This window comes from Saccopteryx leptura, chromosome 3, assembly GCF_036850995.1.
Source record: "Saccopteryx leptura isolate mSacLep1 chromosome 3, mSacLep1_pri_phased_curated, whole genome shotgun sequence".
NCBI lineage: Eukaryota > Metazoa > Chordata > Mammalia > Chiroptera > Emballonuridae > Saccopteryx > Saccopteryx leptura.
Genome location: NC_089505.1, coordinates 279,871,331 through 280,015,509, shown reverse-complemented (window position 1 = coordinate 280,015,509; position 144,179 = coordinate 279,871,331). Strand labels below are relative to the sequence as shown.

At 39.4% G+C, this 144,179-nt stretch overlaps 1 protein-coding gene and 2 non-coding genes across 4 annotated transcripts; 1 reads left to right on the top strand and 2 right to left on the bottom strand.

Moving 5' to 3' along the window:
• Positions 1-27,888: 27,888 nt before the first annotated feature.
• Positions 27,889-138,698, bottom strand: STRN (striatin). Of its 2 annotated transcripts, XM_066378514.1 has the most exons (19): positions 138,335-138,698; positions 107,944-108,047; positions 97,241-97,314; positions 84,721-84,799; positions 81,622-81,789; positions 78,519-78,654; positions 66,551-66,686; positions 61,631-61,741; positions 59,450-59,536; positions 58,846-58,989; positions 55,651-55,787; positions 49,680-49,855; positions 48,005-48,052; positions 47,136-47,257; positions 43,418-43,585; positions 40,303-40,443; positions 35,385-35,492; positions 33,728-33,814; positions 27,889-33,638 (listed from the first exon to the last, which is right to left on the bottom strand). In XM_066378514.1, exons 1-19 carry the CDS (start codon positions 138,560-138,562, stop codon positions 33,469-33,471), a joined length of 2,424 nt encoding a protein of 807 aa, XP_066234611.1. In that variant the 5' UTR covers positions 138,563-138,698; the 3' UTR covers positions 27,889-33,468. The 2 variants fall into 2 exon arrangements, with proteins under 2 accessions (XP_066234611.1, XP_066234612.1); XM_066378515.1 differs by lacking the exon at positions 59,450-59,536.
• Positions 51,588-51,663, top strand: TRNAT-GGU (transfer RNA threonine (anticodon GGU)). The gene has a single exon. It is a non-coding gene; the product is annotated as a tRNA-Thr (tRNA).
• On the bottom strand, positions 130,725-130,859 carry LOC136401598 (small nucleolar RNA SNORA1). The gene has a single exon (XR_010750621.1). It is a non-coding gene; the product is annotated as a small nucleolar RNA SNORA1 (small nucleolar RNA).
• Positions 138,699-144,179: the final 5,481 nt, after the last annotated feature.

Below are 144,179 nucleotides of genomic sequence, written 5' to 3'. Positions count from 1 at the left end.
GAGCGGGGTGTATTCAGGTTAATGGCAAATCGGAATCTGGGTTCTCAACAAAGAGCCTTTACATGACTGCCCAGGGCACAAAACCCAGAAGGGTCTGGACACCATGGAAACTGCGTAATCACCAAAACAAGACCCCAAATCACTTTAATTGTTGTTGCTCTGACATCCCCAAGGCATTGGTAAATCTGCACCTTGATATTATAATATTGATTTTTCTTCAATTATCTTAATACTCTACACGTTCTCACCGCGCTTGGCGTGAAAGGGAGTCTCTTTCCAATCTCAGTAGGAGGGGGTTGTGTGACATTTTAAAACCAAAGAGGGAACAGGGACAAGTCGAAGGTTACAAACCACTGTGGTAATGACTAAGATACACACCAAGCAAAATAAATGAGCAGATGAAGTTTTCTGAAGGGCAAATAGTGGCGTAATTTGGTTTTCTCCTAAGAGAATACTCTCTTTGAATTGGGGCACGACTGCAGTGCGGAAACTGAGGGGATCTTTCCAGCTCCTCTGACCTAAATGAAAGGCCTGGAACACCCACACGCCTGTTCCTCCCTGCAGAGAGAGGGCATTCTCCTGAAGTGGAAAAACCGTCCCTTTTAGGATGGAGTCGTTCTAACCCCGGACATTTAGCACAGACCTCTGGAAACAAAACACTGGCGGAGCCATGGCAGCCTCAGGGGGGAGTGCACACGGGCAGCCAAGACCGTCCTGGCAGGACCTCAGGTTTGTTCACGGACATACCCGGGGCTTCCCTCAGAGACCCCACCCCCCAAAGTAGTTGGTCCTGCGCTCTGCCAGTGAGGACCAGCCAATACTACCAACTCTTATTCAGAGGACCTCATCTGCACGTCCAGGCTGGGGAGGGAAATTCTGGTGACAAGAGTAGACTCGATCATGGACGTCAGTTATGAAGTCCCACTGTGCCATGAACTGTGCCGCAGCTGTACACTCACAGAATTTCTGTTGTTGAATGTGTACTTCAAAGCCATTCTTCCATACTTCATTTGAGAGAGCTTGGTCTTCGATGACAATCATAACTGGGAGTCAGCTATGGGAGGAACACATTTTCATAGTACATTATGTCTTCAATCAGTATTCCGCTTTCAAAATGAGGACAGCGAGACCCAGAGGGTACAGAATTGGCCAAGGTCACACTGCAGGTGGGAAGGAGGGCCGGGCTGTGAACCTGGGTCTACCAACTCAGGCTTTAGTGCTCTTGATGGCAGATCCCATCTTCTCAGCGCCACACATTTTGTATCTCGATTTTTTTCTCTCTCTGTTTTCTACTCTGCAGCATGGAATCCCAGATCTTGAGAAGTTTCTTGGGACTGCTCAGTTGCCTTTCAGACCTCTCTGGGCAGCCGAGGGATAAAAAGGGAGGAGTCTCCATGCGGAACTTCCCTCAACCTTTCTACAATACTTAACAGACAAGGGATTTGGTTACTGAACTGTTTGGGCTTTCAAGGGCCTCTGTACATTTACAACACCTAAGCATTTAGAAACAAGCTGCTCTGGGAAACTGTCTTTGACCAAACTCTAATTATAACGCAGGAAAATTACCATGAGTGAAAGCCAGTTCAGGTGTGTCAGGTACACTCTCTCATTCCAGACTCCACGGGAAAACCTTGCCCATTATCTGCTTCCTTCCACAGATCATAACGTTGTGGTCGGGGTGGGAAAATGGCTCAACAATTGCTCCCAGTCTGAAGTGCTGAAAAACGAGACTTTATTCTAGGCTAGTTTGCAAACAGGTCAACACAGCCTCTGTCGAAAACTGAAAAGTGCGCCCCACTGAGATAACAGAGAAGCAGCTTTTTATAAAATCCAGCCCCCTTCTCGTTCTCAATTGGTCCATTATTATGTAAATGAGGGCTCCAAAGCACACGGTTCTGATTGGGCCAAATTGCACCTGATTGATCATAATCGTGCATCCTGATAGGTCCTTATGGAGCTGCTCTGATTGGCCAGATGCAAACGAGACGATAGCAAAGCCAGTTTGCTTAGACTGGCAGGTCTCAGCCTATTGGTTGAAAACCAGCAAGATACCAAAAACTTCCTCACCAGGGTGGACTCGGGAGACACGGACAAAGTGATGAGACTATAGCTCAGTCTTCAGCTTTTCCCTGAAATGCAGAGTGAGAAGCTTCTGTCAGCAATGGATTCCGATTATGAATTTGTGCTCACGTGTCCAAGAGGCAGACACTGTACTTCCCCATGTATAAGACACATACTTTTTCGAAAAGTTTGAGTGTCTAAAAACTGGGTGCATCTTATACAGTGGTTGTAGATTTTTTTTTTTTTTTTTTTGTATTTTTCTGAAGTTGGAAACAGGGAGGCAGTCAGACAGACTCCCGCATGCGCCCAACCGGGATCTACCTGGCATGCCCACCAGGGGGCGATGCTCTGCCCATCTTGGGGCATCACTCTGCCGCAATCAGAGCCATTCTAGCACCTGAGGCAGAGGCCACAGAGCCATCCTCAGCACCCGGGCAAACTTTGCTCCAGTGCAGCCTTGGCTGCGGAAGGGGAAGAGAGAGACAGAGAGGAAGGAGAGGGGGAGGGGTGGAGAAGCAGATGGGCGTTTCCCCTGGCCGGAAATCGAACCTGGGACTCCTGCACACCAGGCTGACACTCTACCACTGAGCCAACCGGCCAGGGCTGGTTGTAGATTTTTTTTTACTTGCATTTGACAGTGATGAGGAGTTGTATCAATTTTACGATGAATAAAACTTGAGTTCAGGCCTGACCTGTGGTGGCGCAGTGGATAAAGCGTCAACCTGGAAACGCTGAGGTTGCCGGTTCAAAACCCTGGGCTTGCCCGGTCAAGGCACATATGGGAGTTGATGCTTCCTACTCCTCCCACCTTCTCTCTCTCTCTCTCTCTCTCTCTCTCTCTCTCTCTCTCTCCCCTCTCTATAATGAATAAATTAAATCTTAAAAAACAAACAAACTTGAGTTCAGTCTGACCTGTGGTAGCGCAGTGGAATAAAGTGTCGACCTGGAACACTGAAGTCGTCGATTCGAAACCCTGGGCTTGCCTGGTCAAGTCACATATGGGAGTTGATGCTTCCTGCTCCTCCCTTTCTTACTCTCTCTCTCTCTCTCTCTCTCTCTTTCTTTCTCTCTCTCTCTCTCTCTCTCTCTCTCTCTCTCTCCCCTCTCTGAAAAAAAAATTGCATAAATAAAGTCTTTAAAAAAGACAAACAAAAAAAACTTGAGTTCAATAACTATGTAATACATTATTTTTTTAATTTCAGGCTCAAAAAGTTAAGGCGCATCTTATACATGGGAAATACGATATGTTCCTTCCCTGGGTTCACAGGCTCTGCAGTGGCACTCTGGAAACCTTATTACCTCCACATAGGCCACGTCAGCAAGGCCCAGCTGCAGTGTGACCAGTCTTGTTGGAATGCCCCAGGATCATCCAAAAACAAAACAAGGTAGGCAGTTCCAGAGGAGCTGTCACAGGGCCACTTTTATTAGCTTCTTCAGCTCCTACTTGGCATCCACTAAACTTTCTTTTCAGCCTCTACGGTTTCAGTGATGCCTAGGGATTTCCATCCGGCCCTTCCTTAGGGTTCAGCAGCAGCCTATACAGTGAATCTGTAGTAAGGTACCAAAAAGCTGAAAAATTAATATTGATATTCTAGGGGGAAAGGTCAGGCTTTCCGTCTGTCTTTGCTTTGTGGAGGGGAGGGAGAAGAATGTAGAAGTTTCTGGCTTGCAAGGACAATGGGTCATTTAAATCTAACTATAGGCCCTGGCCAGTTGGCTCAGTGGTAGAGCGTCGGCCTGGCGTGCAGGAGTCCCAGGTGTGATTCCTGACCAGCGCACACAGGAGAAGCGCCCATCTGCTTCTCCATCCCTCCCCCTCTCCTTCCTCTCTGTCTCTCTCTTCCCCTCTCGCAGCCAAGGCTCCATTGGAGCAAAGTTGGCCCAGGTGCTCAGGATGGCTCCATGGCCTCTGCCTCAGGCGCTAGAATGGCCCTGGTTGCAACAGAGCAACGCCCCAGATGGGCAGAGCATCGCCCCCTGGTGGGCATGCTGGGTGGATCCCGGTCGGGTGCATGCAGGAGTCTGACTGCCTCCCCGTTTCCAACTTCAGAAAAATACAAAATAAATAAATAAATAAATAAATCTAACTATAGAATAAAGGTTAACTGAGAAACTTCTTTTACCTTTCAATAAGAGACAGAATTTAAATACCTCCCTTTCTAGAATCTTTTTTTTTTTTTTAGAGACAGAGAGAGAGCCAAAGAGAGGGATAGATAGGGATAGACAGACAGAAATGGAGAGATGAGAAGCATCAATCATTAGTTTTTTGTTGCAACACCTTAGTTGTTCATTGATTGCTTTCTCATATGTGCCTTGACTGCGGGCCTTCAGCAGACCGAGTAACCCCTTGCTGGAGCCAGCGATCTTGGATCCAAGCTGGTGAGCTTTTGCTCAAGCTGGCGACCTCGGGTCTTGAACCTGGGTCCTCTGCATCCCAGTCTGACGCTCTATCCACTGCGCCACCGCCTGGTCAGGCCCTTTCTGGAATCTTGAAAGTAACATATCTCTAGGCAAAGGAGGGAAGATAAACCCTAAAAGATTGTAAATATCGCCAGACCAGGCGGTGGTGCAGTGGATAGAGTGTCGGACTGGGATGCAGAGGACCCAGGTTCGAGACCCCGAGGTTGCCAGCTTGAGCGTGGGCTCATCTGGTTTGAGCAAAAGCTCACCAGCTTGGACCCAAGGTCGCTGGCTCGAGCAAGGGGTTACTCGGTCTGCTGAAGGCCCGCAGTCAAGGCACATATGAGAAAGCAATCAATGAACAACTAAGGTGTGGCAACACGCAATGAAAAACTAATGATTGATGCTTCTCATCTCTCTGTTCCTGTCTATCCCTCTCTCTGACTCTCTCTCCGTCTCTGAAAAAAAAAAAGAGATTGTAAATATCTTTGATTGTGTTATCTTGAAAGTCTTAATGTTTTTGTGTATCCCCTAAACAAATGTTGTGGGCTAGTTAACAATTGTTATGATGTCATACTTTCCCCAGCCTGTGTGTGTGATCAATAGTATATAACCAGCCTCTGAGAAGTATTGGACACACACAATTTGGGTCTGCAAAGGCCCCATGTCAGCTATATGCGGCCAGCATATTTAATAAATCTCCTCCTTTAATAAAACCCTTCAAAACTCATCTAGACTTGGTGTTTCTACATAAACCCGCAGAAGTGAGGTACGGTACTTTTCAGCATCTGGGGTACCATCATAGTGTATGGCCAGTAGCTGCAGCCACCATCACAGCTGGTTGGCCCATGCAGGTTCGCATTTGATTTGGACAGATGGTAATGAAACAATGGAGTCAAGAAGTGGTGGGCCATTAGCTTTAATCCTAGCTCGCACCCCGCGGGCAAGAAATATACACAGTGGGAAAACACTTCCCTTTCCATTCAGGGCTCCCAAAGTCACTGACTTATCCAAGTTTCCTAGAATCAAAGATTTCTACCTCATTAGCCTTACTCACCTCTGTTCCCCATCTCCTTCTCTCTGCACAAGCTCTGCACAAACTGGCTTCTCCTTCAGCACTCCACCATCTTGGCTACTTCTCCTCTCCTCCACGTGGCCTTTCTCTGCTCTCCTCTCTAATGCTTATCTCAGGACCCGAGAGAGCAAACTCTTGGTCTGCCCCCTTTTATAGTATAGAAATCAAAACCTTTAATTCAATATACAAACAAGAAAGTCTCTGATACTAAGTCACTTATCTGAGGCATAATGGGATTCCTCATGAGAGTGTACCACCCCACATCATGCAATCAGTCAAGGGTATGGAGAAAAACTTAGTCTTAAAACTAAGCCTTCGGCTATAATGACTTTGCCAGCTTACAGCCTGTCTCCCACACCCAATGCAAACTATAAGCGAGCATACATATATATCATATTTACAAACTTATTTGACCAACAGTTACTTTACAACAGATCCACTGCCTTTTAGAATTGTCGCCCCACCACTCACGCAGCCTGTTGTCTGGTCCCTTCTGTTTGGTGTTGTCCTGTAGGACAAGGGAGCTGTGGCGTCCTTACCTGCCAAACCCACCCCAATGTGGCTGCATAGACTGGCCACGTGACAACAGCTGTTTGTTCCAGGTGCCCTAGGAAGCCCTCCCTACCCCAACAGTGCCCCCAAGAGGCTTCTGAATGCCCCTGATCCTGCATATCCACAGCAATGCCAAGTCCTACCCCAGTGATGGGGGTTGCTTGCTAAAGAGCAAAGTGCAAGAAGGATTCTCTCTTCAGATCTCTGCATGTTTACAATTCATTACACTGCCTTCACCACAACACTGCCCCAAAAGCCTTTGGGCTGGCAAGGTGTATAGGTTTAGCCTAGGCAGATCAGCTAGTAGTAACTGCCTAAAGAACCTTATGAAGAAAGTTTCTGAGGCCAAGGCCCTCAAAGAAAGGTGCTAAAATCAATTAGTGGTGTCTGTCAAGGTAGAGGGAGGGGGATACTGTCGGCTCTCACAGTTGGTATTTACTCACCTCGATAGTGTAAGGAGCAAGTCTGCATCTTGAAAAGCACACTTGGGGAATTAAAAGGGAGTTTCTTAGCTTTTCTTCATGAATATGACATTGCTCTACATTCACTTAAATCTTATTTTCTAGAAAAAAATTAGAACTGAAAAAATTGTTTTACTTTCATTTGACTTTTTTTTTTTTTTTTTTTTTTTTTTTTTTACAGAGACAGAGTCAGAGAGAGGGACAGACAGGGACAGACAGGAAGGGAGAGAGAAGAGAAGTATCAATTCTTTGTTGCGGCATCTTCATTATTTATTGATTGCTTTCTCATATGTGCCTTGATAAGGGGGGGCTACAGCAGAACGAGTGATTCCTTGCTCAAGCCAATGACCTTGGGCTTCAAGTCAGTGACCATGGGGTCATGTCTATAATCCCACATGCAAGCCAACAACCCCACGCTCAAGCTGGCGACCTCGGGGTCTCGAACCTGGGTCCTCCGCATCCTAGCCCAATGCTCTATCCACTGCGCCACTGCCTGGTCAGGTTCATTTGACTTCTTTTAAAGAACATTTCTAAATGAATCACCTGGAAACATTCAAGTATGCATGATTCTAAACCAAGAGATCTTTGTCATGTGTTGCTTTTGGTGTGACTGGGTCCAGTATTCTCTGCAGTTTCTCACTATGGGCTAGGCACTTTGAGCAGCTGCCCTAGGTTTGCAAGGGTGGAGATGAAAAATAGGGGTGGAGAAACTGGCCTTCCTGGGGGGCTTTTATGTGCCTGACACCATCTTTGAGGGACTTAATTGGAATAACAAATGTGAAGACATCATTTTAGAGGGAAAAACAGAGACTCTGAGAGGTTAAATAATTTGTCCCAGGGCCAAACATTTGATACCTGGCAGGTTTAAACCCAGGTCTGTCTCAGAAGAAAAAAACAACAACAACCAAATACAATATAATTTAAGTAAGTGCAACAAAATTATGTACCGATATTTTGGGGAAAACAACAGTTATTTAAGCTTTGCTCCTTGGGGAAGAAAACTGAAAGCCAATAAGCTAAAAAGCTGTGGAGCAAAATTAAGAGATGTAAAGAAGGTTCAACTTTAGCAATTTGGCATCACATGGAGTCAAGACAAAAAGAGAATGTCTAAAATGTGAAGTCAGAAATAGAGAACTATTTAAAGAAAAACTGTTTTAAAACTTTAAAATATATACAGAAATGTTGGTCAAATAAGTTTGTAAGTATAATATATATGTTTACTTGCTTATAGTTTGCCTTGAGTGTGGGGGACAGGCTGTAAGCAGGCAGGGTCATTATAGCCTAAGGCTTAGTTTTAAGACTAAGTTTTTCCCTACACCCTTGACTGTTGCATGATGTGGGGTGGTGCACTCTTATGAGGAATCCCATTTATGCCTCAGATAAGTGACTTTGTATCAGAGACTTCCCTGTTTGTATATTGAATTAAAGGTTTTGATTTCTACACTATAAAATGGGGCAGAGGACCCCATGCTGGAAGAGAGCAGAGAAAGGCCACGTGGAGGAGAGGAGAAGCAGCCAAGATAGCAGAGTGCTGAAGGAGAAGCCAGTTAGTGCCGAGTTTGTGCAGAGATAACAGAGGTGAATAAGGCTGGTGAGGTAGACACCTTTGATTCTAGGAAACTCAGATAAGTCAGTGACTTTGGGAGCCCTGAATGGAAAGGGAAGTGTTTTCCCATTGTGTGTATTACTTGCGCGCCTGGTGCAAGCTAGGATTAAAGCTAATGGCCCATCAGTTCTTGGCTCTGTTGTTTCATTACTGTCTGTTCGAATCAAATGCGAACCTGCATGGGCCAGGCGGCTGTGATGGTGGCCGTGGCTACTGGCTTTACAAGGAACTTCTCAATTGACTAAATAAAAACAACTTTCCTAGAAAAACAAAGAAATCCTGTGCTTTTTCCTCACAGAACCACCAATAGGTTTTATTTGATTTTGGAATTGGATCAGCCACTAGCATGTAGAAAAGGAGTAATTCTCGTCACCATTTCCTGTTTTGTCGGTTTTCCTGAGTGTGAGGAGGTGTCGAGCCCCTTAGCCCTCCTTCACCCCTTCAGGCAGGAGCTTGTCTAGAGAACATGCTAGAGTAGCCTTCATTTTATTCATCTTCTCAAAAAACAAAAACCAAACTGACTTGTTTTCACTGATGTTCTTTTATTCCTGTTTTACATTTTATTGATTTCTGCTCTTATATTTTTCATTCCCTTTGTTCTGCTTACTTGGGGTTTCCCTGATTCTTCTTTGTCCAGTTTTTTTTTTGTTGTTTTTTTTTTTTTTGTATTTTCCGAAGTTGGAAACGGGGAGGCAGCCAGACAGACTCCCACATGCACCCGACAGGGATCCACCCGGCGCACCCACCAGGGGGTGATGCTCTGCCCATCTGGAGCGTCGCTCTGTTGCGACCAGAGCCATTCTAGTGCCTGAGGCAGAGGCCATAGAGCCATCCCCAGCGCCCGGGCCAACTTTGCTCCAATGGAGCCTTGGTTGCGGGAGGGGAAGAGAGAGACAGAGAGGAAGGAGAGGGGGAGGGGTGGAGAAGCAGATGGGTGCTTCTCCTGTGTGCCCTGGCCAGGAATCGAACCTGGGACTCCTGCACGCCAGGCCGACCCTCTACCACTGAGCCAACCGGCCAGGGCCTTTGTCCAGTTTCTTAATGTGAAAGCTGAGGTTCCTGAATTAAGAGCTTTCTTTTTTCCCTCATGTAGAAGTTTAGTGCTGTAAACTTTCCTCTGAGCACTCCTTGGTTGCATCCCACAACTTCCCGTATGTTTGGTGTTTTCACTTTCATTCCTTTCAAAATACTTTCCCACCAATATAAACCTTATGTTTAGAGCAGGTTTACATTCACAGCAAAACTGAGTGGAAGGAATAAGAGCTTTCCCACATACCTGTGTCCCCTCTAGCCTCTCCCACTATCAACACCTCACACCAGAGTGGTACATTTATTACAATTGGTGAACACACATTGACACATTATTCTAACCAAAGCCCATAGTTTTCAACAGACTTCACCCCTGGTATTCACCCATACATCCTATGGGTTTGAACAAAGGTATAATTGTTGTAAAGTACCCGTACCTCAATTCCACGGGTTCACGTAGAGACACCAAGTCCAAATGAATTTTGAAGGGTTTTATTAAAGGAGGAGATTTATTTAATATGCTGGCCACATATGACTAACACAAGGCATTGCAGACCCAAACCGTGCACACCAAATACATTTCAGAGGCTGGTTATATACCCTTGATCACATACAGGCTGGGGGGAGCATGACATCATGGCACAAGCTTATAACATTTGTTTAGGGAATCCAAAGAGGCATTAAAACTTTCAAGGTAATACAATCAAAGATATTTACAAATCTTTTAGTATCTATCTCCCCTCTTTGCCTAGAGGTATGTTACTCTCAGGATTCCAGGAAGGGAGGAGGAACCACAATCAATATAGGGTGGTATGTAAATTCTGTCTCTTATTAAAAGAGAAGTTCCTCAGTTAACCTTTATTTTACATTTAAAACTAAATATGCCATTGTCCTTGCAAGCCAGAAATTTCTACATTCTTCTCCCTCCCCTCCCCAGCGGAAGGACGGGACAGGAAAGCCTGGCCTTCCCTCCTAGAATATCAATATTAACTTTGCAGCTTTTTGGTACCTTACTACATAATAATGTGTCCACCATTATAGTATCATACAAGTAGTGTCCCTGCTCTAAAATTTTTTGCTCTGCCTATTCATCCCTCCCTCCCTGCTTGTCCCTGGAACCACTGAACTCTTTACTGAATCCATAGTTTCCAGAATGTCATATAATTAGAATCACACAATATGTAGCCTTTTCAGATTGGCTTCTTTCATTTAAGGATACGCATTTGTTTCCACCATGTCTTTTCATGGCTCATTTCTTTTTAGTGCTTAATAATTTTACATTGACTGGATGTACCACAGTTTGTTTTTCTGTTCACTTACAGAAGGACATCTTGGTTGCTTCCAAGTATTGGCAGTTATGAATAAAGTTTCTACAAACATTTCTGTGCAGGTTTTTGTGTGATTATAAGCTTTCAACTCAGTTGTGTAAATACCAAGGAGCATGATTGCTGGATTGTACTAAGGGTAGGTTTAGTTTTCTAAGAAATTGCCGAACTGTCTCCCAAAGTAGCTGTACTATTTGCATTCCCACAAGTGATGAATGACTGTTACTGTTGCCTCTACAGGTTCGCCAGTCAAAATACTTTTTCTTTCCCTTTTTTCTTCTGAGCCTTTAGTTATTTGTTGGGCAGATAGAGTGTATTATGCTCACTTTGTTAAATATGGCGCTGCCCACGAGGAGGCCGTCGCCCAGGTGATATTAATGTGTGTCTCTGTGGGCAGGTAGAATCCTTGTAGCCTGGGGCTTGGTTTTGGGATTAGGCCTTTCCCACCTGTTTTGATGTGGGGCGGTACAATCCAATCATGCCTCAGAGAAGTGTCTTTGTATTAGAGACTTCCCTGTTTTGTATATTGGATTAAAGGGTTTGAATCTATACTATAAAATGGGGGCAGAACGAGAGTTTGCGCTCTTGGTTCCTGGGATGATTAGCATGAGAGAGCAGAGGGAGCAGAGCAGAGAGCAGAAAGAGGCCATGTGGCCAGGAGAAGCAGCCAAGATGGCGGAGTGCTAAGTGAGATGCCAGTTTGTGCAGAGTTTGTATCTGGGATAAGGAAGGAGATGGAGAATTGAGGAGAATAAGGCTGGTGAGCTAGAAACCTTTGATTCTAGGAAACTCGGATAAGTCAGTGGCTTTGTGAGCACTGAGTGTGACTGGGTTTTGGAGCCCAGTGTATGTTTTTACTTGCCCGCCGGGTGCAAGCTAGGATTAAAGAAAATGGCCTATCAGTTTTTGGCTCCATTGTTTCTTTACCGACTGTCCGAATCCAATGCGAACCTGCATGGGCCAGGCTGCTGTGATAGTGGCCCTGGCCGTGGCTCCTGGCTTTACATTATTCAAGTGTTATTTAGTTTCCAAATACTTGGGAACTGTAAAGCCAGCAGGCAGGGCCGGGGCCACTATCACAGCAGCCCGGCCCATGCAGGTTCGCATTGGATTCGGACAGTCGGTAAAGAAACAGCGGAGCCAAAAACTGATGGGCCATAGCCTTTAATCCTACCTTGCACCCGGCGGGCAAGTAAAAACATACACTGGGCTCCAAAACCCAGTCACACTCAGTGCTCACAAAGCCACTGACTTATCCGAGTTTCCTAGAATCAAAGGTTTCTAGCTCACCAGCCTTCTTCTCCTCAGTTCCCCATCTCCTTCCTTATCCCAGATACAAACTCTACACAAACTGGCATCTCACTCAGCACTCCGCCATCTTGGCTGCTTCTCCTGGCCTCCTCCACGTGGCCTCCTTTAGCTGCTGGCTCTACTCTCTCCCCTCTCTCATGCTAACCTCAGGAACCAAGAGCGCAAACTCTCGTTCCGTCCCCATTTTATAGTGTAGAAATCCAAACCCTTAATCCAATATACATAACAGGGAAGTCTCTAATACAAAGTCACTTCTCTGAGGCATGATAGGATTGTACCACCTCACACCAAAAAGGGTGGAACAGGCTTAATCCCAAAACCAAGGCTACAAGGATTCTGCTTGCCCCTAGCCCACCCCAACACACATTAATATCACCTGGGCGACTGCCTCCTCGTTTTATCTTTAACAAAGTGAGCATAATACATTTTATCCGCCCAACAATCCACCCCTATGCTCACTTTACTACCCACAATTTACATCACCAGCATTCCTGTGCAAGGAAATTAGAACATTACACAGATTACAATAGCAAAAATCATACAGTTTCAACAATTACAAAGGTACACTTCACCAGTCTCTGAGCACTTTGCCCAAAGCGCAAAATGTCCTCAGCCTATGGGAAAAGTTTCCCGGGGCAGGGGAGTGCTTCCAGCAAAGCCACCCCCTACCCCCATCAGGGTATTTCACATTGTCCAAAATCCGTAATCCGTAAGTCCATCCAACAAAAGAGCCAATGCCCACTCTGGTCGTAGTCCAGGAAATCAGTCCACGCACATGGGGCGTCAGCCACCCCCCTCATCCCTGCCGTCCTCGCAGGTCTTACACTGTCCCAAAGAGGAGCACATGGCAATGGCAGTCAGCATTTCCATCTCTGCTCCGGAGGGCGTGTCCAGCCCTGTGTCCCAAAATCGCAGACCTACCGGGGCCGCAGTAGGTGCTCCTTCCAGCTGGGCTTCCATCTTCTGGAGACTGCAGATCACAACTCCAGCCCAATTCTCCTCATCCTCCAAAGAGGAACTGAAAACACCAGCTCCCGCTGCCAGGCTCAAGCCCCGGGCTGCCGCCGCCTTCTGCTCTGCAGACCTTGCAGCTCCGGACCCGACCTCAGCCTCAGCCTCAGCCTCAGCCTCAGCCTCAGCCTCAGCCCCGGCCTCCTGCTGCTGCTGGCTCTCCGCAACATCCAGGGCAATCTGCAACTCACGAACCTCTGAATCCTCCTCCAGCATTTGCTCCATTTCCAGGCGAATCTCGAACACCTGGTTGGCCTCCTCCTCCAGCATTTCCTCCAGCTCCAGGGTCAGCATCGGTTTCTCCTGTGTTTGCTCCAGCTCCTCCCGCTGCTCGGTTTGCAGGTCCCAGGCAGCCTCTTCCACAGAGCTCTCGGTTTTCTCACGCATGGCTGTAAAAGTCAGCCAGCCTACGATCCCCAAGAGGACAGCCATGGGGAACCCTAACACTAGCCAGTCCTCTACTCCACCGCTCAAAGGCTCCTTGCCGATCTGTATCGAATCCAGCCACAGACTATGCCAAATGTAAAGCCAGCAGGCAGGGCCAGGGGCGATGGCCTCTTTAACAAAGTGAGCATAATACATTTTATCCGCCCAACAGGAACTTTCCAGACTTCTTTCTTTTATTTGGCTTCTAATTTAATTTTACAATAGTCAGTGAACATATTTTGTAAGATCTGGATTCTTTTAAATTTATTGAGACTTGCTTTATGGCCCAGAATATGATCTATCTTAGTAAATGTTCTAGGCACTTAAGAGAAAAACATATATTCTGCTGTTGTTGGGTGGAATGTTGTATAAATGTGAATTAGGTCCAGTTGGTTGATAGTGTTATCTAAGCCTTCTCTATCATAATTTTCAGTCTACTTGTTCTATTAGTTATTGCGAGAGCAGTGTTGACATCCCCAGCCCTCATTGTAGATTTGCCTATTTCTCTGTTCAAAAGTCTATCAACTTTTTGCTGCATTTTATTTGAAGCTCTGCAATCAGGTAAACTTTTAGGATTGTTATGTTCTCTTGATGAACTGACCTCCATTATAAAGTGAACTATATTCCTAGTTGTAAGGCCAGGAGCCGCCATCGTGGCCATTCACATGCAGGTTCCCATTGGATTCGGGCAGATGGTAAAGAAATGACAGAGTCAGAGGATGGTGGGCCATCCTATTTATTGGTGTCTCACCAAGACAGGCAAACCACAAAAGAAGACAAGGGAAAAGCAGAAAACCAGCTTTTCCCATGAAGGGCAAGGGATCAGGGAAGCCCCTGCAATCGTGATAGCAGGAACTGTGTGAGCCAGCTCCTGGTCTGTCCCACTTTATAGTGTAGAAAACCAAAAACCCTTAATCCAATATACAAACAAGGAAGTCTCTGATACAAAGTCACTTATCCGAGGCATAATTGGATTCCTCATGAGAGTGCACCACCCAGATCATACAATCAGTCAAGGGTGTGGGGAAAAGCCCAGTCTTAAAACTAAAACCGCCTGACCAGGTGGTGGCGCAGTGGATAGAGCGTCGGACTGGGATGCGGAAGGACCCAGGTTCGAGACCCCGAGGTCGCCAGCTTGAGCGCAGGCTCATCTGGTTTGAGCAAAGAGATCACCAGCTTGGACCCAAGGTCGCTGGCTCCAGCAGGGGGTTACTTGGTCTGCTGAAGGCCCATGGTCAAGGCACATGTGAGAAAGCAATCAATGAACAACTAAGAAGTCGCAACGAGAAACTGATGATTGATGCTTCTCATCTCTCTCCGTTCCTGTCTGTCTGTCCCTGTCTATCTCTGCCTTTTTACAACAACTAAACCCTAGGCTACAACGACCCTGCTTGCCCACAGCCCGCCCCCCACACCCAACACAAATCACAAGCGAGCAAACACATATATCATATTTACAAACTCATTTGACCAACACTAGTAGTAGTCTTTTCCCTGAAACCTATTTTGTCCAATATTAAGATAGTCACTGAAGTTTCCTTGTGGTATGGCATATCTTTTTCTATCCTTTTAATATATTTGAGACTTTAAAATGGGTTTCTTGTGTCCAGAATTTTCTGTAGGCAAGGTCTCATTATTTATACCTAATCTGTCAAGCTTGACTTTTAGTTATAGTATTTAGACCATCTACACTTAATGTGATTACTTACATGGTTGGGTTTATATATATATACTCTCTTGGTATTTGTTTGCCATGTTATTTGTCCCCTTTCCCTTTTTATTTTCTTCTGGGTTAATTGGATATTTCATTATAATTCTAGTTTGTGGTATTTGTTGGTTTATTAGTGTTGGGCAGATAAAATATATTATGCTTTGTTAAAGATGGCACTGCCCATGTGGAAGCCCGTCTCCCAGGTGATGATATTAGTTGCCCTTCCTGCTTGGGATGGGCGTAATTATGTTAATATGTGTTGGGGGAGGGCTTTCGCACCAAAAGTTTTTAATTTTTTTTTTTTTTTGTATTTTTCTGAAGCTGGAAACGGGGAGAGACAGACAGACTCCCGCATGTGCCCGACCAGGATCCACCTGGCATGCCCACCAGGGGCGATACTCTGCCCACCAGGGGGGCGATGCTCTGCCCCTCCGGGGCGTCGCTCTGCCACGACCAGAGCCACTCTAGTGCCTGGGGCAGAGGCCAAGGAGCCATCCCCAGCACCCGGGCCATCTTTGCTCCCATGAAGCCTTGGCTGCGGGAGGGGAAGAGAGAGACAGAGATGAAGGAGAGGGGGAGGGGTGGAGAGGCAGATGGGCGCCTCTCCTGTGTTCCCTGGCCGGGAATCAAACCCGGGACCTCTGCACGCCAGGCCGACGCTCTACCACTGAGAGCCAGGGCTTGCGCCAAAAGTTTTTAAAAGGAAGAGAGATCACGTTGTTCTGGAGGAAGACTGATTACTTTCTAGGAGGAGCCCATGCTGTAAGAGAGCAGAGAAAGGCCACGTGGAGGAGGCCAAGAGAGGCAGCCAAGATGGTGGAATGCTGAAAGAGAAGCCAGTTAGTGCTGAGTTTGTGCAGAAAGAAGGAGATGGGGAACAAAGGAGAATGAGGCTGGTGAGGTAGACACCTTTGATTCTAGGAAACTTGGATAAAGTCAGTAGCTTTGAACACTGAATGAGTGGGTTTTGGAGCCCAGTGTGTGTTTTTACTTGCCCGCTGGGTGCAAGCTAGGATGAAAGATTATGGCCCACCAGTTCTTGGCTCCATTGTTTCATTACCAACTGTCTGAATCAAATGTGAACCTGCATTGGCCAGGCGGCGGTGCCCACTGCCACTGGCCTTACAATTAGCAATCCTTTTTTTTTTTAAGTGGTTGCTTTAGATTCAGTAGTATCCATCTACCACATATCAGTTTCTCTTCAAGTAATACTATACTACTTCACATGTGGCTTAAGAACTTATGACAGTATACTTCTATTTACTCTCCTCCAGCCTTTGTGTTATCATGGTAGTATATTTCTCTCATAGATTTTTTTTATAACCATCTGTACTTTTTTGCTTTAAACTGTCAATTATCATTTCAGGTGTTGTTGTTTTTTTTAAATAACTGCCACATGTGCTCTTTTAAATTTTATTATTTTTTTATTTTTTACAGACAGAAAGTCAGAGAGAGGGATAGACAGGGACAGACAGACAAGAACGGAGAGAGATGAGAAGCATCAATCATTAGTTTTTCATTGTGCGTTGCAACACCTTAGTTCATTGATTGCTTTCTCATATGTGCCTTGACCGCGGGCCTTCAGCAGACCGAGTAACCCCTTGCTGGAGCCAGCGACCCTAGGTTCAAGCTGGTGGGCTTTTGCTCAAACCAGATGAGCCTGTGCTCAAGCTGGCAACCTCGGGGTCTCGAACCTGGGTCCTCTGCATCCCAGTCCGACGCTCTATCCACTGCGCCACTGCCTGGTCAGGCTCAGGTGATTTTTAAGATAATTTTTTCTGATATCAATTCCATCTGGTATCAATTCCTTATGCCTGAAGGATTTTCTTTAATGTATCTGGTAGTCATGAATACTTTTGGCTCTTGTATATCTTTGCCTTTACTTTTTTTTTTTTTTTTTGGTCAATTTTTTTATTTATTTATTCATTTTTGGAGAGGAGAGAGAGAGAGAAAGAGAGAAGGGGAAAGGAGCTGGAAGCATCAACTCCCATATGTGCCTTGACCAGGCAAGCCCAGGGTTTTGAACCGGCGACCTCAGCATTTCCAGGTCGACGCTTTATCCACTGCGCCACCACAGGTCAGGCCTGCCTTTACTTTTGAAAGATGTTTTTACTGGTTATAGAATTGCAAGTTGACAGGAATTTCTTTTCAGTAAAGATGTTGGTTCCACTGTCTTCTGGGATAGCAATATAGTTATAACTTAAATGTTATTGTTTATTAATTCCCTCATATGTGTTAATTTTGGGTCACTTTCATTAAAATTGCTTTTTTTTTAAGTTTTTTTTTAATTGGAAAACTGTCAGACTATATCAGGAACCAAGCTACTTTGCAAATTGCCCAAATGACATGAAAAATAAAGAAGTTTAGGGAAAGTAATGACATTTGAGGAAAGGGAAAAAAGAAATGATGTTCTTACTTTCCAAATGTAAGAAGATGAGTAATACACCTACTCAGTTACTGATCCAAGAATCTTCAAATGCGATTCTGAGAAAATCCTTGATCCACCTTGATTTTCTCCTCCTCATTCTTCAACATCAAAGAGGAATTGAGTGTGAAAAATAAGTATTTCTTTTGTTTGAACTGTTCACAATTTATGATCATAGAGCATAGTTAGCATAGATAAGTTTTGCCTGTTTGGTCTTTATTTAAAGAAAAGTATACAGTATTCTTTTGTATGTCTTTTTAGGCTCAACATAATGTTTCTGAGATTCATTCATATGCTGCATGCACTTAAAAACTGTTCATTCTGCCTGACCTGTGGTGGCACAGTGGATAAAGCGTCAACCTGGAAACGCTGAGGTTGCCAGTTCAAAACCCTGGGCTTGCCTGGTCAAGGCACAATTAGGAGTTGATGCTTCCTGTTCCTCCCTCCCCCTTCTCTCTCTCTTTCTCTTGCTCTCTCTCCTCTCTAAAAATTAATTTAAAAAATTAAAAATAAAAAAACAACAAAAAACCGTCCATTCCCACTGCTGTATAATAGTCCATTGTGTGAATACACAAAAATGTATTTACTCATTCAATAATCGATGAATATTTAGGTACTGTCTGGTTTAAGTCTGTTACTAATAATGTTGCTATAAATATTCCAGAACATTTCTTTTGATGAGCATATATGTATGCATTTATTGGATGTATGCTTAGAAACAGAATTCCTAGATTCCATGGTATGAATATTTCACTTTGGTAGCTTTTTCCAAATGGTTTCCCAACATGTTTGAATAAATTTACATTCTCACCAGGAGTGGGTGAGACTTCTGATTACTTCCACATTTTGCCAACCTTCATAATTTCTTATACCTAATAAAATAACCCACTAAGAAAAGCTACAGAGTAATCTCTTGTGAATACGCATGTTAAAGTTCCAAATAAAGGAGCAGCACTGAAATACTGATGTCTAAGAAAAGAATAACACATTATGACCAAGTAGGCTTTATTCCAGGGACACAAGAGTGGTTTAATGTCAGCAACTCCATGCATAGTCCTGCTAGTCAACAGATTAAAGGAAAGTAACACATGACCACACCGAAAGATGCTGAAAATCATTTGATAAAATTTAGCAGCTACTCCTAATGAAATCTCCCAGTAAAACAGGAAATAATTTAAATAAGATTCTTCACCAAATAAACACAAATATTCTATATAACTATTCAAACCATTTCAACTAAAATTAATAACAGAAATGTCTATTACCATTATGACTCAACACTATAACAGTTTTAGACAATAAAGATTCTAGAAAAGGGGCTGTCAAACATTGGAAAAGAAATTATTTTGTGAGAGTTATCATTATATTTCTAGGGAAAACTTCTGGGATTAATGAGAAAATTTAGTAAGTATATATAATAAATTTGTTGTAGCCAAGAGGGCATACAGGAAAAAATAAGCTTTTAGAAATTGAAATTGATTAAAAATACCCATTTACAATAATGACCAAAAGGCTAAAAAATAAGAAATACATTTTAAAAAAAGATGCAGGACTTAAAGGAAGAAAACTCACAAGACTTCCTGAAAATATAGACAGGATCTGAGCAAACAGAAAATGACAATGGTTTTCTTAGTTCTTAGAAGATAGTATCATATCAAATTTCCCAAAATCAATCTGTAAATCTCATGCAGTTTCACCCCTAATTAGATAAAATGTCCCCAAACTTCAAATGCCTGAGAATAGCAAAAAAAGTAGTAAAAAACCAGGAGGCAGGAGTATGTGGTGGAGCAAAGTTCTACCTGGCTATGTTATAAAGCCACTGTACACAAACCTATCATAACTCATTGTAAAGGATTCCATAAGCTATTGCCATATGTGAAGAGAACTATGAGTGATACAGAACTGCATATTGATGAGTTTCATTATATGTGAAAATATATGACAAAGTTGGTATTTCAGTTCATTGGAAAAGACAGTTTATTTACTAAAGGGTGCTAAAACAAATGGCAAACCACTTAGAAGTAAACTGAGATCCAGAGCTTGTATTCAATACAGAAACAAATTCCAAATGAGTAAAGACAAATGCATACACCACTAACAGCAAAAACCAAAAATAAAACGCAGAAGTCATTCTAGACTATACATTCCACTCAGAGGTGAGGACCTCAATCAATACAGAATACTTTGAATTTTTTTATATATTCACAAATGTCCATATTTTATAAAATAATATACTTGAATATGTACTCATATTGAATATATAGTTTTGATTAGGAAAAGGAATTATAAATATGGTTAGATAAATTATAGATTTGGAGAAAATTTGAAAATAAGAGTATATACAATATACAAAGAGCACTTACAACTTTTTTTTAAAAAGCACAAATATGGAAAAATGTTAAAATAAAAAATGAAATGAAATAAACATTTTAAATATTAAAATATAATCACCTTAAAAGTCCAAATGGCTGTTTTCTACAGAAAAAGTATTTACTTTATTCCCCAGGTATAAGACGCACCCTTTCCCAAACAATTTGGAGTCTAAATTAACCTGGGTGCATCTTATATAATGGGTATAGTTTTTTTACTTGCATTTCTCGCCTTTTCATTCTTGTTTTTGCACTCATTGTTGAAGATAGTGATTCGTCATCAGACACAGATGAGGACAAGCTAATGGATGGGAGTTTTGACAGTGATGAGGAGCTGTATGAATTTTATGATGAATAAAACGAGTTCAATAACTTTATGTATTACATTTTTTTTCAAATTTTGGGCCCCAAAATTAAGGTGCGTCTTATACATGGGGAAATATGATATTAATGTAGTCAATAAGGAACATATAAGTTAGAATAGAAAGTTTTAATATATATAATATACAAAAAGCTCCTACAAACTAGTTAAATAAAAAGCCAAGCACATTAGAAACATGGACAAAGATATGAATAAAATAAAAAATGTAAAGGCAGGAATAAAAATATAAGTATTTGTGGTAGGCAGAATTCTAAGATGAACCTCAAGATCTTTTGCCCCTGATGTTACTCCCACGATGCTGCTACATTTACAGGGCAAAGAGATTTTGCCAATGTAATTAAGATTCCTAACCAGTTAATTTTAACGTCCAAATGTTATCTGGGTGGGCCTACCCTAGCCACACGAGCCCTTTAAAAGCCGAGAGTGTTCTCTGGCTTGTAGCAAAACAGAAAAGAGAAAACAGCACAAAAAGGGTCTGATGACTCCTTAATAGCTTTGAAGATGGAGGTGACCATGTGCAAGGACTGGAGAGCAACCGCTAGGAGCTGAGAACACTTGGCAAACAGCCGGCAAAAACCCCCCGAGACCTCTATCCTACAACCATCCCGCCATCTACAATTGCAAGGAATTGAGTTCTGCCAACTATTGATACATGAACAGGCTTGGAAGTGAATTCTTCCCCAGAACATTCAGTTAAGAGTCTCGCCTGGCACACACCTTTGTTTCAGCCTTAATGAACGCAAGGAGTCCAATCAAGCCTGTTTGAGGTTCTAACCCATAGAACTATGAGATAATTAATAGGTCTTGGTTTAAGCTGCTAAATTTGTTGAAATTTGTTATGCAGCAATAGAACACTAATATAATTGGTGATTTAATTATGAGAGAAATCCAAATAACCAAAGAACATATAAAAAATTGTCCAGATTTATAGTAGTCAGGAAAATACAAATAAAATGACACTGAGAGATCACTATCCTCACTGCCAGGTTTTTTGTTACTAGTGGGAATAAGGGGTAAGACTTTTTACTGATGGATAAATAAGTTGTCCCAACCTTTATGGGAAACAATCCGTCAACGTGTATTAAAAATTTTTTTAATCTACATGTCCCTTAACCCAGCAATGCTACTCCAGGGAATCTTTTCCATAGAAGTAAAACCATCATGGTCTTGAATATGTGCACAGGCACAATTATCATAATCATAAAAATCTTGTAGCAAAGTAAATGCTTATCGATTATGGAAGAAGTTTAATAAACCATCATCATAAGAGTATTACCCAGCATTAAAAGAATGAAGTAAGAGCTGTAAGATAGATTGGCAGGGATTTTCAATCATACGTTGTTGGATGAGAAAAAATGAAGAGGATATTTATAATCCCTTTTATCTAAAGCAAACAGATCCATCAAAAATATTTTATTTATAAGATTGTATGTATATTAAGAAATTTAAAAGACAGCACTGTATGTATAGACTTGTAAAGTGCTCACAATGCACATAAAAATTTAAAAGCAAGTTACAGAGTAACGGGTAGAAGACAAAACCCCATGTGTAATACATGTATAATACAGAAACATGTATCAGGCTATTACCAGGTAGGTGGGGGTAAAATATGTAGTGGGGGGGGCGTATTAGCTTTTATTAGCTTTGCATTGTGCACTTTTATTTATTGTTCTCTTGAGTTCTATTTGTTGTTCCCTCCCACCCCTACTCCCCAACTGGAATGTAAACTACATCAGGTAAAAAATTTTGCTCACTGCTGGACGCCAGCACCTAGAACTGTCTGGCATGTAACAGGAACTCAAATATTGAGGAAAGCATGATTTTATGTATAACTTTTTCTTCAGGGCTGCTCTTGATGTTCATTTAAACCTTATTTCTCTTAAAAACCTGATATTCTAGAAATTATCCAGAATGTGACAGAATCATGATGGCTTAATGTCAGGCAGTAATAAGCATCCAACAATTATCAGGTGTTTTATGTCTATTATTTCAAATCAATCTAATTATGTAGATTTATAATCCTCATTTCATCAGTGAAAACCAACTCAGAAGAGCTAGCTTGTCTACAATCTCACAGACAATAAATGTCCTCTGTCCAGGACAAAATCCTGTTCTTTCCTCTGTGCTGTGTTCATCTTAAAGGAATCATATTTTAATAATTAAAAATTAGGCCCTAGCCGGTTGACTCAGTGGTGAAGCGTCGGCCTGGCGTGCGGAAGTCCCGGGTTCGATTCCCGGCCAGGGCACATGGGAGAAGTGCCTATCTGTTTCTCCCCTCCTCCCCCCCTCTCCTTCCTCTCTGTCTCTCTCTTCCCCTCCCGCAGCCAAGGCTCCATTGGAGCAAAGATGGCCCAGGTGCTGGGGATGGCTCCTTGGCCTCTGCCCCAGGCACTAGAGTGGCTCTGGTCGCAACAGAGCAACGCCCCGGTGGGGCAGAGCGTGGACCCCTGGTGGGCGTGCCGGGTGGATCCCGGTCGGGCACATGCGGGAGTCTGTCTGTCTCTCCCTGTTTCCAGCTTCAGAAAAAATACAAAAAAAAAAAAAAGAAAAAAAAAAGAAAAAAATAATTAAAAATGAGAGTTTTACATAGTATATAGGTTTAATATTATTTTGAGTTTAGTTGAATATTTCATACCCTTCAAATTCATTACTCTGTTGATGATTCTATTAAGAATTTAAAATTCATTTGATTGTTAAATAGAAATATCTACTCTAACTTGTTATTTTACTCCCAAAATATTTAAGCTGTTTAGCTCAAGGCTGCCAGCCACCTGGGCCCCACTGGCATGTAGCAGCAAACCGAAACAACACAGAACTATTCCTAGGAGAGTTAATAGACATTAAGATAATTACCATCAAATCTTCAAGACAACAAGCAGCCCTGAGAACATCCTGAGGGATTTTGTCCCAGATTCTTCAACTTCAAAGCCAGCTCCCAGAGGAAGGCCTTTCTTGACAAGCTTCTGCTGGAGGAGCTTCCTACCTCCTTGGAGAAAAAAAGCCGGAGGGCCGTAAGGAAAGGAAAGACTGGTGGACCTGATGTGGGCCCAACACAGTCAAGGTAGGTTTAGATTCCACGCCAGAAGAGCTCCTGTTAAGGGGTCAGAAGCCAGCAGGTTGGTGTTGGGAAGGCTGGAGAATAAACGGACACCACCACAACAGGGCTGGGAGGCACCTCCTTGCCACCCACATGCTTTGCTGTTTCAGTGTAGGCAGAAAGAGGGTGCAAACGGCAGACAGGAGCCTTGGATATTGTTGCTACTTTCCAGGTGAGGTCCAGTCCCTTCTCACTTTAAGGTACAGACAGACCTCAATCTTAAAATCAGCTCCACAGATCTGAAGACATTTGAGATGGCCCAGGGACTAGCAGGGATATATATATATATATTTGTCTTTGATGACCTGTATAGATTTAGAGTTTTGTAAATGTGATCTCTAATTACTCAAACAACAAACACGTATTTAGTACTTTCTATGTGGTAATTCACCAGCAGAGGTGCGAAGGGGAATGGAAAAAACAAACATGGTCCCTGCCTCAAGGAGTTTAGACAGAAACAAATAACCATTACCTGTTATATTAGGTGACTTAGTGAGTCCTACTCCATCTGTATAATCTGAGTTGAGAATGGGGTAGATTCAAGGCCTTCTTAATGAGTCATCACACTACTCATGCCTCAAAAAAAAAACAACTATTAAGATTTTGAAATATAGTGAAATAAACATCAGATCTTCCTTGCCAATTTTTGTGCTCCCAAAATAATTTCTAAAGATCAAACAAAACTTTAGGCCCTGGCCGGTTGGCTCAGCGGTAGAGCGTCGGCCTGGCATGCGGGGGACCCGGGTTCAATTCCCGGCCAGGGCACATAGGAGAAGCGCCCATTTGCTTCTCCACCCACCCCCCTCCTTCCTCTCTGTCTCTCTTCCCCTCCCGCAGCCAAGACTCCATTGGAGCAAAGATGGCCCGGGTGCTGGGGATGACATGACTCCTTGGCCTCTGCCCCAGGCGCTGGGGTGGCTCTGGTCACGGCAGAGCAATGCCCCGGAGGGGCAGAGCATCGCCCCCTGGTGGGCAGAGCATTGCCCCTGGTGGGCGTGCCAGGTGGATCCCGGTCGGGCGCATGCGGGAGTCTGTCTGTCTCTCCCCATTTCCAGCTTCAGAAAAATACAAAAAAAAAAAAAAAAAAAAGATCAAACAAAACCTTTGTGTGTTTATTTGCAGAGGAAAGCTCTATGTAACTTACATCCAGGCCTCAAATCTGCCTAGATTTACAATCTTCAAGTTCAAAAGTAAAATTATTTCTGCCTCCATAAAGTAATGACTGTTTCTAAAGAAAAAATATCCTGCTTGCATACTTTGTTTTTTAATGTGAATAATTAGATATGTATTACTAAGTATCCTACAGCAAAGAGAAAATAGGAGCTTATAATATCAAAAACTTGTTCAAAAGACTAGCCAAAAAGAATTCGTGAAAGTCTGAATGTTTCCGAGTTGGGAGAAAGATCGATTTCTATTGACCCCGGGAGCTAGACAAGGAAACTGAACAGGTACAACTTCACTGAAAAACGAAGCTTTAAGTGAATTGATTGTTAAATGTCATTTTGGTTGAACCCGCACACTTTTAAAATGCGTAAATGGCCTGACCAGGCGGTGGCGCAGTGGATGGAGCGTCGGACTGGGATGCCGAGGACCCAGGTTCGAGACCCCGAGGTCACCAGCTTGAGCGTGCGCTCATCTGGTTTGAGCAAAGCTCACCAGCTTGGACCCGAGGTCTCTGGCTCAAGCAAGGGGTTACTTGGTCTGCTGAAGGCCCACGGTCAAGGCACATATGAGAAAGTGATTGAGCCTGACCTGTGGTGGCGCAGTGGATAAAGCGTCAACCTGGAAACGCTGAGGTTGCTGGTTCAAAACCCTAGGCTTGCCTGGTCAAGGCACATATGGGAGTTGATGCTTTCTGCTCCTCCCCCCTTCTCCTTCTCTCTCTCTCTCTCTCTTCCTTCTCTATAATGAATAAATAAAAATCTTAAAAAAAAAGAGAAAGCGATCGATGAACTAAGGTGTTGCAACAAAAAACTGATGATTGATGCTTCTCATCTCTCTCTGTTCCTGCTGTCTGTCCCTATCTATCCCTCTCTCTCTCTGTCTCTGTAAAAAAATAAAAAATAAAATGCATAAATGGCAAATTCTTAGAATTTAAGCTTAGTATTATAAGCTCTGAGGGGGGACACTACTATTAACATTATTTACATGCTAACTATGCTTTATCCTACTGTTCCACTCATTTTAACATATATCAAATGCATAAGACTCCATGTTTATCTGCAAGCTATCTAAACTATTGCTTTTCCAGTCAGCAAAATGCTTAGAAATTTACCATATATAATATATAAAAGCAGCCCTACATAGCAGCTGAGTATTGGGTGTGTGTATGTCAGGAATGTTCTTCAACGACTATCAAACGACAGGAGTCCCTGGCTGGGTTGTTCAGTGGATAGAATATTGTCCCAGCACACCAAGGTTGCAGGTTCGATCCCAGTCAGGGCACACGTGAGAAGCAACCAGAGTGCACAACTAAAATGGAACTAAGCAGAATGAGTTGATGCTTCTTTCTCTCATATGGGGGAGGGGATGATATGAGACCGAGTTATTTTTCTAAAATATACATTGAATGAAATGATTCCATTAATAGAAATATGTAGGCTCAAAATTCTGAAAAGATGTAGATATATTTTTAAATGCTTTAAAAAGCAGCCAAAATTATTCAAAACAGAACTGATCGTATAAAAATGATTCTCTTATCTTTTCATGAGATTATCACTTGACCACATGGGGACATTTCTGATATGTGCAGAGGACACAGCATACCTGGGCCTATGTTAATACAATGAAAGCTATGTTGTCTGACACTTGACCAGGCAGCTCTAGGGTACTTCTGATGTATTTCCTAAAAACCTTTAAATAACAGGGACCAATGACACGTCAGAATTGAAACCTTTCACTTTTAGAGATCAAAAGGATCTCAGAGGTCAGCTTTCCAGGGCATTTAAAGAGGAAGAGACAGTGGGTGGAGAGCTTCTTCTTGGTGTGGTACTTCTCCACACCAAGTAACCCAGCACCCAAAGTAAACTGTTTCTGAAGGAATTTACTTTGCTCTAAGGTAATTTTTTTAATAAAAGTTTTCTGCCTTCGTGCCCCTCTCATAAAGAAATAATTGAGTATTAGTATACTTCAACATTATAGCACATTTTATATAAATCACAAGTATTTTTAAAACTCATGCTTAACAATAAATTTTGCTTTCCATGTAGCTATTAACTAAAGAAAATTTTGCAGTTTGGGAATTCTAATTTGTGGGCAATGGGTTTCCTTACCATTACCCTTAATTTGATGCTATTATATGAGGTAATTCAAAAGTATCTTTGGCATGAGGTTATAGATTGGGAACCTAGTCCATGCACTGGATCTTATGAGGGCGTGAAAAACTTTGGCACATGAATTAATAAATACTAACTCTAGTACTGCAAGTGCTATTTAACAGATGTTTTACTGTAGGCTCTCCTTTACATCACTGGATGAAATATCTCTTTAAAGAGGCACACAGGAAAAGTTAATTTGGAGTTAGCATCTGGACAAGTCTTCATGTAATGTGAATGGCAAAATGACCAAGAACAAGAGAATTTTCTATGAAATAGTCCCTTCCTCTTAGCAGAATAGGCAGATTTTGTTCACCTAAACAGTCAGATTTGTCTTTACGCCTGACTGAAACCATTACCTTTAGTCTAATAAAACTGGGAATAAGATAGGGGGTAGGGTTTTGCAGTATCTAAGTGAAATTTAAGGTGAGCCTTTTTTTTGGAGGGGTAGATTTTGGATTGTTTGGTTTTTAAGTATATAAAATACACTAAATTATTAAAATTTGTGTTACAGAGAATATCAATTCCAATTTTCAGAGTTGTATGTCAGTGCTCCTCTGTAAAATTGGAGTGTCCCAATCACTGTAAACAACAGGTACAACTGAGAAGTAACAAATGGAGGGATGTGTCATGGTTATAATGTTGGGTTCAAGGGTGCTCCCTGAATACTGATTTTCAGTATTCCTAGGAAATACCCCAAGTGCCATAATTCTGAGACCCCTCAAAACCTCAGCAGTGGCCTTGGGAAACCCAATGCAAGTCAGAACACTACTATGAACCTGGGCTGATCCCAGGGGTCCATCAGTCCATGAAAAATTTGGGAGTCCTATTGACCTTCTCAGCTAGATTACTCTAAAATAACTCCAAGCAAATGATGTTTCAATTCTTATTAAAAGGAACAAGAGGGACATTTCTGACACTACTGGAAAAATGTGTGCATACCAAAGGATATAACACTCATTACTACAGCAGCATACAAAACATCAAAGAACAGTGAATAGTTTCAAGGACACCAAAAGGATTATCTTTTAGATTTCATACAGTACTGTGACTCCAGATTGGAACAAAGATTGTGAGTTCTGCGCAGGGTAAGCTCGTTATAAATAACATTGATTTGAAGGAGCAAGGGAAAGGAGAAGGCTAATGCTGTCTCTTAAGTAGCCAAATGAAGAAAAAATAATAACATTAAATTTATATACGTGTATAATTTTTTTAAATTATGTAACTGAACACTTGATTTAACACAACAAAATCAGGTTGTATTAAAGTTTTTTAACTGGAAATCCACTAGATTCCAAATCTGACAAATATTTCAATTCATGAGACACCTATAGCACATCTATATTTGCACACTTTATTTAAAAACAAATAATACATGTAGAGCCACCAAAAGGATATCTTCATTAGCTTATTCGTACCCTGAATTTACAAAAGAAACTTCTTACACCACAAAAATTAGCATTTGGATTAATTTACATTAATTGATAGTATAACTAATTTGTAAAATACCTGAAGATCAAACAATCTGGGCCAGGGTTCACCAGCTGGGGGGTGGGGGTAGAGAAAAGGAGTTAAAAGGAGTTATTTAGGAATCTAAACTGATGATGCCCTGAGGTCAGCTCCAGCAAACTGTGGTTGAGAGACTTAAAATGACCAATAGATTTCAATTACAAAGAAATGGCTCCTCCTAAAACCAGTTATTAGAGCATATAATTGGAATGGGTGTAGGGGATAACTCTTCATCTGGAAAAAAAAATGTGTAGAGAAGGGGGATTGTATTTGTTTCTCACAAGAGGCAAACTTCAGCCAAACAATGAGAAGAAAGTAGGGAGGGAAAGACTTTCTGATCGCTGATAACACCAAATTTAGCAGCTTGTTACAAGTCAACCTGAAATACCATCCTCTGAGACGTTTTCGGAGAGGAGCTAACATACAACCAAAGAAAAATCATTCTACATAAACAAGGCACTCACTGGTTCTCAGCCTGTTAAAAACCCAGGCAAACATTACAGTTAATCTAAATTAAAATGAACTTTTTAATTTGCATCAGAGGAATGATAAGCATGTGGTCCCAGTTAAATCTAAAGCTTGATTAGCAAAGATCCAGAAAATTGTGACCCCTAAGCACTACTTCAGTAGTATTGCTAGAATAAATAAGTGGGATCTAGATCTCTGTTTGGCCTAATATTTGCTTTTTAAAGAAAGAAAAAAAAATAATAAATAAACCCCAAAACAAAATTGATGCAATTTGTTAAATACTTGGTCAACCTTCTGTTCATTACACTGACATGGAGACCCAGTTGGATAAAGAATATGGCCAATTAAAAAGCCTTTAGTGACAAAGTAAAAGTTATTTCAATCATTCACCAATGACCTGTCCACTGTTTTTAAACACAGCATTAGTCTTCTGGATCTTCCCTAAAAATGAACTTTGGGAATTGACACATTTCAGAAAAATATACATATAATTTCCTTCAGCAACTACTTTTGTACAACCCAAATCCCAGTGTCAAACACTTAAAGATCTGCAATTATATAAATAACTAAACAAGTAACATAGTAATGGTGGCAATTGCTGAGTAAATAAAATGAATGATTAAGTACTTATTAGCCTTGAAATACCTTTCAAAGAATAAAGTAATCCGAGAAAATTATACTTAGAACTCTTTTCCATATAAAATTAATAACAGTTTGGCTCTTGGTTGAAAACATTACACAGACATATATACTCACCAGAGCTAAACTATCTCAACTCACTATCAACACTGATGATAAAATTTAAGCCATTAGAAAGAAAACCAAAATGAATTCTAAGTATTTCATTCTAATTTGTGACATTTTAGTTTAATATAACTTAAGTGACAAAGCCTGAGAAAAGCACCAACATAGATTTTTAAATTGCATCCAACTATTATTTCAGATATCATAAAGATCTGCTTTAGTTAATCGGCAGCAATGACAAAGAGGTAGATATGAAAGATGCCATTTAAATACTATTCTTCGGTGGAATTTTAACTATTTAGTTCAGGTGTTCATTGTAAAAATAATTCATACTAGTTGAATCTTCATTACATTAAGAATTTCATGACATGCTATTGTGTAAAGGGGAAATATATGAAGTACTAAAAAAAAGTGAACTTTTAAAAATTACATTTAGTTAGCCAACATTGAGCTTCCATGAGTTTTGTGAACCAATTTCTCTTTTTACCTGAACCTGACTATAATGAAATATGTTATATTATTCTCTACTGAAATTTTTAGGAATTCACATTCACAATTTTTGGAAAGTATTAAGGGTGCTCAGAAGAGCACAAAAACAATGCATGAAATGTCCCCTGAAGTCCTATAAGTTGAGCAGATACATTAAAAAGACATTGATGGTCACATATCAGGACCTTCACAGATTGGCGCGTGCGCATGCACACACACATACACTCACACTCACACCCACGCACACACACTCTCTCTCTCTCTCTCTTTCTCTCCCCTCCCCTTCCCCCCAAACTCAATCCTCATCCTCACTGTAAGGCTGCATTTGTTTTTTTTTTTAAAGGCACCTCTCATTCTCTAGCTATTGCCTTCTTGATGATATCTGTTTTGTTAAAAATCCTGAATGTTCAATGGAAATAGATCAGTACTGAGAATGGAATATTTTTCAATTCACATTTAAATAGCCAAGTTTTCTTACATTCAGATTTTAATAAACTAGAATGACAGTCTTTAAAACAAGCATGCTAGCCTATAATGAATATAGTATTTACAGTAATTTAAACATTTAGAACTATATATTATACTGCAAAAGCAAACAGCACAACACTCATCATACTCATCATTATCCACTGTGTATACTACCTCCAAAAATGAAAATACAAAACAGTAAAATGCACCTATGGTTTTATATATATATATATATAGTCTATATATTATATATATTTTTATAATATATATAATATATATTTATAAAATATACATACATTTTAGACATTTTCAAATAAATCTTCATCTTCTCCAAAAGAAATCTATAGCAAGAATACTGAAGGAATGAGTCAAAAAATTTCTCACTAAGTTCATTATCAGTGATGCAGCTCAATTTCTCCTTTTTTAGTCATAACTAAAATGATTATAAAAGCTAAATACTTTGCATAACTAATTACTGTTTAATGGCAAAAAAAAAAAACTGATAAACTTGTTCAATAGAAAAATACTGAAGGTCATTCTATCACTTATGTTAAATCTTCATCTATGGTCCAAGTAGCAAATGAGCTCCATCTAACAGCCAAGTTTGGAGAAGGGTGCTGCAAGCTCTCAGAGATGTAACCACAGCATATGAAAATAAGGCAGGAACCCACATTTCCTGATGATTTTCATACTATTCCAATACATTTCATCCAAAATATTTACAAATCAAGCCCTATGAAAGCATTTCAATGTTCGAATCATGATTTTTTCATTTTGTGGATTCTGTTCACCTTTTCAACAGGCTGAGGGAAAAATTGGACACTTGTATCTGGTTGGAAGACAGCTTTGGCTCATCTCTAGGATGAGGTCACAGCGCCAGTGGCGGAGAATCAGTGTTCCTGTGCACAGTCTCCAGCGGTGCAGCACTGGCTTCCTAAGGAACTTCCCACAGCTCCATCATCTGCACTGCACTCTGCATATCTCATGGTTATTTTCCACTCGCTAGCAGAAAAATTTCAACCGTGAGGTATCAAGTGAGGTGAAGAGAAAGTCTTGGTTAAGTAAAGAAGGTGCTGAAGACCCTGGAAGGTAAATGAAGCAATAACTGGTGGAACAATAGCTTTGTAGTTGTCCATTGTAAAGACACCAAGGGCGGGGCACCTGGCTAGAATTTTCCAGTATCCTTCTACAAATTTCAGGTTAGCAACACCATTATTTTACTCTGTGAAGAATCAAAAGAGCAATTCACCAAACACAATGTGGCATTCTCTCTCTGCATGGGAATGTAAACATTCACTTGGTATATAGCTCAGCTAAGATGTGGTAGTTCGTGTCCAGGTCAATTCATTTGATTATACAAGAGTCCCTTGAGCCCACTGCTAACCAAAGCACAGATGCAATGACAAGGTAGCTGTGTCAATATACTACAGCATATTTGTATGCCAACCAAGTAAATTTCGGTCCTTAACTTTAAAGAAAATATGCCTTTTTACTACAGAGTTCTAGCAGACAAGCAGAAATTTAAAAGAAAAATAGTTAATTATCACGCACATTAATGCCAACATACTTCTTCAAGGAGTACATATTAGAAGTGCAACTGTTCTGACAATGGAGTATGTGGGGATAGGAATGTAAAAATTGTATTAAAAGGTTAAAATATTTACGAATATGGATTTTTTAAAGTCTAAGAACCTATCATACATACATTTTGCTGAAAAGTTGTACATCAGTAATTTACTTCTAATTTCTAGATTGGTCTCTGACACTGAGCAAACAAGAGTGTGAGGAGAGGCAAGAGTTGCAGGGATGAGGTCAGTACCAGGTTCAGAGAGTGGGGTCTGGGGTATTCCAAGAGCTGACCATACACATGTTGGTCAGGGGCAAGGAGCTAAGGGAAACCCGGTCCTTTAACATGTTTTTCCTCAGAAACAGTATTAATTCACTGCCCAATGAAACATGCTGTGTTTTAAATTATACAATGGAGGGGAAAAGGGAGAAGAAAGAGAGCTATTTACCCAATATTACACACAGAACCCTTCCATCCAGATTTTCAAGAGGGTCTTCTTATTGGAGATGCTAATGGAGGACTTCTGGGGTGTAAAACATTTGCTTTATTTAGTACGTCTGCAAAAGCAGTTGACTGAGATGAACCATACTCTTTGGACTGTTAAAACATAATTACAAACTATTTTTTGATAGGAGTCAGGTAATGTGGATATGAGAAACAAAGAAAAAGCAGAGATCCTCTGAAGTGTGATTACCTATGTAGGTCTTGAGAAATGAACACTTGCAAATAACTACAATTTTTTCAACTACTGAAAAGTTCAGATTTTATCGATGAAATAATTGCTCTGATACTATAAGTATCACAGGAATAAGTGAATTTTGAAATTAATAGAAATTATTATAAAGATATGCCCTGCTTGCCCTTAAAAATAAACAGAATCCTACACCTGAATTAAGTTAAATCCTTTAGTAAAAGCAGATTCTATCAACTCCTCTTCACAATGGTGACTATTTTTGACAGCCACACTTTAGAATAGTACCAAACCCATCTTCAAAACTGTAATACAATATAGAAATCTGCTTACAAACTAAGTATTTGTTTAGCATTTCTGAATAATAATATATTTAACATATTATTGCATTTCTTTTTCCCCCCTAATAAGTAAAATGCGTTGCCAGGTGCTTTATGGGTTTAGCTGAAAGGAGAGCTAAATTAAAAACTCATTTAGCACTGCCTGGTCATCACGCACACAGGGATTAGTACAGCAGATATGGTCAAGATTACTGTTTGACTACCTAATGTGTTTAACAAGATTTCTTCGGGGAGAACTAGGTCTACATTTCCGCTCTTCCTTTTCTCATTCCCAGCCATCAAGCTTCTTTATTATCCCTTATAGTGTGTCCTATTTATTCAATAGGGAACACATTAAATTTATGTTCACTCAGGCCTGCCTAGCGAATTAGAACAACTTCAGAAATAAAAGTTCCCATTTGGGGGAAAATTTGAAAGTTTCAGGCTCACAGATTCAGCTGAGCTTGCAGCAACCTGAACACATCTTAGTTTTAGAAAACAGTGCACGAATTGCAAAACTATTCTTTAACAAATGTTCTCTGTGCTCCTTCAGCAGAACAAAAGGGCAGAACGGGTTGATTCCTGCCCTGGTCTTCTGTATCTCTTTTGTGCAGTTGATTATTATAAAGAGCTAGAAGGTGAAGAGGATGCATTCTGTCATACAAAGACTTTAGCCAGGGCATCCGCCCCAGCACTGGCTATATAGCATTTGGATGGGTGGAAAGCTACATCATGAATTGATTCTTCAAACTTTTTCCGATGAGCTGTGAACTCTTGGATACATGTCTTACTTTCTAGGTTCCATAAACGTATTGAACAATCATGACCTATATCAAAAGAAAAGAAATTGAAAGGAAAATTATATTAACATGAAAATGGGAAGAATAAACAAACAATCCATAGTTGATGTACTTACTGCCAGACATCAAGTACAGGCCATTAGGATCAACAGCTAAACTTGTAACAGCTTCTAGGTGGGCTACCATTGAGTGGATCAGTTTGCCTTTGGAAAAAGAGATTGTTACTCTTTATTAACAGCTTTCCTCATCCTGAAAATGCACCACTTACCACATTACACTGGTATCACCAGCCATCCCTTTCTGTGTACTTAATGGATCAATGGCTCTTTTTTTTATCAGCTAAAACAACAATGTCTCCCTCCCCACTCTAGCCATAGTAATGATGAGAAACAAAAGCTCAGCTTCCAGATTATATTGTATTTTTGTTTTCCATATTACAATATAAAAGTCAGTAATTTATATACAAATATTCTGTTAAGCCATGTGTATTAACTAGAACTCAGACATTAATCAACTATTTTGCATCCTTTAGCTACAGGCAAATTATATGGATTATGAGAACCGGAGACTGCAAGACAGAGAAAACCTGACCCCAATTTTGATGGAAACAACATAAGAGGGTGGGGCAAAAGTAGATGTAGAGTTGTGACACAGAGTTTACTCTTGTATTCTTTATTAATTACTGTATTATTTTCCATATGAACAACTATAAACCTACCTTTGTTCTACCCTGCATAAAAGAGTTTGAGGATATTAAATTACTCATCACTTGCAGCTAAGCAAAGTCAGAAAAAGTCAACATATTTACAAAGCCAAGAGCAGACACTTAGGTAAATATGGCTGCTAACACAGTACTGTTCCCAGCACAGCTCTTCATAAGTTTTCTTTAACTAGTGGAATGTAACCCAATAAAAATTAAGAAAGTCCCAATTCAAATCAACCAGGACCAAAAGTATTATAATCCAGAAAAGATTAGTCCATAGAAAAATTAATAAAATAAGACCAAATGACTCAGGAGTTTTCTATCTGAACACCCAGGCTATTCAAAACTTAAGTATCAAACAAAACACAATGATCATATGCCTCTACTTCTACTTTCCCCCAGTATATTCACAGTAAGAGAGCATACTTATTGGTATTTGAATGAATCTTTTCTTTTTTTACAGGGACAGAGAGAGAGTCAGAGAGAGGGATAGATAAGGACAGACAGATAGGAACAGAGAGAGAGATGAGAAGCATCAATCATCAGTTTTTTGTTGTGACACCTTAGTTGTTCATTGATTGCTTTCTCATATGTGCCTTGACCGTGGGCCTTCAGCAGACCAAGTGAGTAACCCCTTGCTCGAGCCAGTGACCTTGGGTCCAAGCTGGTGAGCTTTTTTGCTCAAACCAGATGAGCCCGTGCTCAAGCTGGCGACTTCAGGGTCTCAAACCTGAGTCTTCCGCATCCCAGTCCAACACTCTATCCACTGCGCCACCGCCTGGTCAGGCTGAATGAAATATTCATTGCGTTCCTAGTGATAACTTTGATCCAGGGCCAAAATATAACATGTACTTATTATTAAATAAATCAAGATGATTCTATATGCTATCATGAGTAGTTCTTAGCAGATATAGACAAAATGAACAGAAACTGAGCTGGGGGAATGTATGTGTTTTAATGCCTATTGCCTGATGATAAAGTCAGGAATAGACACCAAAATCAACCTACTTACTGTGCTTTTTTTTTTTTTTTTTTGCTTTAACAATAATCAATTTTTAATAAATCCTTACCTGTATTGTTATCATAGAATTTGATGTGCCTGTCTTCATGAGCAGTGATGCTGATAGGAAGAGTGGGATGACTGATGACTCTATTTATTTGGCAGGAAGAGTTGGCTGCTAAAAAAAGAAAAAAGACAACATAAATTAATCAAAGCTACTATTTCTTCACATAAAAGAGAACTGAATATTCACCTAAGGGACTGGAAATGTAAGTGATGTGAACTTGTTTCTTAGTGCATTTATTCTGCAATTGTGTTCATAATTTCAATGTGAGGCAATGAGAACGCCTGAGCAACACTACAGTGACAAATCTAGAGGTGCCGAAGAATAAGAACTTCCTTTGCCAATCACTACCTGCTATTTAGCCTAGAGCCACTGACATTTCTCATTCTACAATATTCTGTGATATTTCTGCTACTTTAAAAAGTTCCATCCTTACGTATACATAATTCCCAAACTTAAATCTAAACTATTTCTAGATACATAGCTCTCTGAGAGTCACATGGTTACTATCTGAAGATACACATGACAAACAGAGCTTCCTAACACTTTAATTTTCTTTTCATCATTCTAGAAATGATCATCATTTGACAACCCACCACATTTGTAATCTTAGGAGCCAGCCAACAATACTTTTTTGTGCACTACTTAAAGAGTTTTCGAGGAGATTTCAATTATATGCACAATGAGATAGGCAGGCTTCAATCATTAAGCCTCTATCACAATAAATGAACCAAGATCCAGAAAAAGTTGTGACTTCCCCAAAATAATGTCACAAAGCCAGTATCTATTCTAATTTCTATGTCTATCCCAACCAGATGGCTCATACCAATTAGACAACTGCTAAAACTGACATCTAAAGTATCACAAGTTCCTCCTTGAAAGCCTTTTAGCAAAAGAAAACCAGTAAGAACTTAAATTTAATTAGTGATTTCAGTTAAGATACTTCTTATAAGAAAAAAAATCTACATAAAGGTAACACTAATCTAACACATGTCAGAGTTACAAAAAATCCAGGCAGAGGAAGGAATGTCCTTATAAAGTAAGTACATTACTGGGACAACTGGAAAATTTGAATATAAATAATTCAAACAACAGCAATGTGTCAGAGTTAAATTTCCCGATTTTGACAATGTGATGTGCTATATCAAGCCAATATCCTTGTTCTTAGGAATCACATGCTAAAGGATCTAGGAGTATAGGAGTATGATGTCCCTTAAGTGGTTCAGATTTTAAAATTATACCCATATATACAGAGTGATAAGCTAAATGTAACAAACTGTACATGATAGAAATTAATGAATCTGGGTAGAAGGCAGTCCAAAGTTTTGTATGATTTTTGAAATGTTTCTGTAAATTTGAAAGGATTTCAAAACAATCTTTAACCTTAGAAAAGGTATTATGAATTTTTATTTACATAACAGAAAATATACCTTAATATAGCTTAAAAATAGTGGTAATATTGGTCTATTTTACTGGGTTTTCATGTGGTTCCTAGAAATACGACACCTTTAAAACTGAAATAGTTTTTTTTCAATGCTAATAGCAGGTGGCCACCCAACTTGTTTTCTAAATACACAACAAAAAGTCACTTGACCATGTGGAGTAAGATTGGGTCAATTATATTCAATTTAAATGGTTCTGTACAAAGAGTTGTCTTTTGTGGGTTTTTTTAAATTTACTGACTTTTTAGAAAGGAATGGGGGAACAGAGAGAGACATTGATTTGTTGTTCCACTAATTTATGAATTCACTAGTTGATTTTTTTATGTGCCCTGACAAGCAATCGAACCTGCAACCTTGGTGTTATCGGGACAATACTCTAACCAAATGAGCTAGCTACCTGGCTCGGGCTGTACAAAGAGTTTAGTTTCAAAATTCAGCCTATGGATTTTTTTTTTCTGCCACCAAAGATAAGACACCATTGAGCAATATCCTCTGTAAAGTCTGGCAGGAGAATAACAAAAAAGAAATACTTTTAAGTAAATTATCCCATATAATCTGAGAGAGAAATTTCTGTGAATTGCTTCAATTACTTTGAGATCTAGGAATTAAGTAGATAGAAATCAAATGATGAAAGCAGGCAAAAGAAAGTTCTTATTTAGCAACTTTATAAGGAAGTTTTTCCATCTGAACGTAAATCAGACAAGTAAGCAAACTACAAAGAACACCAGAAATAAAATGAAGGCTCACCAGCAGCCATCATTCTAACAATAAATTAAGATAATCCTCTAAATATTCATATTTAGCTTGCAATTTAGGAATGGTTTACCCTTTCAATGGGTTCACAAGTATCCAGTTACCTGCTTCAATTACTTTTGACTTTATCACAGTCAAATCACCATTGACATCAAAGAGAAGAAAGGTAATGTAATCTGATTCTAACAAAAAATATCCTTCATCCTTTTAAACTCTATATGAAAGTCACTTTCACTCTGAAAAATGTTTGGTCTGAACTTTCCAGAATAGAATAACAAAGTCAAATATAAATAGGGGGTAGTCACAGTAGAAAGTAATAAAAGGCTAAATTAAGTATGTTTTATATAACTCTTAAGTAATCAAAATAATAATTTAGAAGATGTCAAGGCATATTATTTTTAACTCAAAATAATTATCACATTGCAATAATGCTGCCTTTATTCAAAACATTCTGGGAAGTTTTCTTCAGCAAATGCTTCCACAATCAGGCAAAGAGTCATATGACTTGGTAAGTCACATAGCTTGGGTAAAAAAATTAAATCTCATCTACTACACATCTGATTAATTTGTAGTAGTCATTAAAAATCTATTTATGGCCCTGGCCAGTGGCTTAGAGGTAGAGCGTCAGCCCGGCGAATGGAAGTCCCAGGTTCAACTCCTAGTCAGGGCACAGAGAAGCGACCATCTGCTTCTCCTTCCCCCTTCTCTCTCTCTCTCTCCCTCTCTCTCTCCCTCTCCCTCTCTCTCTCTTCTCCTTTGGCAGCCATGGTGAAAATGGTTCAAGCCAGTTGGCCCCGGGGCACTGAGGATGGCTCCATGGCCTCACCTCAGGAGCTAAAACAGCTCTGTTGCTAATCAATGGAGCAGTGGTCCCAGATGGGCAGAGCATTGCCGTGTAGGGGCTTGCTGGGTGGATCTCAGTCAGGGCACATGTGGGACTCTGTCTGTCTGCCTCCCTGCATCTCACTTAATTAAAAAAAAAAAAAGGCAACATTTATTACTCAAAGAATTAATTCTAAAAATGTTCACATCCTTAATTTCATATTGGATTTTTACTACTGTAGCTTTAGGTCATATATTTGAATGTAATTTTAAATTTAAAATTATTGAGAGTCTAGTCCTGGCTGGTTGGCTCAGCAGTAGAGCATTGGCCTGGGGTGTAGAAGTCCTGGGTTCAATTCCTGGCCAGGGCACACAGGAGAAGTACTCATCTGCTTCTCCACCCTTCCCCCTCTCCTTTTTCTCTATCTCTCTGTTCCCCTCCCGCAGTCAAGGCTCCACTGGAGCAAAGTTGGCCCGGGCACTGAAGATGGCTCCATGGTCTCCACCTCAGGCACTAAAACGGCTCCGGTTGCAACGGAGCAACACCCCAGATAGACAGAACATCACCCCATAGTGGGCATGCCAGGTGGATCCTGGTCGAGCGCATGCAGGAGTCTGTCTCTCTGCCTCTCTGCTTCTCACTTCAGAAAAATACTAAATAAATAAAATTATTGAGAGTCTAAAATCTACATTTCTTGGAAATAAAAATCACCTCTTTTTCCTCTTTTATAATCTCAATTTTGATTTTTTGGTCTCTTTGACATCAGAATAGTTCAAACCTCTATTCATGCCTTCCCAAACAATTCCCACAGGACACCAGAAGAAAACAAAACAACAGATTAGGAAGAGAAAATAAAGAAAACCAAAATGAAATGCAGGAAATTTTGGGGAGAAAAAAAGTGAAGGGACCCCCTCATAATAATTATTTTTAAACCTAGCTCTCAGATTAAAATAATAGTTTATGTGTATGTAAGTTTTCTTTACCAACTGCAACCTAAACTTGGTTGTTTGGATCAAACCTAAAGATAGAAAGCAATGGTTAAAAAAGCCCCAAGCCTGACCAGGCGGTGGTGCAGTGGATAGAGCGCCGGACTGGGATGCTGAGGACCCGGGTTCGAGACCCCGAGGTTGCCAGCTTGAGCGCGGGCTCATCTGGTTTGAGCAAAGGCCCACCAGCTTGAACCCAAGGTCGTTGGCTCCAGCAAGGGGTTACTCGGTCTGCTGAAGGCCCGCGGTCAAGGCACATATGAGAAAGCAATCAATGAACAACTAAGGTGTTGCAACGCGCAATGAAAAACTAATAATTGACACTTCTCATCTCTCTCCATTCCTGTCTGTCTGTCCCTGTCTAGCCCTCTCTCTGACTCACTCTCTCTGTAAAAAAAAAAAAAAAAAAAAAAAGCCCCAAACAAAATAATTCTATAATATCTTCTTCACAATCTGAGAAATTTCATGACTTCCTGTATCCAATAAGAAGCTTCAGATTTGGGATTTTGAGAGGCACAACTTGATCTATATTCTAATCAGTAATGAACTGTGACAAATTATATTAATATAAAATTGATTTAACAAATTAACTTATGAAAAATATTTATATTCAGAATATTTTCTTTCACAAAATTAAAAACTAATCATTTGTCATAAAATTAACTTGACTCTTCTGTAGAATAGCTCAAGTGCTATTTCAACTATTATAGTATAGTTATAAATGTATATAAATGTAACCCAAAGACTTAAAATCAACTGTAAATCATTATATCCTTCTAAGTAACTGCATTCTGGGATTTAACAGGAAGAAGACTTTAAAATGACAAGTATTTTTCATAGTTAATGCTAGAAGTTATAATTTTGATGAAGTTTAAAAAAATTGTTCCAAACACAGACTATTTAAAAACCATTATACATACTTGTATCTAGATTAGATTCTAAAGTGAGAATGCGTTGTTGTGTTTCCATATTAAAGATGCTTGTAAATCCTTTGCTGAATGATGCTACCATATGGCTCGGGTCACTACTCACTAGATCCACAGAGGCAGGAATTCCCAATTCTAAAAGAGTCAGAACATATTCAAAGAAAACAACAATTAAGAGGGTTCACTTAACAATGTGCTTAAAATACAACAAAAACAAATAGTAGCATGATTTCCTTAAGGAATAAATAAGACTTGACATTAGGATAAGAATTTGCCCACTGCTTCTCAACTGAGGTTTTTTTTTTCTTTTAGCCCTACCTAGTTTTATTACTCTTACCTATTCAACACATCTTCGACCTGTTACTTATATATATGGAAAGCAAGCCTTTATTCAAAAAATAAGTGGAAAACCTACATGGACTACAAATTTTGCTGCTTCTATTACACCCTGTGGCTTAGTATGGCATCATGGGAATTCTTTATTTTAAAAGCCCATCACTTATTAGGAATTCTAATTTATCAAAAACATGGAATTTTTTGATTCCCAGTCAGAGCACACAGAAGAAGTGCCATCTGCTTCTCCATCCCTCCCCCTCTCCTTCCTCTCTGTCTCTCTCTTCCCCTCACACAGCCAAAGCTCCACTGGAGCAAAGTTGGCCTGGGCGTTGGGGATGGCTCCATGGCCTCCACCTCAGGTGCTAGAATGGCCCAGGCCAAAATGAAACAACACCCCAGAGGGGCAGAGCACCACCCCCAGGTGGGCATGCCGGGTGGATCCCAGTGGGCGCATACAGGAGTCTGACTGCCTCCCCACTTCTAACTTTAGAAAAATGAAAGAAAGGAAAGAAAGAAAGAAAGGAAAGAAGGAAAAGAAAAGAAAAAAGAAAAGAAAGAAAGAGAGAAAGAAAGGAAGAAAAAAGTAAAATTCCAAATTGTTATTGGTAGTCATGAAAGTATCAAATGCAGGTAAGTCATCAAAACTTAAGACACATGTTATCACAGCTCAAAAATTAAGGTGATATTTTTTTATTTTATCATCTAGAATAAGTGAAACCTGGTTAAACTTGAAGTTTATTTATAAATACACAAAAATACAGAATAATACGTATACTGTATATGGATATACCGTGTTTCCCCGTGTATAAGACGCACCCCTTTTCAAAAAATTTGGGGTCAAAAACTGGATGCAGCAGTCCGCCCGGGGGATTCAACCCGGCGGCGGGTCCGGCCGTGCCGGCGGTCTCCCGGCGGATCTCCCCCGGCCCCTTCTCCTCCCGACCCCTCCACCCGTCCTCTCTCCCCCGCAGAAATAAAAAAACAAAACAAACAAACAAAAAAAACTGGATGCAGATTTTTTTATTTGCATTTCCCATTTTTTCACACTTGTTTTTGCACTCATTGTTGAAGATAGTGATTTGTCATCAGACACAGTGAGGACAAGCTAATGGATGGGAGTTTTGACAGTGATGAGGAGCTGTATGAATTTTATAATGAATAAAACTTGAGTTCAATAACTTTATGTAATACATTTTCTTTCAAATTTCAGGCCCCAAAATTAAGGTGTGTCTTATACATGGGACCGTCTTATACATGGGGAAATATGGTAATCTTATTTTTTTCATTTGGCTAAAAATCTAATTAAAACAAGTTAACAGTTCTAAAATGTTACATTATAGAAGATACATAAATGGCCGATAAGCACACAAATAAAGTATTCAAAAGAATTAGCCACCAAAGAAATGCAAATTAAATCACAATAAAATACTGCTACAAACCCATCAGAGTGGCTAAAATTAAGACTAACAACACCAAATGTTAGTAATTAAGGATGTAGAAAAGTAGAATTCTCAAAACTTTCTGTCAGTGGTGTAATGTGGCATAAGCACTCTGGAAAAAAGTCTGGCAAATTCATATAAGGTTAAACACACAATTTTACTTCTAAAGCTCAGCAATTCTAGGTCTAGGTATTTACGTGTCTATAAAAAAAACACATGAATGTTCACAGGAGCTTTGTTCAAAATAGTCAAAAACTAGAAATAATCCAAATGTCCAATAAGACGTAAATGAGTAAACACATTCTAGTTTAATGAAATATTATTAAATGATATAAATTAATGATACTTATTACAACATAGATGAATCACAGAAAACATTAGAGTTAAAAGCCAGACACAAAGAGGACACAATCACAATGTATGATTTCATTTATATGAAGTTTTATAATATACAAAACTAATCTATGATGAAAGAAATCAAACAGTGGGTATCTCTGGGTGGGAATGGAGAGAGGGGACTAACTGGGACGAACACAAAGATACTTCAGAGGTAAAGGAAATGTCCTATATCTTTTAAAATATTTATTTTGAGAGAGAGAGAGAAAGGAAGAAGAGAGAGGGAGAAAGAGAAACACCAATTTGTTGTTCCACTTATTTAGACATTCACTGGTTGGTTCTTGTACGTGCCCTGACGGGGGATCAAACCCACAAGCTTGGTGTGTTGGGACAACACTCAAATGGTCCAGTGATCAGCAAACTCATCAGTCAGCAGAGCCAAATATCAACAGTACCATGACTGAAATTTCTTTTGAGAGCCAAATTTTTTAAACTTAAACTATATAGGTAAGTACATTTCTTATCGAGATAGCGCCTGCACATGGTATTTTGTGGAAGAGCCACACTCAAGGGGCCAAAGAGCCACATGTGGCTCACAAGCCACAGTTTGCTGACCAGGGCTCTAACCAATTGAGCTACCTGGCCAGGGCCAGGGAATGTTCTATAACTTGATGTAAGAATATACATTTCTCAAACTCATTAAAATGTATCCTTATAATGTCTTTTATTGTATATAAATTAAATCTCAATAGAAAATTTTTAAAGATGTGCTCTTTTACCAGATACTATGTTGTTGTTTTTTTTCCAGATACTATGTTTTTAAAACTTAAACATAATTAAGTTGAAAATTCAAATAAAAATATTTTCATTACCTTTCAAATTAAACATAAAAAGAAAATGTTTGTGGACTCATTTATTTATTTATATGTTTGTTTTTAGAATATGACAATTTAGAATTTTATAAAAAGATTCAGTAAAATAATTTCAAAAGTATGTACCTTGATTATCATTAAATACACTCAGGGCTGGAGCAGCGTCAGTTGCATTCCATAAACGGAGAGTGCCATCTGCTGAGCAGGACAACAAGCGCTGGTGTGCTGCACTGTAAGCCAGGCCCCAGACGGCATCGGTGTGGCCTAGCAGAGGGCCTCTTAAAACAGAAGGGTCTGTAGAAAACAGCAAGAATGCAAAATCAGGAGAGGAAAAACAACTTATAAAGGCACTTAGATTCCAGAGAAAACAAAAGGACCTGATCATAGTATAAAATGTGTTTTCAACAGTCTATATTATTCTTTCTGAAATGCTATAATAATTAAAAACAGGTTTGGAAATATGCAAATGTAGAGTTTAAAATTTACAAATTAAAATCACAAAGCACATATTTTTCTCTTTAAAAAAATTAGGTGTTTCATTCTCCCTCCCCCTTTTCCTTCTATTGATCTAGATATTTTAAAGAGCATGTAACACAAATAAATCACTTGAATTTAACCTACTTTAGAGAAACCACAACTCCTATTCTCTGAGGAAGTGAAGAGTGGTCCTTCTCTCTGCCGACCTTCCTCAGCCCTTTGGACATACTCCATGAGGCCACCTGCCCTACCGAACCATGAATGGCAGTTATTCCAGGGAGCAACAGGTCTCTGACATGATGAACGCGAACTGAGACCACAGGAAACCCAGATTCTCAAACAGCACTAACTGACATGTGAATGATGTGCACATTGGTGGGGGGGAGGCAGAAGAAGGGCCACTTAGCACTGTTTCATGACAAAAGTCAAACTGGAAACTTCAATTATTAATCCTCACAATGACTCTATGCAGCGGTACTTTCAAGATGGTTTACAGCCCTGGCTGGTTGGCTCAATGGTAGAGCGTCGGCCTGGTGTGCAGGAGTCCCAGGTTCGATTCCCGGCCAGGGCACACAGGAAAAGCACCCATCTGCTTCTCCACCCCTCCCCCTCTCCTTCTTCTCTGTCTCTCTCTTCCCCTCCCGCAGCCAAGGCTCCATTGGAGTAAAGATGGCCCAGGTGCTGAGGATGGCTCCGTGGCCTCTGCCTCAGGCACTAGAGTGGCTCTGGCTGCAACAGAGCGACGCCCCAGATGGGCAGAGCATCGCCCCCTGGTGGGCGTGCCGGGTAGATCCTGGTCGGGCGCATGCAGGAGTCTAACTACCTCCCCATTTCCAACTTCGGAAAAATTAAAATAAAAAAAATTAAAAAAAAAAAAAGATGGCTTACAGATGTTAAGTTTAAAATGTTACTGCTATCTGTCCTATATCCTCTCTCAGTCATACCATAAAGTATTTCTTGAAGACACACTGTGTGTTAGGTACTATGCTAGATGCTGGGACCACTAGATAATTAAAACACAATACCTAATCCTTGTCCTCAAAAGACAATGTAATAAGTACAATAATAGTGACAGACATCAGTAACATGGAGAGAAACTGGGATGAGTGAAAGCTTCCTAGAGGCAGTGACACGTAGAATGTACAGATAGCAGGCAGCCATAAACTAGAGAAAAGTCATTTCTGGTAAAGGAGGCAGCACCTACAAAATCACAGATGGAAAAATAACGTGATACGTGAAGAAATAAGCAATTCAGTATTACCAGAGTATGAAGTTTGAAGCGAAGTGGATGAGATGAGAGTGGTTAGTTTATGGTGAGATTGCTATGACATATTAAGGTTTGTGGGAATGTTCCTGGAAGCAGCAGGGAACAAAGTGTCTCCAGGGGCAGGAGGAAGATGTATGTATTTAATATGGTAATTTGGAGTGTAGAAAAAAACAGACTAAACAAAATCAAGATGAAGACATGTGGGCTGTTTCAGTAGACTGAGAGTGATGATGAAGACCCAAGCAAGGGCAGTGGTAAAGGGGGGACAGAGCATGAATAAATTCAAAAAATATTTAGGATTGACATTCAAAAGACTAAGCAGTTAATAAGGCATAGATAGTAAAACAAAACAAGGAATCATGGTTTCTAATTTGGGTAATTCTGGTAGAGCCACCAACTAATAAATAATATATGGCAGAAGAAACTGCACGTGAGAGGGTTTATGGACAATGAGATAACAACGTCCAAGTGTTCTATAAGCAGTGTGAAGTTTAAAGAAGACCCTGTTGTCAACAGCATATAAAACTATAGAAGTAGGTTCAATCTAAAAAACAAGATGTGGACAATGCAAAGAATGAGTTAGGGCTGGACCCTGATAAATACCAATATTTAAGAGAGGAAAAATAAAAGGAGTTTATGAAGGATAGAGAACAGAAATTATCACAGAGTTACATGTCAAAAATGCCAATAGTGGACAAATTTCAAAAAAGATGGAGTGGTGCACAGTTTCAGACAGCCAGTCATACCTCTAGTACACAAGGACTGTAAAATACCCTTTGGATCAGCACTGAAAATCTTGTTATAGTAAAACGGTATGAACAGAAGAGTAAATGCAGAGAGACCATGGTACACAGAAAGGGAAAGGAAGACAGAAAAGACTTCTGCTGGCCCAGGATGGGGGATACCTGAATTTACTTACTTGCAAGAAGATGGAAAGAGAACAAAGACGGCAGGTAAGGCTTCAATGGGAGTGAAGGAGACTGGGGGTGGGGTTGCGGGTGGGGGAAGGGTACGTACTGTGCAGCCTGAAGAGCAAAAGCAGAAGGGCTGGCTTGGGACAGAATGAGGACAACTGATCCTCTGGTTGATAAGGAAGTAAGGAAAAGCATGAAACAAATGTGTAAGAGATCGAGGGAAGAGAAAGGAGGTTTGCCTCTCATAAAACATATGTTAAATGCTTATTAAATAAATGTTGGGGAAATTTTATCCTTACTGAATTTCTTAAATCCTTAGTTAGGTTTGGTGGTAAAATTAAAGTGATAATGAAAATAAGATATGATAAATAGGACACTTTGTACCATTCTGGAATTTAAGAGGAAACCAAGAGTCAATTTCTAAACCAGTTTTTACGAGGAGATTTATTGTAATAGCTAGTGGTAGGTCATAATAACGATTTGTGCATCATTGTACTGGTCTCAAGAATAAAGGGCACTTTTGAATTTTTAAGGCCTCTTAAATATTTTGGTGCCATGGACTTGAAAAGTCATTAGCCTCCACGTCTTCCAATAATTGATCAAGAAGATGATGCCAACATGCATTTTTCTTCAAAGTTGTTTTTAAGAATAGTGATGAAATGATTATAGATTAGCAGTAATGTAGCAAGTACTGTCCAGATGCCTAAAATATGGAAAACAATTGTCAATCAAGCCAGCTCTCCAATCAATAAGACTTTGGGTGGTAGGAACTGTTTTCTCAGGAAGATTACATTTTTCTCTTTTTTCTTTTAGCATTTACAGGCAGTCCCTGAGTTATGAAAGAGATAGGTTCCTTAGGTTTGTTCTTAAATTGAATTTGTATATAAGTTGGAATAGGTACATTTCCCTATTAAATGCAATTTAGACAGATGATTCTCATAAAAGTATATATTTTTACCTTTCTGTGCATATAAATACTTAAACATTTTCAAACCTATAGAATCTATTTCGTTTGTAACCCAGGGATTGCCTGTATATTTCAAATTGGCTCCTAAATATAGAAGAACTTGTTAACAAAATAAAGGTATGGTCTCTGTTCCCAATTTATTTTCAAAAATCTCTCATTTCATCCTTATGTATGCTATGTACATGACATACACGGTCTTTCATATCTTTGGAGACTCACCATAGGAGTCGTATGGATCGACGTTGGGGTTGGTGGTGTTCCAGCCCTGGATCAGCCCGTCAGTACCACCACTGTAACACTGCTCACCATTGCTGCTCATGACCACGCAGAGCACTGGACCTCTGTGAGATACAAATCCACTTCTAGTCTCAAAACAAATCTGACAATAGAACTTACTAAAATAAGACATTTAATATTCAAATGGCTATTTTTCAACTTTGTATAATGAATAAAAATACTATCAAAGCACTGCTCATTTTTCTTCCTCTGCGAAACTGAAAGCTGGTAAACTATGGCTGGTAGGCCAGATCCAACCAGTGGTTTGTTTTGAACATTCCTCAGACTAAGAATGGGTTTTACACTTTTTAAAGAGTCATAAAGCAAAACAAAACTAAACTAAAAACAATATACAACAGAAAATACACAGCCTGCAAAGCCTAAAAAGTTACTATCGAACCCTTTACATAAAAAGTATATAATCTCTGTGCTACAAAGCAAGTGACTGTATCTTCTTTAAACTTAACAGGAAAACAGGAAAAGCAAGCAATATGTGATCCTAATAAAAAACTCCTGGCTCTTTTTATGTAGGTTATCTTTAAAAAAAAAATGTCAGGGTTTCTAACATCTCAATCTAATTGCCTCAACTTTATTTTGAGAGATACATACATCATTTAAACATCATGCAAATAAAATCTAATTTCATCAAGAATCCCTATTTGGCAGTGTAAATTTATTTTTAACATCATCAGCCAGTTTCTTTTACAATTACCAAAAAGCTACTAAGCACAAATATGTAAACGAAAGAAAATAAAAATTCTAATCAGACTTATATACAGAGATGTAAATTTTTTATAAAAGCACATACTTACTTATGAGCCCTAAATGTATAGATAGGCTCCACATCAAGAGAGGTACTCCTAAATCAGAGGAAAAGAGGGCTTTTACCACTCTAGTTTCAGAAGGACACAGAATTACTGAATTACATCATATATCCTGGACTCGATTTTCAGTTCTGTTATCAACTAACTTTAGGCAAATTATTTCATCTTTTGAAATTTCAGATTCCTAAATGTTTAAAATAAAATTTAAAAAATAGGAATAACACTTAATACGCACAGGATTAAATGGGATTCTGCAAGTAAAACAGCCTAGGACAGCACCTTGCATACAGAATTCCAAAAAATGGTACTTTAATTTCCTGGCATTTCCATGAGGGTTAATGTCTGTCCTTGATACTTGCAGAAACTTTCCAAGTCATCAGTTCATTACTCAGAATACTGACTATATGAGGACTCTACAGTGCCTAAACTGGCCATGATTGTTAATTAAAACTGAAATTAAAGTCAAATACTTACCATTTTTTATAGGCATATGTTCTCTCTCCTCAAGTCACTTCCAAAGTTTTAAGTACAAAGGTAAATGGGCTATTGTTATTTATACATGAAGGTACTATTATTAAGCTATAACCAGCAAGAAACTAAAATTTAGTCAAGAATATATGAGACAATCACATTATCTAGTCTAATGTGATGACCGCTGTTGTGACCAAAGAACTAGAAAGACTAAAAGCACAATTTATAACCAGGAAGCAATTTTTCTTCCAAGAGAGAATTCACTTGAATTCTCTAAAGATCTGCTAAAGCTAACTGATAAAGACCAACAAATCAAGAATTTATCTAGTCTATATGACTCACAGCAGAAATGTCAGTGACCTCTTTTAAACTGGGCAATAGATATCTTCTACCAGAAATAAAACTTCTGTAATCTCCTCCATCTGAAATTCATTTCTACTCTTCTGATAATAGAAATACCTGTGACTACAGAATGCCCTTGCTAGCAAATGCTGGGTTCACCTGTGAACTAAAGAAGAAAGGAGAGGAGCCCCAACAAAGACCCCCCCAAGTGGGATCAGGACTAGCTTGGTGACTGATAAAAGGGTTTACACCAACTCATGTCTGTCCATGCCTAGAGAGAAACATTTCTGTCCATGGCCATGACTAGCAGTTAAATGACGATAACAACATTGTCTTTCAGTCAAGAAATATTGGTGGGTATGGAAAGTACCTAAAGGGTCAAGGCCAAAAGACAAAACCGAAGAGAGGTCCCTCACCCGTCTCAATCAGCCTTCCCTCCCTTCTAGTCCATTAGTTCAAAGCTTGTGAACAATGGGACAGGGTTGGGTGGGAGCTTGATGATTAAACATGCCCATATCTGTTTACAGCAACAAAAGAAACTTTCAGTACATTTAAAGGGCTCGCCAAGACAGACAGACATTTAAAATACTGTATATGGACTGTTATCAGGATTCACAGTTCCTGGGAAACCATCAGATAATACCATGTCTCCCTAAGTGTCATTTTCCAACCTAATATCAGACTGTGAGTCTCAGTTGGGAAAACACTCTAAATTATACGACATGGTGAAGAAGAAAGAACTAGAAGAGATATATGGGAAATTTAATAGTAAATAATAAAATAAGTCTTTTTCTCCTGAAAAATCTGTTAATTAAAATATTCAAATAAAGTTAAAGTAGACTATTCTCACTTTTTGGCTGGGGCTGTTTTCTGTAAATTCCACATTTTTAACGTGTGATCTTCTGATGCTGTTATCAAAACGGGCTCAATGGGATGGAAAGCAAGAGCTCGAATGCCATCAAAGTGACTCCGTAATGTAAACTTAGGGTTCCACGTCTTCCTCAGTGCGTCTTTATTGTTTGCTATCTATTAAAGAAACAAAAGAAAAATACCTATGCATTAGTTCAGGATAGGAAATAAAATTGTATTTCAACATTAATTCTTGCTGATTTGTCATTAAACCATCACATTTTGCAGCTTTTAAAACAATATAATTTTTAAATGTAAATAACCAAATCAATATACAAAATTAGCAATATGTCAACAGTGGTTTGAAGAAATATGAACGCTATAAGAAAACAGGTAACAATTCAGTACAGAAAAAGGATCAAATAACTTAATAAAATAAAATAAATCTTCACCAGGATAATTTTAAAAAGACAAGTAATTTCAACCTAAATTATAGTATAGAAACAATTTTGGGTAAGAGTTGAAAAACTAAGTTATCTTTAAACATGTTACCATTATAGAATATCGTCTCTACTTTCTAAGAACTGAAGTTTTTCATCAAATTAGTAACAAAGTTTATAATCTGGAAATATAAAATATTAAAATTAGAAGAGACAATCAGTTGTTACAAAAAAACAGATTACACTAGCAAAACACACAGATTGTTACTGTTGCTTTTCTCCAACAACTCTATTTCAACTGAAAAAAAAAAGCACAATTTTTTCATTCCAAGTAATAGAAAAGTTAATGAGATTGGTATGTGACGTTAGCACCACGTATGAACTCTTCACACTCCACGGCTAACAATCACACTAGGTGTAAGCAAGAGAGAGTGGGGCAAGTACTGGCAACATACTGTGGAAACAGTACCACAATTACAACGACAAAAACCAACCAGATACTAACAATAGCAGCTATTCTGAAGATTATTGATTATTTTGAATGCTATTCAGAAGACTTAACTCAATCCTCACAACAACTCTATAAAGTAGGAATTAACATTATCCCTACTTTACAGATTAGACACATAAGGGAAAATGTAATTAAGTGATTTACCCTCTAGTAAGTGGAGGAGTCAGGATTCAAACCCAAGAAGACTGGCTTCAGAGGCTACAGTCCTAATATAAACTATAATTCAGGACACAGAAGTTTAAAAATGTGGAGAAGCCTGACCAGGCGGTGGCGCAGTGGGTAGAGCGACGGACTGGGATGCCGAGGACCCAGGTTCAAGACCCCAAGGTTGCCAGCTTAGGCGCAGGCTCATCTGGTTTGAGCATAAGCTCACCAGCTTGGACCCAAGGTCTCTGGCTCCAGCAAAGGGTTACTCGGTCTGCTGAAGGCCCGCGGTCAAGGCATATATGAGAAAGCAATCAATGAACAACCAAGGTGTTGCAATGCGCAACGAAAAACTAATGATTGATGCTTCTCATCTCTCTCCGTTCCTGTCTGTCCCTATCTATCCTTCTCTCTGACTCTCTGTCTCTGTAAAAAAAGAAAAGAAAAGAAAAAATAAATAAATAAAAATGTGGAGAAAAATCTGGATGGGGGCACTCAGAAAAGAAAAAATATACTATGCAATATATTAAGTAAGAATTGGGGCTGGTTATCCTTGTTGGGTGGGAAAAGGCATGGAAAAACTGAGCTGACTCGCATCTGCTCTTGTTAAAAGAGCTGAAAGGTTTTTATGTGTAAGAGCAATTAGATTTCTTCTGAATGTCTTTATGTGGTAGGCAGCCACTACCATGGTTCCCAATCAACCCCACCTCGTATATTTATACCTTGTGTAGTCCCTTCCACATTATAGGGTTGTTCTGTGTGACCATAGCATACAGCAGAGCAGTAACAAATTATTTTCAAAATGAGATTATAGGCCCTGGCCGGTTGGCTCAGTGGTAGAGCGTCGGCCTGGTGTGCGGAAGTCCCAGGTTCGATTCCTGGCCAGGGCACATAGGAGAAGCACCCATCTGCTTCTCCACCCCTCCCCTGTCCTTCCTCTCTGTCTCTCTCTTCCCCTCCCGCAGCCAAGGCTCCATTGGAGCAAAGATGGCCCGGGCGCTGGGGATGGCTCCATGGCCTCTGCCTCAGGCGCTAGAGTGGCTCTGGTCGCAACAGAGCGACACCCCGGATGGGCAGAGCATCGTCCCCTGGTGGGTGTGCCAGATGGACCCCAGTCAGGCGCATGCGGGAGTCTGTCTGATTGCCTCCCCATTTCCAGCTTCAGAAAAATACAAAAAAAAAAACCCATGAGATTATAAAACGTTCCATCATGAGTGCTTTAGTACCTCTCTTTTCTAGGGCAGTCACACTGGAGAAAGCCAGCTGCCCTACTGAAGAGCCCATAGACAGGCCCACATGGTGAGAAACTAGTTTCCAGCAATAGCAGGCAAAAAACCCAGGCCTTCCAACAACCATGTGAGTAAGCTTAGAAGCAGATCTTATTTATTATCTTCATGTAACAGGCGAAAAAGCAGTATTTGAAGACAAATGTCTGAGAACTTTAAAAGCTGATGAAGACATATTAAGCCAAGAAGATCTAAGAATGTTAAAAGGTCCTGGCTGGTTGGCTCAGTGCTAGAGCATTGGCCCAGCATGTGGAAGTCCCAGGTTCGATTCCCAGATACATAGGAGAAGTGATCATCTGCTTCTCCACCCCTCTTCCTTCTCTTCCTCTCTCCTCCTCCCGCAGCCATGGCTCGAATGGTTTGAGCAAGTTGGCCCTGGCGCTAAGTAAGGATGGCTCCGTGGCCTCGCCTCAGCTGCTGAAATAGTTCAGTTGCTGAGCAATGGGGCAACAGCCTCCAGATGGGCACAGCATTGCCCCATAGGGGACTTGCCCAGTGGATCTCTGTCGGGATGCATGCAGGAGTCTGTCTCTCTGCCTCTCAATAAAATAAATAAATAAATAAATTTAATAAAAGGAAGGTTAATATATTAACCTACAAGAAGGTTAGAAACAAAACCTAAACCTTGGCTGACAATGAAGACATAGAGAAATATTTGTCAGAGAAAAAGAAAAATCAGACCACCAGTGAATGACCAATAGACATGACAGTTGACTTTAATAGAAAACAACAAAAAAGGACAATGAAATGATACTAGGGTTGCTGGCTTGAGCCCAAGGTCATTGGCTCGAGCAAGGGATCACTAGTTCTGCTGTAGTCCTCCAGTCATATGAGAAAGTGATCAATGAACAACTAAGGAGCTGCAATTAAGAACTGCTGCTTCTCATCTCTCTCCCTACCTGCCTGCCTGTCCCTCTCACTGACTCTGTCAAAAAAAAAGAAAGAGAAATATGAAATATTCTCAGAGTAAAAGGAAAGGAAAGTGATTCCAGATGGATACTCAGACATGCAGGGAAAAATGAACAAAAGCAAAATGGAAAATGTAATGGATAATCCTAACTGAATATTTAGTGTACAAACAGTATCTTGTTGGAGATAAATGTATAGAGAAATAAAATACATAACAAGAATAACATGTATATAGGATGAGAGGTTTACATTTATTTATTTATTTATTATTAGCAAAAGAGAGATAGAAACAGACAGGCAGGAATGGAGAGATATATGAAAGCATCAACTCATAGTTGTCACACTTTAGTTGCTCATTGACTGCTTTCTCATATGTGCCTTGGCTGGGAGCTCCAACCAAGCCAGTGACCTCCTGCTCCAGCCAACGACCATGGGGTCATGTCTATGATCCCACGTTCAAGCCAGTGAACCCACGTTCAAGCTGGTCAAGCCAGCAACCTTGGGGTTTCAAACCTGGGTCCTTAGCATTCCAGGTTGATGCTCTCTGCACCACCACCTGGTCAGGCTAGGGTGGGAACTTTTTAAATAGCATCAAAAGTGTTCAAAATGTATGTGCATGCAAAATTTTTTTTATTTTTTTATTTTTTATTTTTTCATTTTTCTGAAGCTGGAAACAGGGAGAGACAGTCAGACAGACTCCCGCATGCGCCCGACCAGGATCCACCCGGCACGCCCACCATGGGGCGACGCTCTGCCCACCAGGGGGCGATGCTCTGCCCATCCTGGGCGTCGCCATGTTGCGACCAGAGCCACTCTAGCGCCTGGGGCAGAGGCCACAGAGCCATCCCCAGCGCCCGGGCCATCTTTGCTCCAATGGAGCCTTGGCTGCGGGAGGGGAAGAGAGAGACAGAGAGGAAAGCGCGGCGGAGGGGTGGAGAAGCAAATGGGCGCTTCTCCTGTGTGCCCTGGCCGGGAATCGAACCCGGGTCCTCCGCACGCTAGGCCGACGCTCTACCGCTGAGCCAACCGGCCAGGGCCTGCATGCAAAATTTTGATGAGTGTGTGTGTGGTAACTTCTCGAGTAACAATTAAAAGAGTAAATAAAGGCCCTGCCCAATTGGCTCCGTGGCAGAGCAATGGCCCTGCGTGTGGACGTCACAGGTTCGATTTATGGTCAGGGCACACAAGAGTAGTGTCCATTTGCTTCTCCATCCCTCCCCCTCTTGCTTCTCTCTCTCTCTCTCTCTCTCTCTCTCTCTCTCTCTCCTCCTCCTCCTCCTCTCCTGCAGCCATTGCTCGATTGGAGCAAGTTGGCCCCAGGTGCTGAAGATGGCTCCATGGCCTCTGCCTAAGGTGCTAAAACATGGCTCTGGTTGCAATGGAGCAAGGGCTCCAGATGGGCAGAGCATCGCCCCCTAGTGGCATTGCCAGGAGGGTCCCAGTTGCGGTGCATGCAGGAGACTGTCTCTGCCCTCTCTCCACTTACTAAATTAAAAAATAAACTCCAAGTAACAGAGGAAAAAAGGAACACAGAACAGGTGGCATAAACAGATGGCATGCTTAAATCCAAAGATATCAGTCATTACTTTAAAAAGAAATAAACTAAATGCTACAATTTAAAAGTTTGTCAGAGATTAGATGAAAAAAACAACAACAAAAGTCAGCTAAATGGTGTTATTAAAAGACATATAAGATATAAGAATACAAAAATGTTGGGGGAAAATATGAATCACAAATCAGAAAAATGAAGTGTAAAGAGTCCATTTAGATTAGGTCATTATAGTGCTGCAGGTGAAAAAAAATGGACTAGGATGGGAAGTAAAAGGAAGCTTATGGATTTCAGCTGTTTTTGGAGGTAGAAAACAAAACACCTACTAATGGACTCAGCCCAGAGAGTTGGAGTGTTGGATTTGTAGGAGAGAGTAGTGAGGGTTCCTCCTTGGGGTACTTATCATATCCATGATTTGCTTACACACGTGGCCTATGTCCCCATGTAGCAGGAGCTATACTGTATTTTCTAACAAAGTTAATAAAGCAGTAAAGTGAGAGGATGTTCATGAAAAGATTGACTAAACAGTATGAAATAAGCCACTTTTTCTAACAATTTATTATGTTAGACAAAATTATAAATGCATTTATAAAACAACTGTGCTTGGGATTCATAAAGGTATAAAGATTTCAATTTTGGTCCAAATCACTGATGGGTCAACCTGCAAAGCACTCTGTACCCATCCCTGCCTAGCAAATGCTAAAATCACTTTAGCAGGATACTGATGTACTAAAGAAGCAAGACTGATGATTCTGTTAGGCAGGCATGAATTTCACTAATCACTGATGCCCTAAGACATAAAACAAAACCTAAACTTAGTAATAAAAAAAGGAATTTCTTCTTTTCTCTAAAACCAATAAATAAAATATACTAACTTACAGATTTAGGTAAAACCCATAATTTTAATCTCTACATGATGTGGAAAATATTGCTTATAATATATTCATGTTTTAAAAGGTTGTAATTTAAAATGAACGAAATTCTATACTTGTGATGAGGTTTTGCTTTTTATTGCCATCTTCTTCTACAAAATTAACTATTTACTTTCAAAAATGAAGTTGGTCTAAAGGTTGTGGGTTACTGTTAAGCTGATTAACAAAAATGAGTAAAAACAAAATTAAACTACCGCTCACATCATATGTTAGTGAATCTGCTTCATTGGCCACTGTAAGGCCTGCCAATTCCCCAAGTCCCAGTTCATTCTCAAGGGCTTCATCTGCTCCCATGATGAATGACTTCCCAGAAGACGGAGGAAATGTCAGTGCTTCCACTGAAAGAAGACAAAAGAAACATAAAAACACCTCTAAAGAAACAATTAGTCTCATAAGGGCATGTTTACATTTGATTATTTTTAAATGCGTTTAAACAATAAAATTCAGTGAGCAGAAAATCCTGAAGAAACTGGTTGCTTTTTCCATATCTTAACCACAGCTAAAGACATTATCTGATTAGAAAAGTAAAATATGAAATAAATACAGTACTTCTCGTCTTTTCCTTTTCACTACACAAATAAACAATGCTGGCTTTCTTTACTTGATAGTTCATGCTAATTACCCAAATTATTTCTATAAATTATTAAACATATATAAAAAGTGATTCTGAACATTGGTGATCTGAAATAAAATTGTTAATTCTATAATCTGGAAGAATACAAAAAAATTCAAATGATTACAACTGTAAAGTGTGCCTAAATGAGGCCAAACTAACACAGTGACAGAAATCAGGATGACCTCTAGAGAGGAGAGAAGGAGCTGTGATTAGAAGGCAGCACTAAGTACGAATTCTAGGGCCCTGGTAATGGTCCACACTCCTTGACCTAGAAGCAGTGGTGATATTGTTGGGTTCACTTTGTAATAATTTACTAAGCTACACTTTTGTGACTTTAGTAGCTTCCTATAGGTATAATTCATTTTAAAATGTTTATTTCAAACAAACAAATTTTTAAGTGTTCATTTAAATACTTTTCTTTAGTTTCCAACTGTGCTTCAAGTGTCAAGATTTACTTTGTAATAAATATAAAATATTCTTACTGGACATACCAATCCAATCCCTTTAGTCACTATCACAGAAGAACCAGTTAAAAGTAAAATGGCAGCCTGACCTTGGTGGTGCAGTCAAGGCAAAAAGGAGAACCAACTATAAGCTGATGCTTCCCACTCTTCCCTCCACCCCACCTTTCTCCTGTCTCTAAAAGGTCAATAATTAAACCTTAAAAAAAAAAGTAAAATGCCAAATTTATTATATGAAATAAAGATTTTATTTAATTTGGCTGTTAAAAGATATCACTAATTGTAAATGCAAATTATTTTGACAAACTGTCAAAGATTGTCTTTCAGTTTTCTATAGGTAGTTACTTTACAGATGATATTTATGAGTTGATTAGATAAATTTAGTAGTTTAAACTTTGTTAAAGAAGTAAATTAACGTTTTCTAAAAGTAACCTATCGACTTATTAATCAGTATATGTAGAGAACCGAATTCACAAAGTGTTATTCAGCTATAGACTCATTACTACAATTTTTTATTCAATCATAAATATTTGTCAAAGAAATAAGTTATGTGTTTTTAAAAATACATAGTAGCAGCCGCCTGACCAAGCAGTGATGCAGTGGATAGGGCATCGGACTGGGATGCAGAGGACCCAGGTTCGAAACCCCAAGGTCGCCAGCTTGAGCGCAGGCTCATCTGGTTTGAGCAAGGCTCACCAGCTTGAGCCCAAGATCACTGGCTTCAGCAAGGGGTCACTCAATCTGCTGTAGTCCCCCCCCATCAAGGAACATATGAGAAAGCAATCCATGAACAACTAAGGTGCTGCAACAAAGAATTGATACCTCTCATCTCTCCCTTCCTGTCTGTCTGTCCCTATCTGTCCCTCTCTCTGCCACAAAACAAAAACAGAAACAACACATCTATAGTTAGTGGCAAAAACTTTACTTAAAATCCTTGTAAGAACAAAGCAGAATACAAATTACATGTACAGTAAAGCATATTATATATGTAATATGGTATGTACAAATACCATATAATAAAGCAGCAATAATAAAAATGGGTTTTACCAAAACATACCATATATCCTCTGGGGGAATTCGAAGAACTCTGAAAATTTACTAATGATGAGGGGATTGTTTAAATTAAAAAAGCAATTTTCCTGCCAAAATTTCAACCCAATGATTCATGCAAGACTATGAGACTAGATCTTTAGCCAAGTGTTTTGTTTTCATTCCTAATATTTTCAAATAACTGTATTCATGTGTTAAGTAAGAAATACTCTTCAAAAAAAGACTAAGATTTGTGGGATCCGACCATACATATTGTTTGGGCTAATCTATCTTATGCTCTGGAAATGGCCAAGTTAAACCTAAAAACACTTACCAAATGGCTAAACCAACAGATGTGAGGGCTGATAGCAAGAAAACAAAAATAGGTATAACCTTGTTTGATTGCTAAAATCCCTTAGAACTTGAGGCTATAGTGCCTCTTATGTGTGACACTGCCTCCCAAATTATAAAGTAATAAATGTAGATATAGTATACACAGGCTATGGAACCTTTATCTGAAACTGCAAAGATATTCTAAACTAGCATTAGGGTTGGCTTTTTAAGTTTATGCACCTCTTTTCTTTTCTTTTCCCTGTCTCTTTTTGTTTTCAGGTGGGTGGAGGGGAGATAGAGAGGCAGACTGCTGCATGCACCCAGACGGGGATCCACCCAGGAACCCCAGACTGATGCCCAAGGGCTAAGTTATTTTTAGTGCCTAAGGCTGATGCTCTCCAATAGAGCTATCCTCAGTGCCCTGGGCCACACTCAAACCAATCAAGCCACTGGCTCCAGGAAAGAGGAAGACAAGGGTGGGAAGGACGATGAATGGTCGCTTCTCCTGTGTGCCCTGACCGGAACTGAACCCAGGACATCCATATGCCAGGTGACACTCTATCCACTGAGCAACCAGCCAGGGCCAATGTACCTCTTTTCAATCTTTTTTTTTTTTTTAATTCATTTTTAGAGAGAGAGAGAGAAGGAGAAGGAGCAGGAAGCATCAACTCCCATATGTGCCTTGACCAGGCAAGCCCGGGGTTTTGAACCAGCGACCTCAGCGTTCCAGGTCAACATTTTATCCACTGCGCCACCACAGGTCAGGCCCTCTTTTCAATCTTCAAGACTGAAGTTGAAATCAAACACCACTGAATGTCAGAAAACCTACATTTGGGGAATAATATGTAGAGCAAATATTGGTAGAATGCAATTCTTCTTTAAGAGAGTCCTTTCTAATAAGAACTTAGATTTGTATATCAAGTGCTTTTTGTGCTCCACAGTGGCTTAAATACTTGCCTTCATCTGCCCTATTTATTTCATGCTCAGGAAGCCTGGAGCTGCTGGGTCTGGAAGGTGAACCCACAGATGGCTGCAATGAGGGAAGTTCATCAACATCTCTCAAATTAGCAAGCATATCTTGTAGTTTTGACCTATTGGGCCCTAAGCCAATAAAGGGAGGGAGAGAACAAAAGAGATAAAATAGAATTATTCAACTGCATTAAAATGGTGCCATAAAATTTATTCACAACTGTCAATATTCACCTTTAAAGCTATACTACTATACTAAAAAGTAATTATTTTCTAAGTTTTCAAATTATTTCAAAGTTTATTATTTCTTAAAAACTATTTTACATATATTTTAAAACTTAAGTTAATGGAACATTACTATTTGTATGAAAAAAAAATGCAATTCCAACCATTAAAAATAATAAGTCATTTAAAATCCTTGCATGTGGCTCTAAATTCAGACACCACAGACTGGGAAGCTACTGCTATGTACTGCATTAAACAATAACATCACTTTGTGTTTATTTGTTTAAATTAAGTTGCATTCACTGCCTTACATCCTGAAGCTACGGTACCCGAGAAGTCTCATGCCCTGCTGATGCTGATTACTTACCTGAAATTTGATTCTTCATTCTCCCACATCCCTGTTTTGACTGTTTTATATAGGATAGAGGCTGAAACAGATCTTCGGTAGTTTTTCCTGTTATAAGTTTAATTAAGAATGGGAAATCTTACCCATAGTCCATTATGGTTTTTTTTTTTCCTATACCAGCATAAGCAATTTTAACTAATACCTAGAAATTATTTCAAGACAGTATGACTGGAGTACACAATTTGACTGGAAATATTTCTACTAGACCATATCAAAAGAATTCAAACTTTTCTAATGAGTAAACAGTTTGATTAATAAAATATTTATAGTGGCTTATAAATTAATGTTTCACTTATCAATTCAAAGCTTTTTCCTTCAGTTATGTTTTTATCACCTTGACTTGTTCTCAGACTACCTTTTATCCCGGTAACAAACTCACAATGAAAAGAAATTGTGCTGCATTTCAGTCTACAGTCTATCTTCAATATAAGACATTAAAATTTCTCCCCATAAAGTCATTTCTCTTCATAATACTAAAAAAGTTTGTGCTTTATGCCTGAATACCGATCATAATCCTCAGATACAGGAAATCTAATAACTTCTATTAATAGGAATACTGTTCCAGTCAAATGGTGCAGCTTTAGACCTTAAGTGCTAAATTTCAACTACAGCGATGCCTTGATATTTGACAATAACTAAATAATTGACATAATAGTAGAGGGGTTCTACATAAGTCCTGATAACGCTGCAATCTAAAGATCTTTTATATTTCAAGACATTCATTATTGTAGCACAATGACTTAAATATATCAAATTTAAGTTCATCTAAAAATTAAAATATTCTTATTTCTCAAGTACGATATACAAATTTTCCTTAAAATTCATTAACTGGTTTTATCATGGTTCTGAAAAGCCATAACAAATCTTGCCTATTTTTTAAGATGATTTTTTTGTTTATTTAGATAAAAGGTATAAAATATTCTTGTTTTAATATTTATATTGATTTAATTTATATTGAGAAGACATCAAATGACATCATCTCTCAGTTATGTAATGGTTGGTACAATGATAACATCAATAATGGTCACTGCCATTTATCCAATCAAGCTAAATACTTATAAATTCTAAAATATTTTAAATAAAGATTTAAATATTTTCTAGTAACCACTATGTTGTAAAAGAATGGCCTAAGGAAAGACTGGTCTTTAATAGGCTTTAGCATCACCATAAAAAGAAAAAATATATCCTTCCAGTCTTTTGCAACTTTTAGATAATATTTCACTAAACTGGATATTAATCTCACTTTACACTACTTTAGTATCCCGAAGGATGCCATTCCTATTGCCATAAAAGGGAAACTCACGTTCAGATTGGCAGTAAGTGAAAGTACAAGAAGACAGTTTAACCTTGCTTTCCTAAAAAGGTGTTTAAGGTTTTCAGGGATGTTCAAAAGCTTCTGTATTTCTATTTTACATGCTTAACTAGATCTACTGCTAAACTTTATTAATAATTTGCATGATGAATTATATATATGATTCACAGGGCTAGAAATTTAATTTTAGCTTCTGTTTTTAATGTGGCACATATTTTAATGAAAAGGAAAAAAGCTAATTGGTAAGATTATAAATGAAATTGGTCAAAAGTTTTAAATTAGAAAATACTTTCAGAAGTTGTGTATCTGTGCCCTGTATAGCATATAGTGGTGAAAGCAAATAAACTGTGTGTCATGAACACATAGAATATTCAGGGGTAGAAATTAACTTTCTCTCTATCTCCAAATTATAAAATTATAAGGAATAATCTTGGCTGACTGCCAGAGGGTCAGACTAGATAAGATTTAAAATTCTCTAAAATTGTCAATAGTGAAAAATCATTATTGTAATTAAGCACATATATTTTTAAAAATAAAATTATCACTATGTTTGAATACACAGTCTCCCACACTCTCATAAAGTTCTGAATTTATTATTGGAATGTATTATGATTCCATATTCATATGCATAGTTTTTCTTTATTTTGTTTTTAAGTTCATAATTAAATAGCTAACCATTTAATTTCAACCCCTGAGAGTAGGTGAAAAGGAAAGAGGTCAGGAGTAGAAATGAAAAAGAGTAAGTAGTTTCAGGAAAACATTGAAAACAAAATTGGGGGATATGAAAGAGGCAAGATTTATGAATTACAGATACAATGTTTTCCACTTACTCTTCACCCCCTTTTTCCCCTTTCTCTCCTTTTTGTATTGTTCCTTGAGTTTGGTAATTACTCCCTGGTCCACATTCCAAGCTTCAGGCATGAGACACTGGTCTTCCTTTTCTAAACAGAGTGAAACAAATGAAACAACCTTTTCAATAAAATATTGAACACTGTAAGATAATTCATTGTTATGTCAATGACTGACATAACAACCATTTTCTCCTTAGTATCATTAATTTTTAAAAAAGCATTAGATATAAGTCACATAAAATACCGTATCTAATAAACAGTGACCAATTTAATTTCCTAGATAATAATATTAAACTTCTCTTGCAAGAGACATAAAAAAACAAAAATCTGGAAGATGTGAATGACTTAGTAAATAAAGTCCCAAAAGTCTATAATCAAGAACTCTTCATTTTCTGAATTTGATTAGAATCAAATCACAAAATTTTAAAAATAATTTATGTAATAAATTATTAAGAGATTATACAAAGTAGTCTTTATCTTTTCTTTTAAAAAATTTTATATTTTTGGCATGTGTTCATCAACAAATGATCCTTTATTTTACAGGACTTATAAAAGAATACTTGAAAACTTAACAATCAACCTATATTCAAAATTTAAAACAATTTAAGTGATTTGTTATTTATCAGTTCTTTAAATAGGAAACAGAGTATTCAATAGAAAAAATTCCAATCACTAATTTTCACTATTTCAAGAGAAGAAAATTTAAAGAATACATACATATTTTATATTTACTATAAAAATTTATTTACTATACAATGTTATGTTTTAGCTCAGAATTCTTGCTTGAACTCAAAACTTATATATTCAACTGCTCACTCTACATTTCCATTAGGAAGTCTAAATAATATCTCAAACTAAACATATAAAACCAAATTCCCAACCTCTCCCATCCAACCTGTTTCATCTGCAGGATTCCCCATTTTATTTGATGAAAATTCCATAGTTCCATTTCCTCAGACTAAAAACTTCCCTTTCATCCAACGTCAACTATTTCAGGAAATACTGTTTTCTCTACTTTCAAAACACATCTAGAATCTGATTATTATTCAGCATATCTAATATTTAATCACTGTATTGCTAGAGTTGCTACAATAGTTGTTCTGTGTCCCTACCAAGTCTATTATAAACACTGGTTGCTCAGGGTTCTCAACAGAGCAGCCAGAGCTGGTTTAAAAGAAAAGTCAGATCCTGCTATCCTTGTGTTCAAATACCCATATGGTTCCCCATCTTATCAGTGGTCTACATAACCCTACATGATTTGGTCACCTCTTACTACTGTTCACAAAAATTAGGGAATCGGAACATGCAGATACTCCATTCAGTACTTTCAGCCTTTTGTAGAGTGCATTTTCACCAATGAAATAAAATTTGGTTTTGCATCTAATTTGCATATCAAACTTTCTTTGATTTGTCATTTGCTTTTCTGATGTTCTTGTTTAATAAAAAAAAAAAAAATCAAATGCTGCTTCTTTTTATTGCTTCATATTCACTTTGAAATACCCCCTAATTTTTGTGAGCAGCAGATATTCTCCTTAGAAAAACTCTGCTCCAGCCACTCTAGCTTCCTTGAATTCCTCAAGTATACCAGGACTGCTCCTATTTTAGGGCATTTGCTCTGACTTTCTTCTTCCTGAACACTTTCCCTAGATACCATATGCCTAACTCCCTCATCAACTCCATGTCTTCTGCTCAAATGTTACCCTCATGGCGCTTACCATAATGACTTTATTTTTTCATTCATTAAAAAATTTTTAATTTTATTTAGAAAATTTAATTTAATGGGGTGACACTGATCAATAAGAGTACATAGGTTTCAGGTGAACATTTCTATAGCACTTGAACTGGGGATAATACTGCATACCCAACCACCTTATTTTAAATTGTAATCTGTCCCCTCCACCCCACACCAACCTCAACGCTCTCTATCTGCCTTATTCTGATCTACTTTTTACTATTTTCCATAGCATTTATCACCTTCTGACATACTATACCATGTATCATGTTTATTGTTTATTGTTTATTGCCCATATCCTCTTAATAGACTACAGGGACAAAAGGGATAGGGATCCTCACCTAGGAGACTTGGCATAGAAGGTATTTGATCAATACTTGTTGAATGATTGGAATAAACTGGAATGAACTGGAATAAACAGTAATCTATTTTTACCAGTTTCAATCCAGTTTTAAAATACTGGTTTATTAGGCCTGTGAATATACTATATACAAGGAAAAAAAAAACTCAACATTTTTATAGACCTAACTATAATCTATCAATAGAAAGTCTCTTTTCCCCAGAAAGAGCTAACAACCAGAAATGTTCGTTTTAATCAATCAGGTCTTAATAATTAAATTGGGTGGCTTATGGATCCTAAAATACCTTTAGTTTTTTTTTAAATTAACTTTATAATCTTAACTAGACAAAAAATAACAATAGCAATGGAAAATCATAAAAGATGTGTGGAAATCTATTTACTTGGCAGAAACAAACGAGATTCTTTACCTAAGCATATCTACTTTCAAGGGGGGCGGCTGGGAAGGGATAAAAGAAGCACTTAAAATGGTTAAATGTCCATTCAACTACACAGGATTTGCCATCTACAGTACATAGTTTTCTTAATTGCTTAAAAGTGAAATACTTTTAATTAGAATTATAAAATCCTTAAAACATGTAGGTTCAAACTCCTGGTAAAGAAACCTCCAGTTGACTGAAAGAATCCATTCACTCATATCCATAAACAGAAATATCCAGTACACTACACCAAAGAGTGAGACAACTCAGATGTGGGAACTTACTCATGTTTTCACTAATAACTTTAAGCAAGTTAGGTTAAAATGTACACACGTATCATATAACACTCTGGGCCATGATTCACACCTTAAAGCAAAGAAAGTTACACGAGGAACAATGCAGCTGTCTTTGAAGAAAAATGAATCCCAATTACCACTGCAATAAGTCAGGCAATGAAAAGAGCCAACTATTATTTATGCAGACGTATGACTCTTCAAAGAAAGACCTCTGTGTAGCACAGTGATCTAGCTACATAGGTAGGATTGTTACCTAAAATATCTGAATAACTTGATATAAGCTCATTAGGGAATAAGACAGAAGCGAAATTCATTTCACTTTAACTTCCCCTGCTTTCCAAACTTTGCTCTGTCAGGAAAACACGGTCAATCATTAAATAGCCATTATATTTTTCCTATTACAGCTTCAACTAATTATCACAAATAATTCTTCAAATACTTGCCATGAAAAAGGAAAAGAAGCGGCATCAGCATTATCAAAATCCCTAAAGGGAAAGCCCCAAGGAAATCAGGATACTTACTCATCCTCTAACCTTATCTGTCTTTTTTTTTTTTTTGTATTTTTCCAAAGCTGGAAACAGGGAGGCAGTCAGACTGACTCCCGCATGCGCCAGACCAGGATCCACCCGGCATGCCCACCAGGGGGCGATGCTCTGCCCATCTTGGGGCATCGCTCTGCCGCAATCAGAGCCATTCTAGCGCCTGAGGCAGAGGCCACAGAGCCATCCTCAGCGCCTGGGCAAACTTTGCTCCAGTGGAGCCTTGGCTGCGGGAGGGGAAGAGAGAGACAGAGAGGACGGAGAGGGGGAGGGGTGGAGAAGCAGATGAGCGCTTCGCCTGTGTGCCCTGGCTGGGAATCGAACCTGGGACTCCTGCACGCCGGGCTGACGCTCTACCACTGAGCCAACTGGCCAGGGTCTTATCTGTCTTTACAATGCATAGACTGTAAGCCAGGGGTCGGAAACATTTTTGGCTGAGAGAGCCAAGAACACCACATATTTTAAAATGTAATTCCGTTAGAGCCATACAATGACCCATGTACGTTATGCATTATCCATTAAAAATTTTTTGTTGTCCCGGAGGACAGCTGTGATTGGCTCCAGCCACCCGCAACTATGAACATGAGCGGTAGGAAATGAATGGATTGTAATACATGAGAATATTTTATATTTTTAACATTATTTTTTTTATTAAAGATTTGTCTGTGAGCCAGATGCAGCCATCAAAAGAGCCACATCTGGCTCGTGAGCCATAGATTCCCGACCCCTGCTGTAAGCTAAGGATATTCTACAGTTCCTTAGCCTCAAAAGAAAATTTTCTCTCATTTCAAAATATTTGTTTTAACTCCTGTTAATTTTTAAATACATTTAGAAAAATTTACACAAAAAATTGATACCTTGTACAAACTGACGAAACCTTACTAAAATGAGTAACTACAATTTAACTTACCCTTCTTTTTGTATAGAAAATGCCACTTCTCTAAATCATCTAATGCAGCAATTTTCAACCTTTTTGATCTTGTGCCACACATTAAATTAATTACTAAAATTATGAAGCACACCAAAAATATATTTTTTGCTGAGCTGACAAAAAAAAAGGCATAATTTTTATTCATTCATACCAAACAGCTGTTGTTGTGTGGGCTGTTGTCATTTTTTAATTTGAGAATCTAGAAAAAGAGGTCAGTGGCCCTAACTAAACAGTCGGTACTGCATGTTTAAAAGCTGTTGCAGCACTAGTTTAAAATCACTGCCTAATGCCCTGTCATACTCAATTTCCACAAAGTCTAGATTTGCAAGTTCTATTGTTCAGGCAGAAAACAGAGAACATCCTGTACATGAATTCAAATTATTTTCATACTGCATTACTTATATTTTTTTAAATGAGGTAATTAGTTGTGCAACCTTCTTTAAACACATACAATGCACACACACACCCTAGACAAAAAGTGACGATAATAAAAAGTTCATAGAATATTCAACATTTCAACATTATCAGTCATTTAAAGTATTTTTCAAGGTTTGTCCTTCTGATAAAATATCAGTTTCTCTTATTTCCATGGCATCTTTGGTTGGATACAGTGTCCTTCCTTACCCCAGTCTGTTCCATCGCCTGCACTTCTAGATTCACTGTCGCCTTCCTCTGATGCAACTAAGAAGTCAAACTCCTTCAGAGCTTCTTCTGTATCTCGGTCTTCGCTGCTCTCAGGCAATGCCTTTTTCCTAATAATCTAAGGAAAAAACATGCTAACTTAAAATATGGAATTAATTTAAGTAAAGAAGAAGGTACCCCTTTACCATTGAATGAGAAGAGCCAATTATTGTTTTCTTCAGAAAGTGTGTATTTGTTTTGTTTAATAACTGCATCTATTCAACAGTAGAAAACACAAATGTCACTTTAAAAAGATATACATTATATATTTTAAAGTAGTAATTTAAGCTTTGTTCAATGATGGCTTGTTCATTTTAAAGAAACTAATGGAGTCATATATTGAAAACCACAGAAGACATGTATTTAAATTACAGATAAAATATGTCCCTGAAATACTGTATTATGAGAACCACAACCAAATCTTGTTTCTTGGATGCTGTTTATGCAGTGTGCAGGCATTTTAGTCTAACCAAAGAAAGAAACACTTCATTAAGCTTTGCAAGAGTTTTCAGAATATAACCATAATAAATTTTAACTCTAATATATCATTCCCTTACAAAACTTTTTTTTTTCCCCCTTACAAAACTTAAAATCACAAAAACTACAAACTCAGTAATGCCTGCCTTAAGACTTAGAAGGTATTCTGTTGGTGGGGCTGGGGAGAATTCTCATTATTATTTCTACTGTCTCAACCTTTTTGTGTGTGTGACAGAGACAGAGAGAAGGACAGACAAGCAGGAAGGGAGAGATGAGAAGCATCAATTCTTCGTTGCATCTCCTTAGTTGTCCATTGATTGCCTTCTCATAAGTGCCTTGATTGGGGGTGGGGAGCTGCAGCAGAGCGAGTGACCCCTTGCTCAAGCCAGCAACCTTGGGCTTCAAGCCAGTGATCTCTGGGCTCAAGCCAGCAACCATGGGGTCATGTCTATGATCCCATGCTCAAGCCAGCTACCCCGCGCTCAAGCCAGGTGAGCCTGTGCTCAAGACAGCTCGGGGCTTTGAACCTGGGGCCTCGCCTCTGCGTCCCAGTCTAATGCCAATCAATGCTCTATTCACTGTGCCATCGCCAGGTCAGGCTACTGTCTCAACCTTGAATCAACATTCCCCAATAACTCTCTATTTCTTTTTCCTAATATACTGATGTTTCAGTGTGAGACCTGACTAGATTTAACCGCAAATCTAGTAGGTGTTTTTTTATCTAATTATGTCTCGCTTTTATATATTTAGGAATATCTATAGAATCACAAATACAGCTAGAAGATTAAAACTTAAGCTTAATGCATGCAGAGATGAGTTCTGAAATCCATGTGCCAATATTTTTTATTAATTATCTCATTTTTGGTCACCTCCACCACTAGGAGCCCAAAGAAATTAAGACTACTGGTTTGCAGCTTCTTTTGATAAAAAGGTTCAGTATCTCAACTTCCCAAACCTCAGTTTCTTTACTTCATGTAAAACAGAAATAGCATGATCTGATCAAATTTTACCACTGGACTATTTTGAGTGGTTTAAAATTATAATGATTCAACACATAGTTCAACAGGGCAGACTAGAGACTCTAGAAATAGACTCTAAGGGATAACAATGACCATTCTTAATAGTTAATTTTAAAATATCTAAACTGATATAATAACAAAGAAACTTAAAGCATTATAATTGTTATTATTTACCATTGAGCTGTGAATACACTATTCTGACAAGAAAGTAACATCTCAATACAATCATCTCATAGAAATCACAATGGAGCGCAAAATTTCCAAATGATGAAAACAAAGTACACAGAAGTTGAGGCATTTTCTTTAACTACAGTAAATTAAGGCACTTGTTTGAATAATACAAAAAGGAGTAACTTCTTAAAGTTCAAATGATACCGACAGCAGGATTGTATCAGCAGAATACAACTGAATAGTGGCCCAGGAAAATAATAATCTGGAAGTAATAATTTGAGAGTCTCTGATGGAAGCAGTGGGTATAAAGAACAAAGAAGCTACCCTTAGAAAATACTTGATAGTTAAATATATTATTTTCACATATAGTGTCTCATTTATTTTTGACAAAATCCTCTGGGGATAAGATGGTATATATTATAATCCTCATTTTACAAACTAAAAGCTTTGTAAATGAAGAATTAGTAAGCACAGATAATTAGTAACAACTGGAACAAACCAAAAGCTTTTGACTTCAGGTCCAGTCTGCTTTATAATACCTTACATTCCTCCTCCCTCTTCTCTTATAAAAGTAGAAGAGGAAATGTAAACATTTTCCTAGACAAAGCAAAAAATGTTCTCAGATATTATTTATAAAGAAAAAAAAAAGAGTCTGACTGATGGTGGCACAGTAGATACTGGGACACTGAAGTCCCAAGTTCAAAACACCAAGGTCTCTGGCTTGAGCACAGGCTCACCAGCATAACTGTGGGATCACGACATGATCCCATGGTCACTGGATTGAGCCCAAAGGTCACTCGCTTACACAAGGGGTCACTACCTTGGCTGCAGCCCCCAGGTTAAGGCACATATGTGAAACAACCAATGAGCAACTAAAGTGCCACAACTACACCTGGCCTGTGGTGGTGCAGTGTATGGAGCATCGACCTGGAGTGCTGAGATCGCCAGTTTGAAGCCCCGGGCTTCCCTGGTCAAGACACATATGGGAGTTGATGCTTCTTTTTATTTATTTATTTTTTTGTATTTAACTAGAGTAAATTTTTTTTTTTTTTGTATTTTTCTGAAGCTGGAAACGGGGAGAGACAGTCAGACAGACTCCCTCATGCGCCCGACCGGGATCCACCTGGCACGCCCACCAGGGGACGATGCTCTGCCGAACAGGGGACGATGCTCTGCCCCTCCGGGGCATCGCTCTGTTGCGACCAGAGCCACTCCAGCGCCTGGGGCAGAGGCCAAGGAGCCATCCCCAGTGCCCGGGCATCTTTGCTCCAATGGAGCCTCGCTGCAGGAGGGGAAGAGAGAAACAGAGAGGAAGGAGAGGGGGAGGGGTGGAGCAGCAAATTGGCGCTTCTCCTGTGTGCCCTGGCCGGGAATCAAACCTGGGACTTCTGCACGCCAGGCCGACACTCTACCACTGAGCCAACCGGCCAGGGCGAGTTGATGCTTCTTGATCCTCCCCTCTCTCTCTCTCTCTCTCTTTCTTTCTCTCTCCTTTCCTCCCTCCCTTCTCTAAAATGAAGTCTTTAAAAAATAATAAAAGATAAAAAAATACAGTGTCACAACTACGAGTTGATGCTTCTCATCTCTCTCCATCTCTCTCATTCTGCCTCTTTCTCTAAAATCAATCAATTTAAAAGAAAAAGAAGAAGAGAAAGAAGAAAAAAGAGAGGGAAAGGAGTTAAAGAGGGAAAGATTAGGGAGAAATAAATGAGGGCTGGAGGGGAAGGAGGATAGAAAGGGATAGACTAGAGAAGTAAAGAGAAGGGAGAAGATTTAATTTAGAGAAATCTCTTACTGTAAGAAACTACCAAGAGAGAGTCAATAAACTTATAAAGATGTAAACAAAACTACAGTAGGAGATGACGTCAGAGTAATAACACGGTAGGAAGCGATACCGATAAATCTCCCCCAAAACTCAACAAGATCTTCAACCAGAAACAGAAAAACCTATCCTTGGAGCCTCCAGATGTTTCGCAATACACCCGAAGGTATGGTCAAACGAAAAATTGGCTAAATATATAATCAAACCCTGAAGGAAATAGGGAGTAAGAAATGCTCTACCGTCCTCACTAACCTAAACAGGGCTGCTTTCACTGGGAACTGAGAATATAGAAACTAAGGTGGGCAAAGGGGGTGAACAGATCCAGGCCGCAGCAGCAACGGCCGAACCAGGCTGTGGCACAGAGATCCAAACCGAGGAAAAACTGTGCCTGTGGCAACCAGTCAATACAAACTAACACTCGTGCCAAACACAGACAAAGAAAGACAAGTGGGCAGCCATTTTCCCTGATCTCCTGGTCAGCGCGCGCAAATAGTGGGCGAGAGATTCCTCCAAGTGCCTCAGGAGTGGGCGCCCGTGTTACCCCACAGAGAGGCAGAGTCAGGGGCCTTTGTGTGGGCCGAAAGCAGAATCTCCGGGCCACCCCAGCGCCCTGAAAAAGCCGCGCACGGGGAGGGAGCCAGAGCCAATTCCAACGCTGGAACTTTTCCGTGTGGGTGGGGGTTTCACTCAGAGGGTGAGGCAGCCCACCTGATATCCGGGTCTGTGCACATGGAGAGTGGGCAAGAGATTCCTCCCAGCACCTCAGGGTGGGAGCCCGTGTTATCCCACAGAGAGGCAGAGTCAGAGGCCTCTCTGTGGGCCAAAAGTGGAAGCTTGGGCCGCCCCAGCGCCCTGAAAAAGCCGCGCACGGGGAGGGAGTGAGAGCCAATTCCAACACTGGAACTTTTCCGTGTGGGTGGGGGTTTCACTCAGAGGGTGAGACTTACGGCCTGATATCCAGGTCTGCGCGCGCAGATAGTGGGCAAGAGATTCCCCCGAGTGCCTCGGCAGTGGGCGCCCGTGTTATCCCACAGAGGGGCAGAGTCAGGGGCCTTTGTGTGGGCCAAAAGCAGAATCTACAGGCCACCCCAGCGCCCTGAAAAAGCCACGCACGGGGACAGAGCGAGAGCCAATTCCAATGCTGGAACATTTCCGTGAGGGCAGGGGTTTCACTCAGAGTGTGAGACTGCTCACCTGATATCCTGGTCTGCACACGCAGATAGTGAGCGAGAGTCTCCTCCAAGCGCCCCGGGAGTGGGTGCTTGCCCGTGTTACCGGACAGAGTGGCAGAGCCAGACGTCTTTGAGTAGGTGGAAGCCTCGCCTGATTATGCTAGCAGCTCTGACTGACTGAGCCTTACCCAGAGCCCTGTGCTGAGTGGGAACAGAGTGGAGAGTTGCCAGCTCTTTGAGCCTCTTACTATCCAGGCAGAGGCAGCAGCAACCCCATAGCTGGATTATCAGGCTACTAATTGAGGAAGGAAAGACTAGGCAAGAGGCTCCAGGAACACGGACTCTCTCACTGTCGGAGCCTATAAATGCTAATGAGCCTCGACTGCCAACGAGACTGAAGCACAATACATGACATCGCCATAGAGACTTTTTAACTGCAAACCTCTACCTGAGCGTGCCACAGGGGCAAAACCTGGGGTACAGAGTCACCGACCAGGAAGAGGGAGAGAAAAGAAAAAGCAAGAAGATAACCTCTCAAAATCAAGAATAATCCGCAAACTTTATAACCTATCCCATTTTATTATATTTGTTTGTTTGTTTCTCTTATCTTCATTCTTGATTTTTTTTTTCCTCCTCCAATTTGGTCGTTTAACTTTCTGCCGGGTCTTACTCTCTCCTCTCCCTGAACTACACTACCCATAAGTGTTACATCTCCCATTATCTTTTCTTTCCTCTTCCTTTCTCTCTATGAGGGTTGCACTCCAAAACCCTTAACTCTCTCTCTCTCTCTCTCCTCTTTTTTCTTTTTTCTTCTTTTAGTGGTTCCCTCTTTTTTTCTCTCTCTCTCTTTCTTTTCTCCCTCTATATTAGTTTCTTCCTTTCTCCTTTACGTCTCCTCTCATTCAAACCTCAATAACGAACAAATTATCTTATCTGGGACTCAAAGTTATGTTTGTAGCATTTTGGGGGGCTCCCATCCCTGGCTCTCCATTTTATCTAGTTCTTGTTCCACTAAATACAATAGTAATTTTTTAATTTTTCCCCCATGTTCCTATTTCCTTCTTATTCCTATCATCATAACTCTTAGTCAACCAACACCTAAAAGCAAATCATTTTATTCTTGACCCAAATTTTTTCCTTATTTGCTTTTTGTGGGTCCATACCCCCCTTTTTTTCCCCCCTTTATTACTTCTCCTCAATTCAGGACCACCATTATAGGCATTGTTTGTTCTATTTAGTACAATATAATTCACAGTTCACCACAAGATTTTCTCAAGAAAGAGGGGAGAGGAGAGGAGAGGAAAAAGGGAGGGGGGGGAATAATTTCCTTTTTCTTTAATTTTTATTTTATTTTTCTTTATTTAATTATTAATTTTTTTAAAAAAACAACTCTTCGATATTTTATTTTTACTTTTTTAACTTTTTATTCTTTATTAAATCTCATTATTACTATCAACTAAACCACCCTCAGATACCATTAAGGAAGAGAAAATCAAATATCATGGATACAAAAGAAAGAGAGGTAACACAGATAGATGAGGAAAAATCTATGGAGAAAAAATTTAATATATTGGAAACCTTGGAGTTAAATGACAGAGAATTTAAAATAGAAATCCTAAAAATACACACGAGATATACAAGAAAACACAGAAAGGCAATTTAGGGAGCTCAGAAAACGACTCAATGAACACAAAGAATATATTTCCAAGGAAACAAATCAAACAGAAATGAAAAACTCAATACACGAGCTGAAAAACGAGGTACCAAGCTTAGCTAATAGAACAGGCCAGATAGAAGAGAGGATTAGTGAAATAGAAGACAAGCAACTTGAGGCACAACAGGGAGAAGAAGAAAGAGACTCAAAAATTTTAAAAAATGAGATAGCCCTACAGGAATTATCTGACTCCATCAAAAAGAATAACATAAGAATAATAGGTATATCAGAGGGAGGAGATAGAAAATGGAATGGAGAACATACTCAAATAATAGATGAGAACTTCCCAAGCCTGTGGAAAGCAAACAGAACTCCGAGTTTTCTTAACCCCAACAAACCTACTCCAAGGCACATCATAATGAAATTGCCACAAACCAATGGCAAAGAAAAAATTCTCAAGGCAGCCAAGGAAAAGAAGAATACAACATATAAAAGAAGGCCCATTAGATTATCATCTGATTTCTCAACAAAACTCTACAAGCTAGAAGAGAATGGACCCCAATATTTAAAGTCCTGAAAGAGAGGAACTTTCAGCTACGAATACTATACCCATCAAAGCTATCCTTCAAATATGAAGGAGAAATAAAAACATTCACAGATACAGAGAAGATGAGGGAATTTATCACCAGAAAACCCCCACTCCAAGAATTACTAAAGGAGGTTCTCCAATCAGATACAAAGAACAAAAAAAAACAAAACCACAAGTAAAAGCTCCAAGAAGAACACAATAAACCAAATTTAAACTGTGACAACAACAAAAAGAAAGGGGGGGGGGGAGAGGATGGAGATTAACAGTAGCAAAGGACGATGGAGTGCAAAAGTACTCACAAAATAGTGCACTACAATGAACAGGGTAGGAACCCTTTTCATTACTTAAAGGTAACCACCATTGAAAAAACCACCACAGAAGCACATTATTTAAAAAAGATAGCAACAGAGGAAAGATGTATGGAATACAACCAAATAAAAACAAAAGATAGAAAAACAAAAGAGAAGGATCAAACAAGACACAAAACTAACAGGAAGCAAGATATAAAATGGCAATAGGGAACTCACAAGTATCAATAATTACACTAAATGTAAACGGATTAAACTCACCAATAAAAAGGCACAGAGTAGCAGAATGGATTAAAAAAGAAAATCCAACTGTATGCTGCCTACAGGAAACTCATCTAAGTAACAAGGATAAAAACAAATTCAAAGTGAAAGGCTGGAAAACAATACTCCAAGCATATAACATCCAAAAAAAAGCAGGTGTAGCAATACTCATATCGGATAATGCTGACTACAAGACAGGAAAAGTACTCAGAGACAAAAATGGCCATTTCATAATGGCTAAGGGGACACTGAATCAAGAAGACATAACAATTCTTAATATATATGCACCAAACCAAGGAGCACCAAAATATATAAGACAGCTACTTATTGATCTTAAAACAAAAACTGACAAAAATACAATCATACTTGGAGACCTCAATACACCGCTGACGGCTCTAGATCGGTCATCCAAACAGAGAATCAACAAAGACATAGTGGCCTTAAACAAAACACTAGAGCACCTGGATATGATAGACATCTACAGGACATTTCATCCCAAAGTGACTGAGTATACATTTTTCTCCAGTGTACATGGATCATTCTCAAGAATTGACCATATGTTGGGCCACAAAAACAACATCAGCAAATTCAGAAAAATCGAAGTTGTACCAAGCATATTTTCTGATCATAAAGCCTTGAAACTAGAATTCAACTGCAAAAAAGAGGAAAAAAATCCCACAAAAATGTGGAAACTAAACAACATACTTTTAAAAAATGAATGGGTCAAAGAAGTAATAAGTGCAGAGATCAAAAGATATATACAGACAAATGAAAATGACAATACGACATATCAGAATCTATGGGATGCAGCAAAAGCAGTGATAAGAGGGAAGTTCATATCACTTCAGGCATATATGAATAAACAAGAGAGAGCCCAAGTGAACCACTTAACTTCACACCTTAAGGAACTAGAAAAAGAAGAGCAAAGACAACCCAAAACCAGCCGAAGAAAGGAGATAATAAAAATCAGAGCAGAAATAAATGAAATAGAGAACAGAAAAACTATAGAAAAAATTAATACAACAAGGAGCTGGTTCTTTGAAAAGATCAACAAAATTGACAAACCTTTGGCAACACTTACCAAGGAAAAAAGAGAAAGAACTCATATAAACAAAATCCAAAATGAAAGAGGAGAAATCACCACGGACACCGTAGATATACAAAGAATTATTGTAGAATACTATGAAAAACTTTATGCTACTAAATTCAATAATCTAGAAGAAATGGATCAATTCCTAGAACAATACAACCTTCCTAGACTGAGTCAAGAAGAAGCAGAAAGCCTAAACAGACCTATTAGTAGAGAAGAAATAGAAAAAACTATTAAAAACCTCCCCAAAAATAAAATTCCAGGCCCAGATGGCTATACCAGCAAATTTTATCAAACATTCAAAGAAGACTTGGTTCCTATTCTACTGAAAGTCTTCCAAAAAATTGAAGAAGCAATACTTCGAAACACATTTTATGAGGCCAACATAACCCTCATACCAAAACCAGGCAAGGATGGCACAAAAAAAGAAAACTACAGACCAATATCTCTAATGAATACAGATGCTAAAATACTAAACAAAATACTAGCAAATCGAATACAACAACATATTAAAAAAATAATACATCATGATCAAGTGGGATTCATCTCAGAATCTCAAGGATGGTTGAACATACGTAAAACGGTTAACGTAATACACCATATCAACAAAACAAAGAACAATAACCACATGATCTTATCAATAGACGCAGAAAAGGCTTTCGATAAAATACAACACAATTTTATGTTTATGACTCTCAACAAAATGGGTATAGAAGGAAAATATCTCAACATGATAAAGGCCATATATGATAAACCATCAGCTAACATCATATTAAATGGCACAGAACTGAAGACTTTCCCCCTTAAATCAGGAACAAGACAGGGTTGTCCACTCTCTCCACTCCTATTTAATGTGATACTAGAGGTTCTAGCCAGAGCAATCAGACAAGACAAAGAAATAAACGGCATCCATATCGGAAAAGAAGAAGTAAAAGTATCACTTTTTGCAGATGATATGATCCTATACATAGAAAACCCCAAAGAATCCACAAAAAGACTACTAGAAACAATAAGCCAATACAGTAAGGTCGCAGGATACAAAATTAACATACAGAAGTCAATAGCCTTTCTATATGTCAACAATGAAACATTTGAGAACGAACTCAAAAGAATAATCCCCTTCACGATTGCAACAAAAAATCTAAAATACTTAGGAATAAACATAACAAAGAATGTAAAGGACTTATATAATGAAAACTATAAACCATTGTTAAGGGAAATCGAAAAAGATACAATGAGATGGAAGAATATTCCTTGTTCTTAGTTAGGAAGAATAAATATAATCAAGATGGCCATATCACCCAAAGCAATATACAAATTTAATGCAATTCCCATCAATATTCCAATGACATTTTTTAAAGAAATGGAGCAAAAAATCATCAGATTTATATGGAACTATAAGAAACCCCGAATAGCCAAAGCAATCCTAAAGAAAAAGAATGAAGCTGGGGGCATTACAATACCTGACTTCAAACTATATTATAGGGCCACGACAATCAAAACAGCATGGTATTGGCAGAAAAATAGACACTCAGACCAATGGAACAGGATAGAAAACCCAGAAATAAAACCACATATATATAGTCAAATAATTTTTGATAAAGGGGCCAACAACACACAATGAAGAAAAGAAAGCCTCTTCAATAAATGGTGCTGGGAAAACTGGAAAGCCACATGCAGAAGAATGAAACTGGACTATAGTTTGTCCCCCTGTACTAAAATTAACTCAAAATGGATCAAAGATCTAAACATAAGACCTGAAACAATTAAGTACATAGAAGAAGACATAGGTACTAAACTCATGGACCTGGGTTTTAAAGAGCATTTTATGAATTTGACTCCAAAGGCAAGAGAAGTGAAGGCAAAATTTAATGAATGGGACTACATCAGACTAAGAAGTTTTTGCTCAGCAAGAGAACCTGATAACAAAATAAACAGACAGCCAACTAAATGGGAAATGATATTTTCAAACAACAGCTCAGATAAGGGCCTAATATCCAAAATATACAAAGAACTCATAAAACTCAACAACAAACAAACAATCCAATAAAAAAATGGGAAGAGGACATGAACAGACATTTCTCCCAGGAAGAAATACAAATGGCCAACAGATATATGAAAAGATGCTCATCTTCTTTAGTTATTAGAGAAATGCAAATCAAAACTGCAATGAGATACCACCTCACACCTGTTAGATTAGCTATTATTAACAAGACAGGTAATAGCAAATGTTGGAGAGGCTGTGGAGAAAAAGGAACCCTCATACACTGTTGGTGGGAATGTAAAGTAGTACAACCATCATAGAAGAAAGTATGGTGGTTCCTCAAAAAACTGAAAATAGAACTACCTTATGACCCAGCAATCCCTCTACTGGGTATATACCCCCAAAAACTCAGAAACATTGATACATAAAGACACATGCAGCCCCATGTTCATTGCAGCATTGTTCACAGTGGCCAAGACATGGAAACAACCAAAAAGCCCACTGATAGATGAATGGATAAAGAAGTTGTGGCACATATACACTATGGAATACTACTCAGCCATAAGAAATGATGACATAGAATCATTTACAGCAAAATGGTGGGATCTTGATAACATGATACGAAGTGAAATAAGTAAGTCAGAAAAAAACAGGAACTGCATTATCCATACGTAGGTGGGACATAAAAGTGAAACTAAGAGACATTGATAAGAGTGTGGTGGTTACGGGGGGAGGGGGGAGAGTGAGTGGGAAAGGGGGAGGGGGAGGGGCACAAAGAAAACTAGATAGAAAGTGACAGAGGACAATCTGACTTTGGGTGATGGGTATGCAACATAACTGAACGACAAGATAACCTGGACATGTTATCTTTGAATATATGTATCCTGATTTATTGATGTTGCCCCATTAAAAAAATATAATAATAATGTTTAAAAAAAAAACTACAGTAAAACCCTAAGCAAACCTGAAGAAATCTAATAAAAAGGTTCAGAAAATCTGTAGAATTTGTCTACCTGACAAGAATAAAATTGCATCAATTAGAGCTGATGCCAGTCACCATCAGGTACCATAATGAGATGTCCATTCTATTGTCTTGTATCAACCAGTAACAGCATTGTTATAACACACAATCATTTTCACTAGCTCTATAGAAATGTTGAACTGTTTAATGAATTAACAAAAACTCAAAGAATAAGGCCGTTAAGAGAAAGCTGCTATACTAAAAGTACTCTTGATTTTGACATCAATGTTAAAAACATTTAAATATCCCCAAATTCATGAAAAGAATTAAGAGTTTAGGTTAAAAGACATGGATTAATTTAGAAAATATTTTAAAATATTTATATCTGAGTTATCCAACTCACTGTTGAAGTATCAATGATGCTTTTCTCTCGACCATCAATGTCATCATCTTCATCTTCATCACTGAAATCTGCAGCTGCATTTTCGGGGAATTTGAAATTATCCAGCACAGAGGCAGAATCTGTTAACTCAGATTTCCTGGTTTAAAACATGTACATCATGACAGTTATTCATTTCAACTCAACATAAGAATTAATACATGAAATGATACACTAACTTCTGTTTATATTGTAACTATGATCCCTCAAATCACATTACAAATGAAATTGATTCTTATCCATTATACACCCACGAATTTAATTGTAAAAGCAATATAGAAGTGATTACTTTTTAAGGTTCTTTGTAATCCTATTTAGAGCAACTGTAATCTATTGTAAAGAGCTTTCCCTCCTGATTCAGAAGTACTTCAATTTTTAATCCTAAATTAACCTTCCTGTATTTTTCTGAAGTGAGAAGCAGGGAGGCAGAGAGACAGACTCCTGTATGCACCCGACCAGGATCCACCCGGCAAGCCCACCAGGGGGCGATGTTCTGCCCATCTGGGATGTTGCCCCATTGCAACTAGAGCCATTCTAGCACCTGAGACAGAGGCATCCTCAGCGTCTGGACTAACTTTGCTGCCTTGGCTGCAGGAAGGGAAGAGAGAGATAGAGAGAAAGGTAAGGGGGAAGAGTGGAGAAGCAGATGAATGCTTCTCCTGTGTGTCCTGGCCCAGAATTGAACCAGGAATATCCACATGCCGGCCGACACGCTCTACCACTGAGAAAACTGGCCGAGCCCTCTTTTTAAAAATATTATCTCTGCCACTATTTTTGTTTTCCTCTATGCAACTCTTCCTATGACAATTAAGTTTTCATAACTAAGAAAATAACTGGAAAATATGTCCTTTTTCTTTGATACAATTTTTTCGTTCTGAACAGCTGAAGAGTTGAAAAAAAGTAAATGTACACATGAAGTTACTAAATACAATGTATTAGTCAAATCAACTTTACTATAAAACTTCATCCTATTGGTGAGCATTAAGCTTTAGAAATTATTTCAAATATGTAATATTGTAATTTAGTTCCCTAAAGACAAATTTAGTAAAAAATGTCCTGCCTGACCGGGTAGTGGATAGAGCATCGGACTGGGATGCGGAGGACCCAGGTTCAAGACCCCGAGGTCACCAGCTTGAGCACAGGCTCATCTGGTTTGAGCAAAAGTTCACCAGCTTGAGCCCAAGGTTGCTGGCTCGAGCAAGGGGTTACTCGGTCTGCTGTGGCCTCACAGTCAAGGCACATATGAGAAAGCAATCAATGAACAACTAAGATGTCACAACAAAAAACTGATGATTGATACTTCTCATCTCTCTGCATTCCTGTCTGTCTATCCCTCTTTCTGACTCTCGCTCTGTCTCTGTAAAAAAAAAAAAAAAAAAGACATTAAAAAAAAATGTCCTAATAGCCAAAAAGGATGATTTCTTTCTAGTTCATTAAAAAATGTCTTAGATAAGAAGGCATTTCCACAAAAAAATTTAGCCACAGTATGGACAGTTTTCAAAACAGATAAATAATAAATTTCAAACCTGCTGGAAGCTATGTTTTAGATTTTTCTACTTTATTTTTCATCCCTACCTAAATCAGATATTCAGAATAATACCCTTGTCAGCTTTAAAAGACAGGTCAGGGCCAAAACACAAGACCACTGTTTTCTGAAGGTCTTTATAATGACTTAAGTTAACTTGTTAGGTAAAAATATAGCTGACAATAATGGAAGGTGGAGAAGAGTATAGGGGGAATAAATGGTGATGGAAGGATACTGACTTGGGGTGATGAACACAATACAGTGTACAGACAATGTGCTGTGGAATTGTGCACCTGAAACCCGTATAATTTTATTAACCAGTATCACCCCAATAAATTAATTTAAAAGAAAAAAAATAACTACATTGACCATGTCCACACAGAGAAACAATTTACATCTCACATTTATAAATAACAATTTAATGTAGTTTTAATTACTAATGAATACATTTAAGAAGGCTCCAATGACATGTGTTTAGAGAAGTCATATTTTTAAACCTTTACCTAAATTTCATAATTTTCATTTATGTTACAGATAACAGAAACTATGTTTTCACTAGAACAATAATTTTCAATCTTTTTCACCTCATGGCACAAATAAACTAATTACTAAAATTCTGCAGCACACTGAAAATTTATTTTTTGCCAATCTGACAAAAAAAAAGATAGGTGCAATTTTGATTCAGCCACAGATGCCTACTGTTGTGTTCTAAATAGTCAGGAGCTGCATGTTTTAAAAATTCTAGCAGCATACCAGTTGAAAATTGCTGTGCTAGAACATATATAGTTTAAAATCATTCTTCCAGCCTAAACAAACATTAAAATAAAATAACATCATATTTAGACATTCACAGAACCTTTGGCTTTTTATTTAAGAATCCTGCCAATTTTTTTTTCAGTAAAGAAGAATCTCCTTATTTAACTTTTCTGTACATTTTATTTATTTATTTTTAAAATGTTTTTTTTTTTACTTTTCTGTACATTTTAAACAGAATTACATATAACTGTATGATCCATGGTCCAAAAGCAAAACAAAAAATATTTCAAACAGCTATTGAATTTTTCACGCTTATTCTATCAATTAAAAATATATACTTAAAATATATACTTTTCAGAGGAAAGATGAGCTACAGGATAATTAGGTAAACAAAAGTGGCTAAGATAAGGTTTACTTCTAATTTTTTATTTATATGACTTGTGGTATTTATGATTTCTGGGTCACAGAAATGCAATTTCATTCTTAAAGATTTGAACTAAATTTCCAAACTAAGATCTTCTATGAAGTTCTAATAGTGACTAAGCTTCAATATATTAAAATCTGCATTAACTACATAAATTTCAAGCAAATATCTTAAGCAAAAATATGCTTAAAATAATTATAAATAACTCTAATCACTGTTATCTTATACCAAAGAAATTTTTAATTAAACATAATTATTTCTGTAAAAGTATCTAAGAGTGCAAGTATCATAAGTATCACACATAAACCAAATATATTTAATAAAAACTAATAGCTAAAACATTTTCCATACAAAATACTTACCCAATCATTGCTGTATCTTTAACTTCACCATCTGTCCCATTTATAACTGAGTCCTGATTTCTGTCATCTTCCCTGTCAGTGACATCACTTGAAAAGCCCAACAAAGCTCGCACTCGTTTAGATTTCACATCTAAAATAGTGTCTGTGTAACCCACCTCCTGTAGATACCTGTGTAAGAAGAGAATTCTTACAATTCAGCCATACTGGATCAACATTCTACAATAAAAGTATGTCTTTAAATTCACTGCCTGAATAAGACTTAACAGTATAGTACTATGCTAGTATGACTTGCTAATAAATAATCTTCCAGCTGCAGATGGAGCTGCCTCTTGCAGTACCAGTCTCTCTGGTCACTGAGAAAAATCAAAGAACTATACAATACACCATTCATTATATTTATCATAAGAAGAAGTTGTTCCTTAATATACCTAATAGCACATTCTTTCTTCTACACAGGATTGAGTAAACTCACTCTCAGATTCTTCTGAATTACTATTTTATAATAGTAGGTATTATAACCAGTAGTCCTTTTACATTTCTGATGTTAAATGTCACTGAATCAACTGGGATCTAAAGAGAATATTTCTAGTATATACAGTTTCCTCCATGACATACAAAAAGTCAATATATTCCAAAGAGTCACCTCTACAGAAAAGAAGTTTTAACCTGGGAAACTGTAAAATGCAAAAAAGTAGACCACAATTCAATTGTGAGATATGGAATGCCTGGGTGTATAGGGGAACAGGCTTTGTATTTAGAAATAGAACTAAAGCCCGTTTCTACTACTTTCTTCCTGTGTTACTTTTAATTTTCCTGAACTTCAGCTTTCTTCCCCTAAAAGAAACATACTTAGTATAGTACCTGGCATATAGAAGGTACTCAATATCTACTAACAAAAAAAATTACCAAAAAAAGAACAAAAGTGGGAGTGGCAAGAACGTGAAAAAGGCAAATGTCACTAATAACACTGTTAATAAACATGACAGAAAAATGTCAGGCATTAAGTTACAAGCAAGTATCAGTCTATGGAATGAAAAAGAAAATAAAGATGCATAAGATAACCAGTCTAAGGTCAATTTAAGATCTGGTATTAATATTTTTGATAGCTAAAAGATATCTCACAAACATATGTGACCAAAATGGATTAAGTGTATTCTATTAAATCGAGATACTCATTTTTCAATGCTAGTCAGTATTTATAGAAAGGGCTTAGTTAAACTTTAAATTATAAATTTTTAACTTTCATAAATTTAATCAGTTGTTCTTGAAAACTAATAGCAAATATTGTTTGTTCATTTATAACAAGTAAAATTTGATATATGCTTCACTTTGGCAACAAAATCACATTACAAATAACTGTTTCAAAAATTTTGTTTTCCATAGATAAGCTGGCTTTATGAAATAGTTACTTCCTCATTTGCTGCTAAAACTTCAGTCTTTAAAGTTTTTGAAAATATCTCTTGGATTGCTCACTATAATAACTTCAGCAGATTAAGAACATGTATTTATTTAAAAAGGAAAATGCATAAATCATATTCAAGACCAAAGTAAGGGCACTAGTGAAAAACCCACTTATTATGTATTAGTGAAATCTCACTTTCTTCTAACTTCAAGAAGATAAAAAATAGGTATGAGGCTACATTTAAATCTTCTCTTTCCATCATCAAAAGGAATGACTGGCATGCATCATTTTGGAAATCACAGATTAACTACTCACAAACAACCCCAAAGGTCCAAAACAGTCAGCAAAGTTCATTTTACTAAGGCACCAACCTGAATACCAGTTTCAAACATGGTATGTAAGGACCAGGCACTGAGCTGGTCAGTAGGTCTTGCCCACCCCGACATCTGAACCTCAATCCAGCTTTCTTACCTCTGTGTAGTCTCAAATACCCATTTTATAGGCGAAAGTATACATTAGTGCAATATTTGCAAATTTGGGAAAACCAAAAAATTCTTAAATTAAAAATTGAAAAACACGGCCCTGGCCTGTTGGCTCAGCGGTAGAGCGTCGGCCTGGTGTGCGGGGGACCTGGGTTCGATTCCCGGCCAGGGCACATAGGAGAAGCGCCCATTTGCTTCTCCACCCTCCCCCTTCCTTCCTCTCTGTCTCTCTCTTCCCCTCCCGCAGCCAAGGCTCCATTGGAGCAAAGATGGCCCGGGCGCTGGGGATGGCTCCTTGGCCTCTGCCCCAGGCGCTAGAGTGGCTCTGGTCGCGGCAGAGCGACACCCCGGAGCGGCAGAGCATCGCCCCCTGGTGGGCAGAGCGTCGCCCCTGGTGGGCGTGCCGGGTGGATCCCGGTTGGGCGCATGCGGGAGTCTGTCTGACTGTCTCTCCCCATTTCCAGCTTCAGAAAATACAAAAAATAAATAAAAAATTGAAAAACACAAAATTTGCATATCAATACTGATTAACCTGACCAGGTGCTGGCGCAGTGAATAGAGCATGGGCCTGGGATGCTGAAGACCCAGGTTTGAGACCCTGAGGTCGCCAGCTTGAGTGCGGGCTCATCTGGTTTGAGCAAGGCTCACCAGCTTAAGCCCAAGGTTGCTGGCTCAAGCAAGGGGTCACTCAGTTTGCTGTAGCCCCCTGGTCAAGGCACATATGAGAAGGCAATCAATGAACAACTAAGGTGCCGCAACAAAAAACTGATGCTTCTCATCTCTCTCCCTTCCTGTCTGTCCCTATCTGTCCCTCTCTCTGTCACAAAAAGAAAACAAAAAAAACTGATTAAGCTTAAAGTTTATATATTCATGTATAAAATATGCAAACAGAAGAGTAATTTTAAGAGTACAGAATTATTTACACTATAAATTTAAGTGTATAATAAAATCTAGAAGCTTAGAACTGTACTCTTTGTGATGAAGCTAAAATTATGAAAAGAATTTTGGGGGAAATTCTTACTAATATTTAATAAAAAATAAAATCTACTATAAGGGGAAAAAGTTAATATGAAAAGAAAAAGAAATTCAATTCAGCTTTTTCACAGCAACAGTATAATAACATGAGATAAATTATTCTGACTTGAAAATACAAAACAAAAATAATCTCCTAAAAATACATGCTTGTCCTCTCTAGTCTGACCATGGGTTACTTACTGTCTGAGCAGTTGCCGACCCTGTTTCCACATTAATTGGCTGTTTTGCTGTGGCTGCACTTCTGTTTCATTACCTTCATCTAGAAAACATTAAATCATAATAAAAATGACTTGTTACATACATTAAAAGATCTCAATTCATAAAAAAATATACCCAAAATTTTATAAAATTAAGAATATGTAAAACTGCACAGTAAGATATGTTTTAGGACAATGTAAAATCTGTTTTTAAGTCAAATTTCCATAACAAAACACCAAATTCATTATTGTTACTTGATTCTCCTCAGAGTTATAGAAGTAAAATAGAGACATTTTCAAAATCTTTAGGCAGCCTGAGAATTTTCCTCCAGGATGAAGACGTATCCAAATCAAGTCACACAATGAGAGTCCAATAAAAGCATTATTAAGCACCAAATCAGAATTAGAACAAAATACCCAGGAATAATGGTTTTTAAAAGAACTAGTTTGATTAAAGATTAGATAGGAAATAGTGTCCATCCACACCTGTTTCCTTCACTAGTTATTAAATGAAAACCTCAGGACCTGGCTGGATGGCTCAGTTGTTTACAGTATCATCCCAATATGTCAAGGTTGAGGGTTTGATCCCTGGTCAGGGCACATATAAGAATCAACCAATGGGCCCTGGCCGGTTGGCTCAGCAGTAGAGCGTCGGCTTGGCGTGTGGGGGACCCGGGTTCGATTCCCGGCCAGGGCACATAGGAGAAGTGCCCATTTGCTTCTCCACCCCCCCTCCTTCCTCTCTGTCTTTCTCTTCCCCTCCCGCAGCCAAGGCTCCATTGGAGCAAAGATGGCCCGGGCGCTGGGGATGGCTCCTTGGCCTCTGCCCCAGGCGCTGGAGTGGCTCTGGTCGCGGCACAGCGACGCCCCGGAGGGGCAGAGCATCGCCCCTGGTGGGCGTGCCAGGTGGATCCCGGTCAGGCACATGTGGGAGTCTGTCTCTCCCCGTTTCCAGCTTCGGAGAAATGCAAAAAAGAATTAAAAAAAACAAAAGGAAAGAAAAAAGAATCAACCAATGAATGCATAAATAAGTGGAACAACAAATTGATATTTCTCTCTCTCTCCCCCCCCCTTCCTCTCTAAAATCAATAAATTAAATTTCAAAAATAAAAATAAGTGAAAACCGAGTATTCTTTCTAAGATGTTCTTTGAATGAAAATCTCATAGGCCTTTTAAAGCTTTAAGTTCATCATTTGGTAGAAGCTGAATACTTTCAAGAAGGTGGTAAAATAAAAAGAGCCTTCTAAGTCTGGACTAAAGAATTTCCAAACTACACTATGGCTGTACTTTAAAAATACAAAAATTTCACACTCTTCATCAGTCCTTGATCAAACTATAAGAAACTGTGATCTTTATAGGGTTATTTATTTATTCAAGTGAAGATACAAGACTGGAAATATTTGTTTTATGATGTCTGATATCACACATTTACTGTGTTACAGACGTGTTAAAAATGTATATTTTCTCTTTTAATCTTTAAAACTCAAAAGATAGGTGTTATTACTAGCCTCATTTTAAAGATGAGAAATATGAGTTTTACAGCTTAATTATAAGTTTTCTAAGTTAGAAACAGTTACAAGTTTTGAAGTCATGTCGACTCCAAAGCTCACCTATTTTCCTCCACATGCTACCTCTACAATGGTAAGAAATTAAAGAAATGTGTAAGTAAAAAAATTAATCTGGCACTTTCATTTTTTCCCTAAAATAACTAGACAACGCTCTGGATACACCAAAGAAATAGCAGCAGAGTAGATGGAGGACGGGTCGGGGGATTGTTAACTCACAAAGGAAAATTGCTTTGGAATAACCTCAGAGGGTATACTTTCTTTTTTTAAAAAAAAAGGCAAAAACAAAGGTCTCAGTACTAAGGAAAAATGATATATCTCATTCCACGACCCATAAATTCAGGAAGTGTGTATTTAACACAGCATGTTCCAGTATGTCCCCTTCTTAAGTCAAGTCAGTAACCTGTACTTGCCAACTAAAAACATTTAAACTGACATTTCAAAAAACTAAAAATTTAGATGTTAAAGAACTTCTGAGGTCATCTAATTTCCCAACAGAAAAGGCCTAAATCCTTCTTATACCATCCTCCGATATACTTAACTCCTCTGCCTACTCTGGCAGCTAGTGATGTGATACAGCCAGTCAATGGAATACTACTTAATTGGAGCAAGAAATAAAATCCAGATACAGACCCATATGAATTTCAAATGCATTATGCCAAGTGAGAGAAGCTAGAATCAGAAGGCTACATTCTGTATGAGTCTGGAATTCATATACTTATTGGAAAAAAGCGTAACTACAGAAACAGAAAACAGATTAATGGTTGCCAGATTAGACTGGAAAGGGAGGGGTTGATTTTTTTAAAAAAAGGGTAGTAGTAACAAGACTGGATGTTTTTGTGAAAATACTAAAAAGGTGAATTTTATTGTATGGAAATTATACCTTAATAAAAAATAAAATAAACCAAATCAAATAAGACTATATCCTCAAACTCTTATTTTAAAAAGTATATTGCTATACTGAGATAAAATCTGACTCCCTGGGTAATATTTGACATTTACATTATCAACCAAAAAAAGTCTGAGGTTTAAAGAAAAGAAAAGAAAAAAAAACCCCTTGCACATGTGGACTTGATTTTCCCCACACTTCCTTATCTCACCTCACAGTCCTCTCAACAGTAAGTAGTCATCCACTATCAGAGTCATTTTTACCTTATCAAGTTAAAAAGTGACATTATACAAAAGTGAGGATTTAAAGTGGATAAGAGTTATTTATCTTGGTAATATTAAAAGTATTTGATACCTCAAGTTAGGTTGGAGTAACAAGGATTCAATTTACCCTCCTGCTTAAAACAGGTATAAAACAAATAGATGAGCCTGACCTGTGGTGGCGCAGTGGATAAAGCATCGACCTGGAAATGCTGAGGTCGCCGGTTCGAAACCCTGGGCTTGCCTGGTCAAGGCACATATGGGAGTTGATGCTTCCAGCTCCTCCCCCCCTTCTCTCTCTCTGTCTCTCCTCTCTCTCTCTGTCTCTCCCTCTCCTCTCTAAAATGAATAAATAAAAAATTTAAAAAAAAACAACAAAAAAAAAAACAAAAAAAAACAAATAGATGAAACAATGGTAAGGCACTTGACAGCACACAACAAAGGAGAGTGATCCCTGAGAGATAGATGCCTGGTGATAGCGAGGAAAACAGGTGAGCCCTGTAATTGTTCCAGTTTACTGCCTAGAGCAGTGGTTCTCAAACTTTTTGAAGTAGGGGCGCATTTAAAATCCTACAAATAATTGTAGGCGCACTATATACAAATTTCTGAGAAATATGTTATAATAATTAAGTCAAATATTAAAAATATATATATAAAGTCCAAGCGTGCTTTTAAGGTAATTAAACAAAATACAACAAAATTTATTCTGACATTAAAATGCATTTTTATGTTATATTTTTTTGAGTTATGCTTTTTAGAATTTGTAAAAAAGAGGGGTTAAAAAATTTAAAAATGAGGCCCTGGCCAGTTGGCTCAGTGGTAGAGCGTCGGCCTGGCGTGCAGGGCTCCCGGGTTCGATTCCCGGCCAGGGCACATGGGAGAAGCGCCCATCTGCTTCTCCACCCCTCCACCCCTCCTTCCTCTCTGTCTCTCTCTTCCCCTCCCGCAGCCAAGGCTCCATTGGAGCAAAGATGACCCCGGGCGCTGGGGATGGCTCCTTGGCCTCTGCCCCAGGCGCTGGAGTGGCTCTGGTCCCGACAGAGCGATGCGCCCTGGAGGGGCAGAGCATCGCCCCCTGGTGGGCAGACCGTCGCCCCCTGGTGGGCGTGCCGGGTGGATCCTGGTCGGGCGCATGCGGGAGTCTGTCTGTCTCTCCCCGTTTCCAGCTTCAGAAAAATACAAAAAAAAAAAAATTAAAAATGACAAAAATGTTATTTTTTTATATATATAGATATATTCTTAGTAAGATTTAGTAAATTTGGCAGGTCCCGGGGTGAATGTGTTAAGTTTTTTCATTCTTGTGTTTATGAGAAACATGAGCCTGATATGTCCTAGCGATTTCTTCAATGTTTGGGCATATATTTGAAAAGCAAACTCTCATTTCCTCATCAATACACTGAAAAATTCTTCTCTTTTTACTCTTAATTTACACCAAACAAAGGATAGAAGAAACTTGCCTCCAGTCTTTGCGGGGAACATGGGGGTAGTGTAAACAATCCAGCTTCACAGTTTAACAGCCTTTTGCAACCTAATCAGGCAAGTGAGGTGGCGGGTTGGGCAGACTGTCAGCTTACAGCCAATTTCCCACACCTCTGTCCCCCCAAAATCTAAATTCCAAAAACCTTGTTGGTTTTTTGGTACCCAACAGACACATATTTCTCTGGAAAACCATAGGGCGCACCTGGAAATCTTCTAGGGCGCACCAGTGCGCCCTGTCGTACACTTTGAGAACCACTGGCCTAGACAGATTTTCCAGATCACAGCATAAGGAGGGGGAACAAAACCATGCCAGAAGAAAGAATGGCTGAAAAGTGCCAAATTTCATGAAAACTATGAACTCATAGATCCAAGAAACTTGACAAATCCCAAACCTCAAGCACAAGAGATATTGGGGGTGGGGGCCCAAACCACATCAAATAAAATTGATTAAAACAAATTAAAGATAAAGAGAAAATTTTTAAGCCTGAACAGGTGGCAGTGCCGTGGATAGAGGGTTGGACCGGGACATGGAGGTCCTAGGCTCAAAACTCCGAGGTCGTCGGCTTGAGGGCAGGCTCATCTGGCTTGAGCGCGGGTTTGCCAGCTTGAGTGTGGGGTCATAGACATGATGACCCCATGGTCACTGGCTTGAGCCCAAAGAGGTCACTGGCTTGAGCCCAAAGAGGTCACTGGCTTGAAGCCCAAGGTCACTGGCTTGAGCAAGGGGTCACTCGCCACTCACTCTGCTACAGCGCCTTCCATCAAGGCACACATGAGAAGGCAATCAATGAACAACTAAGGAGACTAAGGAGCTGCAACAAAGAATTGCTTCTTCTCATCTCTCTCCCTTCCTTCCTGTCTGTCTGTCCCTATCTGTCCCTCTCTCTGTCTCTGTCACAAAAAAAAAAAAAAAAAAGAGAGAGAGAGAGAGAGAGAGAAATCCTAAATGCTCTGAGCCGGGCTCCCATGCTTCAGTGCAGTTAATATTCATGTGGGTGATCCACTTCCCACCCTCTCTAGCTGTCAGACCCTAGACCTTGTCATGATGAAGAACTGTCACAAATGCAAACTCACTTTCTGAGCATATCCTTCAAGTTCAAGATTCCCAATTCACTATTTCTTTGATTTAGCTGGGACTTTAGACCAGAGGCCAGCGAATTACAGCACGTGGGCCAAATCTGGCCTGCCACACTCATTCATTTATATGTTGTAGATGCTTTCATGTTACGACAGCAGAGTAGCTGCAACAGCAAGTGTATGGCCTACAAAACCCAAATAGTACTATCTGGCCTCAGAAAAAATTTCCTGACCTGCTCTAGATCATAGCCTATTCCCTTATCCTTATTCTTGCCCATTTAGGCTCCTTTTGTCTTCACTTCCTCTCCTCTGGAGTTTTAACTCACAATCTATCACTTTAACTATTCTTTCACCAATGTTCTCAATTTTCTTGTTCCCTTGTTTCTCCATAAATTCAATGAATTCAACTATTAACTATTTTCTCTCCATTTAACAAGTGTACAGATCAGTGCTCCTATACAAACTCATGGTTACACACATCAACCAGACCCTTAGCTTTTCTGAATGCTACCATTTCTTAGTCAGTTTGCTCTCCTGTTCATTATAAACCTTCTCTACATTTTTTTTTTATCTCTTGTGCACTCTTAGCAGATAATCCTGTCTCATACATAAAGCTATCATATTAAATACCCACCACCAAACTGAAACTCAAACCTCCAAATCTATCACCTAACTTCCTATATTCTCTCTTGGTAACAACAAAAGACACACTCCTCCTACCATTCTCTGGCTATGTTCAGAATCCAATCTCTATCACTTCTTCAGATCCCTTCCTATTTTGCATATCTCTACTTTCTCCCTTTTATGTGCTCCTCCTCTAAGAAACGCATCACACAGGCGCCATGCGCACATGCACACTTCCTTGACCTCTTCCGTCTTCTCAGCTATTGCCTCCTAATCCCTCTTTCGCCTCCACAACCTATGCTTCCTGAAAGTTCCCTCAGTCTTCACTTTCCACTCATGTCTATGTTTCTGTCCTCATCTCTCTCCTAAAACTGCTTGCAATAAAGTTCTCAGTGACCTGTTTGTCACTAAATCCCTAAGCTATTCTTCAACCCTCTGGAAATTCATCAGTAATTCTAAAGGGACCTTACTTCTGAAAACTGTCTCTTTTTTGGTTTCCATTAGTTCCCACCTACCATAAGACAACCCTTTTGAGATCAGGTTTCTACTTTTCAACCCAGTTTTTAAAAGTCATCATTCCTCAGGGTTCCATTTTAGGTTCTCTTCTCACTCTGATAAGCTCCCTAGGTGAGCCTTCAACTCCAATGGCCTTGACTGCCATCAGCACTATATGGTGCTGCCTCTCGGATATGCATTTCAAACCCATCACCCCGGCCTGAGTTCCAAACCCACTCACCTGTCTACTAGCCATGTTGACTTGCTTGCCTAACAAGTAAAGCCAGAAGTGAACCCATCATCTTCCAGACCTGCTTCTAGTCTAGTTCTTTAAACTGGAAATGTAGGAGTCATCTTTGATGCTCCTTTTTTTCATCCACTACATCTAAACAAGAATTAATTCCTTTCCAGTCTACCTGAATCATTACCAGCTAGAAGCAGCGGTCATTGGGACTTGGACATGAGCTGCAAAGTATAGAATGGTGACAACAATTCCAGTGCCATGCGGACTTTTCCTGTGGGGAACTTTCCTGGACTCCTGCTCCCTGTGACAGCTCCTAACAGACTGAACTGTGGTTGGGTTGCATTTTTCAGGGATTTGGCATGGTGATGGGGCCAACTTGGACTTGGTGAACATGTTAAGGACACTACTCTTTTATGGATTCTTGCTGTATTGGCCAAGAGTTGGCTTAAAGGCTTTTAATCACTGTAAAAAAAAATAGAGGACTGGATGAAGAAGATGGGGCACATATACACCATGGTATACTATTCAGCTAGGAGAAATGATGACATCGGATCACTTACAGCAGAATGGTGGAGTCTTGGTAGCATTGTGCGGGGGTGAAATAAGCGAATCAGAAAAAAACAGGAACTGCAGGATTCCATACATTGGTGGGACATAAAAGCGAGACTAAGAGGCATGGACAGGAGTGTGGTGGTTAGGGGGGGGGGAGGGAGAGGGGGCGGGGGAGGGGTACAGAGAGAACTGAATGGTGGGTGGCGGAGGACGATCTCTCTTCGGGTGATGGGTATGCAACAGAACTAAATGACAAGATAACCTGGAATGTTTCCTTTGAATGTATGTACCCTGATTTATTGATGTCACCCCATTAAAATAAAAATTTATTTATAAAATAATAATAATAATAATTTGGACATATTTGTGTAGGCAAAAAAAAAAAAAAAAAAAAAAAAAAAAAAAAAAAGAATTAATTCCTGCAGATTTACTTCCTAAATATCTTCTGAACATACCCAGTTCTCCTCAATGCCGTCGTTAGTACCCTAATCAAGGTAACCTTCCACATCTACCCAGACGGCTATTAACAGTCCCATTTCCAATTTTGCTATTCTCTAATCCATCTTCCAGAAAAAAAGAGCAAATTTGATCACAAGAGTCCTCATTTCTGCCCTGGCCAGTTGGCTCAGTGGTAGAGCGTCAGCCTGGCGTGCAGAAGTCCCGGGTTCGATTCCCGGCCAGGGCACACAGGAGAAGCGCCCATCTACTTCTCCACCCCTCCCCCCTCTCCTTCCTCTCTGTCTCTCTCTTCCCCTCCCGCAGCCGAGGCTCCATTGGAGCAAAGATGGCCCAGGCGCTAGGGATGGCTCCTTGGCCTCTGCCCCAGGCGCTGGAGTGGCTCTGGTTGTCTGGTCGCGGCAGAGCGACGCCCCGGAGGGGCAGAGCATTGCCCCCTGGTGGGCATGCCAGGTGGATCCCTGTCGGGCGCATGTGGGAGTCTGTCTGATTGTCTCTCCCCGTTTCCAGCTTCAGAAAAATACAGAAAAAATAAATAAAATAAAAATAAAAAGAGTCCTCATTTAGTCCTTTGAATGCCTTCTCGTAACTCGAATGATAAAGTGCAAACTTCTTAACATACTTTACAAGACCTTGTAACATATTTACCATCTGTTCTCCTGGCTAACTCTCTAGCTGCTTCTATAAACACTCATCCCTCCCTCTCAATACCAGCCAGTTATTTCATTTCTCAAATGTGCCATATTCTTATCTCTGAAGTTTTATTGCTAATACTTGGCCTTTCTCCCACCCTTCACCTAACAAATAGTTCACTTCCTCTAACTCTTACTTGTCCTTCAGGTGTCAACTTTAAACATCACTTCCTGCAATAAGCCTTCCTTGACCACTTAAGACTAGATTTGATTCCCTATGACTGTGCTGTTACACAAAACCTATTACCTTCCCCATCACACATAGCATTTTACTGCAGTCAATTTTTTCTTTTCCCTGTAAAAATCCAACAGGCAGAAGCACAAACATCTGCACTGCACAGCAGTGGTTCTGGTCCAGCATAGTCTTAGAGGCCATTCTTGGAGGAAATTGTGCCATTGGTTAATTAAGACTTTCCACCATTAAATCTGAGGTCCTACCAACAGCACAAAACGTCTTTTTTGTGAACCAGCCAAGAATCTTCACAGCGTTTTCAGTATAACTTTTTTTATGAGTTACTGTTCTCGAAGCCTCCCTAAATTGCTTAAGAATTCAGCTTTGGCCTGACCGGGCGGTGGCGCAGCGGATAGAGCCTCGGACTGGGATGCGGAAGACGAAGGTTTGAGACCCCAAGGTCGCCAGCTTGAGTGAGGGCTCATCTGGTTTGAGCAAAAGCTCACCAACTTGAGCCCAAGGTCGCTGGCTCAAGCAAGGGGTTACTTGGTCTGCTGAAGGCCTGCAGTCAAGGCACGTATGAGAAGGCAATCAATGAACAATTAAGGTGTCACAGTGCGCAATGAAAAACTAATTATTGATGTTTCTCATCTCTCCGTTCTTGTCTGTCTATCCCTCTCTCTCTCTCTGTCTCTGTAAAAAAAATAAAAAAAATAAAAAGAATTCAGCTTTGAAATATAGGCTGCTTTGTTTGTGACTGAGTGTGGGTGTGTACACACACACACACACACACACACACACGTGCGCTCACACACACTCTCACACAGAGATTTCCATATGTAACCTTATCAGGCTTTGTGCACAAATACATCTTTTAATTCGAGTGCACCTTTCTAAAGAAAGAGCCTCTTAGCAGAGTGTCGAGTGCACAGTCAGCCCTCAACCAAAAACTTTGTAAGAGATAATTTGGTGGACCAAATGTAGGCACAAGTTCTCAGATTCCCTCGCAAGGCAGCTTTTATTTTTCTCATTGATTAAGAGTTTCTTCCTTGTTTATTTTGATTTGAGAATTTAGTTCACAGGAAAAAAAGTACCCCACTATGAAGAATTATGAAAACATGGCCAAATTGTTGCGATTGTCTTCAATTTCATACTCTTTTGAAGGAATGCTTAACTGGAAAATTTGTCAGACAACTAACCACACTCAACTATGAAATGCCTCCTTCTTTGCATTTATAGGGATTGAAATTTCATCTTTTGAAATTAGCATAGTGTATCATTTTCTAAGGGGGCCAGTTCTTCACTACAAGGGAAGTGAAGTATCTCTTGACTACAACAGGAATAAAATTAAATATATGCAGATCAATTAAAAAAATCCAATAGGGCATTATCATCTTATTCACAAAATATGGAGCTGGGTCTGACAAGTATCACATATTTAATATTTGTAAAATAAATAGGTAGTCTGAAAGATCAACAGATGGAATGATGCCAGGTATTAACTAGGTACTGTACACTAAGAAAATAAACCTAAGAGTTAGGAGTTAATTCCAGTTTTTCCCAGGTTACTGATAAGGAACGGAGCAACCTCAGAGAAATTAGATCATATATTGGGCATTTCAAATGTTAGGGCAGAGTCAAACTTACATGTGTCTGATTTTAAAGCCCAAACTTTTACCACCAAACCATATTGTTTACTTATTTTGTGTGTATTGCAATTAGGTCTTTATACTTCTAAACTGATATCTAAAAATTAGAAGATAAATTTTAAATGTAAAATTACTGATTAAAATCACTCCTTTGAATTGGGCAATAGACTTTAATTTTAGGACAGCCTTTAACAAGTAGCCAGGATATAAAAGAAAATATGCTTTTGCCTTTTTAAAAATTTAAGTCCATTTCAAGTTTTTTAAAAAAAGAGATAAAGTTAAAAGAACATTTAAAAAAAAAAAGAAAAAATTTGCCAATGATCAGGTATTCAATATTCAACTGTGGAAACATATTAATAACATTACTATAATGAACTATATATAAAATCAGCAGCACACTTAGAACTTACTTTGTAAAGTTCTTTTATACACTGTCAAATAGAGAAGCAGTGTGGTAAAATGGGAAGAATATTGTGAAGATAGTAGCCGCGGGTGGCCTGTGCAGGTTCGCATTTGATTTGAATAGTCGGTAATGGAACAACAAAGCCAAGAACTGGTGGGCCATTACCTTTAATCCTAGCTTGTACTCAGCGGGCAAGAAATACACACAGTGGGAAAACACTTCCCTTTCCATTCAGAGTTCCCAAAACCACTGACTTATCCAAGTTTCCTAGAATCAAAGGTGTCTACCTCACCAGCCTTATTCACCTCTGTTCCCCATCTCCTTCTCTCTGCACAAACTCTGCACTAACTGGCTTCTCTTTCAGCACTCCGCCATCATGGCTGCTTCTCCTCTCCTCCACGTCGCCTTTCTCTGCTCTCTTCCAGCATGGGCTCCTCTGCCCCATTTTATAGTGTAGAAATCAAAACCCTTAATCCAATATACAAACAAGGAAGTCTCTGATACAAAGTCACTTAGGGTGGGAAAGGCTTAATCTTAAAACTAAGCCTTAGGCCAGGGATCCCCAAACTACGGCCCGCGGGCCGCATGCAGCCCCCTGAGGCCATTTATCCGGCCCCCACCGCACTTCCAGAAGAGGCACCTCTTTCATTGGTGGTCCGTGAGAGGAGCATAGTTCCCATTGAAATACTGGTCAGTTTGTTGATTTAAATTTACTTATTCTTTATTTTCAATATTGTATTTGTTCCCATTTTGTTTTTTTACTTTAAAATAAGATATGTGCAGTGTGCATAGGGATTTGTTCATAGTTTTTTTTATAGTCCGGCCCTCCAATGGTCTGAGGGACAGTGAACTGGCCCCCTGTGTAAAACGTTTGGGGACCTCTGCCTTAGGCTATAATGACCCTGCCTGCTTACAGCCTGTCCCCCACACCCAATGTATATCATATTTACAAACTTATTTAACCAACAAATATGAATTTCGGAGTCAGACTAACCTGGGCTCAGATCCATATTCCCATTACTAAATAATTGTCTGACCTTGGGCAAATTTCTCCACTTCTCTAAATTTAAATTTTACATAGATAAAATGAGGATGATACTGTCTTTATTAAGTAACTCTCTTAAGAATTACAGTTAATATACGTAAAGCCCCTAGTATAGGGCAGCTATTTCAGTGAATGATATAAATAATAGTTGGTATCTTCAGATATTTGATCCAAAAATTTAACCAGAAATTATGTCAAAAACACACTTACCTAAACATGGCAATAACTTTTGAACAACTTTTCTTACTTCCCCTTTCACCTACTAATAAGTAAATTATATCTATACTCCTTAATATGTGGTTGTTTATAAGTAAGTATTACTTTTGTATTATTTGGTGGGGTGAAGAGCAAGGTAGGAGAAGGAAAAAGGAGAAATAACAAAAGATAATGTTTCAGCTGTTAAAAGATGATCTGGTTACAGAACCTGCTGTGGGTCAGAAAGTCCAAAACCATTTTGTACCTGAAACTGAGAGATTAGGTTTATGGGACAAGAAATTCCCCTGTACTTAAAAAAAAAAAAATCTCTTACCTCTTTCTCTCAAGATTTCAAGAACATGATGTACTTTGTACTGCATATCTCAAAGATCCCATTAACACTGGGGAGACCCAGCAAGAATCGGTTGTTAGCGCAAGTTACCCATGAACTCTGATCCTTCCAGTAAGTGTAGAACATAAGTAGAAAATGAGGAACTAAAGACAGGGGTAGGGGATAAGGGAAGGAAGGTGATGGGAAATGATCTACATAACACTGTGTGATTAGTGCCAAAAGATAAGTAGGTCAGAAAAAATAACTAATATGCAAATAACAAGAAATTCACTTGCAATTATAAATATTGTTGCTACAAAATACTAGATATTAACTTCTTTTTAATCACTTGAACTTCCTTTAAAATTAGCTTACCAGAATCATAGCTTGGAGGCTTCATATCTCCCTGATTCAGTTCTGTCCCATATTTCAACTTGTGGTATTTGGCTCTAACAAAGAAATGAGAAAATACAAACCATCTTAAAACATATTTAAATAAACTTTAGATATATAATAGGAGTAATCATCAGTAGTCAGTCGTCCTAGCTAACTTTCAAAGGCTCATAACCTTCCAAGGTGTCAGTTATAATACAAAAGTGTTCACCATTATAATTTTGTTGTTATACAATCAAGTGCTATTTATAACAAAGGACTATCAGCTTCTTGGCCTTTTGCCTAAGATCAAGTATAACAAATAAAGGACTAACACTGGGAAACATACATCTTTTTTCTATAGCTACTAATGAATCATATTAACATCCTAGTTTTTGTTATATTTACATTTTCTTGATGAGTGCTATAGGACAATTCCATTATCAAAAACAGTAGAAAAGCCTGACCAGGCAGTGGCGCAGTGGTTAGAGCGTCGGACTGGGATGCAGAGGACCCAGGTTCGAGACCCCGAGGTCGTCAGCTTGAACGCAGGCTCATCTGGTTTGAGGAAAGCTCACCAGCTTGGACCCAAGGTCGCTGGCTGGAGCAAGGGGTTACTTGGTCTGCTGAAGGCCCACGGTCAAGGCACATATGAGAAAGCAATCAATGAACAACTAAGGTGTCACAACGAATAACTGATGATTGATGCTTCTCATCTCTCTCCATTTCTGTCTGTCCCTATCTATCCCTCTCTCTGACTCTGGCTCTGTAAAAAAATAGTAACAAACAAAAAACTAGATAAGTTTGGATTGTAAAATAAACTCGTAAAAGACCAACCTTTCTCAAAATTGAGTTTTTTTAAAAGAAAAAATCATCTGTAATACTTTGTGCCTTGTCAGGCAATTATGATTTACCAAGTATGCATTATACTGAACAATCCAAAGGAGGGAAGGGGAACCAGCCCAAATCATGAATGTTGAGTAAGATGTTCCATCAGGAATAATTTTTTTACTAGTGAAATTATCCTTTGGTTTTTCAAAAAGAACTCAGGAAGAACTGTGAACAGGAATTCTTGTCTATATCCTTTTAAAAGCTATACAAATGTTATTATTTCTGGTTAATCTGACTTAACCTTCTCAGATTTAACCATCTGAGACCAGAAAAATAATCTAGATAAGGTAAGCAATTCTAAGCTTTACTAAAAATGGCCATACTTACTTAATGTATTTGTATATTTTGACTTGTTTGTTTTCCCAAAATAGTGAGGCCATTTACAATAAATATTCAATATAATGAGATTAGAATAATAATAACTATAATTTGAAAACCTAAGTAATAAAGAGGTAATGAAAAGGTAACATAGCCAAATTTTAAAGTTATTTTTTAATGTTAATTTTATCCTTATAAAAACTAATTGAGCACTTGCTATAAAGGTTTTATATTTCAAGGAAAGTATAAAGACAATCAAAATTTGCTCAAATGTATGAAGTACTAAAATTCTTCATATTATTTTGCAATTACAACAGAAAATTCAATGTTTTGTATAGAGGGGGCTCTTAAGAAACGTATAAAAATTACAGACAGCTGATGTTCTACTTCTTAGGGTAGGTGGTAGGCACATCCATATTTTATATATTAGTCTTTATATTTTGCATATATATATTTATATAATGTTTTGTAATAATATATACCTATTAAAAAGAAAAAAATGTTTGCTAATATGAATTGAACTCTAAGCTTAAATAAAAAAACAAAGTACAAAATACTATGTTACATATGCCATATATATTTCTGTAAAGCCAGTTGCCGCAGCCATGACTACAATCGCCCAGCCCATGCAGGTTCACACTGCATTCGGACAGACGGTAATGAAACAACAGAGCCAAGAACTGGTGGGCCATTATCTTTCATCCTAGCTTGCACTGGGTGGGCACGTAAAAACACACACTGGGCTCCAAAACCCACTCATTCAGTGCTCACAAAGCTACTGACTTATCTGAGTTTCCTAGAATCAAAGGTTTCTACCTCACCAGCCTCATTCTCCTTTGTTCCCCATCTCCTTCTCTCTGCACAAACTCTGCACTGACTGGCTTCTCCTTTAGCACTCCACCATCTTGGCTGCCTCTCCTCTCTTCCACGTGGCCTTTCTCTGCTCTCTGCTCTAATGATAATCGAACCAAGAGAGCAAGCTCCCGGTCTGCCCCACTTTATAGTGCAGAAATCAAAACCTTTAATCCAATATACAAAATAGGGAAGTATCTGATACAAAGTCCACCCCACATCAAAAAGGGTGGGAAAGGCTTAGTCCTAATACCAAGCCCCAGGCTATATCCTGCCTGCCCACAGCCTGCCCCCAACACACATGAATATCACCTGGGCGACGGGTTTCCACGTGGACAGCACCATTTTTAACAAAGTGAACATAATATATTTTATCTGCCCAACAATTTCATATGTGTTGTACATTTCTGTAAGGACACATGATACATAAGACATCAGTTAAAAAAATTTCTTTAGGTAAGACAAAGCAGTGAATGATGCACAAGGAGGCTACTTCGTACTATCTGGCTAATTAGCCATATGTGTAATATTTCTTTAAAAAAAATTTTTAGTAAGTATTTTGTCCTGAATTATTTAGAATGTTTTTTCTCTATTCCTAATGCTTTGTTTAATCAAAGACTGCATCACCATACTAAAGATTCCCTAGTTGTTCTCAATGCATTTGTAATAATATTGATTATAAGAAGGTAAAATTTATAGCTATTAAGTTGACTCAAAGTAGCAACACCTCTTCAAAGTCAAAAAAGCAATGGAAAGTAACTAGCTTGAGGACAGAGTAGAAATAGCAATAAAATTTTATAGAGTTAATTTACATATTTTTGTTATATACATATAAAGAAAAACATTTTTAAACACAAAATACCTCATTATAGTGCATTCTAGTGGTGTTAGGAAAAACTGCAAGAGTTGCAAAAAAATGGAATAGAAAATATTCTACGTGGGGCAAAAGTAGGTTTAGAGTTGTGAGTAAGCAAAACAGAGTTTATTATATTTATTAATTACTGTATTATTTTCCATGCAAACAACTGTAAATCTGCTTTTGACCCGCCCCATATGTAACAAAAGTAATAAAACACTATAAACTAATGCCTTATAAAAAAGTAAAAGATACAAAATAAGTAAAGAACTGCTGTGTTTACAAATTGTGTTCCCTTAAAAATAATCTGATTAAATCCAACATATTGAATTCTTATGACATGCCAAACACTGTCCTAGCTGCTGGAAATAACCTGCAACTGGTAATCAGTTATAAAGGTGGAGGCAAGGAGATGCCTAAGAGACAGAAATGTAAATTAATAATTATAGCACAATGTAGGATAAGAGCTAAGAGTTATATCAACTATTACAGGAACTCAGATAAAGAATTATCTCATTCTGTCAAAGGTGGTGTCAGAGACCTACCAAAAAGAAAGTAACACATTAAGATTTTAGATAAACCTCTAAACACCATTAGTTTCCTAATCAAACAAATGAGCTGATGTAGAGAGCATTTCTGTCAGAAGAAACATCTTAAAATTCCTCAGTGTAAAAAAACATAGAATTAAAAAACAACTGACCTGTGTGTGTGTGCACCATGTTTGTATGTGTATGTACAGGACTAGCAAGGGGCCTGAAGGTAAAAGGTTTTACTAAGAAGAATTCTGAAATCAGTCAGATATTTTTAAGCAGGGGTACCGCATCTCTGTTTTAGAAAATGAGTCCAATAAATATGGAGACGTTAAAGAGCTCTAATTCTCAAAGAAATGTTTTTGTATTACTTAATTTATCACATTTTAATAGTGCCATTACATTTAGAATGATTTCAAATCATTCATATGAACTTCAAAAAGGTACAAAAAACCTGACCTGTGGTGGCACAGTAGATAAAGCAGCAACTGGAATGCTGAGGTCACCAGTTCAAAACCTCAGGCTTGTCTGGTCAAAGCACATATGGGAGTTGATGCTTCCTGCCCCCCAACCCCCTACTCCCTTCTCCAAGATAAATAAACAAAATCTTTTTTTTTTCCCTGAAGTTGGAAACGGGGAGGCAGTCAGACAGACTCCCGCATGCACCCGACCGGGATCCACCCAGCATGCCCACCAGGGGGCAATGCTCTGCCCACCTGGGGCTCTGCTCTGTTGCAATCAGAGCCACTCTAGCGCCTGAGGCAGAGGCCACAGAGCCATCCTCAGCGCCCGGGCCATCTTTGCTCCAATGGAGCCTTGGCTGCAGGAGGGGAAGAGAGAGACAGAGAGGAAGGAGAGGGGGAGGGGTGGAGAAGCAGATGGATGCTTCTCCTATGTGCCCTGGCCGGAAATCGAACCCGGGACTCCTGCATGCCAGGCCAACGCTCCACCACTGAGCCAACCGGCCAGGGCCAACAAAATCTTTTTAAAAATCTTTTTTTTTTTTTTTTAATATACAAAATCAGAGACTCTTCTCCAAGAGAATCCTATTAGTTTAAAAAACAAAACAAAATTCTTCTCTAAATCAGGCCAGTTCTTTATCTCTTCTGTTCTCCAGAGTCAAACTACTTAAAAAATAAGTGACTATATCTGTCTCCACTTTATCCTTCTCATCCTGGAATCCCTGTGGATCTGGTTTATGTTCCTGCTACCTTACTAAAGCTGTTCTGGCAAGGATTCCAACAGCTCCTATTGACAAATCCAAATGACTATTTTCAGTATTCAATTTACTTGGAGTCTGTCTGGTAGCTGCAATTGTCAAACTCCCACTTTCTTTAGCTTGTTCCCCATATACTGCTCTTTCCTTGCTTCTCCCAACTACTCACTCTTTCGTTGGCTCTTCTTCCTCTGCCTTCAAACATTTCTATTTCCTGTGGTCCCTGGTGGTTCTCCTCTCTTCCCACAATATTTGCTCTTCTTGTCTCAACTATAATTTTACCAACAATATTGATGTCTACATCTCTAGTTGTGAGTCCCCTCCCATATTTGCTTTTAAACCCTTCATTCCTATCCTTTCTTTTATTCTTAATTATCGTTAATTCTTTTAATAACTTCAAAAACTCATACTTTAAGCCAGAAACCTAGGAATCATTCTTGAGTTGTCTTTCTTCCTCATTCCCTACACCCAATCATCTTCCAAACTGTATCGATTTTATTTAAAATGTTTCATAGCTGATGCTTCCTCTATTCCTGCAGCTCCTATGCTATCATTTCTCATCCTAGACTCTAAAATCTTCCTGCCTGTATTAACAGAATTTTTCAGTCCATGCCCCACATTAAGATCAGGATGATCTATATTTAAAATTTATTTCACATTATTCCATGATTAAAACCTTTTAATTGCATGACAACTAAATGCAATATGTATTCCTAGACCAGATCTTGGACCAGGAAAAGAAAGCTATGTAAGATCATTATTGGGACATTTGGTGAAAAAAAAAAATGCTACAAAGATCATCACTGAATATATGAATATAGGCTGTTAGATAATGGAACTATATAACATTCAATTTCCTTAATTTGATAATAAACTGTAATTATACAATGGAATATCCTTGCTCTTAGAAAATATACACAGCTCTGACTGGATAGCTCAGTTGGTTAGAGCATCTATATACCCTGTACATCATCCAAAGGCACAGAGGTTGCCCGTTTGATCGCCAATCAGGGCACATACAGGAACAGATCAATGTTCTTGTCTCTCTCTCCCTTATTTTCTGAAATCAGTAAATAAAAATTTTTTTTAAATAAAATAAAATAGGGCCTGGCAGGTTGCCTCAGTGGTACAGCGTCGGCCTGGCGTGCGGGAGTCCCGGGTTTGATTCCCGGCCAGGGCACACAGGAGAAGCGCCCATCTGCTTCTCCACCCCTCCCCCTCTCCTTCCTCTCTGTCTCTCTCTTCCCCTCCCGCCACAGACAAGGCTCCATTGGGGCAGCGATTGCCCGGGCACTGAGGATGGCTCTGTGGGCCTCTGCCTCAGGCGCTAGAATGGCTCTGATTGCGGCAGAGTGACACCCCAAGATGGGCAGAGCATCGCCCCCTGGTGGGCGTGCCAGGTGGATCCCGGTCAGGTGCATGTGGGAGGCTGTCTGACTGCCTCCCCATTTCCAACTTCAGAGAAATACAAAAAAGAAAAATAAATAAATTAATTAAATTAAATAAAACATACAGGCCCTGGCCAGTTGGCTCAGTGGTAGAGCATCAGCCTGGTGTGTGGAAGTCTTGGGTTCGACTCCTGGCCAGGGCACACAGGAAAAGCGCCCATCTGCTTCTCTACTCTTGCTCCTCTCCTTTCTCTCTATCTCTCTCTTCCCCTCCCGCAGCGAGGCTCCACTGGAGCCAAGTTGGCCCGGGCACTAAGGACGGCTCCATGGCCTCCACCTCAGGCACTTGAATGGCTCCTGTTGCAACGGAGCAACACCCCAGATGGGCAGAGAATCGCCTCCTAGTGGGCTTGCTGGGTGGATCCTGGTTGGGCACATGTGGGAATCTGTCTCTCTGCCTCCCCACTTCTCACTTCAGAGAAATACAAAAAAAAAAAAAAAAAAAGAAAACATACAAAGAGGAATTTAAGGGAGAAAGGACATAATGTCTGCAACTAAATAGCAAATGATTCAGAAAAAAATAAGCTATAGTGTGCATAATGAAAGTTAATATATATGCCTGACCTGTGGTGGTGCAGTGGGATAAAGTGTCGACCTGGAACACTGAGGTTGCCGGTTCGAAACCCTGAGCTTGCCTGGTCAAGGCACATATGGGAGTTGATGCTTCCTGCTCCTCCCCTTTCTCTCTCTCTCTCTCTCTCTATCCCCTCTCTCTAAAAATCAATAAATAAAATATTAAAAAAAAAAAAGAAAGTTAATATAGAAAAATGTAGTCAAATTGATGAATCTGGGTAAATGGTATATAAGTCTTGCAACTTGTATTAGTTTGAGATTTTAGAAAATTTTGAAAAATTCAATATTCCCTATTATATGCAAGATAAAAGTTTCAATTCCTTAGTTAGGCTCTCCATGATTGCTCACCAAAGCACAACTAACATCCTTCCCTCCTGTACACAGTCATTACAAATCTCTGAACACACCAAACTGCTTTATTCCATGTCAAATACCATATTCCCCCATGTATAAGACACACCCTTTTTTGAAAAATATGGAGTCTAAAAACTGGGTGTGTCTTATACAGTGGTTGTGGCATTTCAAATGCCATGGATGGAACTGAGGACGAGGCAATATATGAAGACAGTGATTTGTCATCAGACACAGATGAGGACAAGCTAATGAATGGGAGTTTTGACAGTGATGAGGAGTTGTATGAATTTTATGATGAATAAAACTTGAGTTCAATATCTTTATGTAATACACATTTTTCAAATATCGGGTCCCAAAATTAAGTTGCATCTTATACATTTGGAAATATGGTATATCCTGAACCTTGCCTATATGGCAAACATATTATTATTTATGGTGATGTTCAAGTCTCATCCCCTCTAATTACACTGTCCTCTCTACTTTCATCTTCCAGACAGAAATAACCACTCCTTTCCTCGCTTCAGATCCTACTATACCCTGTACAGACTTCTCCCATAGCACCTATCAGACTGCACTGCACTCTGTGGTTTCCAAGTCTGCTTCCTGCTACTCTAAGCCCATAAGGGCAAGGACTCTGACCTATGTTTATATTCAGCTCCAGCACAGTGCTTGAGTTGGATGCAAAGATTAGTATATTTAATTAGAAAGGAGACAAACACATACATACACACACACAATATTCTTGGTTACTGTAGTATTTGTATATTTCAATTCTTCATCTTATGAGGTACCATAATGTACTACTAAAGAGTATAGACTTCCAGCCCTGGCCGGTTGGCTCGGTGGTAGAGCGTCGGCCTGGCGTGCAGAAGTCCCGGGTTCGATTCCCGGCCAGGGCACACAGGAGAAGCACCCATCTACTTCTCCACCCCTCCCCCCTCTCCTTCCTCTCTGTCTCTCTCTTCCCCTCTCGCAGCAAGGCTCCATTGGAGCAAAGATGGCCCGGGCACTGGGGATGGCTCCTTGGGCCTCTGCCCCAGGCGCCAGAGTGGCTCTGGTAGCGACAGAGTGACGCCCCGGAGGGGCAGAGCGTTGCCCCCTGGTGGCCGTGCCGGGTGGATCCCGGTCGGGCACATGCGGGAGTCTGTCTGGCTGTCTATCCCCGTTTCCAGCTTCAGAAAAATACAAAAATAAAAATAAAGAGTATAGACTTCCAAATCAGGTAAACCTAAGAGATCTGAAGCACAGCTCTACCTAACTCTACAACTCTATCTGGCCAGTTAGTTTTTAAACCTCAGGGCTTGGTACATATTATTAGTTAATAAATAGTTGCCATTTTAATATTGCTCTCTCTTTTCACTCATGCCTATAATTTGGATAGCTTAAAATCTCAAATATCCCCACTTACTCCTTTTATTTATTTTTTATATATTTTTTTATTTTATTTTTTTACAGAGACAGAGAGAGAGTCAGAGAGAGGGACAGATAGGGACAGACAGACAGGAACAAAGAGAGATGAGAAGCATTAATCATCAGTTTTTCGTTGTGGCACTTTAGTTGTTCATTGATTGCTTTATCATCATATGTGCCTTGACCGTGGGGCTACAGCAGACCGAGTAACCCCTTGCTCAAGCCAGCGACCTTGGGTCCAAGCTGGTGAGCTTTTTGCTCAAACCAAGTGAGCCCACGCTCAAGCTGGTGACCTCGGAGTCTTGAACCTGGGTCCTTCGCATCCCAGTCCGACGCTCTATCCACTGCGCCACGGCTTGGTCAGGCCCCACTCACTCCTTTTAAAAGTATAGTTTTTGTTTCCCCATCTCCCCAGTAGCAATTTCAATTAACTTCTCAAAGAAAAGAACCACCTATTTTTCACTAGGAAGCCAACCTGTTTTCTTTTTTTTTCTTTTTTTCTTTTTTTTTTGTATTTTTCTGAAGTTGGAAACGGGGAGGCAGTCAGACAGACTCCCGCATGCGCCTGACCGGGATCCACCCGGCACGCCCACCAGGGGGCGATGCTCTGCCCATCTGGGGCGTTGCTCTATTGCAACCAGAGACATTCTAGCGCCTGAGGCAGAGGCCATGGAGCCATCCTCAGCGCCCGGGCCAACTTTGCTCCAATGGAGTCTTGGCTGTGGGAGGGAAAGAGAGAGACAGAGAGGAAGGAGAAGGGGAGGGGTGGAGAAGCAGATGGGCGCTTCTCCTGTGTGCCCTGGCCGGGAATTGAACCCAGGCCTCCTGCACGCCAGGCCGACGCTCTACCACTGAGCCAACCGGACAGGGTCTGCCGACCTGTTTTCAATCTCTTGTACCATTTAAAGATGCCACTTGAAGGTGAACACACTTTCTAATAAAGTTTTATCTATTTCTTGATATTCATAAATATCAGCTAAATGTTATTTTATGGTAGTTTTACAAACAGCTTATTCATCAACTTCAAAATAATAAGAAAAGCATGTGATCACCAAAAATAAAGTAAAATAGAGAATTTCAATATCATCTATTAAGTACTCAAAACAAAGACCTATTTCATACTGCTGACATACACATAAAAATCCAAAAGCTGCCTGACTTGTGGTGGCACAGTGGATAAAAGCATCAACCTGGAACACTGAGGTCGCCGGTTTGAAACTCTGGGCTTGCCCAGTCAAGGCACATATGGGAGTTGATGCTTCCTGCTCCTCCCCCTCCTCTCTCTCCCCCCTTCTCTCAAATGAATAAAATCTTAAAAAAAAAAAAATCCAAAAGCTATCATACATGAAAGCAAGTAGCCCTCATTCATCTGAAAATTTTCAAAACTCTCAACTAGGACCTACTATGCTTGACTATGACCCAAGTTTAGTTACTTGAATATCTCAGACACTAGCAAACTAGAAAGGTAAGATTTGCTTCTGGAGAAATATAAATAGCTAATAGCAAAGGAACAAAATACAAAAAAAGTCTTTAAAGAGATTCTCAACATACTTAGTCTGTCAGAGCAATTTCTTCTCAAAGAAAATGTAACAAATCGACTAATATTAGATAATATGGAAAGGGTTGTATTATAGAAATTCTCTTTACACTCAAAAGCTATTTTCAATCCATAAAAAAATGGATATATTGCCTGACCAGGTGGTGGCGCAGTGGATAGAGCATCGGACTGGGATGTGGCGGTCCCAGGTTCAAGACCCTGAGGTCGCCAGCTTGAGTGCGGGTTCATCTGGTTTGAATAAAGCTCATCAGCTTGGACCCAAGGTCGCTGACTCTAGCAAGGGGTTAATCGGTCTGCGAAGGCCCACAGTCAAGGCACATATGAGAAAGCAATCAATGAACTAAGGTGTCGCAACAAAAAACTGATGATTGATGCTTCTCATGTCTGTCCCTATCTGTCCCTCTCTCTCTGTCTCTGTAAAAAAAAAAAAAAGAAAAAGAAAGAAATGGATATTAATAGTTCAAAAAGTACTTATTTCTCAAGAACAGAGTATGAAAAAAATGTTGCTAAAAATTCTTAAATCAGTTTATTGGTCATTATTAAATGTTAATAAAATTAACATATTATAACCATTTATAAATGTTTATTACAGATGCTATTTCCTGAATCCACAAGTATAAAAATTTGGGTTTGTTTTAGGAATGACAGAAAAATTATTCCAATATTTAAGGGAAGACTATCTTCCATTTTACAGAATTACCTTTCTTGCTTAAGTGCATACTCCAACATTTTGATCCTCCTCACAAGATCCTTCTTCAAATTTTCTTGACCTTTCCTTTCCCCCTGAAGAAAGGCAATCTGGGCCTGAGTAAGAAAAAGAAAAAGAAAATTCAGCTTAGGCAACATACATTTTTAAAAAAACTTAGTTGAAGCCCTGGCCAGGCTGCCCAGTTGGTTTACAGTGTCATCCTGATGCACCAAGGTTGCGGGTCCGATCCTCGGTTGGGGCACATACAAGAATCAACCAATGAATGCATTAATAACCAGATCAACAAACTGCTGTCTCCCACCCAGCTCTTTCTCTCTTTCTGAAATAAATAAATAAATAAGAAACAAAAAGAATGAAGATGGGGGAAGAAGGAAAACCATGAGTTCTTACAATACCCTTGCAAAGTAAGAATTCTCAGAGCTTCACCATATATTTACATTTATGATGGATTCCTTGTCAAGAGACTTTATCCTGGACCTCCCCTACAAACAATAAATAGCTGCGTTTTCTCAAACTCCACTTTTCATTCTACCCCCTTTAGATTTAATAATATGCAGGAAAAAAGAAGTGAAAGATAAAAAAGGGAAAATTGGAGATAATGGCCCTCTGTAGGTTCCTGGCACCTCCAAAGAATTACTAATGAAAAGAACTCCTACATTTTAACATGAAACAAACTGTAAAACTGTTGTCTTCAGTAATACAGAAAGCTAAGAAAGAACTGATCTGCAGAATAGTTAAAAAGACATTTAAGATTGAAATATCTTCCACTTAAGGAACTGAAGCTATGCTGCAAACACTAATTTGTTTTTTTTTGTTGTTTTGTTTTGGGTTTTTTGTTTTTGTTTTTCATTAGAGAGACAGAGAGTCAGAGAGAGGGATAGACAGGGACAGACAAACAAGAACGGAGAGATGAGAGCATCAATCATTAGTTTTTTGTTGCGCATTGCAACACCTTAATTGTTCATTGCTTGCTTTCTCATACGTGCCTTGACCGCGGTCCTTCAGCAGACTGAGTAACCCCTTGCTCGAGCCAGCGACCTTGGGCTCAAGCTGGTGAGCTTTTGCTCAAACCAGATGAGCCCTCGCTCAGGCTGGCGACCTCGGGGTCTTGAACCTGGGTCTTCCGCATCCCAGTCTGACGCTCCATCCACTGCGCCACCGCCCGGTCAGGCGAACACTAACTTGTTAAAGTAACTTCATAACACTATTAAGAACAGGCAAGGAAATCAAAACTACAATGAGATACCACCTCACACCTGTTAGATTAGCTATGATCAACAAGACGGGTAATAGCAAATGTTGGAGAGGCTGTGGAGAAAAAGGAACCCTCATTCACTGTTGGTGGGACTGTAAGGTAGTACAACCATTATGGAGGAAAGTATGGTGGTTCCTCAAAAAACTGCAAATAGAACTACCTTATGACCCAGCAATCCCTCTACTGGGTATATACCCCCAAAACTCAGAAACATTGATACGTGAAGACACATGTAGCCCCATGTTCATTGCAGCACTGTTCACAGTGGCCAAGACATGGAAACAACCAAAAAGCCCTTCAATAGAAGACTGGATAAAGAAGATGTGGCACATATACACTATGGAATACTACTCAGCCATAAGAAACGATGACATCAGATCATTTACAGCAAAATGGTGGGATCTTGATAACATTATAAGGAGTGAAATAAGTAAATCAGAAAAAAACAAGAACTACATGATTCCATACATTGGTGGAACATAAAAATGAGACTAAGAGACATGGACAAGAGTGTGGTGGTTACCAGGGGTGGGGGGAGGGAGGACAGGGGGAGAGTTAGGGGGAGGGGGAGGGGCACAGAGAACTAGATAGAGGGTGGCGAAGGACAATCTGACTTTGGGCGAGGGGTATGCAACATAATTTAATGACAAAATAACCTAGACATGTTTTCTTTGAATATATGTACCCTGATTTATTAATGTCATCCCATTACCATTAATAAAAATTTATTTAAAAAAAAAAAAAAAAAAAAAAAAAAAAAGAACAGGCAAGGAAGTCTATTTAAGGGCCATCAAGGTTAACTATCAATTTCACTATTCCCACGTTTCCCCCTCTCATTTTTATTATATTAACCTAGACAATGTCATTTATATTTTACAGTGCTTTCCATTTTATTAAGTAAGAACTACAGTTAATGGTGCCCTTACCACATCGCTAAGAAATGTCCAACTAAGGTTTAGAGAGCAAGCCATTAAGTTTACTTCTACTTAGTTTGATGACACTAATTTTATTCATTCAGTACTGAAATGAACATAAAACCCAACTCACCAAGCTTCTTAAAATTATCAAGATGTAGGTTACTATTGTTTTTTGCTCCCATTCAATAAACTCTTAAAAATTTTAATTGTAATTAATTAATTATTTTTCTAGCCTGACCTGTGGTGGCGCAGTGGATAAAGTATCGACCTGGAACCCTGAGGTCGCCGGTTCGAAACCCCGGGCTTGCCTGGTCAAGGCACATATGGGAGTTGATGCTTCCTGCTCCTCCTCTGTTCTCCCTATCCCTTTCCTGTCTCTCTCTCTCTCCTCTCTCTCTAATAAAAAAAAAATGAATAAAATAATTATTTTTCTTATTGAAATAATTAAGTCTAAAAATAATTCAATTGTATACAAAGGAAATAATCAAGTATCAACAGTATCTATATTTAATGATCATAATTTTTTTGAAATTATGTATTCAGTAATAAGATCATGATTTTATATAAGCATAATAATAACAATAATACATGCATTTAAAGCTGACAAAAATGAAAGACTTGCCAAAAAAACATGAAAACCCAACTTGTTTGGCCAAACAATGCTTTGGAACAAAATTCTATACACTCTTCAAAATGGCTTTAATAAAAACAATAATTTAATTAGTATAATCACATAATCAAAGTAATATTAAAATTGTTTATCAGTTTTCCTCTCCATACAGGTATACTCTGGCTAGTTTGTATTTCTACCACCAGCACTGGTGCTGGATGATTCTGAAACTTTAGCCCCTACTACTCAAATGTCTTTACTGTGATGCCTTCCTCATCTTATCAATTCATAAACTGGATTAATTAAATATTTAATAAAAAATGAATACCCAGAATTAATGAGAAAGATTACAAAGAAAAAGTAAGTGCCTAGAAAAGGCAAACAAAAGGGTATATAGTAGGTGTGTCTGTGACATTCCTTTATGATCACTGAACACCTCTGTGGTATTTCCTGCCAAAGATGCATAACTGGAAATCAATCATAAAGAAACATCATGAAATTTCAAATTGAGAGATATTTTACATTAACTATTTTGTAATATTCAAAAGTATCAGGTCTTAAAAGTCAAAGAAAGACTTTTACATTGAGAGAAACTAAAAAGACATGAAAATCAAATGTAATTTATGATTCTGGACTGAATTTGGCTACAGAAGGATGTTATTGGGATAACTGGTGAAACAGCAATGAGGTCTCAAGATTAGATAATCGTAATATGTTAGCTTCCTGATCTTGATGGCTAGATGTGATTACACAGGATAGTACTTGTTTATAAGAAATAAACGTAAAGCATTTTGTGGGAGGCAACAGGCTATCAGGTTGGCTGACAACTTGCCATCACATGGTTCAGGACAAAAACTTTTCAGAATCCTTTTTATTGTCCTTGCAACTTTTCTGTAAATATAAGATTTAAAATCTTTTGCCCAGTCTGGGTGGCTCAGTGGCTCAAGCGTTAAACCGGTGCTACAGAGGTTGCAGGATTGACTCCCCAGTCAGGGCACATAAGAGAAGCACACAATGAGCACACAACTAAATGGAACTAAGTGAAAGAAGTTGATGCTTCTCTCTCTTTCTCTCTGTCTTTCTCTTCCTCTACCATTCTCAAATCAATGGAAAAGTAAAAAGAAGATATAAAATCTTTTATTTTGAAATAAACACTATGCCAATGTCCTTAATATAGGCTACAAACAATACAATTTAAAATCAGCATCATGCATAATGAAGAAACCCTAGAAGTACAGACAGGAACAAAACAAGGATGTTGGTTTTTACCACAAACATTTAACATTGTTCTGGAGGTGGTATTGCCAATGTCATTAGTGTAAAAACAAGTAAGTTTAAAAATAGAAAAGAGGAAATAAAATTACTATTATTTGCAAATGATGAGTGGATACCTGGAAAAATCCAAGAAAATGAACTATAAACTATTACAAAAATAAAGGAATTTTAGTCAAGTAGATAGATGCATATAAAAGTAATAAATTGAGGCCCTGGCCGGTTGGCTCAGTGGTAGAGCGTCGGCCTGGCGTGCAGTAGTCCCAGGTTCGATTCCCGGCCAGGGCACACAGGAGAAGCGCCCATCTGCTTCTCTACTCCTCCCCTTCTCCTTCTTCTCTGTCTCTCTCTTCCCCTCCTGCAGCTGAGGCTCCACTGGAGCAAAAGATGGCCCGGGCGCTGGGGATGGCTCCTTGGCCTCTGCTCCAGGCGCTAGAGTGGCTCTGGTCGCAACAGAGCGACGCCTCGGATGGGCAGAGCATCGCCCCCTGGTGGGCAGAGCGTCGCCCCCTGGTGGGCGTGCTGGGTGGATCCCGGTGGGGCGCATGCGGGAGTCTGTCTGACTGCCTCCCCATTTCCAGCTTCAAAAAAAGAAAAAAGAAAAAAAAAAGGTAATAAATTGAAACCAGGGAAATTCTATAAAAACGACTGGCTAGATGATATAGTAAAAGAAAAGAATCCCATTTAAAGGAACAAGAAAGAAAATGATTAGACTAAATTAAGAGCTATGCAAAGAATACTTTAAATGGTGCCAAAGAACACAAAAAAATGCTTCAAATGAGAAGCAAAGTCATGTTCTTAAAAATAGTGCATTACAATGATTTTATTTCTCCCTAAATTAATCTTGCCCAATTAAAAAACCAAGAGTGTTTTTAAAAAGCATCATATACGATATTCTAAATTACATATGGAAATATAAATACACAATAAACAAATTACTTAAAAGCCCTAAAATATTTTAAAGCTTACAATTCTATAAGTCATTTAAAAATTGGTACCAACACATAAACATAGAAAGATATACATGGTACAGAAAATCCAAAAACAAACCCAAATATACACAGGAATTCATTTAAAGCTAAAGGTGACAATGCATGCATATAATTGAGAAAAATGTGGATTATTCAATAAATGTTGATGGGCAGCCATATAAAAATTATTTCTCAAATCAAATGTGAAAGGGATCAAAAAAATTTAAAGAAATCCCAAAGTATTAAACAAAAATATAAAGAGTTTGTTTTAATAATCTCAGGGTTAGGGATGCCTTTCTGAGAAGACTAAAGCCCAAAGCCATAAAAGACTAATAAATGTCATCTCAAAAATATATTTATATATGGCAATAAAAATGTTGCTGAACAACTATCATGAGAAATAAAACAACTCTTTTTCAAGAAATTTCCAAAAAATAGAAAAAGAGTCATATCACAACTCACATTCTTAATAATTCAAGAGATGGCTCTGGCCGATTATCTCAATCGGTTAAGAGCATTATCTCAAAATGACAAGGTTGAGGAGGATTCAATCCCCAGTCAGGGCACACACGGGGAGCACGACTGAGTGGAACAACGAATGCTTACTTCCCTCTCCCCTCTTTATCCCTTCCTCTCTGTCTCAAAAAAAGAAAGAAATAATTAAGCCCTGGCTAGGTAGCTCAGTTGGTTGGAGCATCATCCCAGATGAGGATGACTGATGGTTCAATTCCCCAGTCAGGGCACATATAGGAGCAGCTCGATGTGCCTGTCTCTCTCAAAAAAATAAAAAAGAAAAGAAAGAAAATAATAATTTAAGAGCACCTACAGCCCTGGCTGGTTGGCTCAGTGGTAGAGCGTCAGCCTGGCATGCAAAGGTCCCGGGTTCGATTCCCGGCCAGGGCACACAGGAGAAGCGCCCATCTGCTTCTCCACCCCTCCCCCTCTCCTTCCTCTCTCTCTCTTCCCCTCCCGCAGCCGAGGCTCCATTGGAGTGGAGATGGCCCGGGCGCTGGGGATGGCTCTGTGGCCTCTGCCTCAGGCGCTGGAGTGGCTCTGGTCGCAACAGAGCAACGCCCCGGAGGGGCAGAGCATCGCCCCCTGGTGGGCAGAGCGTTGCCCCCCCTGGTGGGCGTGCGGGTGGATCCCAGTCAGGCACATGCGGGAGTCTGTCTGACTGTCTCTCCCCGTTTCCAGCTTCAGAAAAAACAAACAAACAAAAAAAGAGCACCTACAAATCAATATGAAAAAGATCAGGAACTCAATAGAAAAACATACTAAGGACATGTTGATAAAAAGGAAATACAAAAGGCTCAAACATATTAAAAATGTTCAAATCCGGCCCTGGCCGGTTGGCTCATTGGTAGAGCGTCGGCCTAGCGTGCGGAGGACCTGGGTTCGATTCCCGGCCAGGGCACACAGGAGAAGCGCCCATTTGCTTCTCTACCCCTCCGCCGCGCTTTCCTCTCTGTCTCTCTCTTCCCCTCCTGCAGCCAAGGCTCCATTGGAGCAAAGATGGCCCGGGCGCTGGGGATGGCTCTGTGGCCTCTGCCTCAGGCGCTAGAGTGGCTCTGGTAGCAACATGGCGACGCCCAGGATGGGCAGAGCATCGCCCCCTGGTGGGCAGAGCGTCGCCCCATGGTGGGCGTGCCGGGTGGATCCTGGTCGGGCGCATGCGGGAGTCTGTCTGACTGTCTCTCCCTGTTTCCAGCTTCAAAAAAATGAAAAAAAAAAAAAAGTTCAAATCCACATGCAAGAGAAATAAATACCAATCAAACTTGTAGTCAGTTAATACTGTTAAGTGAATAAATGTGAATATCTGAGTATTACAAAACAAAGGCTCATTTATTAGAAGACCCCAAGGTCTTATCTTAGCTTTTTGTATATAAATGTATGTGTTCTGGTACTTATACCTTAACTAGATTGGAAGTGCACCGTGAGAAGAAATTTGGTTTCACTTGTCTTATAGTCTTCCTTACAGCAATTTGGACTGTGGAAGGTAGTAGGCATCCCCCAAACATGTTATTGAACTGAGTGAAAATGATTTTATTTTCTTATCAGTAAAAATACATAATAAACAAAGAATTTGGGAGAGAATCAAAAAAGCCAGTGTGAACTAGTTTGTCAGCTGGAGGGCCTATTTCATACCTCTGTGGAGTAAAGAGCTGCGGTTCTGGAATAGCTCTGCCCCTTGCTCTTTATCAGCTTATTTGCTTTTTTTCCAGATAACTAATATGCCACAGATGGTGAAGTCAGTGGTTCTCCAACTGCTGTCCCAGACTAGCAGCACCAGCAGCACCTGGGTAGACTTGCTAAAAATGCAAATTCTCAGCACCACCACCTCTGTTGAATCAGAAACTGAAGGTGGGGCTGCAAGATGAAAGCTGTGTTTTAACAAGTCCTCTAGGTTAGAGGTCCACAATCTTTTTTGGGCCACGGACCGGAAAATATTTCAGAAAATATTTTCACGGACCGGCCTTTAGGGTGGGACGGATAAATGTATCACGTGACCGAGACAAGCGTCAAGAGTGAGTCTTAGATGGATGTAACAGAGGGAATCTGGTCATTTTCTAAAAATAAAACTTTGTTCAGACTTAAATATAAATAAAACGGAAATAATGTAAGTTATTTATTCTTTCTCTGTGGACCAGTACCAAATGGCCCACGGACCAGTACCAGTCCACGGCCCAGGGGCTGGGGACCACTGCTCTAGGTGATTCTGATGTTTAAATTTGATATCACCATGCCCTGGCCGGTTGGCTCAGCGGTAGAGCGTCGGCCTGGTGTGCGGGGGACCTGGGTTCGATTCCCGGCCAGGGCACATAGGAGAAGCGCCCATTTGCTTCTCCACCCCCGCGCCCCCTCCTTCCTCTCTGTCTCTCTCTTCCCCTCCCGCAGCCAAGGCTCCATTGGAGCAAAGATGGCCCGGGCGCTGGGGATGGCTCCTTGGCCTCTGCCCCAGGTGCTAGAGTGGCTCTGGTCGCGGCAGAGCGACGCCCCAGAGGGGCAGAGCATCGCCCCCTGGTGGGCAGAGCATCGCCCCCTAGTGGGCATGCCGGGTGGATCCCGGTGGGGCGCATGCGGGAGTCTGTCTGACTGTCTCTCCCCGTTTCCAGCTTCAGAAAAATACCAAAAAAAAAAAAAAAAAAATTGATATCACCAAGTGGTGACACTGTCTTTAGGAGAAAGAGCTAGCCAGAGGCAATTAACTGGATGCCAGACAAAGCCAACTAGTAGCCTAACATGTTTACTCAGATTTCACCTTATCAGGTCTTTGTTCAAATGACACCTTATTGGTAAAGCCTTTCTTCCCCACTCCACCCTCTCAAGCACTCCATATCCCACTTGGCCCACTTTTTCACAGCACTTAGTACCATCTAACATTTCAAGAATGCATTTATTTATTACTGTCACAATTTATGCTTCATGAAGGTAGGATGTTTTCATCATTGCTGCTTTTCCAGTGCCTAGAACAGGACCTGGCATGAAGCAGGCACTTGAAAAATATCCGCTGAGCCTGACCAGGTGGTGGCACAGTGGATAAGAGTGTCAAACAGGGACTCGGAGGACCCAAGTTCAAAACCCCAAGGTCATGGCCCTGGCCGGTTGGCTCTGTGGTAGAGCGTCGGCCTGGCGTGCAGGGGTCCCGGGTTCGATTCCCGACCAGGGCACACAGGGGAAGCGCCCATCTGCTTCTTCACCCCTCCCCCTCTTCTTCCTCTCTGTCTCTCTCTTCCCCTCCCGCAGCGAGGCTCCACTGGAGCAAGGATGGCCCGGGCGCTGGGGATGGCCCCTTGGCCTCTGCCCCACGCGCTGGAGTGGCTCTGGTCGCAGCAGAGCGACGCCCCGGAGGGGCAGAGCATCGCCCCCTGGTGGGCAGAGCGTCACTCCCTGGTGGGCGTGCCGGGTGGATCCCGGTCGGGCGCATGCGGGAGTCTGTCTGACTGTCTCTCCCCGTTTCCAGCTTCAGAAAAATACAAAAAAAAAAAAAAAAAAAAAAAAACCAAGGTCACCAGCTTGAGCAAGAAGTCGCTGGCTTGAAGCCCAAGATGGCTGGCTTGAGCCCAAGGTCACTGGTTTGAGCAAGGGGTCACTTACTCTGCTGTAGCCCCCCAATCAAGGCACATATGAGAAAGCAATCACTGAACAACTAAGGAGCTGCAACAAAGAACTGATGCTTCTCATCTCTGTCCCTTCCTGTCTGTCCCTATCTGTCCCTCTCTCTGACTGTCAAAAAAAGAAAGAAAGAAAGGGAAGGAAGGGAAGGAAGGGAACGAAAGGAAGGAAGGGAAGGAAGGGAAGGAAGGAAGGAAGGAAGGGAGAATTGGCTGAATGAAAATATGAATCACTGATGCCAAAACCCAGATTCATAAACACTCTAGCACCAGCCTCCACACTATATGCCCTAACCATAACACCTTTTCCACAGTTCCAGCATTTCCAGATAATTAGCACAGCCTCTCCTACTACACCACACACACACACACACACACACACACACACACACACACACACAAATCTAGGGACATTAGGGCTAAAGACAAAACAAATAAAACAGAGCTCACAGTTCAGTGAACGAAAAGTATATACTGAATAAAAGTATCGATTGGTAACACATGTTGTGCACAACTAGAACCAGAAACACAATTATAGGCAAAAGCAATAAGTATACAAATAAAATACGGGATGCCTACTTAACTGGAGTACAGTATAAAACTGATGTTCAACTCTAAAACTATATTTTATTCTGGTATTAAAACTCTATGCCTAGTTTTATCTTTAACAAACTAGTGACTTTCTGAAAGATCCTCGTAAAGTTTTTGTCATTTTTTTACTTACCTAATATTCCTTTCAACCTTAATTTTTACTTATTTATTCAATCATTTTCAGAACATAAATTTCCAAAAGATACACTCCCATATATTTCTTCCTTCTCATACATTCTTGCTAAAGAGACAATACCATTAAAAGGTGAAACTAAAAAGAAGATACAAGATTCAGAAAACAAGAATTGTAACGAAGGAAAGAGCAAAAAATGCTTAGATCAGTGGAAGTCACCCTGTTCCCTACTGCCCACTAGTGGGCGTTCCAGCTTTCATGGTGGGTGGTAGCAGAGCAACCAGAGTATAAATAAAAAGATAGATTTAACTATACTAAGTTGTTTTATAAAGATTTATTCTGCCAAACTTAGTGAAAATCTAACATAAAGTACTTGGTAAGTAATTATTATATGCTTTAACTTGCTGTAACTCTGCTTTATAAATTTTTATAAAGTAAAGTTACTTCCCTACTTTATAAATCACCATTACTGTGGAACCGGTGGACGGTTAGAAAATTTTACTACTAACAGAGATACAAAACTGGGCGGTAGGTATAAAAAGGTTGACAACCTGTTTTAGATTAAAAGGCCTATATAGTAAGTAGGCCATATCAGAACAAGACATGAAACTATAGGAATAAAATCAATAGTTTTAAAAAGGGGGTAAGGGGCTTGAAAATTATTTGGTAATTTTGACCACATATAAATTCGCATTTAAAGGCTACTGAACTCTGCGGGGGTGGGGGGGGGTGGGGGGGGCAATGTTCAAAGAAAATTAAACCATGAGAAAAATGAGGTAATCATTAACTCCAGGAAAACCAAAAGTTGCATAAGAAAAAAAAAAAAAAAAACAATCACAGCACACTATCTGGCTGGCTCGTAGTGGCTATTACTTGTGTATATTTATATAATTTTAAGTATTTTGATATAACTGAGGGATAGGAAGTGGAGCCAAGAAGTAAAAGGGGATAATATAATAACTAAATCCTCATCTACCACAAAGTTAGTAGCTATTATTTAAAATTAACAAAGAAAAGTAGTATAATACTGTTTTGAAATATGAATAAATAACAGGGCAATTAAGAGTTTTGAAAAATGGTTGATTCTGAGGAGTTATATTTGGAGATAGGGAATGGCACATCAGGGAACAACTCTCTTGTATCATAAGCCCTTTAGTATTATTTTCCTTTAATTCTGTGCATGTATGACTTTGACAAAAATTAAAATTAAAATATATTTGATAATTTAACAACTATCCATACAGCTTGGTACTAAAGGATTCCACATGAAGTGTGTAGTAGACCATGAACTTCTTGAAAATACACGTGTCTTAACTATCATTGGATCTCTAGTGCCTAACATAGTCTCTGGTGCAAAAATCACAAAAGTGAACAGAACAGAGATTTCAAAACGTGACAAACTATTCTAAAAAATAAAAATATGTTAATCCAGAAGTAATACAATACTAAAAAAAGAGCATGATTTAATACTTGTTAGGACCAAAAAAGAATCATTATGAAAAGAAATAACTTGAAGTTATTCATATGCTAACCAATACACTGCAATAAAACCCACATGTTCCGTTATTGAGTGCTGACCATGTAACAAAACTGTGCTCAGTACTGGAGGATAGCCCCAACAGAGACATAGTCCATTTTTGCAGAGTTTATAATCTACATAAAATACTTGTGTTTTTTTTCAAAAGTGCTTTTCCTTTTACATTCTTTTTTTTTTTTTGTATTTTTCCAAAGCTGGAAACAGGGAGAGACAGTCAGACAGACTCCCGCATGCGCCCGACCGGGATTCACCCGGCACGCCCACCAGGGGGCGATGCTCTGCCCCTCCGGGGCGTCGCTCTGTTGCGACCAGAGCCACTCTAGTGCCTGGGGCAGAGGCCAAGGAGCCATCCCCAGCGCCCGGGCCATCTTTGCTCCAATGGAGCCTCACTGTGGGAGGGGAAGAGAGAGACAGAGAGGAAGGAGAGAGGGAGGGGTGGAGAAGCAGATGGGCGCTTCTCCTGTGTGCCCTGGCCGGGAATCGAACCCGGGTCCCCTTGCACACCAGGCCGACGCTCTACCACTGAGCCAACCGGCTCTTTTTACATTCTTATAAAAATAGCATAAGCCTTTCTGACTTCTGAAGAAATAACTATAGTCAATTAAAATACCTGTAGTAAAAGTATTTAAACACAAGACATTATACATAATAAACCATAAGGCATGCTTCAAAAAAAATAAAACAGAAAGTATAAACAGGAGATACAACTAATAAAAGCATACCTTTTAAAAAAGGTCAGTATTAATCAACATAATAACCAAATTGAGACTGGCAGACAGTCATGAGTCTATATATATAGATGAAAAATCATTACATGGAAACTACAGAGCCTAACTAGCAATAAAAAATATAAATTATCGCAATTACAAATATAAAAATTAAAGTTGGGTGAATTTTTTTATTTTCTTCTTAAAACTTTACTGTAAATTAGAATTTTTTGAAAGTTTAAGAAAAGCAGCTTTTATGCATCATGTACGTCTGCCAGTTAAATTAAGAAGATAAAAATAAAAACTAACGTTCACAGACAGATGAATTAGAGATATATCTTTGTGTGGTGGTGGCAATGCAATTTTTTTCCAATAAGGGGCTGACAAGTCTACACCCATACCCTATGACTTGGTATGAGAACACCAGCCCCTTCCTCAACATCAACCAAAAAAAAAGGAATGTGCAAAGGTATTCAGGAACACTCTACCTTTGCTTCTATTTTTATCCTTTATTTCCTTCTCATTTCCCTCAATCCATTTCTCTATACAGATAGAATTACAGTAGAGAATTTTATAGCTTACTTTTAGTTATACAGTTTCTGTGTTATTACTGTTTTTATAACCAACATTTTCATTGGGTTTATTATAGATCTTCAAGTACATTTACCATAACTTATATAACCAGATCTTGTGTACTGGCTATTCAAAATACACATTTCCAACTCCCTTCTACCTTGTACCTTTCCCACTATAGAATCTGGAAAGCAAATGCTTAACTGTCTTAAACTCTGTTGCGTCTAGCCCTAGCTATGTAACCAGTGAAATATATATGGATGTCTGCTGGGGCTGGGGAAAAGGTACTTCTGGGAAAGTTTATCACTCACTGATAAAGAAGACTCACTCCAGAATCAATCAAACAAACAAACAAAACCCTTTCTCTGCTTTCTCTGAGGTCTTAAATACAGTAGTTTCCCCTTTTCCATGGTTTCAGCAGTAGTTTCTCTCACAGTCAACTGTGGCCACCAAAAATATTAAATAAAAAATTCCAGAAATAAACAATTGTTGTTTTAAATTGCACACCACTCTCAGTGGCATGAAGAAATCTCATTGTCCCACCTGAGACAGTCCACACTATATAAGCTCCTGAATGCTAGCCACTTAGCAGCCAACTTAGTTATCAAATCAATTGTGGGGCATCGCAGTAAAATATAACCCTTAATTTACGTAATAGCTCTAATGCGCAGAGTAGTGATGCTGGCAATTCAAACACGCCAAAGAGAGAGAGAAAGAGAGAGAGAGACTGTAAAATACAGATGTATGTATAGGGTTATACTGAGGTTCAGTACTACCCACAGTTTCAGGCATCTACCAGAGATGGGAGGGACATAACCTCCATAAAGTGGAACTACTGTCTAGTAATCTTTTAACCATAATATATTAAAAAGGAAGACAATAAGTCAGTACATTGGAGGCAAAAGATGGTAGAGAATAGAAAAAATGTAGATTTTTTATGTTATCACTAAGCAACTACACCAGCTTATGTCAGAGAAAAAGACCTAATAGAACTGTGAGAAAATGATCTTTATGTGTTAACTCACTATTAACGGAGTTTAATTGCAGCCAAAAACATTTTAAGTGGTATTCCTCATTTCACCAGAGTGACATTTAGATTATAATTTTTCACTATTACAAAATAAACTGTAATGGTGTTCTTAATGAATATAGGCTTTTAAGACAATTTTTGTTCATCTCTCTGGAATAGACTATAAGCAGGATCTTATAACACATAGATCAAAGTATAACACTGTTTCCTTATGTTAATTACCAATACCACCAACAATGCATGAGAGTAAAATTTAACACATCACCCCTTCCATTGGATGTTATTATTATTGTTTTTAAAAATGCATAGATAAGCTATACCACTGTTAGGAATATACCCCAAGAACACCATAGCACTGTATGAAAAGAAGAAATGCACCCCCATGTTTATGGCAGCATTGTTCACAATAGCAAAGATTTGGAAACAGCCCAAGTGTCCATCAGAGGACGAGTGGATTAAAAAGCTTTGGTATATATATATATACTATGGAATACTACTCAGCCATAAGAAATGATGACATAGGATCTTTTACAACAACATGGATGGGCCTTGATAACATTATACTGAGTGAAAGAAGTAAATCAGAAAAAACTAAGAACTATATGATTCCATACATAGGTGGGACATAAAGATGAGACTCAGAGACATGGACAACAGTGTTGGGGTTACAGGGTGGGGGGAGGAGAGGGGCACAAAACAATAAAAAATAAAAAAATAAAAATGCATAGATAAAAAAGGGTACCTCACTGCTGTAATGTATATATTTTGATGATAATTATTAATATGGACTATTTTGCTATATGTTGACTATTATCCTCCTCTGAGTCCTCTGCTAAACAAGACAAGATCTTTGAAATTCCAGGTTCATCTTTGCCCAATTTTAGCAAAAATCTTACTAAATCAGTTTAGCAAGAATCCTTCAAAATCGGATCACCCTCAATCTTGATCAAATTCCACATCATCCACCATCTCCCAGTAGATGTCTGACCCCCCTGGTCAGACTTCAGCAGGAATTCTGTCAAGTAACTTCCACTCACCAGACCCCACCCTCCTCCTAGGCTATAAATTCCCACTTTTCCTTGTTGTATTCAGAATTGAACTCAGTTATATACTGAGGTCATAATTCCTGATTAAAATTTGCTTTAACCATTTCAGCCACTGTCTGGCTCTGGTTTTCTTTCATACCGTTAAATGTAAAATTTAGAGAGTTTCTAAAAGCAAAGTCTAAACTGAACTCCAAATTGTAAATAAGGATTAAACCTGAGTTTTTTTGTTAAAAAATTGGTGATTTCTAGTCAGTGATTTAGTTCTAAATCTCTTCTCTTATTCACATTATAACAAACTTATAAAAATATTTTTAATCAATAGATTTCTTAACTAGGGAAGTCAATTTTCTTAAAATAACCTTTCATTAATAACTACCTGACTTTCAACTATCGTAACACATTCATTTCTAATAAAATAGTAGGTCAAGATGTCAAAGTAATAATTTTTATTCAAACAGTCTGAAAACATATAGAACATAAGAAAAATAGGACTTACTAGGCACATACAAAAAATACTCGAGGTAAATTAAATCATTTAGCCTTGATTTATATTGAGTCTTAAAGATCAATAAATTCCTACTTTCATTCTTTAAAAAGCCAGTAAACATAATTTTTCTTGATAACTCAGGACCATAACTCTATACATCAATTATTGAACTGTATTGTATAAAAATTCAATGTCCTTTGATTTGGGAGTTGGGAAATTCTTATTTCTGGTTCTCTCACTAATCCGTGTGATCTTATTAAAGGGACTTAACTTTCTGAACTCCAGTTCCCTGAACTATCAATGAAATGGTTTACATTCTGTGATTTACATGGAACTACAGATGATACATGGAAAACACCTGAATAAGTACTGATCCCAAGACAATGAGTTTCTTTTTCCCTAAGATTTCTATGTGTTTGCATTCTATTTGCATCCTTTTCACAGGAGACTAATGGTATACAGTTGAATTAACATCTTCCAAAGCAGTGTTACTTCGGGTAATTTTTAAAAATTTATTATTGAATCCAAGAAAACAGCCAACTTCTAAAAGATATCCTTACCCTACAGAATAACCATCCTCTTCTCTATCATAGGGTCTTTTTTTTTCTGGCATTATTTGTCCAAGGGCTCCTTCTTGCAAATCTGAACTCGATTTTAACATCATTATTATTAGTACATAATGTGACAGGTACTAGAAATAACATTTAAAAAAATAATATTGGGCCCTGGCTGGTTGGCTCAGCAGTAGAGCGTCAGTCTGGGGTGTGGAAGTCCCGGTTTCAAATCACGGTCAGGGCACACAGGAGAAGTGCCCATCTGCTTCTCCACCCCTCCCCCTCTCCTTTCTCTGTCTCTCTCTTCCCCTCCAGCAGCCAACGCTCCACTGGAGCAAAGTTGGCCCAGTGCTGAGGATGGCTCCATGGCCTCCACCTCATCAGGCGCTTGAATGGCTCCAGTTGCAATTGGAGGAACACCCCAGATGGGCAGAGCATCGCCCCCTGGTGGGTATGCCCAGTGGATCCCAATTGGGTGCATGTGGGAGTTGGTCTCTCTGCCTCCCTGCTTCTCACTACAAAAAAATACAAAAAAAAAAAAAAAAAAAAAAGGACTTATCTTCCTAGAAAAACACTCACTTTCTATTTAGAAGGAATAAGAAATGTACATAAAATTTGAAGGTATGGCTTCAGAAAAGAAAAAATATGTTACGTGAAACTGCCGATTATAAAGAACATGATGCCAAAGACATTTTCTGGCAGTCTGTATTTAACAAACAAAGGGAGAAGACAACAACAAACCTACACTCACAGCTACCAAAACCCAAGCACCATTTGCTGCAACTAACATCAAGCTGCAATTATGAAGCCAGTGGCATCCCTGAAATGAGCTCTGTGAGAATGACTTGGCAGGACCCAGGCAATTTACACAACAGAACGCAGATACCACTTGCTCTAAAAGGCTCTTTCCAGGGTATGTCTTGAGGCAGAACTAACTAGCAGCAAGAAGGATAGATAGGCTGTTCTCCATACAGCAATATTTTTAAACATTTTCATCTCAACATACACATAAAACTAATTACTAAAATTCTGCAGCACACCATAAACATAATTTTTGCTGATATGACAAAAAATAGTTATAATTTTGATTCATTCACACTGGATAGCTATTGTTGTGTTGGCGGCTATTGTCATTTTTTTGACAGTCTAAGGGAAAGAGGTAAGTGCCTATGACTAAAGTCAGGTGTTGCATGTTTAAAAAATCCTGAGGCACCAGCTGAAAATTTCTGCTACATAGCAACATATATTGGACATTTACTATAATCATGACAAATACTGTGAATATCAAATATCTCTGGGACATAAGATCTGCCCTTAAGGACACAATTTAGCGGGGAGACAGGACATGACATACAAAGACATATATTTAATACGTATTCAGTAACAACATAACCTAATAGTATATGACTCATTCAAGAGCCATTTATTAAGCAGTTACTATGTGCTAGTCACTCTGCTAGACTTTAGGGAAATAAAAACACCCTTAAGTGACTCACAGTCTAGTGAAGAAACAAACATACAAAGTATGAAATAGGTAGTATAATTGATATACAATGGAAGTTCTCACACTTATCTTCTCTTAACAAACTATGGATTGACCAGTATTTTCTAGTCCCCTTGTAAAATAATGCCCAAAACCCAGGATATTAAATATTCACACCTAGAGTACGCTATTCTTTATAGTTCATTCATACACTTCAGTTCCCACAGTAGAGTTGTACAAACTCACCAAAAGTCAACTGGTTTCTTCCCAAACCTGTTTGTCATTGCATTTGTTACTGATTAGACAATTCAATTAAATATTATATAAACCAACAAAACATGGGTATAAAGAAACACTAGGCTGAATACTTCAGAAAGACAAGATAATAAAGAGATCTACTAAAAATATCACTGTCAAATTAGACATGGGTGAAACAACTGTAAAAGACTGGAAGAAAAATCATAAAAATCTAGAATTCAGTGCTCAATGGGCTTTACTAAAGGAAAACCAAAACCAGAAATCATAAACAGTTGTATTATGTATTACTGTATGTATTACCAATGCAGTACAACTGTAGTTAATTCAAGAACGTCAACACAGAACTCCTATCAGCATTTTTTTAAGTGAGAAGTGAGGAGACAGAGAGCCAGACCCGCAGCGCCTCAACCGTGATTCACCCGGCAAGCCCACTACCCGGCAGATGCTCTGCCCATCTGGGGCCATTGCTTCAGTCAACTGAGCTACTTTAGTGCCTGAGGTCAGGGCATGGAGACAACCTCAGCGCCCGGGGCCAATTTGCTCCAACAGAGCCATGGGTGGGGGGCAGGGGGAGGAGTGGAGAAAGAAATGGTAACTTCTGTGTGCCCTGACCGGGAATCGAACCCAGGACATTCATACAACAGGCTGATGCTCTACCACTGAGACAACCGGTCAGGGTTCTAATCAGCATTCTTAAAAAAAGGGGGGGGGGGGAAGGGTCAGTGGACTTGTGCCAAACTGGCAAATGATTATACATTTATATATATTTTAACTTGAAATATCATCTTAACAACCTTTTTTAATATACTGCCCTACCAAGGTCTGGGTGGTGCTGAATAACAAAGTTTCTATATATTCAATATATATATACACATACACATACACACATACACACACACACACACACACACACACACACACACAAACATGAAGTTTCATTGTGTCTGGAAGTCAGAGTTCTCCCCAAAAAAGTAAACTGAATCTCTAGATGATGATTAAGTTTACCAGACAACAAGAGAAGAAAACATCCCAACTGTACACTGACTCAGAGCATGAGATAACAACAAAAATGTCAAATTATTTCCTTCCACTTACCATGCCCAGGCCTATCACTCAAATTTGTCTATGGCAAATCATTTAATTTATCTATAAATTAGGGAATGATGGTTAATACCTACCACATATAACTGTACAAAGATCAAAACAGATTATGCACATATAAAGTGCTTAGCACTGTTCTTGGCACATGGTAAATTTCCAATAAGTGAAACTATTATTATTTTGGGAGGGTAAAAACAGAAAGAGAGGGAACAGATAAAGTCCTGAGTTCAGTTACTGGGACCACATGGTATCATCCTCCCCGACTGACTCTACCTTTTCAAGTTCAATAAGTGTGCTGACCCAGATCCATGGGCTCCTCCTTATTCCCTCCACTTAGCTTTACATGAATCCACATTCCTCAGGAGCAAGTTTTAGTTGTACCTATAATTTAGGATCCTTTGCTCACTACTTTAGGAAGTATAAACAAAAAAAATTGAGAACAAGTCCCAGACCTGTCTGTAATTTTCCACCAGGTGAAATTGGTGTCAGCCTTGTGGAATTTGACATGGTGTTTATTTCACCTAACTAGATATGCTAGTATTGGATCCAATTTCTGTCACATGTAAATGAGTGCTAATGGAACCTGTGCATAGAGTAATGAAACACTCCCCCTGGCCCTTTCCTTGGATCTCTACAGCGCAATTATGCCAAGAATCTATTCGCCACACCCAAAATACCTATTCCACCCAACCTTACTCAATATTTTCCAAAGCTCACCTCAATTCCAGGGCTTCTTTCCCCTTAGTTTCCCTCCGTCATATCCACAAAACAAAAATACTCACTTTTCTTTGTGCCATACTGCTTCTAGCCAAATCTATAACTTTTCTTCTTACATATCAGTATATTCTAATATTCCATATCTTGTTCAGATAAGGTACTTTAACAATTAAGATTAAACAGCATTTAGTCTGCACCCCCAAAATGATTTAATTTCCTCAAATACCTTACTGAATAAAAGCAAAGACATTGTTAGTATTCTATTCTGTTCAAATATAGCATATGTATAATAAATGGGCTATGAATAACCTAGTAACCAAAGTACTAAACAGACTGATACATGATCAATAAACACACACTATATTTAAAATACACAGACAGAATTTAAGTAAGCTACTCTCAGACAAGCTGAAAAAGATCCAATTTTGCAGATTTTAAAAATATATAGCCTGACCAGGCGGTGGCGTAGTGGATAGAGCATCGGACTGGGATGCGGAGGACCCAGGTCCGAGACCCCGAGGTCGCCATCTTGAGCGTGGGCTCATCTGGTTTGAGCAAAAGCCCACCAGCTTGAACCCAAGGTCACTGGCTCAAGCAAGGGGTTACTCAATCTGCTGAAGGCCCGCGGTCAAGGCACATATGAGAAAGCAATCAATGAACAACTAAGGTGTTGCAACGCGCAATGAAAAACTAATGATTGATGCTTGTCATCTCTCTTCATTCCTGTCTGTCTGTCCCTGTCTATCCCTATCTCTGACTCACTCTCTGTCTCTGTTAAAAAAAAAAAATATATATATATATAGACATTTTATTTCAGTATTCCTTACCCCAAAATAAATAATATTATTAAAATACAGTAATACATTGTTAAACAATTTCAAGGAATGCAAATTCTTAGAGGTTTTTCTGAGCCCCTTAAAGAATTACTCTACTTGAAGAAAATTATTCTACTAAATTATTCTTCTTGAAGAAAAATTTGAAAAAAGTGGTTAAGAATTTACTACAATAGATGACAGCTATTCAAAGCATACTTAATCAGCTAAATATTATAATTCACTTGGCTACTTCAGATCAGAAGCAGTTTCACAGGACCCATTAAAGGAGATAATGTAGTATGGTGAACAGTGCCCTGGACTGGGTACTGGACACCCGGGTTCTAAACTAAATCAACAGCAACTCAGAGTGACCTAAGACAAAGCAATTTCTCTCTCTGGCCCAAACTAATAAAACCAGGGATAAGACTACTTAAATTCTAAGGTCCCTCAAGAGGTAAAATATTGTGTTTAATGAAGGGGATAGAAAATGAAAGTAGAGTAGAAAGCCTAGAATTCTACAATTACAAGTACTAAAATGAAGACTACAGATAATACATCCTTTAGAAACTAAGAGCATGTTAATGTGTGCAGTGCAGTTTCTCCCTCCTGTCTGTCTCTGCTTCCCCCACCTCTCTGCTGCCCTGTCTCTATTTTTCTTCTACCCTTTCCCCAACTTCTCTCTTGACTGAGGATTCTCTCCCAAACTCCCAATCTCCACCTATTACTATTGTAGTCTTCAGTGCTGACAAACTATTACCACCTACTACTGCCGTCTCTGGCCTGCCCCCAGTCCCAATACAGTCAGTTTATTGTTCTTAAACCACTACTAACAAAGCAAAAAAAATGTAAGTAGCTACTACACAAAATGGATCAATATAACTAGTTCTTGTCTTCTAAAATTTGATTTAAATAATACAATCAAAATACATTCTGTCCATAGAAATTTCAACCAACAAGAGTAAACCACTTATTGGACACCTATTATAGGTAACAGACTTTACTTTTTTTTTTTTGCATTTTTCTGAAGCTGGAAACAGAGAGAGACAGTCAGACTCTCGCATGTGCCCGACACCGGGATCCACCCGGCACGCCCACCATGGGGCGATGCTCTGCCCATCCTGGGCATCGCCATGTTGTGATCAGAGCCACTCTAGCGCCTGAGGCAGAGGCCACAGAGCCATCCCCAGCGCCCGGGCCATCTTTTGCACCAATGAGCCTTGGCTGAGGGAGGGGAAGAGAGAGACAGAGAGGAAGGAGCGGGGGAGGGGTGTAGAAGCAGATGGACGCTTCTCCTGTGTGCCCTGGCCGGGAATCGAACCCGGGACCTCCGCACGCCAGGCCGACGCTCTACCACTGAGCCAACCGGCCAGGGCCCAGACTTTGCATTTTTTTTTAAAAAGCTTTTTATTTATTTTTTATATGATGTACTACTTCTTTTCTTTTCTTTATTCATTTTTAGAGAGAGGGGGAGAAAGAGAGAGAGAGAAAGAGAGAGAAGGGAGGGAGGAGCAGGAAGCATCCATTCCCCTATGTACCTTGATCAGGCAAGCCCAGGGTTTCGAACAGGCAACCTCAGTGTTCCAGGTTGACGCTTTATCCACTGTGCCACCACAGGTCAGACAGACTTTGCATATTTTATCTTTTTTTTTTTAAAGCTTCTAGAGAGTAATTTTTTTTTTTTTTTTTTAACAGAGACTGAGAGAGAGTCAGAGAGAAGAACAGACAGGGACAGACAGATAGGAACGGAGAGATGAGAAGCATCCATCATTAGTTTTTTGTTGTGCGTTGCGACACCTTAGTTGTTCATTGATTGCTTTCTTATTTGTGCCTTGACCACAGGCCTTCAGCAGACCAAGTAACCCCTTGCTCAAGCTAGCAACCTTGGGTCCAAGCTGGTGAGCTTTTGCTCAAACCAGATGAGCCCACACTCAAGCTGGCGACCTTGGGATCTCAAACCTGGGTCCTCTGCATCCCTGTCCGACACTCTATCCACTGCGCCACCACCTGGTCAGGCTGCATATTTTATTTTTTTAAAATCTTAGAGCTACTCTATTTGGTGGGTGTATTGTCATCTACAGTTTACAAATAAAAATAAAGCCTAGAAATATTATAAATCAAAAGTGATAAAGCTGTATGACTCTATGACCAACACCTTTCACGGCCAAATTGTAACAGTCAATAGATTGTTTTAGCCAAACGGCCAGCAAAGCAAAAAAACTCCAAAGATCCCAAGAGCAATTTTATTTTTAATGGCCCAGAATTGAAACCTGAATACCACTAATAACATTCATAAATCAAAAAGTGTACCTCCCAATGAGGAGACAATAGGCTGGAAAACGAAAACCAGTTTGGTTATTTGGACTTTGAAAGACTGATTAGTAAAGGGGTTTTCTTGTTTTAAATTCTGCTTAAATTACCAAGATTTTGGAGAAAAGTTATAGGTCTCTCTCTACCACTGGAATTCAAAGAAAAGTAGACTCAGACAGTATATGTAATTTAGAGTTAAATAGGTGCATCTCTTGATAAAGAACTGCTATCAGTGATATTTCTTCCCAGTAATACTGGGGCCATTCTTATATGCCAGTTTTGTTTTGTTTTTTCCAAAATGTTACAGGTCTTATTGTCACCACTGCAATAACATTACTGTGGTGGAAGCATAACCTGTCTCACTGTAGCCACATTAATGTCTGGACACAATGGACTAAGAATGGTGCCCATTTTTCATCTAGAATGAGGCTTATATACCAGTTTTTAAAAGAGAAGTCCGTTTCTAGTAATGGTACCTAGAAATAACTCCCCTAATGAAAACAAAATTTCTGGATAAAATAGTTTTACAATCATCTTAGAAAGCAAAACTGATAAAACAGTAAGGAATTATTTGGCCAAAACTGAAGAGAAATTGGGAACCCAGAGAGGTAAGGAAACAAAAGCCACTTTTGCCTTTTCAGTGCTGGCCAATCAGAACAATTTTAAACTTTAGTTTGGAGAGCCTTGCAGTACCCAAAAAGGAAAAATCAAAGACCAGGACCATATGGAATAGAAAGTCTAATAGGAGACATTCACTACATTTTGATAAAGCCCTAAAAGGCTTATACCCTCAAAGCAAAGGTGAAGTAGACATATATTGGCCCTCAAATGTATTCACAACCAAAATATGCATCACCCTGGTGGTCCAAAACTTAAAGCAATGAATTTGCTTTAAGTGGTTCAGTCCAGATAATGCCTCCAGAAATCTATCAAAAGCAAATGCAAAAATTATCTGAAGAAGCTATCTTTATTTGAAACCTCAGATTAGTCTTACACTTTTTCAAGAACAGTGACCAGGACACAATGATAACAATGCATACAAAAAGCTAAGTCATCAAAGAAAGAATCAGCACTAAACAACAAACCACAGAAAGGGACCTCCAAGACTTCACATATAGAAAGAACAGAGACACGAACTATAAAATAACTATACTTACTAGGCTTAAAAAAATACTAAAAATATCTGCAGGGAACAGGAAACTATTACAAAGAAAAATTGTAGATTTTAAAAGTAACCAAACTAAACTTCAACAATAGCTAACATTAGAAACTCACGGAATAGCTTTAAAAGATTAGATTCAACTGCCTGACCTCTATCCACTGTGCCACTGCAGTGGCACAGTGGATAGAGCATCGGACTGGGATACAGGGAACCCAGTTTCGAAACCCTGAGGTCACCAGCTTGAGCACGGGCTCACCAGCTTGAGCGCGGGGTTGCTGGCTTGAGCGTGGGATCATAGACATGACCCCATGGTCGCTGGCTCAAGCTCAAAGGTCACTGGCTTAAATCCCAAAGTCGCTGGCTTGAGCAAGGGGTCACTTGCTCTGCTGTAGCCCCTTGGTCAAGGAACATATGAGAAAGCAATCACTGAACAACTCAGGTGCTGCAACGAAGAATCGATGCTTCTCATCTCTCTCCCTTCCTGTCTGTCTGTCCCTAGCTATCCCTCTCTGACTCTCTATCTCTGTCGATAAATAAATAAATAAACAAACAAACAAATAAATAAGTAAAAGATGAGACTCAGCTGAAGAGAAAATAATTGGACTAGAAGACAAAAAATATCCAGAAAAATGTTTAGTACATATTAGGACTACCAGGTTGTTCAAAATAGACTAATGCCAGAGGCCCTAATTCCTACAATTTGGATTTAATTGGTCAGGGCCAGAGCTCAGGGAATTAATATTTTTAAAAGTTACACAGATTATTCTAATATTGAAGCTAAAATTGAGAAACACTAAAGTAATAAATATTAGGATATGTTTTAAAAGAGTCTCTATAATCTTTCCAAAATAAAATTAAAGATAATAAAAGTATCAAGAATGACTATAATAAAAAAGGAACCTGTTTTGCCTGATGGTGGTAGTAAGGTGGATAGAGTAACAACCAGGGACACTGAGGTCTCAGGTTCAAAACTCCGACGTTGCCAACTTGAGTGTGGGCTCATCTAGCTTAAGTACACGGTTGCTGGTTTGAGCGTGGGATTGTAGACATGACCCCATGGACCCTGGCTTGAAGCCCAAGGTTGTAGGCTCGAGCTCCAGCCCCCCTCATGGCACATATGAAAACAATCAATGAACAACTAAAGTGTCACAACACGAGGTGATGCTTCTCATCTCTCTCTTTCTCTTTCTAGCTCTCTCTAAAAAAAAGCCTATTTACTAAATTATACCACACCACAATGGGGTTTACCTGCTTCAAGTTTAAGGGTCCAAATAAAACCAAAATTTAGTTTTATAGAGTAGCTAGTAAATGTATACAATTTGTTGCCCAAGAAGTCATACATGGTTAAGATAAACCCATTCAGAAATGTTTATATAAATTTCAAGATAATAGCCTGACCAGGCGGTAGCACAGTGGATAGAGCGTCGGACTGGGATGCGGAAGGACCCAGGTTCAAGGCCCCGAGGTCGCCAGCTTGAGCGCGGGCTCATCTGGTTTGAGCAAAAGCTCACCAGCTTGGACCCAACGTCGCTGGCTCAAGCAAGGGGTTAATCGGTCTGCTAAAGGCCCGTGGTCAAGGCACACATGAGAAAGCAATCAATGAACAACTAAGGTGTCGCAACTCGCAACGAAAAACTAATGACTGATGCTTCTCACCTCTCCATTCCTGTCTGTCTGTCCATCCCTGTCTATCCCTCTCTCTGACTCTCTCTGTCTCTATAAAAAAAATTTTTTTCAAGATAACAGACATATCATGGGTTATTAAGTAAAGAAAGTACATTTGAAGTGGATTATCAATACTTCGAGGCTGACTCCTATTAAATGTTCCTTAGTGCCACCATCAGACCCAGAACATTAGACTGCTTGGTTCCAGGATGGCACCTACGTGCTCTAGCCTTGGGAAAGCTTCATGACTGAAGATTTTATTTTTCTGCGGGAACAAGAAGATACATATATATTTAACATCATGCACTTGGTACATTTCTTTATTAAGTACTTACTTTGTGTCATGTACCAGGTCTCTGCTGGGTACTTAAAATATCTCATTTAATTCTCACAAGGTAGTTTATGGCACACTTTACACATAAGGAAACTAAGGTTCTGAGAGGTCAGAATTTGGGCAAACATTTATTTTTGGCATAAAATAAAATAGTAAGCCTTACTGCAAAGATTTAAATCCAGTTCCATGCCATGTTGCCTTCACTGCAATTGTAAATAAGTTATGATATTTAAAAGAACTGTTATTTTAGGTGTCTCTACTTTGTCCATTTAAATGCTCAGTAAATCACTCAAGTCTCACAAAAACACTCAGTCAAAATAATTTTTAATCATACTTGAATGTCCCTTTTCTCAAATCTCACATCCTATCCTCCAGCACATCTTTCTGATTCTACCTTCAAAACTTCAGAATCCATTATATTTTGAATATGTACTAAAATATATAATCTCATATCTCATTACTGCCCTTGTAGTTCATCTCTGGCCTGGATTATTCAGAGTTTCCTAACTAGATTCTAATCGTCTACCCTCATCTTCCCTCCAAATCTATTATGCATCCTTGCAAAGGGTTGCATTTAAAGATGGTGTCATTCTTTTGCTCAAAACATTTCAATAGTTGCCCATTTGGTCAGTAAAGTCGTTACCATGGGCAGAACTCAGCACCTCTGACATCATCTCTTCTATTCTCCTCCTCTACTCCAGCCACACTCGCCCCACTATTCCTCAAACATGCCAAGCGCGTGCCTTCCCCTACCAGTCCCTCTGCCTAGAACAGTGTTTCCTTAGATTTCACCTTTCCAGGTCTTTGTTCAAATGACACCTTATTGGTAAAGCCTTTCTTCCCCACTCCACCCTCTCAAGCACTCCATATCCCACTTGGCCCACTTTATCACAGCACTTAGTACCATCTAACATTTCAAGAATGCATTTATTTATTACTGTCACAATTTATGCTTCATGAAGGTAGGATGTTTTCATCATTGCTGCTTTTCCAATGCCTACAACAGGATCTGGCATGAAGCAGGCACTTGAAAAATATTTATTGAATGAAAATATGAATCACTAATGCCAAAACCCAGATTCATAAACACTTGAGTACCAGCCTCCACACTACATGCCCTAACTATAACACCTTTTCCACAGTTCTAGCATTTCCAGGTAAACAGCACAACCTTGCCTAGTGCACATGCATACACACATACACATCAAAAGCTAGGGCAATAACTTTTATTTTTTATTTACATACTTACTTTGCCCTAAGTCAGTAATTTACAAATACTGAGCCTTAGGTTCTCATTACTTCATAAAGTTCTTCCTGCTATTCTCCCTACTCACTGCTAAACTCTTCTGTGCTAGTCTAAAAAAATTTAAACCCCCAAAATGATAAACACTTGATTCCTCTGCATTTTGTTTGTCCTATCACTCTGACTAGACTGGATGTTTCTTTGAGGTAATCCTCACCAGTATGTCTCATACATAAAATTTTTTCAAATGTTATGTATCCCATTTCCAATTCCCTTCACAAACATAAAGCTCAGTAGCAACTTTGACCATTCTTTTCTCTTGAATTATCTACTCTCATCTGTATGGTGGTGGTAAGGGGGATTACCAACAGTAAAAAAGAGAGTCATACATGAAGTAAAATGGGAAAGGGGGGACAAAATGACAAGTAAGTTTTTGGTACAATGTGACCAATTCCTTAGTCTTGAGATCCAAAGGAGGGAGGAAGTAGTGAAGGCAGGCCACTTAGATGAAAGCATGCATTGCCTTTCACAATTCTACCTTGACAATTTGAATGAGCAGGACTGACAAGCTCCTGAAGGGATGACTTAAGACTTAATCCTAAAGATATTTTTGTTGACTTTAGTGTTAATGACTTGAGAAGAGATTAAAAAATTAAAAGGATACCAGGTAATCCAAATTTCATCATCATTCAGAGTCAGAGAGAGGGACACACAGGGACAGACAGACAGGAATGGAGAGAGATGAGAAGCATCAATCATCAGTTTTTCGTTGTGACACCTTAGTTGTTCATTGATTGCTTTCTCATATGTGCTTTGACCACGGGCCTTCAGCAGACCGAGTAACCCCTTGCTCGAGCCAGCGACCTTAGGTCCAAGCTGGTGAGCTTTTGCTCAAACCAGATGAGCCCGCACTCAAGCTGGCGACCTCGGGGTCTCGAACCTGGGTCCTTCGTATCCCAGTCTGACGCTTTATCCACTGCACCACCGTCTGGTCAGGCCATCATTCATTCTTCCTATTGTTATTCTAGGAAAATTCCAATGCCAAAAAAAATTAAAAAGAATGTTTAAATTTAATGATGTTGATGTAAAGAAATGAATTTAAAAAATATTTTTAATAATGCTAATAAGAGGCATCAAAGACCACAGTTCCTGCAAACTCTCTCCCCCCAAAATACATACTTGCTCTGTTTGAAAAATATGACATATTTTTAAGTTTCTCTGTGGATGCTTAATTTAATTTGAGTACAAACAAAATTTACTGTAAAAATATAGTGTCCTTTTTTTTTAAATTAATTTTAATGGGGTGACATTGATAAATCAGGGTAAATATGTTCAGAGAAAACATCTCTAGGTTATTTTGATATTTGATTATGCTGCATTCCCATCATCCAAAGTCCAACTGTCAATATAGTGTCCTTAATATAATGAGCACTAATGGGAAACTTACGTTAAATTTAATATTTGCCATAAATAACCCAGGAAGAGGTAGGTGTGTATGTGTGTGTGCACATAAAATTGAAGAGTGGCTACAGTTATGGGTAAATTAAAAATTTTAAACACAATGGGGTAGGGTAAGGCATAGAGTGTGAAATGGGCTGGAAATTCCCAAATCTTTCACAGGTAGAAAAATAAGAGTTGTATTCTTATCTGTTTTTGACCAAATTAGTGTGATTTATCCTACATTCTCTAAAGAAGAAATTAAAATTTACAAGGTCACATATCAAAATCATTCTCCACAACTGTACAACATTAAAGTTAAAGCTGGCCTCTAACACTTCCTTGAAGGAACTCTATTTATGAAACTCATTGCTAATAAAGGTGAAGTACCTATAAACTTGAATAAAGCATTTAAGTTTGCTGCTTACTATACAGACATCATCAGATTCATTATGAGGAAAATTACAAATATCAAAAGACCAGATACTTAAAGCAACATAACAGTATGAATGCAAAAGCCACCAAAAATATTATATAAACAAAGAATCAGAAGGCATCTTAGAAATCATGGGTCATCTCCCTCACTTCATTCAACTTCTCCCAAAGGCCTTCCCTGAGCATCCCACCTAAAATAGCTGCCCCTATCATATTCTATTCCTGTACCCTGATTTCTTCTTCTCATAGCAGTTGCCACTATGGGTCACTATATTATACAGTTGCACTTGCTAATTGCCACTGGACCAAAACATAAACTCATTGAGGACAGAGGCACTGTCCATTTTGTTAATCCCAGGGACACAGGTGGCACTCAATAAATGTGCTGAATAATTAAATGATGAAATTGAAGTTCAGAGAGGTTCAAGAATTTCCTCAAGGTCACAGAGCTAGTAGCAAAGCAGTCCTTACTATATACTTGCTCTTTCCACTGGCACCTGCCCTACACCAGAGCAGCCTGTCCCAGCACAGATTCTATTGAAAAGACTTCTCCTTTTCTTTCCCTTTTTTTTAAGTGCCAGAAAAAATACATATTACCAAAAAAAGTGACACTCTGGGTAGCATTTTAACTTCAAGTGTTCCACCAACCAAAACTGCACTCAAATTTCATAAGCATACAGGATAAGGCAGTAAAGCTGAAAGGCATTGCCACTCACAGTTCTTTCAATTCCTTGTGAATTGGTGTATGGCTTGGAAGTTTTAAGATCAGCCACTGAAACCTACTTAGCAATTCGGAGTGGCCTGTAAAGTATCAGCCTCACTTTCATTCTTCTAAGAACCCACAAGAGCTCCTCCCTGGATATATTTTACCTTGCGGATTATGCAGGAAATGTAACCAACTTTAAAAGTCAGTCTCACAAAACACTGAACATAAAATTAATCCTCGGGAAGTTTTAGACTCTGAAAACAGGAAACCATCTCTGAACTATCATCTGACTGTGATCATCTAGGTCCTTCATTTAAAATCCCATGAATCTGAAATACCTAAAAGAAACGCGGGAGGGGATGACGGACAGGGAAGAAGAAACCTTTACAGGTAGAAAAAGAGCTGATATTCCTGGTAACGCTTCCCCCCAACATGAACATCTCGCCTAATGTCAGGGCCTCGCAGACACAACTTCTGTGGTCTTCTTTGATCACCTTGCTCTCAGAGGAGCCAGCTGCCAGTATGTACCGCGGGGACGTCTCTAGACCTGGGACAGAGGATGGCCGAGGTGCTTGACGTCTTTCAAAACTACTGTTAACCACAATTAGCATAATGAAAGAGAAGACCTAAAATGTGGGATGGCAAGACAGTGGTAAAGAGACAGAGTTAAGAGAAGGAAGGAGCAAACGAGAAGGAGCAAGGAGGATAAACAACGCATCGGGGCGGGAATGGGAACCCCGGGTCAAGGAAGTGGGGTCAGCCAAAGGCAGAGGTGAACGAGGGAAGGAGACAGTTCTGGGTGGGATGGGTGGGAGCAAAGAGGAGGGGACCGGCGATGGCCGAGGGGGGAGGGGGAGGGTCCGAGGCGGGGCGAAAGGGAGCGAAGAGGCGGGATGAAGAGAGCCAGGCCGGGAGGGTCTTTACCTGCAGCTCCGCCCGCTCCACCTCCCACTGGGCTCTCTCCACCTCGAAGCGGGCCCACTCGTGCTGCAGGAAGTGCAGGATCCCCGGGAGGCTGTACTGGGCTCGGGCCGCCCCCGCCGCAGTCGCCCCGTCGCCGGCCGCCTCCGCCAGAGGCCCGAGACCCTTGGCACCGCCAGCGCCTGGGTGGTTATTGCTGAAGAAGACGCCGGGACCCGCCTGCTCGTCCATGGCGGCCGCAGAAACCCGGGAAACTGCCCAGCGCCCAGCAGCGGAGGCAACGGCGGCGGCCAGCAGCGCCTCCTCCTCCCTCCGCCGCTCCCCGCCCACACCCCAGTCAGCAGGGAGCAGCCGCCTGGGCGCGGGGGCCGGTGGAGCCCGGGACGGGCCGGGAAATGGGTCAACTGCGGCGCGCGGGCGGCCCGAGGCTTGCTGGGAAATGTAGTCGCGGGGCGTGGCGACGGCGAGCGCGGCAGAGGCGGCCGGTGGGGTTGCGAGGGGCTGCAGCGCGCCCGCGGCCCCGCCCCCTCCCGTGGCGGTGGGGGCGACACGCGGGGAGCGCGGGTTTCCTCAGGGAAGGGGCGGGGCGCGGCGGGGCTGCGCTCGGGGTCCCTCGCACGCGGAAGTTCACGGGCGGGGTTCCCTGTTGCACACCCACACCCACACACGCGGAAGTTATCAGGCCCAAACAACAGCTCGGGCTGCACATCTTATGGGGCTTCCTGGTAGGTCTGTGAAGAAACAAGCTAAGAGCGAGCCCAGCTGGCCCGGCTCCGGGACTGCCCGAGTCCGGGAGAGGGCTCCCTCCCTTCGGCTCTGACTTCAGGGTCTCTCCGAGCCTAGACACTCCGTTCTGCAATCTGCGCATCGCTGTCGCTCCTCCCTGTTTCACTCGGGAGTTCAAACCTGTTGCCAGATCAGCTTTCTCTTATAAGAAACTCGGATCACCTCTCTCTCCCGTTCTGGTTTGTTGACACCTCATCTGAAAGATTGATCCGCCGAAGTCGCTTTCCCTTTGTAGTTAATCTTGCAGTAAATCTTTTTACAGTTTCAGTTTCCCAAGGCTATATGTTATTTCGGTCTCCTTTCCCCAGCCTTATTCCTGCGCAGTTTTTACTCACTTCAACAAATATTCGATTGTTGGTTCTATCTGTCGCTGGGGATATAAAGATAAGTGACACTTCCTGTCATCAAAGGGAAGTTGGCAAGTATATAATCAGTCTCACAGTGCCTTGAAGCTACACTCCCTGAAAGAACAAAGTCCCTTTCTGCTCCCTGGAAGTGTCTTAGGTCTCCAGGCACTTCTCCCTTTTCATTCACTTGTCCAGTTCCCAGTTTCTCCAGGGTCACCTGCAAACCGCCAACACTGGGAGCCTATCAAAGAAACACCAAAGTCCTTTCAACTGTTGCTCTGTAAATGTCATCCTTCTCCAAAGTCCCTGAAATTGTCACTATAATTTCAGACTACAATGATAATGAAAGGAACACACTTAAAAATATGTGTAATAAATTAAAATGAAATTAAGCACTTTGTATTCATAACAAGTTATTTGCAATTCTTTTGTTTTGTGGGATGGACTGCTGAGTTAACAGATTTGATGGCCATGGAAAAATGTAAAGATACAGGTTGCTGAGTGACATGTCAAGGAAGGACATCCTGTCGGGGCCCTCTCCCCCCTCCCTTCCCATGGCAACTTGTGAAAAGGACAGGAAACACATTGTGTCTGCTCTGGCTGCAAATAAAGATGGCAAGTCTTCTCCCACTTATTGACTTGTTTCTGCTTTATTAATTCATTCTTTATTATGAAAGAGTTTGATACATGGCCAAATCCCTGTATCATAATTATACTGCCCACAAAAATTGGGGGATATTTCAAAATGAATATGAAGCTAAAAACTATCTGCTAATTTTTGTGAGCAGTGTATTTTGGCTGTAGGTGTCCTTTGCTATACTGCCCAATCCTCTTCATTTTACAACTTAAAAAACTGAAGTTCAAAGAAGTTGAAACTTGTTTACAGTGAGGCTTTGATTTGGTAGCACTGGCAAAACTGGAAACCAGTATTCCTGGCTGCTAGTTCCCTGACTGTTCCATTAACGTTGCCTTCTCTTACTTAATCAGACCTACAAGAATTCCAAGTAGACAATAATGCAACAATGGCATATATTTTTATTTGAAGAATTTAAGTAAACTTAGAGGTTTTAAATGTTAAAAGCTGTTTTTTCTCTAATAGAATATATGTCTGACAATTCATTTAAATAAATTCATAACACACTATTAAACATTACTAAATTTAATGGTAGTTGTTTAAGAACCCATAAGTCCTTGAGCTAGACTCACCAAGAAAAAAAGAGAACTCAAAATCAGAAACAAAAGAGATATTACAACTGTTACCACAATACAAAAGATCATGAGACTACTATGAACAATTATAGGTCAAACTGGACAATGTAGAAGAAATGGATAAATTTCTAGAAACATACAACCTACTAAGACTGAATCATGAAGTAATAGAAAATCTAAACAGACTAAGCACTAGTAAGGAGATTGAATCAGTAATCAGAAATCTCTCAACAAAGAAAAATCCAGTGGCCCTGGCTGGTGGCTCAGTGGATCGAGTGTTCACCTAGCGTATGGACGTCCCGGGTTCAATTCCCACTCAGGGCACACAGAAGTGACCATCTGCTTCTCTCCCCCCCCCCATCCTTCTCTTCCTCTTCCCCTCCCACAGCCAGTGGTTTGATTGGTTCAAGCCTCTGCCTGGTACTGAGGATAGCTCAGTTGGTTCCAGCAGCAGCCTCGTGCTTAAAATAGCTGGGTACTAGAGTATCTGCCCCAGACACAGTTGCCAGGTAGATCCAATAGATCCAGGTAGGGGCGCATGCGTGAGTCTGCCTCCCTATCTCCCCTCCTCTCACCTTAAAAAAAAAAAAAAAAAAAAAGTCCAGGACCAGATGGCTTCATTGGTAAATTCTGCCAAACATTCAACAAAAATTAATACCAATTCTTCTCAAACTCTTCCAAACTCATTTTTTGAGGCCCATATTACCCTGATAAAAGCACTTTACAAGGACACAAGAAAAGGATATTAGAGGTCAATATTCCTGATGAAAATAAATGCAAAAGTCCTCAACAAAATATTAGCAAAGCAAGTTAAACAATACATTAAAAGGATCGAACACTATGATCAAGTGGGTTTTATTCAGGGAATGCAAGGCTGGTTCAACATCCACAACTCAGTCAATGTGATACACCACATTCAAAAAATGAAGGATAAAAATCATGATCCAGAAAAAGCATGACAAAATTCAACATCCATTTATGATAACAAAGTAGGTATAAAGGCCGCATATGATAGCCCACTACTAACACCCGAATTAATGGTGAAAAGCTGAAAGCTTTTCTTCTAAGATCAGGAATAAGACAAGTATGCCCCCATTACCATGCTTATTAAATATAGCATTGGAAGTCCTAGCCGGAGCAATTAGGCAAGAGAAAGAAATAAAAAGCACCCAAATTGGAAAGAAAGAAGTAAAACTCACTTTTTGCAGATGACACAACAGTATATACAGAAAACCCTAAACACTCCATTGAAAAACAGAATAAACATATTAGTATTGTTAAAGGATACAAAATCATTGACAAATATCTGTTGCATTTACATACACTAATAATGAACTATCAGAAAGAGAAATGAAGAGAACAGTCCCATTTACAATTGCATCAAAAAGAATAAAATACACAAGGGTAAATTTGAGGAGAGAGATATGAATACTGAAAATTACAAGACATTAAGGAGAGAAATTGAAGAAGAAACAAATATATGTAAAAAATATTCCATGCTTAAAGACTGGAAGAATCAATATCTTTAAAATGTCCACACTACCCAAAGCAATCTACAGATTCAGCGCAATTCCTGTCAAAACTCCAATGACATTTTTCACAGCAATAGAACAAACCTAAAATTTGTATAGAACCACAAAAGACCTATGATCCCCTCCCTGCATTTTGTGTTTATCTGTCTGTCATATTTGCGATATTCAGCATGAATTACATTTTTTTAAGTAAACACCATATATAACATACAGAAAAGCTCACGAGTGGTAACACCTCAGCAAACTTATAAACTGGACTATTCCATGTAACCACCACCCAGATCATGAAACAACATTGCAGGTACCCCAAAGCCCCTCTCAATGTCTCTTCTCAGACACCATAGCAAAAAAATGTTCTTGAGTTTGAAAAAATATTCTTAAAAAATTAATAACTAGAAAGGACATAGTATTCATTATTAGTTAAACCTAAATTTTATTTCCTACTATACAGTTTTCCAAATCCGGAAATCTTAGACAAATGGTTTAACCTTTATCTGCTGCAATTCTCTCACTTTAAATGAGAATCATATTTACCTTATAAAGTCACTGTGGAAATTGAATGACATAAGAAATGTAAATCCCCTAGCATAGTGCCTGACATACATATATACTGAATGATAGCTTTTATTGTTCTTTTTGCTTTTCATTTTCTGTTCTAAACTTTTAATTCAGCAAAGTGAAAATCTTTTTTAAAATTAATGTCTATGTCCATCCATTAAGCTTCAGACCTCAAGGTGCTGCTGATTTCTTGATTGTTTCACTTTATAATTAATAAAGCCTGTTACACAAAAAAATAGTGTTTCTTTTCCAAGTAGAGAGAGCAGCTGTCAAAATGTTGAGTTATATATCAGTGTATCCAGTTTAAAGTGAAAAATTATGAAATGCTAATATGTTATTTAGATAATTGGAGTGTTTGCTATCTTTTGGTTTATATATGTGTGCTTTGTGGGGATGGGGTAATTATATACATAGTTCCACAAAATGGCAAATAATTCATCTGTTCTCTTGTTTGTCCTTGTATTTTTCATTAAAATGAGTGGCTATTTAAAAACAAAAAGGTTCCAGATGACCTGTTATTTGGGTCTCTGAATCTAATTGCTCAAAGAAAAGTCTTCAAATTGAATTGGATGGCTCTTTTAAGAATTCTGCCAAGAAAAACAAAACAAGAGTGTACAACTTGGTGAGAAGCTAGGATGAATGGAACTTTGAGGAAAAGGAATGTGCAATAGCCTACTGGTTATTATCCTCTTAAACCACTTGCCCACTTCCTAACTTCTCTCACCTCTCCTTTCTGCCTGTGCTGCTTCATGGGGCCAGTTTCTCGGCCTCCGAACTTACTCCCTAGACTTGAAGTGTGGTAATGACTGGGTTGGGGAAACAGCCAATATCAAGTTGGGAAGTGAAGGAATTCTATTACTGATTTCTTTTTCTTGGAGTCCAAGAAATAAATCTACATCACTGTCTTGAGAGATGATAGGAACATAGATCTATTATTTATTATTATTACTACTGGTATTTTCTTTTGGAAGGATATAGTTGAAATTTGAGTTGCCTAACTTTTGTTTTTAAAATTAAATTTTGGCCCTGGCCAGTTTGCTCAGTGGTGGAGCGTCGGCCTGGCGTGCGGGAGTCCCGGGTTCGATTCCCGGCCAGGGCACACAGGAGAAGCACCTATCTGCTTCTCCGCCCCTCCTTCTCTCCTTCCTCTCTGTCTCTCTCTTCCCCTCCTGCAGTGGAGGCTCCATTGGAGCAAAGTTGGCCCAGGCGCTGAGGATGGCTCCATAGCCTCTGCCTCAGGCGCTAGAATGGCTCTGGTTGCAGCAGAGCGAGGCCCCAGATGGGCAGAGTGTCGCCCCCTGGTGGGCATGCTGGGTGGATCCCAGTCGGGCACATGCGGGAGTCTGTCTGACTGCCTCCCCGTTTCCAACTTCAGAAAAAAAATAAATAAAATTTTATTTTGCCCTGGCCAAGTGG

What these genes read in the sequence shown, in the direction of transcription:
- STRN (XM_066378514.1), bottom strand. Translation starts at nt 138,562, where the DNA reads ATGGACGAGCAGGCGGGTCCCGGCGTCTTCTTCAGCAATAACCACCCA. An exon ending in TGTATTTAATGATAATCAAG is followed by an intron (nt 40,444 to 43,417) that starts GTACATACTTTT and finishes TGACTCTTTTAG; the next exon opens with AATTGGGAATTCCTGCCTCT. An exon ending in CCTGTACTTGATGTCTGGCA is followed by an intron (nt 33,639 to 33,727) that starts GTAAGTACATCA and finishes CTTTTGATATAG; the next exon opens with GTCATGATTGTTCAATACGT.